This window comes from Leiobunum rupestre, chromosome 2 (assembly GCF_980474605.1).
Source record: "Leiobunum rupestre chromosome 2, qqLeiRupe1.1.hap1, whole genome shotgun sequence".
Lineage (NCBI taxonomy): Eukaryota > Metazoa > Arthropoda > Arachnida > Opiliones > Sclerosomatidae > Leiobunum > Leiobunum rupestre.
This window is the reverse complement of record NC_143385.1, coordinates 48,475,157-48,616,983: the sequence shown is the minus strand read 5'-3', so window position 1 is coordinate 48,616,983 and position 141,827 is coordinate 48,475,157. Positions and strand designations below refer to the sequence as shown.

Here is a 141,827-nt window from a genome sequence, read left to right as displayed (position 1 = left end):
GTCGGGGTCTAGCAGAAAGTCATGAATTGGTAATAAACCTTAAATTTGAGTGAAATATTACTTCTGGCCATACACGACTTCGATAAGAAAGTGCCACACTTATTTATTACTTCTGGCCAAACACGACTTCGATAAGAAAGTTCCACACCAGGCCTTTAAACACGCTATCCCAGTGTTTTATACATTTTACGAAAAGGGGGAAGACAATTTCCGAATTTTCCCCTTCCGACAGCAGCAGGCGCTAAAGCTTTTGAGCCTTTTTGAGGGAAGACAATTTCTAGAAGTTGAAAATGCAATGAATTGTTTAAACGCTGCTCTGAGTGAAAATGTCATTTTAATTGACCAACTATTACTAGTCAGAGAATGTTTCCCAATTTGTTTTGTGTAAGAAATTCTCCCAAAGGAGCCTTAAACGTATTTGTTCCTGGGTACGGGAAAACGAGAAAGGTTTTTTAATAAAAACAATTCTACGCTTTCATTTGTAAAACTAGCTTTTCGTGGCACTGTCAGCCCCGACTGGATACATAGAACTAACGAATAACATTTTGTCGCATTTTAATGAAGCTATACGCTTGTAAAATGAAAAAATGTTAAAATATTCGGAACATTGCTTTTTATTCATTTTTCAATCACCCTGTTAATTAGGAAAACTTTTTCAATCACCCTGTCAAATAGGAACAATTATTAAATCATCCTGTTAATTAGGAACAATCAGGGCCGTGCTTAGAGGTCTCGCGGCCCCGGGCGAAACTGACAAGGAGACGACCCAAGGTGATAATCACCGATTTTGTTCAAAGTCGGGTATGTAACTTGAAAAACCTGCAAGGGAAAAGTTGCGACTGGCTTTCGTTTTGCCATGGCAACCGAAAACGTTTTTGACAACATGATTGGGAATTATTTACATTGAAAATAACATGGGAATCTGAAGAATTTTAAGGGTCCCCCAATTGACCAAATTGCATTTAAACTTGATTAAATTTAATTTTTTAAATCAATTTAAATTTTTTTTAACGTTTTTGAAATTTTCTAAATTTTCATTTTTTAAAAGGTTTCACAGGGGGACCCTTAAAATCCTTCAGATTGCCATGTTATTTTCAATGGAAAAATCCCAAATAATGTTGTCATAAACGTTTTCGGTTGAACAAAATCGGTGATTATCACCTCGGGTCGTCTCCTTGTGAGTGTAGCGGCCCTCCGGTATATACATCCCTATGGTCAGATTTTCAAGTATTTTTAGTAAAGAAATTTGAGGAAAGTTGTATAAATTAGGTAATCGTGAGTTAATGAAAGAAAATTCGAATTTGTTAGGGATATAAATAATCAGTCAGGCTTAAACCAAGGCACCACCACAGGCTGAAATCATCGCGCGACTTTTAAACCCTTATAGCGGATGGTCGGGTGAAATTGCCTAGGAGCATGGATTAAATAACCTGACAGGGATAGTTCTCTCTAATACATTTTACTATACTACGAGTTGAAGAGGTTTGTTTCAAAAGAGGCTGCCCGATAATTTTGCCGTCCCCTCAATTTTACAACCTTTACCGATACAAATCCGGAACAAGATTTCTTGACACGTCGCCATCTCGCGGTGGCTTTTGGCGAATTTAATATTTTTACAACGGTTTGTTTTAAAATATCATTTGAAATTGAAATATTCAATCGGGGTCAGTACCCTCTTCACACTCTATGGTAGGAGGGTACAGTTCTTTTCATAAATCTTTCATAATAATTAACTTAAATCAGTAAAACAAATTATTTCAGGAAGAAAAAATGGTGCTGATTCAGAATCTAAACAAATGAACGTTTCTAAAATTAGCTTGAATGATTGCGTCATATGATTTTACACGCATATATTCAAATAAATTTAGGCTATTCTAAATAGGCCTTTCCATTAAATATTTCTACGTGCTTTTACTGTTTTTTCTACGTCACACACCACCAATTTCGCTAAGACTAGACAATAAGTTGGTTGTATTTTTTGCATTTTCCGGTAAGATTTCCCCAAAACATTTTACACGGAGCTCGGGTTAGGCTTAGTGACATCGGAGTTCAAAACGATTTTTAGTTATTTTCGATACTTTTTAAATTAATTATTATTGCAATACTCATAACAACTCTGTGAAAGTATTGTTAATACCTGATACACTACTGTGACTGTCAGTGAAATGTTAAGCCTTAGTTCACTTTTAAACATTATCTAAAAGGTCTATTCATTATGGTTAATTGGATATATGTTTGTTTTCTTGTAATTTCTTAATCATAAATTCTAAAGTGTTCTTTTCCAATGAAACCAATTTCTTTGAACATTTTCGACAGCACTCTACAACTTTCTTATTGAAACGTTTTTCTAGCACTTACAGGTGAAAAAATAGTTTTTACAAGAACCCGAAATTATTTCCGATTTTTCTAAAATTTAGGATTTAAAGCGATCCCACACTAGAAATAATACCCTGAAAATTTCGCAACTCTATTTCTGGCAGTTTCTGAAAACAATGCCCAGTCAGAGCAATTTAAACCCCCTGTAGATAATAGGTAAATTAGAATTTATTGATTTTTAAAATGATTTTATTTATTGTAATTTCATTAGTTTGTTATTACATTTAATATAAGTGCCAGTTGCATATCTTCCAGGATTAAAAATTCTGTCACATAACCCTTTCGTCGAATTTTTTCCGGACTTTCATTCGCGGCTCTAACGTGACATCGCTGAAGGTACACGGAGGTACACATCGAAGGTATACCTAGCGCTATATTTTAGAAATCGGGTCTAACGTGACATCGCCGAAGGTAATTTCTTTGTGTATAACCCGTGGTCGTTGCACAAAAGAATCTAAATACAAATAATTTATATAAATAAATAATGAAAAAACTGAAGATTAACTTTCCAATAATAAATAACATAACAATGATAATGTAATGATTCAAGCTCCCTTAAATTCTAGACTTATTTTATGAAGTGTTCAAAAATACCTCTATTGGCTACTACGCACGCTTGCGCTCGTGTATTAGTTGCTTATTTATTTCAATGACTTATTTAGATTATTTTGTGTTTAAAACATTTTAACTAAAAAAAGTTAATAAAAATACTTGGTACGTCTTAAATCAATTAATTGACGTTTATTTTGTAGTTTTAGTAGTTATTTACCTCGGGTAAAAGGTTATTTGACTTAAAAAACCTTGGTGGGCATTTTTCTAATTGGAACCATTCTCCTAATCCTAATGGTTCTCGAGATAAATTTTGAATGACCTTGAACTAATTTTTCAAGGTCATTATAAGTTACAAATTACGAACTCCCCCACTCAGTTTAGAGTGTCACGACAATTTTGATCCATTAGATCTGGTAGTTTTCGATTTATAAGCCCTTAAATGTCGGGACTTGATTAGAATACCACACACGACCTTATGGTTTTTGGTCTAACATTTCTCGGCTTTCCATTAGTCAAATTAGATCGGGTCCAAGCTGTTTAGACTTAAAATTAAACGTAGAACACTTTTCTAATTGGGACCATTCTTCTAATCCTAATGGTTCTCGAGATAAAATTTGAATGACCTTGAAGACCTTGATGACCTCTATGTAACTTGCAATTTTCAAATTCTTACATAATACACATTTTGAGTAATTGGCTCTGTATCGTTTTTAGTTAACATCCCGTATAATATAACTGCAAACATATACGTCGGTCTCAGATTCACTTCTGGTGAACTGTTTTCGCTGTAACCCATGACGTTAAAATAGTTGAGTAAGTGGTCAACTTAAAGCTTTTGAGTCGAGAATTACGAAAATTTAAGTTTCAATTAGGTTATCTTACAAATGCAAAGAAATCTGCAAAAATTAAAATGTTTATACCAATAAAAATCTGTGACTCACGTTAAATTAAAAAAATAAAGTAGGGTCTTCACTACAACGGGTATTTTTTTAATAGGGCGATGTATTTGAATAAATTGATTGGGCATGCTCATCCTGCCACCTGGGAGTATGAACTTCCATACTTACGAGAAATCAAGAAATTCTAGAGAAAAAAATCCTATCATCAGTGACGCTCTGCGGCCAGGAGGAAGTGCCCTTTTAGGACCGACGGATTTAGACGCTAAAATTGGAATTGAGTTCAGAGTAATGGCTAGAAAATGTAGGGTCATGTTTCACGAATGATTACGCAATTGACAGATTGACTATCTATCTAACTAATTGTTTTAATCCCCTAATCAGTTATATTTTGTACTTAGGTAGTTGGAGTCGAGCGCATACGCAGGACCCCGCTGCCAAAAATAGCACGTCCCATCCAATGCATTTTGCAAAAGAGAGTTGGATCAAGGCTGCAGCGACGCCAGGTAAGTATGATTTCTGTCGTTTAATTAAAAGATTTGTAATGGAGAAAAATAAACTCGGATGCCCTACGCGACCTTTCTGTTTCGCGATATTTTACATGTTTAAGCCTTATTTCGAAATATCCGAAGCCTTTACTGTATAGCGTAGTACATAATAAAGGACCCCTTGATAAAATATACTTTGGCTCAGACGGCATTTGTGTTTCCACTAAAGCTTTTTAATGTGCGAATCATCGGTCCCAAAGGATTTGGCAAGAGCCAAGTATAAATAAAGGAGAAAATTTTTTATCACCCACGTGGCGTCTGATTTCGAATCCGAAGATTGCAATCAAGTTTCAACCGTCCAGTTTGTAACACAAGATCGGCTTCGCCAAGCTATGGGGAAAATTACTAAGACATTCAGCTGATGTATGGAAAATTAACATGAGGGTAAACAATATCGGGAAAGAAATTTTACAGGAATATTCTGTAGTTAGTTATATAATTTGATATTTATATGTTTTTTACATCACATCGCAATATATTATATTACATTATATAATATAATAATCTGGAAATAACATTAGTGGGATCCTGCCTACGTGCTTAACCCATATAAATAAGCCTAAAAACCAAGTCTTAATGTAAATAACCATCGTAACACTATTTAATTAGGCGAAGCTGCTTGTACGAGATTGCATAATGGTCTTGAGGAAGTCCAATATTTCGTAAACGCATAATGGCACTGGGTTGAAGAATTGTCAAAGGATCCGGTAAATTATTGTGACAAACTTTAAATGACATTTTTAAAGTGTTGGTTGCACGAAAAATCGATAGTAATAAAAAAGAATGAATGCGGGCTTGTTTTGAAGTCCAGGACGTTCTCTTTCCAAAAATGTCATTGTCGAAACAAATTTCCAAGCCTAAGTGTATTAACTTTGAGTCCGAAACTGACCTTTTTCGCTCCTCAAAATCCTGAAATTTTCGGCGAATTTCTCTCCTCCGTAGCACGAGCAATTTGGGGCAAATCAAAGCTGTAGTTTTATTCCTAAATTAGAAGGAACTGAAGTGGAGGGATTCTGTTTACTTGTAGAAGTTTTCAAACCCGAGGTTTTAAATCATAATATTAAGCTTATTATCGAAATAGAAAATATTTTTTTACGCGCGCGCTAAGCGGCACGCGCGACCCCACGTTTAACAAAAAAATTATGAGCAGCCTTCGGTTTCATATCGTTTTTCTACTACGTATACGCTTGTGTATGCCTATTTCAATTACTACTGCGTTGGACTTTTTCCTGGGTGTTAAATCAACCTGCTTTTAATCCCAGATGTAAAGAAATGTATTACAGACAATTCGGGGCCGGATTAACCCCAATATCTGCCCTAAGCAATTTAAGAATTTTGTTGACCCCCCTCATTAGTTAGTAGACGCCGGACTCAGGAAATCAAAATTATAATTTGGAATCTTGGATAATACTAATACAGATGCATTTATATTTTATTCATATTTTACTCCGTAACTTAATTTTTTAGCGTGTATGAGATAAATTTTGTAGGATAAATTTTTATATTTTTTAAATTAAATTTTATGGTAAATCCGCCACTGAAATAAGGCGAAGCGTCTACAGCTGATATCGGCAATTCACCAAAACGACTACCTCAGTACCTCCCCACTTGTTCTGGACGCTTTGCATGCCCAGTACCGTGCGGCTCGTAATGCCTTTACCAACCATATTCGTAATGCCCGACGGAGATATGAGGCTGACCTAACTGCTCAGATCCGTGACAACCCAAAATCGTTTTGGGGTCACATTAACAGGTTCCGTTTGGCCCGTGCTCCTATTTCTGAGCTTATTAAATCTGATGGTTCACTTACTGGCACCTTATCTGAGGCGACATCTGTTTTAAATGACTTATTTGCCTCCACTGTTAGTGAAAGCTGGGCTCCCTTAGTTTCTTCAGTTCCCTTAGTTTCTCCTACTCCCTTGGCGTCTCCAGTTCCCTTAGTAGCTCCCGTTCCCTTAGTAGCTCCCGTTCCCTTTGTTGCTCCCGTTCCCTTAGTTGCTCCCGTTCCCCCTGTGCTTGTGGAGCGCACTGTTACGTCCTTCTCCTGCGAGCCTTTAGATATTTACGGATTATTACGTCAGCTTATAGCTTCTAAATCCCCAGGGCCGGACGGTCTCCACCCTCTTCTGCTTCGGTCCCTTGCTAATGAGCTGTTTTTCCCCGTGTACATAATCATTTCTCGCTTATTTGCTCTTTGTGAACTCCCACTACCTTGGAAAGAGGCCCACATAACCCCCATCCATAAAAAAGGTTCTAGATCTGACCCCACAACTTACCGCCCAATTAGCAATCTCAATCGGGTTCCTAATTTTTCTGAACACCTAGTCCATGACCAAATTACTTCTTTTCTGCACAATACAAATTTTTTTCTCCCTATCCCAGCACGGTTATCTTTCCAAGCGGTCTTGCCTGACGAACCTGCTACTTGCCACTAATACCTGGTCTCATTGGCTTGATGAGGGCTATGGTGTAGACATTATTTTCCTAGATTTTTCCAAAGCCTTCGATTCGATTCCGCACAACATTCTACTCGAGGCGCTTCAGGTGGCTGGTATTGAGGGGGCCGCCTTGTGTTGGTTAAAGAACTACATCGTGGACCGTAAGCAAAGTATCGTCCTGCAAGGTCAGGCTTCAGCTTGGAATACTGTGAACCAGGGTGTCCCTCAAGGGTCGGTCTTGGGTCCCCTGCTATTTAACATTTTAATTAATTCTAGGCCTGCTGTTGTGTTTGTTGCCTTCCCTTACAAAAATTTATGGCTGTATATTTGCTGCAGTTGGGCTGTTATATGGCTACTGATCTGAAATTTTCCTGCAGTTGGTCTGCAATTAACTGCAATGGAGTACAGTCTAATTACAGTCTAAAAGGTAAACTGCAAAGTAGATGTAATTGTCTGGAATTGCAGTTGAGATTTCAAAAATAATTTGAGACTGTAATCGAGCGGCTATTCCAGATTTTTGACTGCAATAACACAAAGTCTGCCATATGACTGTAATTTGGCTTAAAAAATTTAAAAATTGCTATGATGAATTCTGAAACTTGACTGTAAATAGCCTAGAAATGTAGTTTTAGTATGAGCTGTAATATGACTGAAAGTTGGCTGCAAAATCAGTAATTATATTATTAAACGATTTTGATGGCTCACAAACGACTGTCATGAAGCTGCATTTGCAGATTATAAAACTGCCAGCATTAAATAAAATAATATATATTTCATTTGTTTTTATTTCTTAAAAATCACATTTTCAAACAAAATTGACAATAATAAATAAGTTTCATAAAAGCTTATTTTAAAATGAAATAATAATCAAATTGAAAATAAATATTCAATAGTAAAAATTTAATTAACTGTAATGGAACTACAAATTGATTGTATTCAAGAGCTGCAATTCTACTACAGTTTAACTGTAGTGGTGCTGAATTGCGACTGCAATTTGACTACAGAATAGCTGTAACGGGACTGCATTTGCCCTGAAATGTCACTAATACAAGTCTGTTTCTTTACTTCATTTTTCTGTAAAGGGGCTGTAATTTATCTGTAACTGAACTGCAATAAGCCTGTAATTAAACTATTTTTTCGCTGCTTTAGCGCTGCAAGTTTACTACAAGTAAGCTGCAAACTCTACTAACATCTCATCTAGACAAATTACAATGGGTGACTTTGACTTCAATTCAAATACTCCATGCCCTTTAGCGATCAGTGATTTATATTCTAGCTACGGCTTAAAAAAAACTATATTTCAAAGTACAAGACCCAGATTGGGAAAATGCATAGACAATCTGTTTACTAATATCGATGGTGTAGCTGATGTTATACAGAACGCCGATATATCTGATCACTCTCCAATTAGGTTTTTTTATGAAGGAGAAAGCAAGATAATTCAATGTATTAAAATTAGAGATTTGTCACTAAAAAATATGTTATAAGTTATACGAAATAGATGATGTAAATATAGCTTTTAATTTTTTAGTGACAATTTGATGTTGGCTTATACAAAAAGTTTTCCATTTAAAAATGTAAAATTATCAAAACAATCATGGATCACGGAGAGTATCAAAGCTCTGATAAAAAAGAAACGTAAATAATACAAAATTAGTAAACGTAGTCCGACGGCTGTGAACAGAGATAACTATATTAAATGGCGCAACTACTGCAATAACCAAATTAGAAATGCCAGGAGCTCTTTTATTTACAATAAAATTCAGAACGCTAAGTCTAGTAAAGAAAAGTGGAAGATAATTAATCAAGTTACTGGCAAAACTAAAAGTAAAAAACCGATACCTAGTTCTCTCACCCCAGATATAATGAACACCCACTTTACAACTGTTATTGACGCTAATAGAAAGTTTGATTCCCCTATTGATATAAATATGAACCCCGAAACCTTTGCTTTATTTGATATTAACGAAACAGAACTTAAAACTATAGTTGAAGGGCTCGCACCAAATAGTTCCCCAGGATGTGGCGAATTTAATCCCCGACCTATCAAATTTATTCTAAATCAAATAATAACTCCATTACTCTTCCTTATAAACATGACTTTTGCTAAAGGAACATATCCAGATCGTCTAAAATTAGCAACAATTACTCCAATTTTTAAAAAGGGTGACCCTAGTAGAGAGGGACTAAATATGAACGCTTTTTTCCAAGATGGCCGCCAAGATGGCCGCCATAACCCCCCATCCCCCCAAAATATTTTCAAAAACAAAAATTTTTGTCCTTGGAAAAATCAAAAAAAATATTTTAATTTTTAACTTTAAATTTCACCTTGAAGATAATCTTTGACCTCGACGCCTGACACCTGTCCACAACCACTAAGCCTCGGTCTATCAAATCAACAAGTTTGGTCACGATCGGACAAGGTCGGCCCGAGATATCGGCGGTAATATGTAACCCCACCAAATACTTATGTTAATTTACTTTTGGTGTTACTTTTTTATTTTTTTCGTTTTTTCGCCGTTTAAAATGCTAATTAGTTATTTGCGAGATGGGGAAACGAATTCGCGACCTTCGCTTTATACCCTTGGCAACTTTTGGCCACAGCCAATCACGTGATATCCTACTTACCCCTGTTGAAAATTAAACTTTATTTACTTTTTGGAAATAAATAAATATACAATCAATACATAGTTTGCATCCCTACGTCATCAATGACGCAGTTCCAAGTATAGATATAAGAACCAAGAATAAATATTTAATTTGAGCTAGAATGAACGATTCTATGCCTCCATTTTGCCGGTGTAGATTTCTTAGTAAAACGGGAGGGTTAACAGTTTCAATCGTCTGTTTGCGGATTTTAATTATTTTCAAATGATTAAGAAATTAGTTTCTGCCTGGTTAAAAATTGTTCGAGTAGTTCAATTACCAAGGGGAGCGAAAATTGTTTATTTTATTCGATAGCGAAGGTAATTGTAAAAAGGATGACCGCAAAGGCCTAACTTTGATAAGCTTTGTCAACTTCTTTTCGTAGATATTTCTGTCGTAATTTGATATTTTATTTAAATAACCCTGGTTTGAAATATTTTACTAATTCAAGCATTCAAAGTTTTAAATAACACTAAACATCAATATTTGTCCAAAAAAAATAGATTTTAAATAAAATTATAATTTTTCCAAATGTGGATCTTGGTACTGGAAAGGATATCTACAATTTCCACGTTAATTGTAGATTTTCTTTATTATAGAATTAGAACGTCGTAAAGATCTTGTATTCGGAACGAAAAATGGTTGTAATGTTGAGGTTAACGGTAATAGTTAGTGTAGGGAGCTGTTGGTTCGCGTGAAGGGCTGGCCACCACCCTCCTACGCATTGTAACCCGGACACCTGAATTAAAGGCTTTAAAAGTCGCTCGATGACTTAGGCCTAGGGTGGTGCCTTGGGTATTAGCCTAGCTGATTATTATTTATTTATTTATTTATGTTAAAACCTTGAGCCACCAATTGCTAATGTTGTTTAAAGCTTCAATGTTTGTAATAGAAATTAAAATAGTTTGTGGAAAGTTACCGTGCACATATAAAGAAAAATGATATTGGGTTTATAAGCGATTGTTTAATGATTTTTATCCATCAAAAACAACAAAATCATAATCAATTCAAATTGAAATATTCAACAAAGGCTATTTTATTTAGAACATCAACCTAACATTTGTTTCAAAATATCAAACTAATTTTTTTTAAATTTCAATCTCAACTATTTGACAACAGATACAAATATTATTTACGGATAGAGGAATTTATAACATTGTTATTTAAATTGTTATAAACTAATTAATTTTTCTTTAATTATAGCTCAAACTTATTTTTAATGAATCTTTTGATTATTTTTTCTATTAAATTATTATTATTATTTTTGTTTTTGGTTTAATTTAATTTTATTTTTTAATTAACTCAATATTAATTTAGTATATTTGTTTGTGCTGTCTTGTTTACCAACATATATAAACATCCTTTTTTATCTGCAAAGTTCGTTTTGGTTAATATAAATTATAATTATTATTGAATATCTTCAATGAAAGTAAATGGTTGTTTTGAATTTTTTTTAACAAATATTAAAAATAAAATTTAAATTAATTTTTAAAATATTTTTATAAATAGAATTCCTAACATATTTAACATTAGTTGAAAATGTAAAATTCGCTCTGCAAACATAAAAACCGAATATTTAAATTTTTAATAACTAACAGATGAAATCCGAAGCGCATTGTGAATTTAACAGAATTAATAATGAAACGTTAATAACGGTTTAAAATTAAAAAAATAATCGATTTAAATATCCTCTTTTTTTAAGGAACATGCTTCTGCAATTAATATTTCTATTTTGAATTCTATGTACTTAACAGTTGAATTGTCTTTGTGTTTAAACTGAAATCCATAAATAAAACGGTTATATGACACAGGTTGTAGAACATGTCGTCTAAACAGTTAACTGATCAATTTTAATAAATTTAATGTTAATTGGATGTTCTAAATTTTCCGATTGAATTGCAAATCTGAGGAAATCGAAACCATTTAATTTCTAGTTTCCCCATAAATAACTTCATTTTTTTTTAACTTTTAAAGAGGGCGATTTTTGAGACATCTCGCGTTTTCCCATTTCAACTGTGATATAATAAAAAAAATTTACTCGCAATTAGGTTTTACAGTGATATTATACAACTCAACAAATAACTTATATTTTGAAAAATATTAAATTCCTCAAGGTTAGCAGGTTTGTGTATTGATGGGGGAAAGCACATTCCAACGATACGAACACCCTTTTTAATATATAAAAAGTACATGTATTTACGATAAATTTGTATTATAATTATCGTTTAATAAGGTTGAAAATAATTACAAAATATAAATTATTTTTGAAACATAATTATTTGATTAATTATTTCTAAAGGTGATTTTAAATATACTATATTATGAAAAAAGATTTTACCTTGACTTATTTTTATATAACCTGAAATCTTCGGGGTTTTTAATTTATGATAATACTAATATCTACACATACATAATTTGTATAAAAACTTGAATTATACCTTTAATCATTAGAAATATATTCGCCGTGTAAACGAGAGAGTTGAATATTAAGAAATACAGTTTTTCTTCAATTTTGGAGATAAAAGTATGTTATTTAGTAATTTTAATATTCTTTAATTATATTTTTAATTATTTCTTCATTTTATTACGAGAGTTCTTGCAAAAATTTGTTAGAAAGAGGTTCTGTTAAAGCACAAAAAGATGGTTTTATTTGTTGTCCTTATTGTTTTGGATATACTGAGTCGTTAGAAACATATGGTGGACTCCTGTATTATTGTTGGAATAAACAATGTCGATTTTACTACCAACCTGTTGTTTTTAGACAAGGCAATTGTTTATCAATGAGAATTCCATCGGATGCATTATTAATCTTTCCTCAACATTTAATTTGTATAATATGTGGTGTAAGAGGAAATAGAAGACGTTCGAGAGATACAGATTGTATAGAATCTGAATATAGTTCGGTATGTATTTATCCTCGATCTAAAAAAAACACTGTGTATAAAATGAAATAAATCTTTTTTTTATAAATATTTCTTGTATTATATAGAGAAAAGTTATATAAACAACAGAGCAATACAAAATAAAATTGAATTTTTTGAAAAAAACCGTTTTTTAATTCACATTAAATATATACAACGTTTGTTAGAGCAACCAGTTTTTTTTTCTCACTGGCTCTGTGGAATGTCTCCTGGCAAAACGTGATCTGCGTTTATAATTTTATTGATTAATTCAATCTGGCGCGGAAATGCGAAAGTTGGGAAAAAATAGAGTAGGATCAATAATACCAGATGTTAATAAACATTTTTGCGTTTAATTGATATAATTAGTCAATTGTTGAAAAATCCAAACTAGTTTTAGAAGGCTGTAACTGTAGTTGATAACGTTTACACGTGACGATAATTAAGGGTGGGTATCAAATCAGTTTTACAAGGTTACAATGTTGAACCAGTTATATCCTAGAGGTAGTTTTTTATTTATGAATTTAAAGATATAGCTCGCAATCCGGCAGAATTTCATAGACCGTGTTTCTGGTAACGTGTTTCAGCAGAAAGTTAAAATTATCAATCAATGTAAGTAATGTTTAATTTTGAAAATAATTCAAATTAATAAATTTAATTTTGTTTTAATATAGTCACCAATAATCAGCCGTTCGTTTACTGTGTATAGTCAGAGAAAATTCTATCTACAATGTTGCTATTTTTAATTTAAAAAAGTTAATTATTTTTTATTTATTTTCAATAAATGGTTCTTGGAATTTTTATTGATTATGTAACTTAAAAATGTTTTTCCAACTTTAGAATATATTATTTTACTATTAAAAATTAACCAGACATCTATTTGGGTAAAATTATAGCCTTTCGAGTTGCAAAAGTTAGTGCTCGGCAGTAGATTAATCCATGAATAAAATAAGCTCGGCTATATTTCAATATTTATTTAAATAACTAATAGTTTAATAAAAATTGCAAAATGTTTAAATAATTGAAAGTGAATAAGCCTATTATTTAAATAAGCGTAAATTAAACTTAAAATTAGGTAAATGAATATTAAAAGGTACCAGAATTTACGTACGTCTTATTATCTGGAATTTTTAGGTATCTTAACTACTATAAGCGTATTAAAACTTAATTTCATGTATTTGTCCGCGTGAAAAAATTTGCATTCGTGAACGTTTATCTTCGTGTATTGAATAAACGTAACAAATTAAGAATAAATCGTTCTTATCGTATCTTAGTCTGTTTATTGTATTTGTACGTTTTCTGGTTCAATAGGCTACAATAAGTTTTGAAGATGACATATGGAGTTATTTATCTCCCGTCTTTTAATGTAAACAACCTATATTATGTGTAAACTATGAAATACATTTATAATTACATTTATTATTACCACTATTATAATTTCTAGAGGGCTGTATTTTTAATTTGAATGGTTTCTTTATTAAGCGTACAGTCAATGGTTTTTATTGTCGCTTGCTTATGCTTCATTTTAATTATATTTATAATTAATTTAATTGGGTACAAATATTAAATAATGGAAAATTTCGTTACAAAAATGTATGTATATTGCATTTTTAGTACATACAGACATCTATTATTATTTTATATTTTAGCGTATACGTCACAAGATCGGTTTAAAGACTTAGTTATTGGCAACAGCAAATATAATATATATATAACTTAGATTAGTCAATTTATCATTTTCACAAGCTCGTTGGTATTTTATAACGACAAAACGATCGTTAGGTTTCATGGAAAACGAAATAATGGGCGGGAATAATAGAACTGGCACGTGCTTTCCATAATGATGTTAGTGTGATGATTAAAAAAAGAATTTTATTTAAAACCGGCACTCTATGAACAAATACCAAGAATTTTGATTTTTATGGATTTTGCCTATTTCATTACTTTTGACACATAACAGAATAAAATCTGTTGACGACAGTCGAAAAAAATGAGTGCTGAACAAAATAAGGAATTGTGTAAGGAGAATGAAATGTTGTCACTACAGCATACAATTATAGAATTAAAAAAACAGAAACGAAAACTTCAAGCGGAATATATAGCAGAGAGAATACTCCTTGAAAGTTTGTTACCTTTCATACGAAAGGAACCTATCTAACGAATATTTGCAATGGATTTCGGAAGAAAAAAGATTATTGAGTTAAGATGAATTATCCACCTGGGGCTTTTTTCGCCCTTTCTACGGTTTAATTGTTGAAAGACGGAAAGATTGTGATGTACCATTAATAGTTCGCGGTAATCAGATTCATTTGTGTCCATTTATTCTTACCAAATTGGAAATGTAAAATAATATCACAAAAAAAGTTTAAAAAAATTTTTATTTATAATTTTTATTTCAAGGTGTAACGATAAAATATTTTTGTGTAACCTGTTTAAAATCGGGTTGTTAATGTAGTTTATATTACGTGGTCTGTTAGAAAAAACAAACCACATCGCTTTCTATACAAACTAGTTTCGCTTTTTGATTTTTGTTGGCGAATAATGACTTATAAAGAAAATAAGGAACCGTTTAAGGATTATGAACTGATTAAACATTTAAATAAAGAATTGAAAAATCTAAATCGAAATCTTGAAATGGATTTAATTGCACAAAGAATGATATATTTTCAAAAAGAGCATAATTCTCACGAAATGCTTTTGGAAGGAGCCCCAAAAACTGGGTTCTTAAAGGCGATAGACGATTTAGTGGTTTTTATAGATAGCGTGTTAAATGTTATTAACGATAGTTCCTTTGTGTCAACAAAAAATGTTGTAAAATATTAATAAAAGTTTTAAATTTTAAATCAGAGTTTTTATTTTAGAGTGTGACAGCTAGAAGGATGTAAGATAATTTAAAAACAAATTATAACAATTTTTTACAAACATATTTAATTTCAGGTTCAACATTGTAACCTTGTAAAACTGATTTGATACCCACCCTTAATTATCGTCACGTGTAAACGTTATCAACTACAGTTACAGCCTTCTAAAACTAGTTTGGATTTTTCAACAATTGACTAATTATATCAATTAAACGCAAAAATGTTTATTAACATCTGGTATTATTGATCCTACTCTATTTTTTCCCAACTTTCGCATTTCCGCGCCAGATTGAATTAATCAATAAAATTATAAACGCAGATCACGTTTTGCCAGGAGACATTCCACAGAGCCAGTGAGAAAAAAAAACTGGTTGCTCTAACAAACGTTGTATATATTTAATGTGAATTAAAAAACGGTTTTTTTCAAAAAATTCAATTTTATTTTGTATTGCTCTGTTGTTTATATAACTTTTCTCTATATAATACAAGAAATATTTATAAAAAAAAGATTTATTTCATTTTATACACAGTGTTTTTTTTAGATCGAGGATAAATACATACCGAACTATATTCAGATTCTATACAATCTGTATCTCTCGAACGTCTTCTATTTCCTCTTACACCACATATTATACAAATTAAATGTTGAGGAAAGATTAATAATGCATCCGATGGAATTCTCATTGATAAACAATTGCCTTGTCTAAAAACAACAGGTTGGTAGTAAAATCGACATTGTTTATTCCAACAATAATACAGGAGTCCACCATATGTTTCTAACGACTCAGTATATCCAAAACAATAAGGACAACAAATAAAACCATCTTTTTGTGCTTTAACAGAACCTCTTTCTAACAAATTTTTGCAAGAACTCTCGTAATAAAATGAAGAAATAATTAAAAATATAATTAAAGAATATTAAAATTACTAAATAACATACTTTTATCTCCAAAATTGAAGAAAAACTGTATTTCTTAATATTCAACTCTCTCGTTTACACGGCGAATATATTTCTAATGATTAAAGGTATAATTCAAGTTTTTATACAAATTATGTATGTGTAGATATTAGTATTATCATAAATTAAAAACTCCGAAGATTTCAGGTTATATAAAAATAAGTCAAGGTAAAATCTTTTTTCATAATATAGTATATTTAAAATCACCTTTAGAAATAATTAATCAAATAATTATGTTTCAAAAATAATTTATATTTTGTAATTATTTTCAACCTTATTAAACGATAATTATAATACAAATTTATCGTAAATACATGTACTTTTTATATATTAAAAAGGGTGTTCGTATCGTTGGAATGTGCTTTCCCCCATCAATACACAAACCTGCTAACCTTGAGGAATTTAATATTTTTCAAAATATAAGTTATTTGTTGAGTTGTATAATATCACTGTAAAACCTAATTGCGAGTAAATTTTTTTTATTATATCACAGTTGAAATGGGAAAACGCGAGATGTCTCAAAAATCGCCCTCTTTAAAAGTTAAAAAAAAATGAAGTTATTTATGGGGAAACTAGAAATTAAATGGTTTCGATTTCCTCAGATTTGCAATTCAATCGGAAAATTTAGAACATCCAATTAACATTAAATTTATTAAAATTGATCAGTTAACTGTTTAGACGACATGTTCTACAACCTGTGTCATATAACCGTTTTATTTATGGATTTCAGTTTAAACACAAAGACAATTCAACTGTTAAGTACATAGAATTCAAAATAGAAATATTAATTGCAGAAGCATGTTCCTTAAAAAAAGAGGATATTTAAATCGATTATTTTTTTAATTTTAAACCGTTATTAACGTTTCATTATTAATTCTGTTAAATTCACAATGCGCTTCGGATTTCATCTGTTAGTTATTAAAAATTTAAATATTCGGTTTTTATGTTTGCAGAGCGAATTTTACATTTTCAACTAATGTTAAATATGTTAGGAATTCTATTTATAAAAATATTTTAAAAATTAATTTAAATTTTATTTTTAATATTTGTTAAAAAAAATTCAAAACAACCATTTACTTTCATTGAAGATATTCAATAATAATTATAATTTATATTAACCAAAACGAACTTTGCAGATAAAAAAGGATGTTTATATATGTTGGTAAACAAGACAGCACAAACAAATATACTAAATTAATATTGAGTTAATTAAAAAATAAAATTAAATTAAACCAAAAACAAAAATAATAATAATAATTTAATAGAAAAAATAATCAAAAGATTCATTAAAAATAAGTTTGAGCTATAATTAAAGAAAAATTAATTAGTTTATAACAATTTAAATAACAATGTTATAAATTCCTCTATCCGTAAATAATATTTGTATCTGTTGTCAAATAGTTGAGATTGAAATTTAAAAAAAATAAGTTTGATATTTTGAAACAAATGTTAGGTTGATGTTCTAAATAAAATAGCCTTTGTTGAATATTTCAATTTGAATTGATTATGATTTTGTTGTTTTTGATGGATAAAAATCATTAAACAATCGCTTATAAACCCAATATCATTTTTCTTTATATGTGCACGGTAACTTTCCACAAACTATTTTAATTTCTATTACAAACATTGAAGCTTTAAACAACATTAGCAATTGGTGGCTCAAGGTTTTAACATAAATAAATAAATAAATAATAATCAGCTAGGCTAATACCCAAGGCACCACCCTAGGCCTAAGTCATCGAGCGACTTTTAAAGCCTTTAATTCAGGTGTCCGGGTTACAATGCGTAGGAGGGTGGTGGCCAGCCCTTCACGCGAACCAACAGCTCCCTACACTAACTATTACCGTTAACCTCAACATTACAACCATTTTTCGTTCCGAATACAAGATCTTTACGACGTTCTAATTCTATAATAAAGAAAATCTACAATTAACGTGGAAATTGTAGATATCCTTTCCAGTACCAAGATCCACATTTGGAAAAATTATAATTTTATTTAAAATCTATTTTTTTTGGACAAATATTGATGTTTAGTGTTATTTAAAACTTTGAATGCTTGAATTAGTAAAATATTTCAAACCAGGCAAGAATAAGTTCCACTTAACCGAGAGAAGAGTATATGAATCGCAAAACACATTCTAGCCGGGGGCCACACTATTAATGGATAGGTAATTAACTTCTAGTCGTTTTACCTGTGGGTAAAAGTGATGAAAATGGAGTCAATCGAACCTGTAGTAAAACTGGGGTGTTATCATGTTGCCGAGCTTGTTCACCTTGGTATTAGGTATTATTTTTACGGTCTGTTATTGAACGTTCACAATTCACTTCTCTGTGATTCAATAGGATTTATTGACCATCACCTTGATTAATGTGCATTGTATGTTACAATTATTACAATCAGTTTAATTTATTCCGATAGTTGGATTTACCACATACTATACAAATAATCCTTTAAAGTTGATCATAGCAAATTTAACATTATAATAATGGTGTCCTAGGTAAAATATTTACATGCCAAAAGAACATTATTAGATAAATAGACCAAGCTTAAAGACCATTTTCAATATAATAATATATCAAATGGGCTTTGAATTTTAAAATGTAAAATATATTATAACAGATTTGACATACTATGAATTACATTATTTTTTGCGGTATTTATGAAGATTATAGTAGAATATCGCATTAGGAAACATTTCCATAATTTTAGTTTTAATGTAGTATGCAATTGTCAATTTAAAAGTAACAATCCATCAGTTTGATATTTAAGAACATTTTGCAAATTATGTGATTATTAAATTTTAGAGTCATTCCAGGTGAGATAATATTAAATTATTTTAGAATAAAGTATTTATCTTTCAAGATTTACTGGTTCTATTAAATAACACGGAACAATGACAACATTTTTATCATCAGAGTAAATCAATCCTATTTCTTTTGAAAGAAATTGTGCACCATTTTTGCAAAATAGCGCAAATTAATGTATCTTTTGTTGCGATAAATTCTATATTATTAGTGATTTGAAGAAAAAACCCATGGGTAATTTCATATAAAATGGGTAAATTTGAATACATTTCGGCTAAATCAAATTAAATTGGGTAAGTTCTTATATTATTGGATTAACTGAAATTATTATGATTGACTTGATAATAAATTGAAAACTTTCGAATACATTTTGGTAAATGCTTGTATCTTGGGTTAATTGAAATAAATAAATTTAGTAGAAACAACATTGTCTACATTTATATAAATTTTAAGAAATTCAAATGTTATTTTTTATTTGAATAATTTTTGGTAAATTCCAATGATATTGCGTAATTAATATCATTTTGTTTAGTTTTTTAATTTTGACTAAGTTCAATTTACTAAGTGTAAGTTCATTTATCATTGGGTGGTGCCTCAGGTATTAACTTAGGTGATTATTATTATTAATGGGAATAATATCGATACATTTATTATCTAATTAAAATAAATATTGGGTAAATTTATGTAATGTTTTTGTAAATAGATGATTGCTTGCAACGAACAAATAGACCGAATTATTGAAGAATAACTACGGATTTTATCGGAACATGAGGTATTTGGTGGCAGGTGTTTTGAAAACAAATGGCATTAACTAGCTCAAAAACAGGTAGCTGATTTAAACAGTCCTATAATATTACAAATCTTTGTAAAACTTTAGTTTTGGGAAATACCGCTAGAAGACGCCAGTCACATTTAACCATCATGTGACTACAGCAACTTTTTCTTGATTTTTATAATCATCCAGCATTTATCAACGAATCTTTTCCGATGACTGACAGTCAGTAAAATACGTAAAAAATGCATTTTGAAAGTAAAAGGATAAAGAGTTTCAACTCAAATTTTAAGGCAACCCTTTTTAAATGTAAACGAGTTGGCAGTTGGAGAAAGGGTGATCATCCTTTACTAATTCATATACAGCGGTATCCGAATTGCAAATATGTTCAGGATGAATCTACAGAAAATGTTCCCGTGCTACGCATAACGAACAATCCTTGGGAATTTAAGCCCAATGCGATCTGAATTCGTACGAATACAATCGTTTAAAAATTTCCCGCAAAATATTACCCGAGATGTAAATTTGTTTTAAAGCAGAACTGTGGTAATATACCGGGCGAGTATCGTTCAAATCAAAAACCCTATTCTAGCTTAAACGAGAAGGTTTTGGTCTATTGTTTAATTAATAATTTAATTAACAGTCTAGATCGAAGGAAATCTAAACCATTTTGTAGCATTTTATAATGAATTTTTTAGCAAAATATCGGTCGATCGAGTACTATAAAAAATATTATTTAGTTAACATTTAAATTAAAACAAAAGATAAAATAAATATTAAATTGTTTGTAATTTAGACTAAAAATATTACGTTGAATAATAAAAAAAAGGTAGTATGAGTTTGAAAGACTTTTATTTTTGAACATGTTTTCAATACTTATAATTGTTTCTAAAAGAAAAGTTAACTATCGAAAAACTCCGAAAATGAAACAGTAAAAATGTTTCAAAGTTAAAAAACCAATGTTTCAAACTTTAAAAAAATGTGTGTGGAATATATAAACCTTACGAACCACCATACAAGTTACAAGCAAGTGTTTTGATAGGTCACAAAACGTCAAACATCAAAGAAATTGGTAAATTATATAAACGGCAAAACTGACAATCAAATATACAATTATACAAATAATTTCAATCCTTATGTGCGAAGATTTATTGAAAAGTTACTCCATCGGATGATATTACTGAAAGCACCCGAATCCAATTTCTACAGGATTAACATCCAAGGAAAAATTGAAAGAATTTTTTACACAACGCTATCAACATAATGAAAAATTGAAATTATTTAGAAGTTTGTAAACATTTGAAATTACTTTGAATAAATTTTTTTTTAAACCTTATCAAGCTGGCTTATTTCATATTTACTAAACATTTTGGCTGAGGCAAGGAAGTTTGTACTTTTTTACAGACAAAAATACATTTAAAAAATCGAGATTGTTAATTTTGTGCGACATTATCATTCGTCTAACTTGTTTTCCTCGAGAACGGTGTAAATGACTAAAATCTATGCAAAATTGGTAGTTTGAAATGTTTTTCGTGACAGTGTGCTCAATTCGTGTACGACTGTTTTATAAAGCTTGAAACTATTGCGAAAATATAAAATTTTTTAAGTAGTAAATTTATGAAATTTTGTTTTAATAAATATTTATTTAAATGTGATGACAGAGAATACATTATTTATTTACAAGCTGAAAACACTTTTTAAATATTGTACGTCATTTAAACAATGATCCATTAATTCCCTTACGTCAAATGGGCAATAACCTATAAATTGATCCAAAAAATCTTCTTCCACTTGATAATCCTGTGAAATACGAAAGGCAGCGTAGATTTCTACGAAATCACAGAGTTCTTCTCGCTAATATAAATCAAAACAAATTAACGATGTTTCGTGTAATGAAATTGATTTCTTACTATTTTGTATGATCGCTTAAATGTATCGGCTCTTTCCGAAAAAATTGATACTGTTACAACTAGTCGACTGTCCGACCTAAATTTTAAAGATACTACAACAACAAAAAAAAACAATTTTAAAACAATATAAGTTATTTTAAAAATACACAATTTTTGCCGAGTTAATTAGAAATTCAACGTAACGGCTATAAAACACAGTAAATTTAGTTCTAGCTAGATCGAATAAAACGTGCAGGAATGTTTTAATAGAGAGCGTTTCTCACCGTTCTTCCTTATCGTAAGGCTTTTTCTCCCGGTATACCCTGGAGTTGGTGCGCGTAACGTTTTCCCTCACGCTAAGATAGCCCGCCGGCTAAGACAGTTGGGGAAACTCCGCCTTGATGAGGGTTGTTTTATCTGATTGTTTAGTATGTAATAGTATTATGAAAATTTATAACATAAAACTCAAAAATGAATAATACAATGTTATAAAATAATTTTCAACTCTGAACCTGAAATTAAATATGTTTGTAAAAAATTGTTATAATTTGTTTTTAAATTATCTTACATCCTTCTAGCTGTCACACTCTAAAATAAAAACTCTGATTTAAAATTTAAAACTTTTATTAATATTTTACAACATTTTTTGTTGACACAAAGGAACTATCGTTAATAACATTTAACACGCTATCTATAAAAACCACTAAATCGTCTATCGCCTTTAAGAACCCAGTTTTTGGGGCTCCTTCCAAAAGCATTTCGTGAGAATTATGCTCTTTTTGAAAATATATCATTCTTTGTGCAATTAAATCCATTTCAAGATTTCGATTTAGATTTTTCAATTCTTTATTTAAATGTTTAATCAGTTCATAATCCTTAAACGGTTCCTTATTTTCTTTATAAGTCATTATTCGCCAACAAAAATCAAAAAGCGAAACTAGTTTGTATAGAAAGCGATGTGGTTTGTTTTTTCTAACAGACCACGTAATATAAACTACATTAACAACCCGATTTTAAACAGGTTACACAAAAATATTTTATCGTTACACCTTGAAATAAAAATTATAAATAAAAATTTTTTTAAACTTTTTTTGTGATATTATTTTACATTTCCAATTTGGTAAGAATAAATGGACACAAATGAATCTGATTACCGCGAACTATTAATGGTACATCACAATCTTTCCGTCTTTCAACAATTAAACCGTAGAAAGGGCGAAAAAAGCCCCAGGTGGATAATTCATCTTAACTCAATAATCTTTTTTCTTCCGAAATCCATTGCAAATATTCGTTAGATAGGTTCCTTTCGTATGAAAGGTAACAAACTTTCAAGGAGTATTCTCTCTGCTATATATTCCGCTTGAAGTTTTCGTTTCTGTTTTTTTAATTCTATAATTGTATGCTGTAGTGACAACATTTCATTCTCCTTACACAATTCCTTATTTTGTTCAGCACTCATTTTTTTCGACTGTCGTCAACAGATTTTATTCTGTTATGTGTCAAAAGTAATGAAATAGGCAAAATCCATAAAAATCAAAATTCTTGGTATTTGTTCATAGAGTGCCGGTTTTAAATAAAATTCTTTTTTTAATCATCACACTAACATCATTATGGAAAGCACGTGCCAGTTCTATTATTCCCGCCCATTATTTCGTTTTCCATGAAACCTAACGATCGTTTTGTCGTTATAAAATACCAACGAGCTTGTGAAAATGATAAATTGACTAATCTAAGTTATATATATATTATATTTGCTGTTGCCAATAACTAAGTCTTTAAACCGATCTTGTGACGTATACGCTAAAATATAAAATAATAATAGATGTCTGTATGTACTAAAAATGCAATATACATACATTTTTGTAACGAAATTTTCCATTATTTAATATTTGTACCCAATTAAATTAATTATAAATATAATTAAAATGAAGCATAAGCAAGCGACAATAAAAACCATTGACTGTACGCTTAATAAAGAAACCATTCAAATTAAAAATACAGCCCTCTAGAAATTATAATAGTGGTAATAATAAATGTAATTATAAATGTATTTCATAGTTTACACATAATATAGGTTGTTTACATTAAAAGACGGGAGATAAATAACTCCATATGTCATCTTCAAAACTTATTGTAGCCTATTGAACCAGAAAACGTACAAATACAATAAACAGACTAAGATACGATAAGAACGATTTATTCTTAATTTGTTACGTTTATTCAATACACGAAGATAAACGTTCACGAATGCAAATTTTTTCACGCGGACAAATACATGAAATTAAGTTTTAATACGCTTATAGTAGTTAAGATACCTAAAAATTCCAGATAATAAGACGTACGTAAATTCTGGTACCTTTTAATATTCATTTACCTAATTTTAAGTTTAATTTACGCTTATTTAAATAATAGGCTTATTCACTTTCAATTATTTAAACATTTTGCAATTTTTATTAAACTATTAGTTATTTAAATAAATATTGAAATATAGCCGAGCTTATTTTATTCATGGATTAATCTACTGCCGAGCACTAACTTTTGCAACTCGAAAGGCTATAATTTTACCCAAATAGATGTCTGGTTAATTTTTAATAGTAAAATAATATATTCTAAAGTTGGAAAAACATTTTTAAGTTACATAATCAATAAAAATTCCAAGAACCATTTATTGAAAATAAATAAAAAATAATTAACTTTTTTAAATTAAAAATAGCAACATTGTAGATAGAATTTTCTCTGACTATACACAGTAAACGAACGGCTGATTATTGGTGACTATATTAAAACAAAATTAAATTTATTAATTTGAATTATTTTCAAAATTAAACATTACTTACATTGATTGATAATTTTAACTTTCTGCTGAAACACGTTACCAGAAACACGGTCTATGAAATTCTGCCGGATTGCGAGCTATATCTTTAAATTCATAAATAAAAAACTACCTCTAGGATATAACTGGTTCAACATTGTAACCTTATAAAACTGATTTGATACCCACCCTTAATTATCGTCACGTGTAAACGTTATCAACTACAGTTACAGCCTTCTAAAACTAGTTTGGATTTTTCAACAATTGACTAATTATATCAATTAAACGCAAAAATGTTTATTAACATCTGGTATTATTGATCCTACTCTATTTTTTCCCAACTTTCGCATTTCCGCGCCAGATTGAATTAATCAATAAAATTATAAACGCAGATCACGTTTTGCCAGGAGACATTCCACAGAGCCAGTGAGAAAAAAAAACTGGTTGCTCTAACAAACGTTGTATATATTTAATGTGAATTAAAAAACGGTTTTTTTCAAAAAATTCAATTTTATTTTGTATTGCTCTGTTGTTTATATAACTTTTCTCTATATAATACAAGAAATATTTATAAAAAAAAGATTTATTTCATTTTATACACAGTGTTTTTTTTAGATCGAGGATAAATACATACCGAACTATATTCAGATTCTATACAATCTGTATCTCTCGAACGTCTTCTATTTCCTCTTACACCACATATTATACAAATTAAATGTTGAGGAAAGATTAATAATGCATCCGATGGAATTCTCATTGATAAACAATTGCCTTGTCTAAAAACAACAGGTTGGTAGTAAAATCGACATTGTTTATTCCAACAATAATACAGGAGTCCACCATATGTTTCTAACGACTCAGTATATCCAAAACAATAAGGACAACAAATAAAACCATCTTTTTGTGCTTTAACAGAACCTCTTTCTAACAAATTTTTGCAAGAACTCTCGTAATAAAATGAAGAAATAATTAAAAATATAATTAAAGAATATTAAAATTACTAAATAACATACTTTTATCTCCAAAATTGAAGAAAAACTGTATTTCTTCAATAAAAACCATTGACTGTACGCTTAATAAAGAAACCATTCAAATTAAAAATACAGCCCTCTAGAAATTATAATAGTGGTAATAATAAATGTAATTATAAATGTATTTCATAGTTTACACATAATATAGGTTGTTTACATTAAAAGACGGGAGATAAATAACTCCATATGTCATCTTCAAAACTTATTGTAGCCTATTGAACCAGAAAACGTACAAATACAATAAACGGACTAAGATACGATAAGAACGATTTATTCTTAATTTGTTACGTTTATTCAATACACGAAGATAAACGTTCACGAATGCAAATTTTTTCACGCGGACAAATACATGAAATTAAGTTTTAATACGCTTATAGTAGTTAAGATACCTAAAAATTCCAGATAATAAGACGTACGTAAATTCTGGTACCTTTTAATATTCATTTACCTAATTTTAAGTTTAATTTACGCTTATTTAAATAATAGGCTTATTCACTTTCAATTATTTAAACATTTTGCAATTTTTATTAAACTATTAGTTATTTAAATAAATATTGAAATATAGCCGAGCTTATTTTATTCATGGATTAATCTACTGCCGAGCACTAACTTTTGCAACTCGAAAGGCTATAATTTTACCCAAATAGATGTCTGGTTAATTTTTAATAGTAAAATAATATATTCTAAAGTTGGAAAAACATTTTTAAGTTACATAATCAATAAAAATTCCAAGAACCATTTATTGAAAATAAATAAAAAATAATTAACTTTTTTAAATTAAAAATAGCAACATTGTAGATAGAATTTTCTCTGAGATACCTAAAAATTCCAGATAATAAGACGTACGTAAATTCTGGTACCTTTTAATATTCATTTACCTAATTTTAAGTTTAATTTACGCTTAGATTTATCTTTGTTGTCAACTTATTTCAGAAAATTCAAACTGATCCCAGTTTTTTACAAACTCAGTTAAATATTTCATGCTTTACATTTATAATTTTTAAAGCTTTTAAATAATTTTGTGTGGCAATATAAATTTAGTTTGAGGTCGATGCTATCAATTGTTAATAAAAATTATACGTTATTGAGTTTTTATTACTAAACTTGGAGATACTTATTTTATCAATAATTATATTCATCAAACAATCATAGTAGGGATGATCTGATTTAGAAAGAATTGGTCATATATACCCAGTTAATTTTTTAATCGGAATTGTATTTATACATTGTTGTTTTCTTGTAATAAAATTATATTAACTCTATCTTAACAAATTCTATATATAATCATATATACCAATATTTGTTTATATAAAAAATTAAATAAAACATTTTTTAACTGTTGGTTAAATATTTATTTAATTATTTTACATAAATTAAATTATAAACATTAAGTTGTGTTAGTTGGTTGAACCGAACCCATGACATCCTCTTTCCGTTTCTTTAAATTTCTGTTTAATAACAAGAAATAGTATATTATGTCAAAACTTTAGGTAAAGTCTTGGTTAAACATACTTCACACTCTACTACTGATGGATAAAATATTCTCTCACAAATCAATTGCGCTATTTTATCACCTCTTAAAATTTTATAATCAACTTTCCCATGATTGATTAAAACAATACCAATTGGTCCAGTATAGTCTATGTCAATAACTCCGGCTAAAACATCAATTCCGTAATGAAGGGCCAAACCACTGCGAGGAGCTTTTTAAACATGGTAAATTAAGAACTCATTTCTTAAATTTTTACAACATTTTGAAAAATTTTACCAATACGACCATAGGTGTTTTCGGGAAGTAAAATTTTTAAATCTGTTTCTATTAACATTCTGTTTCCAGAAACCAATATATAATCATATGCAGATTTTAAATCTAAGCCTGCTGAAAATTTGGTTGCGCGAACTGGATCGAAAGCATTCTTTGATATTTTTACAAATTTTATTTCCATTTAAATCTAGTTCACTTTTATGTAAGAAAAATGTTCAAACACTTGTCTTATTTGAACTACGTCCCCGGAACGAAACAAATTTGTCAGTCAGTGTGCTTTCCTACCATGGAAAATGTCACCTTTTTATACAGAATGTGACTGTATGTGTAATACTATTAACCGTAATTTTTTTAATCTGACAACGCCCTATTTTTATAGAAAAGAATACGCATATCTAAAAAAGATAATTAACATTTAACTATACTTAATGTATAATATATCCAAGGTTAGTTTTATAATTTAAAAAATAAGTATAGTTCATTTTTGTTTTAAATTTGAAATCACCCTTTTAATATGTTTAAAGGATATGTATTTACGAGAATGATGAATTATAATTTACGTTTGATATTAAGTTAGAAGGTTACACCTATTATTTATAATTATAATTAATTATTTTTGAGACATAGATATTTGATTAATCATTTCTAGAAATGTTTTTTAAATATGTTACAGTATTAAAAAACTGCACCTTGACACAAATTAGATCAATATTTTTATCTCTCAGCATTCTAATTTAAATTCTTTACTAATTTATATATTTTAATTATTTCACAAAATAAATAAAAACTTGAGAATTTATCTTCAATTAGTTAATAGCAAGATATTTTTGGTTAAAACAGTTATAAGTAAATAGATATATTACCTCATTTTTTAGTTAAGAAGAAAAACTTCTACGAAATAATGTAATTATAAATATTTTTAATTATATCGTTATAATATTTCTAGTTTTTTACAACCATTATTTTTTTCATATTCCTAATAATTGGATGGTTTATTTTGTACAGATTTTTGGAATTGAATTATTTTTTTAAATCTTTTTAAATTGTATAATTTATTTTGTAATTCTTCGCAAAAAATGATTTTATTCGAGTAAAATTTTATTTATTTTAATCTAATTAAGTGGTTTGTACTAGGATGGTATTCGTTACATATAGACTTTCTGTGGTCGCCTACAAATTTTGTCTTTGGCAAAATAAATATTATTAAATATTATAAAAAATTGTATCTTCAAAAGTAAATTGTTATTGAATTTTGTTTGAAAGAAATCTTACGTAGGAAAATAATAACAGTGGATTTTATAGAAAACGATTTATTTACATGTTTTAAATCATTTTACAAGTTTTTCAAGATTTTGCAATATTTCAATAGAAGTTTCCGCATTGTTGGGAATTAAAATTTGATTATTTTTACAATATTCTTCAAAATAAATAAGTGCTTCCAACTGATTATCGCTCGGCATTTTCAAATCGTTTGTAAGTACAGGATTAGACTCCATTAAAGAATCCAATGTTTCTTCAGCCATGTTAAGAATATTAGAATCTATACTTTCTTCTTTACTAGTTGGTTCAACATTTGAGTTCAAAGGTTGAATCTTACCGTAGATTACTAATTCATCGTACCATTCTTGATTTTTTACGTTAAACTCGTTCAAATAATCAATAATTTGGTCGTCTAATATTTCTTCTTCGCTTGTGTATTTCGGTTGATTTGAATGAAGACAATCGCAAACATCAATATTAAGAAGTGTTTTATTAGAATAACTAGATGTCAAATGGTTCATCAGATGCATCTTAAAAACTCTTCGTTCCAGAAATAAAGCTTGACAAACCCAGCATTTAGCACTAAATTTAAAACTATCTATAAAATCAAACGCGTGTTTGCGACATGGTTCATTATAATAACAAGGATTCTCGTTAGGCGATTTGCATTTAATTTCTGGTTTCCCCATAAATAACTTCATTTTTTTTTAACTTTTAAAGAGGGCGATTTTTGAGACATCTCGCGTTTTCCCATTTCAACTGTGATATAATAAAAAAAATTTACTCGCAATTAGGTTTTACAGTGATATTATACAACTCAACAAATAACTTATATTTTGAAAAATATTAAATTCCTCAAGGTTAGCAGGTTTGTGTATTGATGGGGGAAAGCACATTCCAACGATACGAACACCCTTTTTAATATATAAAAAGTACATGTATTTACGATAAATTTGTATTATAATTATCGTTTAATAAGGTTGAAAATAATTACAAAATATAAATTATTTTTGAAACATAATTATTTGATTAATTATTTCTAAAGGTGATTTTAAATATACTATATTATGAAAAAAGATTTTACCTTGACTTATTTTTATATAACCTGAAATCTTCGGGGTTTTTAATTTATGATAATACTAATATCTACACATACATAATTTGTATAAAAACTTGAATTATACCTTTAATCATTAGAAATATATTCGCCGTGTAAACGAGAGAGTTGAATATTAAGAAATACAGTTTTTCTTCAATTTTGGAGATAAAAGTATGTTATTTAGTAATTTTAATATTCTTTAATTATATTTTTAATTATTTCTTCATTTTATTACGAGAGTTCTTGCAAAAATTTGTTAGAAAGAGGTTCTGTTAAAGCACAAAAAGATGGTTTTATTTGTTGTCCTTATTGTTTTGGATATACTGAGTCGTTAGAAACATATGGTGGACTCCTGTATTATTGTTGGAATAAACAATGTCGATTTTACTACCAACCTGTTGTTTTTAGACAAGGCAATTGTTTATCAATGAGAATTCCATCGGATGCATTATTAATCTTTCCTCAACATTTAATTTGTATAATATGTGGTGTAAGAGGAAATAGAAGACGTTCGAGAGATACAGATTGTATAGAATCTGAATATAGTTCGGTATGTATTTATCCTCGATCTAAAAAAAACACTGTGTATAAAATGAAATAAATCTTTTTTTATAAATATTTCTTGTATTATATAGAGAAAAGTTATATAAACAACAGAGCAATACAAAATAAAATTGAATTTTTTGAAAAAAACCGTTTTTTAATTCACATTAAATATATACAACGTTTGTTAGAGCAACCAGTTTTTTTTTCTCACTGGCTCTGTGGAATGTCTCCTGGCAAAACGTGATCTGCGTTTATAATTTTATTGATTAATTCAATCTGGCGCGGAAATGCGAAAGTTGGGAAAAAATAGAGTAGGATCAATAATACCAGATGTTAATAAACATTTTTGCGTTTAATTGATATAATTAGTCAATTGTTGAAAAATCCAAACTAGTTTTAGAAGGCTGTAACTGTAGTTGATAACGTTTACACGTGACGATAATTAAGGGTGGGTATCAAATCAGTTTTACAAGGTTACAATGTTGAACCAGTTATATCCTAGAGGTAGTTTTTTATTTATGAATTTAAAGATATAGCTCGCAATCCGGCAGAATTTCATAGACCGTGTTTCTGGTAACGTGTTTCAGCAGAAAGTTAAAATTATCAATCAATGTAAGTAATGTTTAATTTTGAAAATAATTCAAATTAATAAATTTAATTTTGTTTTAATATAGTCACCAATAATCAGCCGTTCGTTTACTGTGTATAGTCAGAGAAAATTCTATCTACAATGTTGCTATTTTTAATTTAAAAAAGTTAATTATTTTTTATTTATTTTCAATAAATGGTTCTTGGAATTTTTATTGATTATGTAACTTAAAAATGTTTTTCCAACTTTAGAATATATTATTTTACTATTAAAAATTAACCAGACATCTATTTGGGTAAAATTATAGCCTTTCGAGTTGCAAAAGTTAGTGCTCGGCAGTAGATTAATCCATGAATAAAATAAGCTCGGCTATATTTCAATATTTATTTAAATAACTAATAGTTTAATAAAAATTGCAAAATGTTTAAATAATTGAAAGTGAATAAGCCTATTATTTAAATAAAAACAAACAATTACTTAAAAAAATACCGCTTTTATTCATTGTAATTTGTTGTGTTTTTAAAATATGTATTGATTGTTTATTATGTCGTTATTGTATTATTTATTTATCTCCAAAAGTAAATAAAGTTTCATTTCAACAGGGGTAAAACATAAGTTATTGGGCGGATATTGACCAATCAGACCTATTTGTTGTGTTTTAAAATATGTATTTTATTTCGACAGGGGTAAGCTAAATTGTATTTTATTTCGACCGGGGTTATACATAAGGGGCTATATCTCGGGCGGATATTGACCAGCTCCATTGTAATTTGTTTTAAAATGTGTATACATAGTTTGCACCGAAGGGAGGGGCCTATGGTCTCCAAGGAAACTGGGAGGGTGATCAAAAATTCAAACCATTTCGCGCGTAGCTACTAAATAGGTAGCCATTTTGTTGGTAATCTCGTCAAAGCGACAAAACTAATTAGATTTATGCTTTCAAATTTTAAATGGGCCCTAAACAAAGTCAGATAAGATTCTAAGGCCGGGTTATTTAAATAAAATATCAAATTACGACAGAAATATCTACGAAAAGAAGTTGACAAAGCTTATCAAAGTTAGGCCTTTGCGGTCATCCTTTTTACAATTACCTTCGCTATCGAATAAAATAAACAATTTTCGCTCCCCTTGGTAATTGAACTACTCGAACAATTTTTAACCAGGCAGAAACTAATTTCTTAATCATTTGAAAATAATTAAAATCCGCAAACAGACGATTGAAACTGTTAACCCTCCCGTTTTACTAAGAAATCTACACCGGCAAAATGGAGGCATAGAATCGTTCATTCTAGCTCAAATTAAATATTTATTCTTGGTTCTTATATCTATACTTGGAACTGCGTCATTGATGACGTAGGGATGCAAACTATGTATTGATTGTATATTTATTTATTTCCAAAAAGTAAATAAAGTTTAATTTTCAACAGGGGTAAGTAGGATATCACGTGATTGGCTGTGGCCAAAAGTGGCCAAGGGTATAAAGCGAAGGTCGCGAATTCGTTTCCCCATCTCGCAAATAACTAATTAGCATTTTAAACGGCGAAAAAACGAAAAAAATAAAAAAGTAACACCAAAAGTAAATTAACATAAGTATTTGGTGGGTTTACATATTACCGCCGATATCTCGGGCCGACCTTGTCCGATCGTGACCAAACTTGTTGATTTGATAGACCGAGGCTTAGTGGTTGTGGACAGGTGTCAGGCGTCGAGGTCAAAGATTATCTTCAAGGTGAAATTTAAAGTTAAAAATTAAAATATTTTTTTCGATTTTTCCAAGGACAAAAATTTTTGTTTTTGAAAATATTTTGGGGGGATGGGGGGTTATGGCGGCCATCTTGGCGGCCATCTTGGAAAAAAGCGTTCATATTTAGTCCCTCTCTACTGACCCTACGTGTCCAAATAATTATAGGCCAATCTCCGTATTGTCTATCTTCGCTAAGATATTTGATAAATGCTACATGCTACGTCTTACAAATTTCTGTGTCAAATTTAAATTATTATCGGACAACCAATTTGGATTTAGGAAAGGAGGGGGAACAGATCAGGCTTTGGCATCAGTATATAAAAAAATATTAGACGCATTAGACGAATCAAAATATCTTTTGGGCATTTTCTTAGATCTCGAGAAGGCCTTTGATAGCGTTCCGTATGATCGCCGTATTAAAAAATTATATCGTCTGGGTGTAAGAGGTTTAGCATTAGATTGGATAAAGAGCTACCTTACGAATAGAGTTTGTGTAACCAAAGTAAATAAATATATATCTAGTCCAAAAAAAATCTAAATAGGCGTTCCACAGGGCTAAATTTTATCACCTTTTTTATTTAACTTGTATATCAACGATATAACAAAACTATTATCTTCGGAATATGCAGACGACACAGTACTAATGATTGTAGGGACGACGTTAAAAGCACTAATAAACAAAGGGAATGAGCTATTAAACATTGTAAATAATTGGATAGAAAATAACGGTCTAAAATTAAATAAACTTAAAACAGAGTATATGATCTTTGCTAATGTTAATAAAAAAGTAAACGAGTCGGACTGCAAAATAATGGTTAAAGGAGTTGAAATAATAAGAGTTCACAAATTTAAATATCTGGGGGTATGGCTAGATGACAAATTAACATGGAGCAGTCATATCGATTATTTATGTACAAAATTGGCTGCCGCAACATATATAATTAGAAAATGTAGGGATTTTTTCCCAAGAAGTGCACTTTTTAATTTATATTACAGTTTCTTTTATTCCCATGTGAATTATGGTATTGTGTTGTGGGGTAATGCCGCGGATAATTATCTTGTCAGAATAAAAACCTTGCAAAAAAGGGCCTTACGAGGAATTTACAATTTAAATTGGCTGGCACCATAAACATTTCATGTTTAAAATTTATCTATAAAAATATTACTACCGTGTCAATCCCTTTATTTACTTTTAATATTAAAAACCGTCTAACTAAGTTAAAAAAATTGTTAAAACCGCCACTATGCCGCACTACAAAAAAACTAAACTCTATTTTTTATCAAGGCGTAATATTATATAATATGTATCACATCAGTATTGAGGGAATAAAAACAGTGGGTGCCGTCTTTAATGCGTTTAAAAATATAATAATGAATAACTTCTAACTTTTGTATGAAACTGGGAGATAGTGTTTGAATATTATATGTTTTTTTAAAGTGTTTTTTTAATGTTGTTTTTTTTTCGGTTTAATATTAGATATGTTAAAAAAAATTTACTTAATTAAATTTGTTGTTTTAATAGCAAGTGGCAGGGCTATAAGTCGCTTGAAGGCTTGGCCCTCCAACAACTTATGTATAACTAAAAAAATTAATAAATTTGAATTTGAATTTGAATTTGAATTTGAATATCTGTAATGGGACTGCAATTGTCCTGTAGTACAGGTCGGTTTTCACTGTAATTCTGCCTGAAAGCAGCTGCTATTTAGCTATATTTAGACTTCAACAAAACTGTAATGAAGTAACTTTTTTGCTGCTGTAGTCTGTAAATCGCAGACTGCAAAGTGGCTGAAATTGATCACTTTTCAGCCAAATAACAGTTCCCTTACAAACTATTTACAGATTATAAAATAATGGTTTTGGCAGTCTGTAATATGACTGTCCTGCAGCTAAGTTGCAGCCATGAAATTTTTGTAAGGGTTGGTTTTACTATTCGCTGATGACACAAAACTGTCTCACAAAATTAAACTACACTCCGACAATTTGGCACTCCAGGCTGACCTCGACCCGGTAGTTGCCTGGGCTAACTCTCATGGCTTATCATTCAACACAGCGAAGTGTTCGGTGCTACATCTCGGTCGTAAAAACCCAAACTATGTTTACACTATCATGGGCTCCGCTATTTCATCGACTCTTTCTGAACGTGACCTCGGTATCACATTGGATCCCAGTCTTAAATTTTCGACTCATTCCCACAAAATTACTAAGCGCATATGCTCCATTGTTGGTCTTATTCGCCGCAACTTAAATTTTCGATCCCCACCCCTTATTAAACAATTATATAACTCCCTGGCTTTACCACTTATCAATTACTGTTCCCCAATTAGGACTCCACACCTAGTTACCGATCTCTCTTCTTTGCAGAAAGCTCAAAATAAATTTTCAAAGTTAGTCACTTGTTTGGAAAAAAACCCGGCCCCTTCCAGGTGGAAAACCCTAGGATTTCAACCCATCTCCGCTAGGCACAAATTCAATAATTTGTGCCTACTCCATAAGTTTTTCTATAACGGTCTCGATCTATACATTTCTCTGACTTTTTCACCCTCAATTCTAAATCGACTACTCGCGGTCATACCCTAAAGCTGTCCAAACATAGGGCCAGTGTAGCAACCCGGCAAAACCATTTTTTTCCCACAGCGTCATTAATGACTGGAACAGCCTGCCGGATGCTATGGTCACGCAAAAATCTTACCCTGTTTTTAAAAATTTGTTACGGACCTACCTAGCTGAGAAAACCTAGTATCTCCCTATTTGTATTAGAGTATTTCGTAGTATTTTTATTTTTTCTTTGTATTCTAGTAATTTTTGTATCTCTCTTTTGAAGTGTCATTATATTATTGTTGGTTTTGTTTCTACTCCCTGTATTCCGATGCTTGGGCATAAGCCCCTGAGGCTTTCCAAGTAATTAATTAAATAAATAACAGAAATATAATAGATACCGCAAAACTGGTGGCGATAACAAAATGGTAACACGAAATGTTTCGAAGTATAATAGAGGATGACAGACTACCATTTTTTCAAAATGTTTTCCGAGTTAAATGTATTTACTGAACTGTGAGTTTTAATAAATAAAAATTTTACCAAAATACGTCACTTTAGTATATTTAGTATAGTCAAAACATTTCATCTAGCCTTTTTGTTCCCGCCTCCAGGCTTGCGGAATTCAATATATTTATGGAGGTAATCGTTTTGGCGAATTACCGATGTCAGTAGACGCTTCAAAGGAGTATATTATTATAAATATTATATATTTATACTGATATAGTTATTTTTTTATTTAATTTTAGTTTCATTGTATCATTATCACATTTTTTAGTTTTTCCTAATGAATAAAATTTCAATGGTGCCCATAATTTCTATATTTCTTGATGCCCTAAGCAATTGCTTTTTTTGCCTAATGGTTAATCCAGGGCTAGCCAATGATACGCTTCGCATTTTCTGACGTCATGGGTGCCGAGAAAGTCTGGAAATTCGCCGAAAAACTCGATTTCCACCATTTCGACTTCTTTGTATAATAATTCAAAGACCACTTAACCGATTTTGATGAAATTTCCTGTACTTGCTATAAAATATTTGCTCTTTCTAATGAATCATTAATTAGCCATAGCTAAAATTTCGTGCAACCAACACTTTAAAAAGAACTAATAATTATTGTAAATTGCCAATTTTACAAATCACATTGATAAAGAAATGAGCAGTTGATAATAAAAATTATTGGTTATTAATCATAATGAATAACATATAGTTGATAGAAAAATATATCTGGAAATTTTAATAGTTATTTTTGGGTAGCGTGGCCGAGTGGTCTAAGGCGCTGGTTTAAGGCACCAGTCTCTGCGGAGGCGTGGATTCGAATCCCACCGCTGCCAACGAAATATTTTGTTATTGAAAACAATTTAAGTAGGATAGTACCCCGCACGAGCCATCTTCCGTTATCTTATCTCCGACACCCTTTCCCCGGTGGGGGGCTAAGCTTCTGTAGTCGTGAACTAAAAATCCTCCGAACATATTAAAAATTTCAAGCCACCATCTATTGTTATTTATTCTTTTTGCTCTTAAGTTTGGAACATATACCACCAGGTGTCAACGGCATATACATCGAAATACTGTATATAGAAAAAGCATGGCTTTTAGGTTGTTTTGTATCGATAGAGCTAAAGTTGTTAAGTGTAGGAATCTTAAAGGTTTGCGTTGAAAAAGGCCGATTAAATGCGTTTGGCACATATTTTAGAGCGAATCTTCAAGATCAGTTTAAAACCTTTCCACATCCCTACCACGATCTGTTTTCTAGAATAATAGGTTGAAAAACTGGATGTATAACATTATTCATAAAGTTTAATTATCATTATTTTTATATATGGCCATAGACATCGGTCCCAGAAATAGGGTCTTTGGCATTTGGAAGACCGAATGTATGGTTGATTACATTACTAAATAATTGAAGATATAAAGTTGGATTAAAAGTAATATTTGCTCCTTTAAGACTTTATCTGGTAAGAGCTCTAAACAGTTTTTTCAGTTTGGAGAACTGTTTTTGTTATAATATCAAGAATGTATTTATTTCTACTCAGAGAGAATGAATATGTCGAGATTATTTTTAGCGTTTCTCCAATTCCACCCGTTGGGGCCCCCGGTATGCTCTTCCGCTTTAATAAAATAAAAAAATTCTGCAATCTCATTGGTTCTTAAAAATTACGTTTTTCGACGCGATTAGCGCCGCTGCGAGGACGCAAAAAATAAGACCGCCTCTTCCTCCTCCCCCCCCCCCCCTCGTAGCGTGACGGGGTTAGGGCCTCAACGTGTCCGTCGATAATCTCGACATATTCATTCTCCCTGAGTATAAATAAATACATTCTTGATAATATATAACCATTTATTAAAACTCGAAAATTAATTTGCTCTTCACTCAAACATAGATGTCAATCTTAACTTGTGACTTTAATACAAAAGATTATTTATGGATCACCCAACAGCAAACTAACACTTACTTACGCGGAGTAACAAAGTGTTTGTATATTTTATCAAGGGGTCCTTTATTATGTACTACCCTATACAGTAAAGGCTTCGGATATTTCGAAATAAGGCTTAAACATATACAATATCGCGAAACAGAAAGGTCGCGTAGGCCATCCGAGTTTACTTTTCTCCATTACCAATGTCTCAATTAAACATCTGTAGTCATACTTACCTGGCGTCGCTGCAGCCTTGGACGAGAATCCATCATTGCACCGCGATGGGTTTGTCTCCAACTTTCTTTTGCTAATCGCATTGGATGGGGCGTGCTAGACCCCACCTATCTTAAAACAAAATGAAACTGATTAGGGTATTAAAATAATTAGTTAGATAAAGTTATCCATGAGGACATAGTGTTTTTTCTTTAAATCCCATATTATAAGAAGTGGTACATCTCATTTGAGGTGTTTTGAAATTATTAGTCGATCTGTTTATTGCGTAATCATTCGTGAAACAAGACCCTACATTTTCTAGCCATTTCTCTGAACTCAATTGAAGACTTGGCCCTCCAACAACTTATGTATAACTAAAAAAATTAATAAATTTGAATTTGAATTTGAATTTGAATTTGAATATCTGTAATGGGACTGCAATTGTCCTGTAGTACAGGTCGGTTTTCACTGTAATTCTGCCTGAAAGCAGCTGCTATTTAGCTATATTTAGACTTCAACAAAACTGTAATGAAGTAACTTTTTTGCTGCTGTAGTCTGTAAATCGCTAGACCCCACCTATCTTAAAACAAAATGAAACTGACTAGGGTATTAAAATAATTAGTTAGATAAAGTTATCCATGAGGACATAGGGTTTTTTCTTTAAATCCCATATTATAAGAAGTGGTACATCTCATTTGAGGTGTTTTGAAATTATTAGTCGATCTGTTTATTGCGTAATCATTCGTGAAACAAGACCCTACATTTTCTAGCCATTTCTCTGAACTCAATTCCAATTTTTAGTTCCACATCGAGATATATATATCGAAGTGGGACTATTGCTATGGACGGATTGTCGTTAAGTGTTGTTGTTTGTGTGTTTGTTGTGGAAAAGCGACGACACGGTAAATGGAGCTGCGAAAAATAATTCATTAATATAATTTATATTGCTGGCCTGGCCTGGGCTCGAACACAGATAGCCGCTCGCCGCGTAACCTCCTACACCCGATGCCTCTAACAACTGCGCCACACCGCTCTGTACAAAATTTACTCGGAAAATCTAGTCTTTCCTTGCAACGCGGTAGGGTTTGTCAAGTTAAGTTGTCGCAATTCTCGTTCCTTTTTCCGGGTTTTTTTACGTATATTTACGGCGTTTTAGGGTCAAGCTAACCTCAAACTTCGCCTCCCCCCGCCCTAATTTCGACCCCTGCGGGTCGGACTGGGGATTTGCGGACAACCATATTCCGTTCTCTTTTCGTATCACATAGGCTTTTTCGCCCGACAATTTTCTCCCTCGCCCCTGAATCGCGAGCCACCGCTGACGGTGCGGTCTGCGGGTCGGACTGGGGATTTGCGGACAACCATATTCCGTTCTCTTTTCGTATCACATAGGCTTTTTCGCCCGACAATTTTCTCCCTCACCCCTGAATCGCGAGCCCCCGCTGACGGTGCGGTCTGCGGGTCGGACTGGGGATAATAAGTGTGGCACTTTCTTATCGAAACCGTGTTTGGTCAAAAGTAAGAAGTGTGGCACTTTCTTATCGAAACCGTGTATGGTCAGAAGTAATAAATAAGTGTGGCACTTTCTATAGCGGTACAAGTAGATTGTTAACTAGTAGTGCCCGTAAAGGCAGGAGAGATAGATCCGTTAGACATTGCAGCAGAGAGCATATAATATTATATAATAATAATAAATGTGGCACTTTCTTATCGAAACCGTGTTTGGTCAGAAGTAATAAGTGTGGCACTTTCTTATCGAAACCGTGTTTGGTCAGAAGTAATAAATGTGGCACTTTCTTATCGAAACCGTGTATGGTCAGAAGTAATAAATAAGTGTGGCACTTTCTTATGGAAACCGTGTATGGTCAGAAGAAATAAATAAGTGTGGCACTTTCTTATCGAAACCGTGTATGGTCAGAAGAAATAAATAAGTGTGGCACTTTCTTAGCGAAACCGTGTATGGTCAGAAGAAATAAATAAGTGTGGCACTTTCTTAGCGAAACCGTGTATGGTCAGAAGTAATAAATAAGTGTGGCACTTTCTTATGGAAACCGTGTATGGTCAGAAGTAATAAATAAGTGTGGCACTTTCTTATCGAAACCGTGTATGGTCAGAAGTAATAAATAAGTGTGGCACTTTCTTATCGAAACCGTGTATGGTCAGAAGTAATAAATAAGTGTGGCACTTTCTTATTAAAGGGATAGTGACCGAAAAAAAAACAGTTGGTCTCATTCGATAGAACTCTTTAACGCGCACGCAGTGCCGTTAATTTCCGCCCCCTCCGACCAACCCCCTTAAAGGGAGAGTTACCGGAAAAAAAGTTGATTTCATGAGGGTGGGCGGTGGCCACTCTTTAACATAGGATGGGGTCGGACTGGGGATTTGCGGACAACCATATTCCGTTCTCTTTTCGTAACACATAGGCTTTTTCGCCCGACAATTTTCTCCCTCGCCCCTGAATCGCGAGCCCCCGCTGACGGTGCGGTCTTCGGGTCGGACTGGGGATTTGCGGACAACCATATTCCGTTCTCTTTTCGTATCACATAGGCTTTTTCGCCCGACAATTTTCTCCCTCGCCCCTGAATCGCGAGCCCCCGCTGACGGTGCGGTCTGCGGGTCGGACTGGGGATTTGCGGACAACCATATTCCGTTCTCTTTTCGTAACACATAGGCTTTTTCGCCCGACAATTTTATCCCTCGCCCCTGAATCGCGAGCCCCCGCTGACGGTGCGGTCTGCGGGTCGGACTGGGGATTTGCGGACAACCATATTCCGTTCTCTTTTCGTATGCCCCCGCTGACGGTGCGGTCTGCGGGTCGGACTGGGGATTTGCGGACAACCATATTCCGTTCTCTTTTCGTATCACATAGGCTTTTTCGCCCGACAATTTTCTCCCTCACCCCTGAATCGCGAGCCCCCGCTGACGGTGCGGTCTGCGGGTCGGACTGGGGATAATAAGTGTGGCACTTTCTTATCGAAACCGTGTTTGGTCAAAAGTAAGAAGTGTGGCACTTTCTTATCGAAACCGTGTATGGTCAGAAGTAATAAATAAGTGTGGCACTTTCTATAGCGGTACAAGTAGATTGTTAACTAGTAGTGCCCGTAAAGGCAGGAGAGATAGATCCGTTAGACATTGCAGCAGAGAGCATATAATATTATATAATAATAATAAGTGTGGCACTTTCTTATCGAAACCGTGTTTGGTCAGAAGTAATAAATGTGGCACTTTTTTATCGAAACCGTGTATGGTCAGAAGTAATAAATAAGTGTGGCACTTTCTTATGGAAACCGTGTATGGTCAGAAGTAATAAATAAGTGTGGCACTTTCTTATCGAAACCGTGTATGGTCAGAAGAAATAAATAAGTGTGGCACTTTCTTAGCGAAACCGTGTATGGTCAGAAGTAATAAATAAGTGTGGCACTTTCTTATCGAAACCGTGTATGGTCAGAAGAAATAAATAAGTGTGGCACTTTCTTAGCGAAATCGTGTATGGTCAGAAGTAATAAATAAGTGTGGCACTTTCTTATGGAAACCGTGTATGGTCAGAAGTAATAAATAAGTGTGGCACTTTCTTATCGAAACCGTGTATGGTCAGAAGAAATAAATAAGTGTGGCACTTTCTTAGCGAAACCGTGTATGGTCAGAAGTAATAAATAAGTGTGGCACTTTCTTATGGAAACCGTGTATGGCCAGAAGTAATAAATAAGTGTGGCACTTTCTTATGGAAACCGTGTATGGCCAGAAGTAATAAATAAGTGTGGCACTTTCTTATCAAAACCGTGTATGGTCAGAAGTAATAAATAAGTGTGGCACTTTCTTATCGAAACCGTGTATGGTCAGAAGTAATAAATAAGTGTGGCACTTTCTTATTAAAGGGATAGTGACCGAAAAAAACAGTTGGTCTCATTCTATAGAACTCTTTAACGCGCACGCAGTGCCGTTAATTTCCGCCCCCTCCGACCAACCCCCTTAAAGGGAGAGTTACCGGAAAAAAAGTTGATTTCATGAGGGTGGGCGGTGGCCACTCTTTAACATAGGATGGTGAATTTTATTTCAAACAATAGGAAATCACATGGGCCCAACAGATTTTTTATTAGTTTGCCCACCCGGGTCAGCTGATGGTGGGCGGCATCCACTCTTTAACTTAGGGTGGCAATTTATTTATAAAAAGATAATAAATCACGTAGCCTCATTAGCTTTTGTATTAGTTTGCCTACCTGTGTCTACTAAGGGTGTATATATTTGTCCACTCTAATACACTGATGTGGAACTAATATTACGGCCTGGGCCGACTTGTTGCGTCTAAATCCGTCGGTTCTAAAAGGGCACATCTTCCAGGCTGCAGAGCGTCGCTGATGATAGGTTTTTTACACACAATCCTAAGGATTTGTGTGTATTAGTCTCACGTATAGTGTAGCCGATGTCGATGTCGATGCCGATGCCGCCGTGTCGCGCATACCTCTTCAACGGTTAGGGCTAGAAGAGTCAATGATATTTCCTTCGAATGTACATGCATCGCCATTGATAGCCTTTCATAAAGTTTTCAAATCGGAGCCCTAGAAGTTGGGCATTTGCCCAATTTACTATTTTCGGTGGTTTCGCTTTATGTGGTTGATATTTTATTTAAAATTAAGTCCGATAACGTTAAAAAAATATTATTAGATAGGCTAGGATTCAGTTGATTTACAACTTCGGTTATGTCAGTAAATATTAAATTTAAGTACAGTTTTCAGGGTAATTTACGGGACCCCAATTTTCGTGGTTTTATATTTCCGCCTGAAAGTCGACATAACGTTGCTTAATTTAAGTCCGATTTTCATGAAAATTATATTTTTGAATAGCTGTGGTTTACATATAACCTAGATATGCAAATACGTTCCTTAAATTTAATTCCAAGTAAGGTTTTTTGGGCAGCGTATACGGACCCCCGCAATTTCCAACATTGTAAATCCGCGTGTTTATAGAGGTCTACGCGCCCGTTTCCCTCTGGCTTGTTTCAAGGCCGTTCAGAGTGGGCCGCGCTTTCAACGTATGACCAGAAGTAACAATTAAGTATGACACTGATCAACCTAGTCTTGGGCGTATGAACAGAAGTAATAAGTGTGACACTCAACGTAACAAATAAGTGTGATCAAAGTAACTAATAAGTGTTATCAGAAGTAACAAATAAGTGTGATCAGAAGTAACAAATAAGTGTGTAGGAAGTAACAAATAAGTGTGAGCACGAGTAACAAATAAGTGTGATCAGAAGTAACAAATAAGTATGAAACTGATCGAACTAGTCTTTTTCGTATAACCAGAAGAAATAAGTGAGACACTCGGCTGACTAGTAGTAACAAATAAGTGTGATCAGAAGTAAAAAATAAGAGTGACACTGATCGAAGGAATCTTCGATGCTTTCAAAGTATGACTAGAAGTAACAATAAGTGTAAATATGTGTGACCGTAGATATATTTTGGTCGTGATACCGGCGTTGCAGGTTGCTGTGAATAGCTCAAACAAACTTAACACATTAGAAGGATTGTGTGTATTCTGACCGTCGTGCGTCTTGTTTTCTCTAAAATTGCTGGATTTCTCGTAAGTATGGAAGTTCATACTCCCAGGTAGCAGGATGAGCATGCCCAATCAATTTATTCAAATACATCGCCCTATTAAAAACAATACCCGTTGTAGTGGGCTTTTAATTTAACGTGAGTCACAGATTTTTTATTGGTATAAACATTTTAATTTTTGCAGATTTCTTTGCATTTGTAAAATAACCTATTTGAAACTTAAATATTCGTAAAAGCTTTAAGTTGACCACTTACTCAACTATTTTAACGTCATAGGTTATAAATTTCCTCCTTTATTTATACTTGGTTCTTGCCAAATCCTTTGGGGCCGTTGATTCACACATTAATAATCTTACACAAAATTCGTCTAAGCGAAAGCGGAGTAAAAACGCTCTTGCATATTTTACCAAGGGGTCCTTTATTATGTACTACGCGATACAGTAAAGGCTTTAGATATTTCGAAACAAGGCTTAAACATATGAATTATCGCGAAACTGAAAGGTCTTGTAGGACAGCCGAGTTTACTTTTCTCATTACAAATCACCCAATTAATTATTATTTATCATACTTACCTGGCGTCGCTGCGGCCTTGATCTGTGAGTAGGCGGGTTCGGACGAGAATTTATCATTGCACCGCGATGGGTTTCGAGTTCGACTCCAGCTTACTTTTGCAAATTGCATTGGAAGGGGCGTATAAGTTAGGGTAGCGGGTTTCTGCGTACCCGCTCAACTCCAAACAATTAAATTGAAAAATAAAACTGTTGGTATGAAATCCAGCGTATTTCTTAAACTACCTAGTGTCGTTTTAGTACGACCAGATATAATTTATAGTAAATTTTCCCAATTTACCCATTTGAGTTTAGATATTTAGAGTAAATTTACCCAATTTACCCATTTGAATTTAGATATTTATAATAAATTTACCCAATTTACCCATTTGAATTTAGATATTTATAGTAAATTTACCCAATTTACCCATTTGAATTTAGATATTTATAGTAAATTTACCCCATTTACCCATTTGAATTTAGATATTTATAGTAAATTTACCCCATTTACCCATTTGAATTTAGATATTTACCCAAATTTATTCGGCTTTATCGACCAGAATAACCCTTAAGACTAATTTTTATCCAAATCTAAAAAGGTAGGGTGGTAAATTCCAAAACCTTTGGTCGATTTGTCGTGGAATGACCCCAAATTCTGAAGTTTACCAAAATTTAGATATTTACCCGAATTCAGATATTTATATTAAATTTAATTACCCAAATTTAAATACTTACTAAAAATTAAATACTTACCCCTATTTAAATTCTTACCCAAATTAAAATACTTACCTAAATTAAATTTCAATATTTAAATTAAAATATTTACCAAAATTTAAATATTTACCAAATTTATATATTTACCTGAATTAAAATACTTACATAAATTTAAGTACTTACCCAAATTATTACTCAAATTTAAATACCCAAATTTAGACATTTACCCTAATTAAGATAGTTACCCAAAAATATATTTAGCCAAAAATGATAGTTACCCAAAATTAGATATTTACCCAAAATTTGATATATTACCCAAAATTAGATATTTACCTGAAATTAGATATTTACCTAAAATTAGATATTTACCTGAAATTAGATATTTACCTGAAATTAGATATTTACCCAAAATTGGATATTTACACAACGTAAACCACCTTTGTTTAAATTTTTTTTGAATAATTTCATAATAGAATCTTCGATTTTGCCATGTTAATTTACATAGATAAATATATTATTTTAGTTGTCTAAAACGTTTTCGGTTGCCATGGTAAAACTAAAGCCCATCGCATTTTTTCCCTTTGGGGTTTTTTAAGTTACATGAAGGTCTACTTAATCCCTGAATTTAAACAAAACCGATGAGTTACACCTCGGGTAGTCTCCTTGTGAGAGGTGCCCGAATAATCATAAAACAATGAGCAGTTACTCTGAACATTTTGGAGCGGTGTATAGTAACAGATGCGAAACACTCATTCAAGTTTATAAGAAGCGTTACGTCGCTTGCCAGCAATATAGGTCCAGCTTACGAACCTTACGTTTGAGATCCAAAGCTCTAGCTAAAAAAAGCTGAAGAAATGAAAGGAAAATCGAAGCCAATGAAACCCAACAGAAAGACGAAAACCAAGCATGTTTTATCTAAGAAGGGCAAGAAAGATGTTCACAATTTAAAACAGCTTTTTAATGAAAAAATTAAGAAAGAAAAACCTGGATCTTTCATGTCAGTATTCATTAAACAACAATTAAGAGCTTTAGAAAGATCTAAGTATGGCATGAGGTGGGACAGTTTTTTCTGAAGTGGTGCTCCTACATTAAAAATAAATCAAAATCAACCTACGAAGCTTTACAAAAATCTGGAATTGTTATACTTCCCTCAACAAGAACATTGTATAGTCATGACCATTCCTTAAAAAACAAATATGGTTTTGATGAAGATTCGATTAATGAAATGGTTGAAATGACGGACATTGATAATCTTCCTGACCATAAGAAATACTTTTGTTCTCCTGTTAGATGAAAAGTCAGTCAAGCCTGATGTAATATGTCACACAGATACAGGTAATATGACTGGATTTATTGACATAGATGACCATCATAATGACCTTGATGACATGGAGCGTGAAGAAATGGGCAGAACTGCACCGCCATTAGCAACTAATATTCTCCAATTTATGCTTCGTGGAATTACCAGCAATGTTAAAATACCATTCGCACATTTTCCAACAAATGGTGCTACTAGTGGCGAGCTCTATTCACTTATTTGGCAGGCCATTAGTTGTTGGAAAACAATGGTTTCAGAATTTTAGCTGTAGTTGGACATGTTGTCAGAATTTATAGCCCGGTGTACCGGTAAGAAAAGAACCACACCACCGGAGGCCTATAGCTGTAGTTGGAGATGGAGCTTCGACTAATCGAAAGTTTTTAGTATGTGTGCCAGTAATGAAGTGTTGTAAGTCGGAATATTTTCCGTGGAAAATTTGCCGCTCGGATTATTTTCCGGAAAATGACCGAGACCTTTTTTCCGGAAAATTTCCGTATTTTTCCGAAAAAACTAAAAAAAGTTTTCATTCTATGATTAGCCTAATATATTGTTTGCAAATTTAAATAAAGCGGCTTTTTCACCTAATTTTTTCGAATCTGAAAGTAAAACTAAATCTCTAGACTAGTTTAACCTGATTAAGAATGTAACATAGGCTAAGTAATGTTTTTTAGTATGTTTTCTGATCTTAGACATTTTATATCGATAAAAAGTTTAAAAAATTAAAAACCCTTAAAAGTAATTTATTTTAGAATTTTTTATTTTCCGATTTACTGAAAATTTTCCGCATTTTATTTTTCTGGAAAATTAAAAACACTAAATGAAACAAACAATACTGTTCCATTCATCGCTACTAATATTCATGCAGCTGATGAAGAAAGGGAGGATATATTTTCTATCAGATGCTCCACATTTGATTAAAACTGTTCGTAACTGCTTTAGTAAAAGTGGTGCTCATTCCAAGTCTCGGAGTATGTGGAAAAATGGCGAGGAGATTTCTTGGAAAGTTATTTTGCGCCTTTATTACTCGCAATTAAAAATGAAAGGTCAATTTAAAAACGCATCGAAGCTAACATATGGACACGTTTTTTAAATGGATACTCTAAGATGAAAGTGAATTTGGCAACCCAAGTTATGAGCACAACTGTGGCTTCTGCTATAGAAACACTACTTGGGGAAGAAATACCCTGAAACAGTGAAGTTCATACGGACGTTTGATAATTTATTTTTGACTTGTGTAATGTTAAGTACTGCAATGAAAGTTTAAGGAAACGAAAGGCCAACAAAAGAGTGTATGACGATGTTAATGACGAGCGTTTGAAGGTAATGACACCAATGTTGGATTGATGGATGACTCAAAAATTAATATTTGTATTAAATTTAGTGGCTCGAAACAGACTTCATAAAATATTTAGATGACTGGGAGAAAGACGTTGCAGTACGCCCAGGTGATTTTTCAAAAAAGGAAAGGAGTGCAATGCTTTTAAGTGCTCCAACTATTGAAGGTCTACGTATGACTGGTACAGCTAATATAATTACAACGATAAGAGCTTTACATTTTCATATATTTAGAGTTGTTTTTCAATTACAGCTCTTTCAACAGTGGGAATAGTAAAATTCCTTCTTAAAAAGGGAGCAAAGTTTGTCTTGACACCTAAATCAAGACCCGCTAGAACAGTATTTTGGAAGACAGAGATGTTCTGGTGGTAGAAATTGTAATCCCTCCGTTTCTCTCCTTGAAGCCAATATGGATAAATTAAAAGCTTTATCAGGACTTGTTTTAGAAGCCGTTAATGGCAATACAATGATATCAGAAAAGATGGTTAAGTAAATATTGTTTTAATCATTTAAAAACAGTATCACAGTTAAATAAAATATTTTGTAATATCTCCATAAATTGAAATTCATTGTGGCTTACATTTCTAAACTAAACTTTCTTTTGAACTATTTCAGTAGTAATCATAAGGTAAAACCCCTAAAATTGGCCATCAAACTGCCCCATGTTTAAAATAGGAACATTTTAAAATATCACGTTGCTTGGTTTTTTCAGGTACATTGAGGTAGGAATTGTTCGAAAGTCATAATCAGAATTGTCTTGGAAGTTATTGAAACTTTGCATTGAGGTTGATGCGGTAGCTTGCGTTGAGGGACATTCAATAGATTATCTTATATGTAAAGTTGGAATTTGATCTGGTTTTTGAGCTCTTTTCCTTTTGCTTTTCTTTTTTGGTAGTTTGACATTTTCCCTACCAGGACTCTTCTGACAAGTCTTAGATTTTATCTTTTTTGGAGAGGTTCGGCTTTCGCCTTCTTTGCTTTTCTCCATAAGGCTCTTTCCCAATGCTTTCTTCGTTCTGAGGGCTTCTCTTGTTTCCAATTGGTATTGCTCAAGAATGTCCCGCACTAAACATTCAAAAGCCATTTCTTGCTATCATCTTGATTGTAGATTAGCCTCCATGCCTGCCAGGCCCGGATTTAGGTTTTGGGGGCCCCTAGGCACAACTTGCGGGCACCCCCCCCCAAATCTTTGTAGTTAAAACAGCTTAAGTTTGCCAAGGTCCTAATGACTTTCTTCCCACATTAGAATTAGAAACGAAATAATAAAAATGAAATCAAAACATAAGCCATCGAATGTTGTAAAGTGTAATTAAGACAAAAGGCACAGCGCAACCAATATTTTTCTTTAAAAAAAGCGAACTTTCTACAGGAACAGGAAAATAATTTGATTACAAACTAATAGAAGGAACAGATTTTAAATGGGCCTACGTCTAATTTTAAGTTGAACAAATGTACTAATAATACTCTCATGGCTTATTTTTCTCAACACATCGCTTTCCGAGCAATTTGGTCGCGAATATTTTATTTATTATTTACTGGTTAAGTTGGGAATAGTGGGAATGGACGCTTCAATAAAAGATACTCGGTTTCTACTCCCCTCTCCAAATTTATCTGGGAAGGAGCGATTTCCGGTCGGTCGGTTAAACGGTTAAAATGGCTAGCCAAAAAGTCAAATTTAAGCCGATTGGAGACGCGTTTTTGCCCTCATGAGAATTTTGCGTCAGATAAACGCGTCGGCTCACGTGTATAAGGAACATACTGATGGTAATTTTCGATAATATATTTTAAGGTAAAATATATAATGTTACTACAACCATCTTTATAATCAGGATGAAAAAATTGGTGAATAAGTAGATAAGTCCATAATGAAAAGGGATAATAAAGCTAAACCCTAAACAAATTTGAAGAAATTTAAAAACTTACTAATAGCTCGTACCGATAGGTCTTCGAGCGGATGAAAACGCGAAACTCGGACCAAATAGATCTTCGAGTGAATAATTCAATTAAATAAAATAAAATAAAATAAAATAGCCAGAAAATCCAACGGTAGACCGGTTTCGTCCTATTTGGGACTCGTCAGTACCGTGCGGGAAATCTGGCTTGCGACTATAACACCGAATAGAGAAACTAAGCCTAAATATTAAAAATTTCAAAACTTATCTTTATAATCATCCTCTTATGTTATAAATAATTAAAATTATATGTAATATTTTTATAATACCAGGCAATTTTAAAACTTCTCATGGAGGCAGAGTTAATTCATTTCGTATAAAATTATCTTTCGGAAAAAGATGAAAACTAATTCCTTTAGAACTAAACATATTACTTTTGCAGTACGGTATGCAAAGAGTGTTTCCTTTTAAGCAGGTAACTTTTTTGGCATGTTAAGGCTTAGCAAAAAACCGATGTTACGTTCGAGAAAGTTTCCAGCTTTCTAATATTTCAACAAGTACTATATAAATAATAGCTTATGAGTCCTGGCTGTCGGAAATATTACTTCTTGGCAATTTCTGGGAAGATGTTTTATTTAAGCGCCTATAGGAAGCTACGCGGTGGTGGGGCGGGAAAAATTATCGTGCAAATTGCAAATTGTATTATACGGTACCGTCGTGACGGTGTATCCTGTTTTATGAACAAATTTCAAGGCAGTCTAACAATGTAAGTTAAAGTGAAGTAGAGTAGAACTCGTAATTCGAAAAAATGTGATAAACGTATTTAAACCGAACAAAATTGTTTGCACGTGTTTGGATTTTCTTGCTATAAAGTTTTTATAATTATAGTTTCCTATCATAGCGTACGTGGAAACGTAGAATTAGTATTTAGTAAGAGTTAAAACGAATTATATATACGGTATATTAGTATTACCTAAACAATGTTGTCGTCTTGTATGGTCGTGCACACTACTACATCATAAAAAATATCGAACGTTTGAGGGAAACGATAAAGTTTTAGTTTCACTTTAGATTATGTATTGTAAGATTTTAGATTTTAAAGAAAGGGTTAATTCAAGATTAATAAATTTGGGTAAAAATTTAAAAAAACTTAAAAGTCGGTGTCAATGTCAAATGCGTAAACTACACTACACAGACAGTACAGAGATAATCCAAACTAAACTAAACTAAAAACTGAACACGATCGGCTAAACACGTGATGGACATTTATCTACGGTTAGTAGCCGCCGGACTTAGGAAAGCAAAATTCGTATTTGAAATCTTGGATAATACTAATACTTTATTTGTAATTATCCCCGATTTATCAAAAAATCTTTTCCTAAAGACTGAAAAGCTCGTGCCGTGATAGAACAAAACAAAAGCAATGTTATAAAACAAACTTAAAAGGGGCCCCCTGGAACTCCTCAGGGCCGTAGCTATGTCTCAACAAATCTTGTGAAATGATTTTTTTTTTGATTTTTTCAATCCTTTGGAATTTTTTTTTAAAATTTTTGTAGGGGCCCCCTTTTTTGTGGGGGCCCCTAGGCACGTGCCTAGGATGCCTACCCTTAAATCCGGGCCTGATGCCTGCCCAATTACATTTTGTATTATGTGTTTTTAAATTTTGATGCCTGATATTTTTAACATTAGTGACGTAGATTACATCCAATATAGTTTTAATCGTTTTCACCAGCTGGAAGAATTGATCTGAGACAGAAGTTAATCCACCCCTGGTTAATTTATTGGTCCAAGGCTTGGATATTTTTCTTTCATAATCTTTTGAGTCAGTTCTGAAGGGCATTTTTTATTAACGAGTAGGCTGAAAATCCGGAAACATATCTAGTAGCTGGGAGATTTTCCCCAGAGGCTTTGGTTTGTCAGAAACTGATCCAATAAGCTCTTTTTTCTTATTTTCCCTCAATATCTTGGAGCATTCTTTTACGATTGCACTGTCGACCCCCATTTGCACCATTAATTCGTGTAAAAGTAAATGTAGCTAGATCTATTTTTACCTCTCCTAGAAGGGGTTATACAAACAGCGTGTCCGTCTGTGTGTGTACTCCTTCTTATTGACTTTTGGGACGGACCGAGCACTCGGTGTTATGGCAACCTCCCAACTTCCAATGGCAGGGTTTCCACCAATTGTTTACGGTAATCGTCTTGGTTTCAATTTGCGATAGCATCGAGCGGGATTCGAACCCGAGCCCTCCTGCATGACAGGCGAGTGTTCTACCACAGAACCACCGATACATGTTACAGTTCACAGAAAATTATAAGCTCAGCTGAAGCGGAAGCGTTTATTACAAATTAACAGAGTATTAAATTTCGGTTTTTATTAAAATAGAACGAAATTTCGTGTTCCATTTAAATTATTGCATCGAAGATATTATAATGTAGCGTCTTCTCTGTTGATTAAAAAGAATGCGCCGCCCAGGTTTTGAACCCGAACCCTTCTTCATGGCAGGCGAATGTTCTACCACAGAACCACCGATACACGTAACAATTATTTGAAAATTATAAACTCAGCTTAGTGGAAGAGTATATTAATGGTTTTTAAAGTCTAAATTTTTTACGTTTGAAATTTTGATGGTCAAATCTTGTTTTAGCGCAGTCAGCAGAGATAAGAGGGTTAAAGGGTAGAACCTGTGGGTTTTTTGTTATTTATTTACGAGTTTTATTATCGTCTTTAAAAAAGTTGTAATAATGCAAAAGCGTTTATTTAACGTGTATTGATGTAAGAGCGGTCGTTTCGTCAAGTGGCTCTCTGTGCATTGTTGATGGTAAGGTTTTTGCTTCTTGTTAATACATTTGGTGTGGAAATTTGGATATCTACGATTCCTAATGCTGTCGTTGATTTCCTGGGTGAGAAAAATACAAATACCCTCTGTAGATATTTCTTTCATTAAAATATGCTTCGTATTATATTTAACTGATAAACTTGTTCTGTAAATAGGGTTAAATTCAATTGTGAATTGTTTTAGTACGTCTAACTCGCTGTTGTAACTACTTAATTTATATTATTCTGAATAAATTAAACTCGGTTGTTTGGTCTCAATTATTTAAATAAAAATTAAAATTTAATACCGGGCGGGATTGAAAGTGGGTTAACGTTTTTAGTAAATAACTCTGAATTGCGGATATATCTTTAAGGGTCATCTCGAGAGATTAATACCACTAGGGACAATTTTTCCGAGGAGAGGTATATTTTGGCTTGCCAACTTGTTTCAAAATAGTGTGCGTTGCTTTTAGGTACTCTTCTCCTGTCGTGTCTTTAAATTTCAATTGCTGAACTTCAGTCGAAATGTATGAAGCCAACAAGATCCTTCTTCAAACGAAAAACCAATTTCTGGGTATTCATCTTTTTGATGGTCCATTTCAAACAATGGTTTACAGCAACTAAATAAATAAGAATTTAATAATGATTATAATTTAAAGTAAGATGAAAAATAATAAATAAGTATCCTTTTTTCCCGAAGGACATCGCTCACACACCGCGGCTTGGTCATTCGTCTGTTCCTTGCCTACTTCTTCGGCTTTAAATTTTTTTTCTTCAACAGCTCACTCTAGACCCGCCCCCAGGAAAACGTCATACCGGAAACCCACCTGGCCAGATATTGCGATCGCGGGGGTTTAGGAGCTACAATTCATCCCCTACCTTCCACTCCCTTTTATAAATTATCTCTGGTCGTACTAAAACGACACCGGGTAGTTTAACAATTACGCTGATTTATTTTTTAATTGAATTGTTTGGGGTCGAGCGCGTACGCAGGACCCCGCTACCATAAATTATACGCCCCATCCAATGCAATTTGCAAAAGAAAGTTGGAGTCAAACCATCGTGGTGCAATGATGGGCTCTCGTCCAAGCCCGCCTCCTCATTGATCAAGGCTGCAGCGACGCCAGGTAAGTATGACTATAGTTGTTTAATTGAGACATTTGTAATGGAGAAAAGTAAACTCGGCTGCCCTACGCGACCTTTCTGTTTCGCGATATTTTATATGTTTAAGCCTTATTTCGAAATATCCGAAGCCTTTACTGTACAGCGTAGTACATAATAAAGGACCCGTTGATAAAATATACAAAAACGTTGTTACTCCGCGTTGGCGCAGATGGAATTAGTGTTTCCATTTAAGCTTTTTAACGTGCGAATAATCAGTCCCAAAGGATTTGGGAAGAGCCAAATATAAATACGCGGAATACAGTTGCCGGAGTTGTGGTATCAAAGGACACCTACCGAGAGCCTGTCAAGAAAGGGCACCCGTCACGGCGGCAACCAGAGGAAGCACATCGACGAGACGAAAGTAAATCAAGAGTACACCACATTAGTAGCGAGGGCGAAATACAACGTGACCACGACTGTAACCCAGCAGCAAAAATGCACCACGCTTTCCACGAATACGACATATTTCTAATAGAAGAAGAAACATTCATCAACAGCATATCGAACAAGCCCACCAGAGCACCGACACCACGAAGACACGGACGTCCTCCGCCACCAGCAATCATGATCGAGTACCACGTCAACGATCAACCGATGATGTTTCAAGCGGACACCGGATCAGGCTATACCATAGGATCAGAGTCAGAGTTGGCTAAATTGAATTACACTGGCGAAATGGAGTACGGGCCGGAAAGTTTAACAGCGTACGGAGGACAAGCGCTAGACATCAAAGGCGAAATAATGGAGAAGTCACATACAACCAGAAAACACTGACATTACCGGCAGTCGTAGTCGGTGGCCAGGAGAAGAACTTAATGGGTCGTGACTGGATTTATTCAGATTTCTAAGTGCCGTCACGACCGCGTGAGTGCGTAAACAACATCGAATCTTCAACTAACGAGATTAACGCATTATTGAAGAAGTACGAGTCGCTTTTCACACCCGGATTGGGATGCCTCAAAGACGTCAAAGTTAAATTACATGTTAAACCGGACAAGCCCACGCCACGCTTCCACAAAGCCAGGTCCGTGCCGTACCACTTGAAGCAGAAGATCGAGGACGAAATCCATAGGTTGGAATCTGAAGGCGTCATCAGCCCAGTGCCATATGCGGAATTTGCCACGCCAGTGGTACCTATAATGAAAAAAGACGGAAGCATACGACTATGTGGCGATTATAAAAACACAACTAACAAAATCCTGGATACCGAGCGCTACCCGCTTCCCAAAGTGGATGACATATTCGCCCAATTGGCTGGTTGTAACATCTTCACTCGGATCGACATGAGGAACGCGTACAATCAGCTTGCATTGGATGAACAGTCCAAGAACCTCGTCATCATCAGCACAACCAAAGGCTTGTATCGCTACAACAGGCTACCGTTTGGCATATATTCGTCGTCCACCATTTTCCAACGTCATATGGAAATCTTGCTACTAGACCATCAATGCAGCGTGCCGTTTCAAGACGACATCATCATTGGAGGTACAGCAACTAGCGACCTATTACGCAAGGTGGAAAGGTTATTTTCCCCATTTTCCAAGGCGGGACTTAAATCAAATCGTAATAAATGCCAGTTTTTTTATCGTCTTGACGCCGCCGGGTTACACCCTCAACAACAAAAACTCAGTGCCATCAGAGAAGCGCCCGAACCCAACAACGTTGATGAACTCCGCAACTTTACTTAAGCCACTGTATGCGTTATTGAACAAAACCACACCGTGGTCCTGGCCGCGAGTTCATCAATCCACCTTCAAGCTTGCGAAGGACGCAATTCAATCCTCCAATCTACTGGTACTTTTCGATCCATCGAAAGAGTTCCTACTCGCATGCGACGCATCGCCGGTTGGACTGGGCGCAGTTATATCTCACATTATTGACGGCGAGGAAAGGCCCATTGCGTTCGCATCAAGGACGTTGACGTCAGCCGAACGAAATTACGCACATATTGACCGAGAGGCGTTATCAATTATCTTCGGCATCACTCGCTTCAGGGATTACCTGCTGGGAAAACAATTCACCCTAGTCACCGATCATAAACCACTTATCACTATTTTCGCCGAGGAGAGGCCAGTACCGGCCACGGCCGCAGCCCGCTTACAACGCTGGGCACTGATGTTGTCGGCATACGACTACAAGATGAAGCACAAGACGGCAACGCTGACGCCCTAAGTCGTTTACCAATAAGAACTACAGAAGCCGACCCACCGGCGCCAGCAGAAATGGTACTACTGTTACGAGCTAAAAAAAACGGACCAATTAACGCCAAGGCGACCGCACAAGCAACCAAGGACGACCCCATTTTAGCCACCGTCATGAGGTACACGAAGCACGGCTGGCCATCAAACAACAAACCGATGTCACCATGCTTGAAGGCGTACGAAAGGAGGATCACCGATATATCCATTCTCGACGACGTTCTCTTCATGGGAAACAAAGTCATAGTTCCCGAGGCATTGCGCGCAGACATGATAAGCGAGCTACACAGCACACACCAAGGACTCCGCTCTATGAAGGAATTAGGAAAGTCTGGTGGCCCGGCATCGACGGAGAGTTACAAGCAGCGTCGCAGTCATGTGAAACCTGCAGGCTTAGCGCGCCCATGCCCACGCGACCAGTAGCGGCGCTAAGGGTGGGCTGAAGTGGGCTTTAGCCCCCCTGCATTTCTGAAAGGGGCCACATATTTTTATTAAAAGGGCCACATATTTGAATTTATGAATTTTCTTTATCTCTAGAAATTGGTTTTATTGCTAAGAAAGGTTTTTCTGGAAAAAAAAACTTTCAAAATCAACCAGATAAACAGATAGATTCGGGAGGAAGGGAGCAGAAATTGAAAGAAAGTTGAATGGACAATAGAAAGAAAAGAAAGGGAATTTAGGGAAATACCCCGGGCATGCAAGTGTCCCCTCCAAGTCGGATACAAGGTCATAGGGGGTCCAGTAAACGCGACGAGAGCCGCAACAATAAAACGACCATGCTCTTCTCGCTTCCTGGAAAATTTATTAGGGGCCACTAATGTTGTAAGGGCCACCAAATTCTTAGGGGCCACAAAATAATTAGCCCACCTGTGAAAAAACCTTAGCGCCGCTACTGCACGCGACGATACTCTTCATGGCCACAGGAAACTGCGTACAACGGGTATACGCCAGAAATTTTTCAAGAGGAGACAAGCGGATGCCTGGTCACATAACCAAACGTCTGGGGAAAGTGATGTACGAAATACAGACAGACATAGGAACCACCATACGACGGCACAGAAACCAGATGCGATTTGCGTTCCACAAACGAACCCCACAATCAGACGCAACCGAAACCGAAATCGCATCCAAGCGGATCCAGTCAAACACGCAGGCCCCGAGCACCGCACTACCGATGAACCCAGCGCAAAGTCTCGTCCTCGCTGTACCAAGACTCCAGACGCGCATAAACAACGGAAACTCCATCATAGGTTCTGATCCAACATCGCCGACCGATCAAGATGGCGTTACCAAGACCGCAGCCGCTGCGTCTAAAATCAGCGCTCACGACCAGACAGTCCTGGAGCCACGCAGGTCAACACGTCACAAGAAGCCCATATATTTTTTGGGATTATGACCAGGGAACGCGACGGCACAAATAAAAAGAGAAAGCTAGTGATAAGTTTTTTAGTAAATGTTCCGTTGTTATCTAATCAGACCACCGTAGTTTTTTACCTGATACATATATATATATATATATATATACGGGACATAATTCCAACGCGCATTCTCACGTATCGACCGACCAGAATGCTATTAATCTTTCATTGTAAATAAATATTTTATTATCTTCGCACCGACTCTCATTGCCTGAGTTCATATGTAAAGAACCCTCCTCAACAAACATTAAGGTTTGGGTTCATGTGATAGGTATACAAGTTCGTCAAGAAGGTGATATGATTATTTCTGGCAATTATTCCCGTTAAGTAGGTAGCAGAAAGTCATGAATTGGTAATAAACTTTAAATTTGAGTGAAATATTACTTCTGGCCATACACAACTTCGATAAGAAAGTGCCACACTTATTTATTACTTCTGACCATACACGGCTTTGATAAGAATGTGCCACACTCTTTTTTTACTTCTGATCAAACACGGCTTCGATAAGAAAGTGCCACACTTATTTATTACTTCTGACCATACACGGATTCGATAAGTAAGTGCCACACTCATTTATTACTTCTGGCCAAACACGGCTTCGATAAGTAAGTGCCACACTTTTTTATTACTTCTGGCCATACACGACTTCGATAAGAAAGTTCCACATCAGGCCTTTCAACACGCTATCCCAGTGTTTGTACATATTTCATTGGACGAGCCGTCTAATTCAAGTTAGCCGATACCGCTCTGTGTGATTTGAACCTGTAAGTGCGACACTACTAGGTAACTGTTTTTCATTTTCTTTTTCTTCACATCTTTTCATTCAGAGAGGTTACTTCGTCGGACTCTCTACGATTTCCAACAGAAAATTCACCTTCCTCGAGCCTTTACGAGCACTACCAGCTAACCTTATTATTAGCATTTTATGTTTCTCCGTTTTCTCCGCACAACTTTTTTATAGTTTAACCGATACTACTCTTCGGGATTTGGAGTGGTAAGCGCGCCTTTGCGACCACTACGAGGTGACTGATTTCCAGTTTTCTCCGCCAATTCTCTTTCAGAGAGGTTACCCGTAGACCTCTCTACAATGTCGAACGGTTCTTTCCCGCCTTTACAGGCACTACAAGCTAACCATCAACGTGTACCACTAAAGAGTAAACGCATATTTCTTGTCCCCCACCCATATGGGGGGCACGAAATAAAAAGGACTGTAAAAAAATCGAGGTAACCAGAAAAAAAAATAAACTTAAACAGTATGTTAAGTCCCTCTGCTTGGCCGTATAATTGCTTAATATTGTCATTAAACAGATATTGGGTACGGTGCCCTGAGTTGAGACAGTTATTGCAGTGTTCTATTTTCCTTTTTAAAAACTAAATCTTTGTTTGTTAGAGCTAGTCTTAGCTTCATGATCGTTAAAACGAGTTGCTGAAAATTGGTCAACTTTGAATTTTGAAATACGTATGGTGAAACTTCTTCTTTAACCAGTAAAACTTCCAATTTCTCAAGACCAGTTAACTACTTTACTTTTAAATTACCTCTATCCCCTCTAAAATAAAATTCAGTGTATTTATGTTGGTCTAACTCGTCTTCTAGTGGGCCAAGCTGGGATACCAATTGCTTTATGTTTTCACTACAAGAGTTAAGAAAACTATTGGCTTCTTCTAATTTGACCATAAGTTTCGAAACTTCTTCGGAAGATTCTTTTTTTTAATTTCTGCATATTCTAGCTCAAACCTTTCGCAAACCCTGATTATAGTCTGAGAGGAACCTTCCGCTAATCATGGCCCCGCTTGCGTAGTAGCTGTGTACCATTTCTGTATTTGTTTTATTAATAATTTCGGTCTAATTAAGTTTGTGTACTAATTTCAACATATTCTGGTCCTATTTGGGTGCTTTTATCTATAGAACTAGAAAATGTTTACGTGCCAATGCTGATTTAAAATTTTTACCTTTGGGAACTGAACTACGGTAGTTTTTTGTGGAGGCTAATGAACCTATGCCTTCATCGGAAATTAACAGCTTCCCAAAATTAACGAATCTCCAACTTCATCAGAGAAAGGAGAAATACCAACTTCTTGGGAAATTTAACAATGTGTAGCTTCTTCTGAGAATGTAGATGTAGATTTTGAAATGGTGTTATGATCTAACAAAAATCGGATAATTGAACCTACTAGGGAGTTTATAAGCAAAGGTGCCTTACTACGTAACTTGTAAGAGAGTCCTCCATTTGAAGCACACGCACAATGGGTGTTGATACGGCATTTGGATTACATAATGATAGCTTTTGTTTGGAAGAAACCGGTGTTACGCATTGAAAATGATTCATTCATTTATTGTGCCTCTGAAGTTTTGCATGCCTATCCGCAACATCGTTGGATGATTGATTGAGTTTATAACCCAAATTCAAGTTTGGTACACAATCTTGATGGGTTTCATCATATAGCTTTGAGGGTGTACCTACAATATATATATATATATATGTATTACTAGGACCAAAAATTATAATTTTTGAAGAATATGATTAAAAATGTCTTGAACATATTTTCACTTGGTTCAAATCTTTAACTTTCCCAACCAGACGCTTTGTCTTTTAGCAGACAATTCTTCCGTTTGTACACTATGGTTTTTATAACGGCTGGTATTTTAAAAAACCTTACATATTCTTCTTTTCCTGATACTTTTTCCCCCTTGACAATTAGCCATAACAACGATGATGAGTTTTACCCATTTCCTATGATCTAACATACAAAAATCCCTCACAAGATGGCGAACTAACAACTGAGAAAAATAAACTGGAATTCGAAGACTTACTTAGATGGCCGTAGCTTAGATTTTGGACCCCCCCCCCCCCCCCCAAGTGTAACGTTTCATAATTTCGCTAATGACCCAACTACCACTGATTCTGTAAGGGTGGATAAACTCTTCGTTTTGATGTCAAAATTGGTAAATTTGTTAGCTTTTGAATAGTTTTTCTCTGTAATTTCCGGTTTAAGAAACCGATTTAAACTTCGTGAAGGCTTAGTATTATTTGCCGTTTTTGGTTACTATTTGCCAATTTTTTATCGAAATTACATGTTACAGACTTATTTTTCCTTTTAGATTTTCTAATCAAATAATAACTTTATTGAGTTGATGCATCCTCAGAGGTTGGAAATTCATATTCCTAGATGGATCTGTCTCACTTTCTAAGCTGTTAATATCCATAATAGATCGCACAGACGTTTCAGCGGTTACATCCCGTGTTTCGATAAATTTCCACCAGGTACCGAACTCGGTCTTACTCCCGTGATAGGGAGGCCAAAAGTGTCATCCCGCCTAGTCTTCCGCTATCTCTCTGGTAAGTCAAATGCGCCCACCGTGGGCTCTATGGCTCTATGATAACTTCCTCGAATCTAATTCTGGGCTGCGTTCAACAACTATCAACGGAGAAAAACCGTTGAGTTATCGTTGAGTTCCTTTACTCAACACTACGTCACAAAAATCTAAAAGTTGTTGTACGATTTATAAGTGTTCGCTGACTTAACGAACAAAATATCGTCTGCTACCCCTCCTTTAACTTTGTCGAATGACGTCACGACACCGATGAGCAACGGAAAAACCATCTCGCTCAGCCGATGTTTCCGCTGAGTCTCCGATGATCAACGTGACGTCAAAATCATTTGGTATCATGGACTCTAAACAGAAACAGCGCCGCTCTTGTAAGCAGTATCGTCGCGGCGGAGTTGATCAAACCAATAGAGATATACCAGTGGTACCACCCAACGATGACTTAGGCCTAAGGTGGTGCCTTGGGTATTAGCCAAGCTGATTATTATTTTATTATTATGTAAATATCACTTTTTATCCTTTCTTTCATCGGAAAGTTTAAATAAAACTAACAGTTATATGATATAAAAAAATGTATTTTCCGATAATATTCAATAAAATCGTTTTAATAGATTTTAATTTATTCTTATAATCATCATAAATAGAAATAGCTAAATAATTTCAATTAAGGTAAAAGTTTTATAGCTGTGGTTTAATCACTGCAATAATTATTTAAAAATGCATCGCTTAATTTTCCTATCATGATTTAATAATTAAATCACAACTTAACTTCTCACGTAAATAAAAGAAACCGGCAAAATTTATCAGCGCCTCCAGTATATAGTATAGGTGATTGACGACATGAACTTCGAAGTCTTCGAAAGACCTATATTTTCAGAATATTTAACGGTAGCGACATCTTTGATCTTTCGATATAAACCACGAAAAAGCGGTGGGGTTACGGAAAAACATTACTTTTTAATAGTATAATTTATATGACAACTTTGATAAAGATTCAGTAAATACCCTGTTGATTTCTCTTCTTTTCGAAGGTTTAACCATAGTAATCCGACCAGCAGTATTTGAGTTATTGTGACAAAAATAAAGTTACGTTTAGTCATTTGTAATTAATTCATTTTTAATATTAGCTTTATGAAATTGATTCCTGAAATACTTCAAACCTTTTACTTCAAAACGCCGCAAACCGTTTATTTTTATCAGTTTTAATTGTTCTGTAACTAGTTCAAGAAAAAACCATGTTTTTCTGAACTTACCTCAGACTTCCCCCTTAACGTTAAAGTTAAAAGAAGCACGCTTGACGATCTCATGGAATTATTCGTAAAACATGCCCTTTCAGAAATCGAAAAAAGTACGCTTTGATACGACCGACGTCACGTTATACATACAGCCAGAAGATCGAAGAAATTATGATATTATAAACAAGGCGCATTTTCAACGGATTATTTATAATGTAGGAAAATTACTCGAGCCTTTATTGTTAAAACGAAATAAATATTTGGATTGATATTAAACGGTTCTTTAATATCATACTATTAATTTGAATGATTTAAACAAAATTTGCGATCTCGAGAAGAAATATACTACATTGTTTGCAAGGCCTATCAAATTTTATTTAAAAAGACCATTTGGTAAATAAATAATCTTAGCTTTTATTCACCGTCTCTTTATTTCAAAAGTATCCCGCCGCGATGATTGACACACCCTACCGTAAAAAAAGTGTTAGAGGGCCTTCGTTCTATTGGGGGTTAAAAGAGGGAACGCATTACAGACCTATAAATTTTGGTAAAGGAGAGGCGCAGACCTCTAAATTTTAGACCTATAAGTGTTTTGGACCTATAAGTCTTGGACCAAATGTCGTCAAATGTTCAACGCCAAGAGGATTGACTCATTCCATTTTGAGAGATCACGAGTAGAAGAAAGTGTTACTTTTCAAATCTCTTATTAGTCCGCAGGGCCGTAGCTAGAGAAAATGGCAACCTAGCAGGGCCGGATTAAGACTTTATGGGGCCCTAGGCCCAAGTTAATTTTGGTGCCCCCTTTGAATAGCGAGCGAAGCGAGTTACGCGCTTCCTCTATTTATAATTGAGAAATGGAAGGAAAATTCATTTTGCTGCCAGATTTAGTATGTCATCAGGGGCTAAACGGCAGTCCGTCAGAGCATGTGACAATCAAACGTTTTTGGTTCATAAGGGTGGACGCATTAACTAAAATTACTCCTGAAAATATTTAGTGAAAAGCAAATGATTCAAGTTTTGTCCGTTATTTTTTTCGAACCCTCTTGGTGCCCCTTGTAGGCTTGGTGCCCTAGGCCCAGGCCTATTCGGCCTATTGGTTAATCCAGCCCTGAGCCCTAGCTTCGGCGCTGTTAGTCCGTCACCCGCCAAGTGGTTCTTTTCAATCATGCACTGTTAAAAATAAAGGTTTATAAAACGACCAAAATTGGACTTTTAATTTATTTCAAACCATTCGGTTACTGAAAAAGGTCTAATCAATTATTTTAGACCCATTTTACTCTTTCATGTTGAAAACAATACCTTTTTGGGTATTGAAAGGGAACGAGCCCTAAGAATAAACTTTTTCCAGTCCTGGTGGTAAAGGTATCAAAAAGTTATGTTCTAACATTTAATCCTTTTGACTACCCATTTAATTCCCTGAAACGAAGAAAAAAATTATATGGACCAATTTCGAGACTAGTATTTGAATTCTACGTTATTTATTTTTTAATATTTTCTTTAAAATAACATAATGCGAAGAAATTCCAATCACCAGGAATATTTAACTAAGGTTAAGTCTTTAAAAATTTGATAACAGATTTAAATATAGGGGATATTGATTACGGCGTCAAACTATGATAACCCGCAAATATCGGCACCAACAAATTCTTGCTGTGTGTTCATCAACTCCCTTCGTTCAACGACTATTACCCCTAGCGAAAACCAGCCTAATCTGGCCATGCTAATGGTTAATCTAGGGAGTCGTAGTAAATAATAATAAAAAAGTATTAAATAAGGGCCTATGAAGGACTGAAAATAAAGTTAAAAGGGATTAACTTCTTACTGTTTATGAAGTATAATGGATAAAAGAGTGTAAAATAAGTACTTAAACACTCCACAAAAGGACCGAATTTGGGGAGCAGAAGATTTAAATATGTTCTATGTTAAAAACCTGAATGGTCTTAAATATTGGAAAATGTTTTAAGCACTTTAGACGTCTAAAATAAGACCTTTATTTTTAACAGTGTGGCTAATGATCTCTGGCTAATTATTAACGTACATCACGGCTGCGTCCAGTAACGCACAACGGAATTTTATCGTTTCAGGTTTCTACGTCACGAACGAAAAGCCGGTTTTTTCTTTTCTTAAAGAAGTAATGATGTTACCTCAAGCTAAGAATGTAGCGAACATTAATTGCAGTCGCTTAACTTAATCGTTTGATTTATAATTATATTGATTCATGTAGGAAAATGCTAATATATTACGAAAACACAAAATGCAAATAATTGGGCACGTTGAAATTTTGGTGATTTGAACTCAGGCGTTTTACAATATTAGCAATGGCCGAAGAAATGAATTCAGCAAGATTCGACGTTGACCAAGGGTCTCACTGAAACATTGTTCCAGATAATGCTTTAAAGCCGATAGACGATTTTGTTATGTTTTTTTTTCTGATTCGAAGTGGGTTACCCAGCCGTTTTACGTCTTTCTACATCGCACTACTTTCCCCTCTCGTCCACCATTACGTGTTCTTCTCAAAAGTAGTATTCGCCCTGTCCTGGGCATTCCTGAATCCGATGACGCGAAAACTGGTGCTTGAAATGGGAATTACCAAAGGTGAGAAACCCTTATTGTTATTTTCACATTCATCATCATTCTTTGAGGGCAGCCTTTAGTATGCACTACTGTACATAGCAATAGCATTTGCTAGTAAGAAAATTTAATATAACATACATAAATTCGAGAAAATAAGACGATGCGTAAGGAATCTGCATTAACTTTTCTTCATATAAATAGCCCAATAAAATCTTAGTGATCATACTTACCTGGCGTCGCTGCGGCCTCCATCTATGAGGAGGCGGGCTTGGACGAGAACCCATCATTGCACCGCGTTGGGTTTGACTCTAACTATCTTTAGCAAATTGCATTGGATGGGGCGTATAATTTATGGTAGTGGGGTCCTGCGTGCGCGCTCGACCCCAAAGAAATATTTCAAAAATCAAGTGTTTAACATAAATCATGGAATATAGACCTCCAGGAATGGAAGCTGTAGCTTTATCTAGTCCCTAGTATTCAAGGTGGAAATGGGTTAACTGAACTATTTCCGGTTTCTGTGATTGGTCAATTGGTTTACCGTTTTCTCTTCTGCTGTTCCGGTGTCATCAAAACTAGGTGTAGTTACACATTTTTTTGAGTTTGATGTATGATTAGAACTAGTTGTAGGTTAAAAATTTTTGGTAATTGAACTTTTTTGTACTTTCTTCCCTGGCGAATTTTCCTTAATAGATTGTTTGATTTTGCTCTTTCAAGGTTTTTCTTAATTCAAATTTTATCTTTATCGATTCTTTATTTTCAAATTGGTAATGTTCTTTACAATCTTTGACTAGGACCTTTCCCCGTGTGTTTAGGAACACGTCGATAACTTTTTAAACCATTGCTTCTCTCCTTCATTTGTAAAGAGTTGCCAATCTGTAATTAGTTCCACTAAAATTGCCTTCATTGCAATTTCTTTAATATTGTTGTCTTTCATTATATTGAATAGTTCAAATCACTTGTCATTGGCAATTAATAACTTCCCTCTATCAAGAGCGCGAGTCCACAGTTTTTGTCTTTTAATAGGGTTTTAATGACATTAGGGGGCATTGTTTTCGCATAGCCTTTGTAAGACAAAGCCCGCAACATAATGTAAAGCTCTGAGATTATTTTTTGGTTCTACATTATCATTAATCATTTGTATTTCATTTAAAGGTAAATCTAAATCTTTGCGAATTTTTCTTCTTTCGCTTTCTTTTTCAAAGACTTCAACACCGATTCTGCCACGCCTATTTTTAAAACAACCATTAATTTTTGGAAAAAGTCTTGGAAAAATAATTTAAGGCAAAACTTTTGTCGCAAATAAATGGTTCTATTAACTCAAAAATTGTTTTTAACTTTTCACTGAGGACCATTTTGTGGCTAGCAATCATATAGTCCTCATGAGTTTTACTTCTCATTAAAGTTTCACTAACAAGCGAATACACAAAATCACAATAACAAGCTAACAGGTAGTAATAGGCTCTCTTCATAAATAGAAGACAAAAATTAAAAAAAGTGTAAAGATTATGAGAGGCGTCTCTCTTTCAAAAAAGCGTACTAACTTTTTTTTTCAATAATGTCCACTACTACCGTAAGTGCGATGGCGCCACCAGTGGCTCCGGTCTCACACCGCGCGCGGTTAGATGTTAGATTTAAAAGAGACGCAAAAACTTTCCAGATTTTTAATACTAGTTTTACAAGGTTTTTAAATAGTTTAGTATGCCTGGGGTATATTGTTCCGTTTTAAATTGTAAAACATCGAAAACAAGAAATCGTTGTTTATCTTTTTTTAAGTTTCCAAAGGAAAAAGACCGGTAAATTCACACTTGACAAAGGATCTCGTAGGACCCGAAACGGAGTGTCGGACGTTGATTCACACATCACGTTTTTAATTTTCATTTTGTTAAATAAATTTTAATTAAATCCAAATCGCCTCATGAGTTTTCCGTAATTAATACATATACCTCAATTATGCTACACTTCCTAACTGTCAGTTTAATTTTTACATTTAATTGTTTGGGGTTGAGCGCGTACGCAGGACCCCGCTACCATAAATTATACGCCCCATCCAATGCAATTTGCAAGAGATAGTTAGATTCAAACCCATCGTGGTGCAATGATGGGCTCTCGTCCAAGCCCGCCTCCTCATAGATCGAGACCGCAGCGACGCCAGGTAAGTATGATCACTGTGATTTTATGGGGCCATTTATATTAAGAAAAGTTAATGCAGATGCCCTACACATCGTCTCATTTTCTCGAATTTATGTATGTTAGATTGATTTTTCTTACTAGCAAATGCTATTGCTATGTACAATAGTGCATACTAAAGGCTGCTCTCAAAGAATGATGATGAATGTGGAAAAAAAAACAATTAAAGTTTCTCACCTTTGGTAATTCCCATTTCAAGCACCAATTTCGACGGGCTTCTAACGGCAAACATTTACGTCGGTCTCAGATTCACCAGTTATTAGGTGGCTCTGGTGACCTGTTTTCGCTGTAACCCATGGCGTTAAAATAGTCGAGTTCGAGGTCATTTTAAAGATTTGAAGTCGGGAAATACGAAAATTTAAGTTTTAAATATGTTATCCTTACATATGAAATCTGAAAAAATAACAATTTGAATTCCATTAAAAAATACGTGCCTCACGTTAAATAAAAACAGAAGAAAATAGGGGAAGTACGTATCTGTAGCTTTGAGCCGTAGAAGTCGTCGTGTGACCCACGAAAACGCCTTTTTACGCATAATAAACCAAACTGAAAAAGTAGTCCTACTTTTGTTTTGATTCAACACGGCTATAATCGACGAAAGCAAATACGCCTTAGCTCAAATAGCAGAGAATGAGAAGGGCAATATGTCACAATTGTTCAATTTAAGAAAAATGACTTTTTAAACGATGTATTCATCCGCGATTTCCCGCCAAACCGTTTTGGCGCGAAAATTCGTGAAAAGTGACGCCTTTCCAAAGCTGACTAGAAGCGTACTTCCCCCTATTTTCTTCTGATAAAAAATAAAATAATTATAATACTGAAGTATGGCTTTCAATAACTCTAAACCCACTACAACTGTTTATTTTTAATACAGCGGGGTATTTGAATAAATTAATTGGGAATGCTCATCCTGGTTGAAATGATTGGTTTTAGGGATTTCAGGTATAGTAATACCTGAGATAATGGCAGTCACTCGGCTTATAGAAAAAAATCCTCTCATCAGCGACGCTCTGCGCCCTGGACGATGTGCCCCTTTAGAACCGGCGGTTTTAGACGCAAAAATTGGAATTGAGTTCAGAGAAATAGCTAGAAAATGTATAGGGATAAATAGCATAGCATTCTAAGGAGTCATGTTTCACGAATGATAACGCAATAAACAGACTAACTAATAATTTGAACAAATCACTTATTCTTACAATTGTGGGGTTTTGGGACCTATCTGCTGTATTTGTATACCGTCAGTTTAATTTTGTATATGAATATTTCGGGGTCGAGCGCGTACGCAGGACCCCGTTACCATAAATTATACGCCCCATCCAATGCAATTTGCAATAGAAAGTTAGAGTCAAACCCATCGCGGTGCAGTGACAGGTTCTCGTCCAAGCTCGCCCCCTCACGGATCAGGGCCGCAGCGACGCAAAGTAAGTATACAAGTTTTTATTTTATTGAAACATATATATTGAGAAAAGTAAACGCCGATGCTCTGTGTGACGTCTTCTTTTCTGGATTTACTGTATATTGGATTAATATTTCTAACTAGCAAACGTCTTCGACGAAGACCATAGTGCATAATAAAGGCTACATTTAAAAAATTGACGAACAATATCAAGAACAAATTAAAGTTTATAACCGTAGGTTAATTTGGTTATTCTCATTTCAACCCCTTATCATCATCTCAAGAAATGGCAAGGACCGGGCGAATACTACGCGTAATGGGAAGAATAAGTTATGGCGGACGAGAGGTGGAAAGCAGTGCTATGTAGGAAAGCGTAAAGGCAAGGACGTATATAAGGGGGGGGGGGTTAGGAGATTCAAACCCCCCCTTAGGACTCGATTCCTTTCTTGCGAAATTAAATTTTGCAAAACAATATCAATTTTGTTCTTGGTCTTATTATCATTTTCTCGCAAATGTATTAAAAAACTTCGTTTGATACACGTGCGGAAATGTCATTGTCACTCGTCCCGAGTCTAGCCAGTACTTTAAATATGCGTTATTGCTAACAAAAAATTTCGCGCTCGCGATTTCATCTGGTTGTGTTATAACCCGTCCCCCCCCTTAGACTTTCTATATCTACGTGCTTGCGTAAAGGGCATCAAACTTAATTCAGAAGAAAGATCGTGCAAATTCCAAATAAATGTTCAACCGGCAGTTACATAATGCTATCTCATTGATTGTATGAAAATTCCATTTAGAAAATCATTCATATTTAAAACAAAATAATCGACCTTCTGGTTATTTGGAAAATACCAAATTAAAACAGGGATTGGTATTTTATTTCTATAACTTTCTTGCCATATTAATAACATGGTTTGTTCGGAATCGTCGTGCACACATTTCGGCGTGAAACAAAGCTTCAACGCCTCTAAGCGTAAAAATTTTGAACTAATTTGTGTAATCTCTAAATAAGCGCCGTTAAGGCCAAAACTCCAGGAATTTCGTTGCGAAGGAATTATTCCATTCGAGATTGCTACTCGTTTCGAAGGACATTATTTTTGTAAATTAGCGGGTTGGGATGTTGAAACGAGAGATATTGAGAGGAGGGATGGGGGTGCGTGAACGTTCAGTCCGACCAAATGCATTTAAATCCTCATATCTTAGGCTGACGTTATATGATTTGAACGTACGATAGTTTGATCTTCAGTAAGTTTTAACCGGTTGAAAAGTCTTCGATTAGTGGGTCCTTGATCGCAAATAATGGCTCGGACATTCAAATCAATTCCTTGTAGCCTTGTAAGGCTTTCTTTAATAAAATTTTCCATTTTCTCAGAATTCATAGTGCCTCGAGCAAATGAAAAACATAAAACTTGCTTCCATGGCTGAAATATACCATGTAGCATTATGACAAATGCCTCGTTGGCCAAGACTTTTTTTCTGTCTCCACCACCATTATCCAGGAAACCTTCAACCTGGTCTTTTGATTGGTCATAGGAGAGTCCAGCCATAAGAGATATTTCGTCAAGAAGAAGGACGCAGTTTTTATTCCTAGTTGAAATATTTTCCATTTTCTTTTTCACCGCTTCAAAGATATTTTAATTGAACACTGGTTTAATAGTGATATCTTCTAGCCACTTTCTTAGTGTTCTTGGGTTTGGAAGAGCAAAGATTTTACCTAAATGTTTATATGTTTTAGGGCTTTGGTAGAAGACTGATAAAGACATTTGTTTGTCCATAACGGTTGTTGTTTAATAGTTGTGATAGGAAAAACTCTCTTTGGTTATCAGTTAAAAAATCTTTTGTGGCTGAAGTTAACATATGAATTTTCTCAGCTCTACTTTTTGGTAATTTCGATTTTAAATGTACAATCCTTTTCCTGTTTCTACTTAATAATGTAGATTTTCTTAATTTAATTTTCCTCGGTGTGTCGTTTGATCTAGTACTCAGAGTAGAGGGTTTACCTAAAATTAAGTATTATTAAATTATGCATTTAAAAACTTATCAATTTTTAAAATACCTACCAGCTGTGACAATAGTTGCAGATGGAGATTTAAAATTAGTGTCCTCTGCTTCGGTTAAAACAACTCCATTTTCATTTTCGACAGCACCTTAAATATATTTTTAAATAAGGTATTAGCAAGTTATTTATTTTAAAACTAGTCTAGCGGTGGGTAAATGAAAGCATGGCATACTCAAATATAAAATTAATAATATATTAATTAATATTATTAAAAAAATAATATATATTTTTTAAATATTTGGCCTGTACCTGTTTTGGTGTTTGAGCTCTCATTTAATTGGATAACCTTTTGTCTTCTTCGAATTGGAATTCTTGGCTTTCTCAAAACTAGATAACATTAAATTAATTATTATATTATTTTTTAATAAAATTTTATATAACATTAGAGTTTCCGCCGTCTTGTACAGTTTTTTCAGTGTCGAAAACTGGTTATATTCTAAATAATGTTCAATTATATCCACAAGCGTAGCTGGACGAAAATCCATTAGATCAAGTTTTATCCATAAATCATATTCCTGGCATAACATAAATTTTAATTAGTTCAGTAAGGGGTAAAGATGAAATTAAGAACTCTGTTTTACATGATCCTCATCCATCAAGCATTTTGCTGTAGTAGTAAGGCCATTTAAGAATAAATACTCGTGAACTAGACATTGGTACAAGTGCATTTTATATTTGGTGTCACACTCTTTACCTAAGGGTAGTGATTTATCATGTTAATAATAAGAATTGATATAGTGCTGTGTTGACGAACCATTTAATTTATAGAAGCCAGTTTCTTTATTTGACTCATCCAACTTCAGTCGATTTGGTGGTGAATATACCGTCAATAAATCTTTATCTAAACTTCTTTTACCTTTCTTATTGATATTATTTGTTGAAACATTGTTGTTAAATTGGCTCACTTGGCCTGCAATAGATTTAGGAAATTAGTTGATTGTTTAATTTTATCTCTTTAAATTTAACAAAGTCACCTGTTAAATCCTGTAATGGTGTTGAAGAAATCACGCTTTTTGGAATGTAAGAAATATCCTGTAGCTTTGTTGATGTTAAAAATTTCATCCACTAAAGCTACAAAAATTAAATTAGTCCAAAATTCATGTCGAGTTAATGTCTTTAATTATTACCGGTTAAATTAATGGATTTTGTTGTTTCAGTAGGAACTGCGGTTTCTACAATTGGGGTAACTTCCATTTCCAATGTTTTATTTTAAGTAGTGAAAGAATCGATAAAGTGAAATTTAATTAGGTCATCGTAATTATTTCTGTATAAATCTTTAAAATTACCTGTCAAATTCTCAGATTGAGAATTTAATTGACCCATTTTTAATGTTGGTGTCGCATTCCAAACCAATGTATTTTTGGCCTGGTTCATAAAACACCAATTTTCAAAGTGTTTTCCACAAACAATAAAAGACTTATATAAAACGTCGGGAGGTATGTCTTTTAAGTCATTACGACCTGTATTAGAAACCCAAAGATCACATCTAAAAATGAATACAGAAATATAAATTTTAATTTACTTTTAAAACAATAGAATTCAGGAAATATAAGCTCACCTTTGTTTATCTTTAGGAAAGCTAAAAAACGAAAATCCTTTGTTTTTCTTTCGCGTGTTTCCGCATTTTAAAAACGCACAAAAAGAGCTTCTTTTAACACGATTCATTATTTTCATTTATTTAAATAAATAAATAAATAAATTCAAAAAAACTTTCAAAAACACCGAAACTGCACAAAGAAAAATTAAACGCGCACATGGCTTTTAGGCCAATGATCTAAGCGGCAAGGAGGCGAGAACTGGACGATAATTTCGTCACGAGATGGAGCCAGAATGTTTTATTGTAAAAGTTCAATTCGCCACTACTTGGTGGCTTTGATAACATAAAAAAAACGATCAACCTATGCTCCGTAGCACAGGCCAGTCTATGTAAGCGAAGCTTTATATAGTCTTTGATTGTAAAGGAATCCCCCCTGCCTGTAAAAAAGGAACAGGGACGACTTGTTGTCTGGCATCCAGTGATGTTTCTTTCGGGGAATAAGTCGATGTCCTTCCCCTTTTCTCTCCTTCGCGAGTTTTTATATTTTCTCGTTTGAAAAGGGGCTTTATGAACCAACCTAATTGTAAGCGTAGCTTTTTTCTAGGAATCTTGGATCCTTGGCTCTATCAGCTGGACTTTTTAACCGTCAGTTTTATTTTGTATTTAGATAATTTGGGGTCGAGCGCGTACGCAGGACCCCGCTACCATAAATTATACGCCCCATCCAATGCAATTTGCAAAAGAAAGTTGGAGTCAAACCCATCGCGGTGCAATGATGGATTCTCGTCCAAGCCCGTCTCCTCATAGATCAAGGCCGCAGCGACGCCAGGTAAGTATGATAAATAATAATTAATTGGGTTATTTTTAATGAGAAAAGTAAACTCGGCTGCCCTACGTGACCTTTCTGTTTCGCGATATTTTATATGTGTAAGCCTTGTTTTGAAATATCAGATGACTTTACTGTATAGCGCAGTACATGATAAAGGTCCCCTTGGTAAAATATGCAAGAGCGTTTTTACTCCGCTTTGGCTTAGTCGAATTTTGTGTAAGATTTTTAATGTGTGAATCATCGGCCCCAAAGGATTTGGCAAGAACCAAGTATAAATAAAGGAGGAAGTTTCTTATCGCCCACGTGACCTAATAGATAAGTCGTCTGACTTGAAATCCGAAGGGGACTTTCAGCTTTTGAATGGAAAATTAACATGGGGGTAAGCGCTATCGGTAAATGAATGATTATCTGCGCTCCTATATCTTAAAAGCTGTGTTAAATTTGAAATTTTACAGCAAGGGACTGTAGTTTGTTGTATAATTTATTAAATTTTTTATACATCGCATCGCATTATATTATATTATATAATAGGCTGGAATTAGCATTAGTGGGATCCTGCCTACGTGTTTAACCATATATAAATAAACCTAAAAACCAAGTCTTAATGTAAATAACAATCGTAACAGTATCTAATTAGTACAAATCACATTGATATAGAAATGAGCAGTTGATAATAAAAATGTTTAGTTATTAATCAAGTTTTAAAGTTGGTCCTTTTATTTATTTACTTTTATTTTTTAATGTTACACATACTTAGGAACTCGATATATATTTCGAGTATATTAAAGGTTTAATATCAATCATAACTAGTTTCATATTTAACTTTTTATTTTTTTCCTTGTACCTGCCTCACGTGGTTTTGTTCCTGTTCAAACTGTTTATAATTATTATATTCTGCGCTGTCTTAATGTGAAGGGTCTTCCTCCTCTGTTATGCAATAAAAGAACTAATAATAATATATAGTTAATAAGAAAAAAAATCTGAAATTATTGCTGATTACGAAATTTGATCGGGGTAGTGTGGCCGAACGGTCTAAAACGCTGGCTTAAGGCATCAGTCTCTGCGGAGGCGTCGGGTCGAATCCCACGGCTGCCAACGAATGGTTTTGTTGTTAAAATATGCCACCAGATGGAAAGGACGTATACAACGAAGTATATAGGAAAACTGTGGCTTTTTAAGTGTAGGAATCTTAAAGATTTGCGTTGAAAAAGGCCGATGAAAATACGTTTTGCACATATTTTAAAGCGAATATTCAAGATCATCAATTTAAAACCTTTCCACATCCCTACCATGATCTGTTTTCTAGAATAATAGGTTGAAAGTCTGGATGTATCAACATTATTCATAAAGTTTAATTATGATAATTGATCAATTCATTTTCTATTTCGCAGAGATGGTTCTCCAAATTGGCCATAACTGCGACATTGATTTTGGCTTTTAAAATATCTAAATAGGCTACCCAAATACTGACCCTTTTTTGTACTTTCTGAAGGTCATTATGAGATGAAATTCCATTTCATTCGCACAATTTATAGTTTTAAATGTGCTGAAAACGATGTTACCCCGAATATTATATTATTATATTATAAAATTACAATGTATTTCGTTTTGCTAGCACGATAACATTTTGAAATTGTCACGCTGAAATCCACCAAATAATATAAATTTATATTATTATTACATTTATGTAATAATAATTTCATACCGAAAACCACTAAACCCAGCATTCGTTGAAATAATTTAAAATATAATTCTTTCCCCATTCAAATCCCCTATTTTACCCCTGGTCCCATTAGATGGTGGAAAAGGAAACGCATTTTTTCTCTTAAATAGAGACTTTCCTGAAGAAAACTACATAAAACTATCGATTATTCATAAGTTATCGCTATTGTATCGTCTAAAAACGTTTATTTATTGGTCGTATTACCCACTGCATCAAACATTTCAAAAAGTCCCTAAAATAGGCACTTACGTCATTAGTATGATTTAAACCATTAAAATTTATTATTCGTGGTTGCTACTGCATCAAACTTTTGTAAGCACGATAACATTTTGAAATTTTCACGCTGAAAGCCTCCAGATAAGATATATGTAAAAATAATTTCGTACCGAAAAGCACTAAAACCAGCATTAATTGAAGTAATTAACATTTTAATTATGAAGCACTTCATCATTAATCATTTTAAATTGCCTAAATCCACGGCAACGTGCCTCGACTTACCTAAATCCATTGGGAATAGTACCGCTAGAATTAGTTTCAATTGGCTTTCCGCGAAACAAATATTTAAAAATTGAGAACACTATCAATTGTCGGTTTCGCCATCGGCTGTTAGCGGCGTAAACTATATCCTATACAAATTTTAGTATTGTACTAATGTACTTTGAAATTGTTAGATGGCGCCACCATATTATGATCGAATTGACTGCGCTGACTCTACATTTTCAGGATTAGTTTTGCGAAACCATGACTCCCGAACGCGTCTATGTAATTCTAGCGGTACTATTCTCAATTTAATGCTTAAATCCACGGCAACGTAGCCAAAATCCACTAACTGTGCGACGCTGCTCTCATAAAGAAACGCTTCCTTGAGTAGCCAAACAAAATAAGGAGCATTACTCCGGCCAGATACTTTCGAATTAAAGAGGTGAAAGCGTACTATATTTACAAAAAATTTCAGAATTGTCTGTGACTCCTATCCTTAATGGCAGTAGGAAATAAATTGAAAATTCGTCTGCTAATACGACCAGTACCGACTGGATTTTGACTAATATTATAGTTAAAGGAGTTTTCCAAAAAGGTATTGTAGTAGCTAGTTAGTGGGGTAGGTTTTGAAAATTTGCAGTTTCTAAAAAACCAATTGTATATTTAAATAGCTTGTTGGTTTCTCATCTTCCTTGGTAACCTTACCTTCCGTTTCACTAAAATCCATATTGTTCCTAGTACGAAGTGGCTATTTGGGCCGACATTTTCGGCCCCTTTAGCACCCAGACTAAAGGGGCCAAAAATGTAGGCCCAAATAGCTTCGGCCTTCATAGTAACGTCTTCTTTGCCAATTTCAGACTTTTTGAAACGTTGGAAAAAAATGCTCAACTCTGGTATACATCCAATCGTATTCTGAAGGAAACTGTTACCAATTTATTAAATGTACCGCGCTTCCGCAAACGGGATTTGAAAATTTACTAAATGGTTCTACCTCTTGGTAACATCTTTGTAGAGATAATGTGTTTATTGTTTGTCGGAGATTACAAATACTTGATTGGCGTTTAGACAGCCCCGCGACAAATAAAAATAGATAATACTATATTAATTACAAATTTTGTGTACACACGTGAAATCACAACTGTACGTTCAAATTGGCAGCGTGTCCAACCAGCTCCAATACATCGGATATCTTTCGTGCCAATGAAGTAGACAGTTCGACAACGTATTCGAAATCTCGTTTCTCTCGATACAGTTTCGCATCCTGAGCTTGATTGGCGTCCATCGCCGACTGTATCGTGCTTCTCAGAAATTCGACTACAGTCTTGTCCCATTCCGCCACCAGTCCCGCGTCACCTTGAAAGTGGTTTCGCCAACTTTGGTTAACGATGTCAAAATCTCGCCGCGAGATTCGCAAGTTTTGCCCCACGATTTGGCTGAATTGACTGGCGTCCGCGAAATCGTGACGCAGCTCTTGAAAATACGGACTTAGCGATTGGAAAAAAAATCCTACTCGAGCGAAAACGTCGAACGGATTTTGGGCACCTTCCAGCGAATTGATGTAGACTTCCATTCTGTTAAGAATCATCTTCTTAATCACGTCGAAATTACGAATTATTTTACCCTGAATTCGTTCCACCGTTGCTAAATTTCGCCGTACGTCTTCGAGATTTTTATCAATTTGTTGGAAATTTTGATTCGCTATTCGCGTGATTTGCTCGGCTGTTAGTATTTTTAAAATAAAGAAATAAATAGAAAATTTAGATTTTATAAAATATCTCCGTGGTTCTTACTTTTCATTTTCTTGGACTCGTTCATCTTACGCAGTCGCCTGCTGCTTCGTGAAGAATGACTGTTAGTTTAAAGTGTATCTCAGTGTATATATATTCAGACTATAGTGACACATTTGCCCTAGAAATGGTATCGCAAAAAAAATCTTTTATTCATTTGATAAATATTTTAGACTAAATTAAGGCCTTTCCAGTTCACACATGTCGCGACTTTAATCTACTGGATTTTCGTTGGCTTTGTGTTTTATAATAGCAAATTGTTGGTTTAGCAAACAAAATCCTGCATTTGATGAACTTCTCGCGTTGGACGCTACGTGACTCTACGTAACCAAGTGGCAGGCCTAGTGTAGTAGTAATAGACATAGAAATCTCATAGGTAACTAGAATGCTGCCGCCTACGGCCGAGCTTGACGCCAGTTCGCCTTGAACCTTCAGCCAATGAGAGGCCGTAGAGTGGTTCCGCCAAGGAGGATAATAATCCTCCTTGGATCCGCTACTATATCGGGAGATAGGTGACGTCATTCTCTCTGGTGACATTAAATTCTTGGCAGAACCACTCTTTGAGCTCTGATTGGCTGAGATCTGGCTATCGTCTGCCACGGCGTTTGGCCCATTTGCCAGTTACACGGCAGTATTCTAGTTACCTACGAGATTTCTATGGTAATAGAGGTGGTTGTCAGCAGTATTTCCGACCTAATGCATTGGCTGAGATTTCCAATCTATGACGAGGACTACTTAAAAAGGGTAATTCAGTGCCGTCGATTTAAGCTTTTTATTCAGCTCTCCTTATCCCGCATTTAACACGTTAGGCGTCTTATGACTTTAGTTTATTTTTTTTTGTAGCAGATTTCTTGAGCAAATACATAATTAGCATAAGGGCTAAATAAACAGGTGACTTGTAAGCCCTGGTTATTATATTAAAAACAGTGATACAAGATAATTAATTTAAAAAAATGCAAAGAACAAATAAAGTGAACAATGTTAAAAAATAGTCAAGATTAGGCAAATGAATAAAAACAGCATTTAAAGAGATTCAAACTTATTTGGGCTTTAAGAATCTTTTTAAACTTAGCAAGAGTAGTTGCAGATTGAATTGATCGATCCAAGGTATAGATTAAGTGTTTTCTAAAGAATTAAGAGCAGTGGCGTAGACATGGGGAGGGTTTTCGTGTCCAAATCCCCCAACTGGTCGTAACTTTGGCTAGACAAAAATTCCCCCCCTTTCTCGACTCCTCTCAGGTATTTTACATATTTTGACCCCCCCCCCCCCTTTGAAGAATTTCTGGCTACGCCACTGATTAAGAGTAAATGAGTAATTGATTTCGCCAGATAAACCTAGAAATTGGTGCTGTACGTATAAACACCGAAATCGCCGTCTTTAGAGTCAACACTAGCTTCAAGTCAGTTAGGTTTCATGGGACACAAATCACTTCCGTAAAATGACGTCACCAACGTCTTATACGGTCTCCGCTCAGCCGCAATCTTTCTCCGGTATCCTCGCCATTATCTTCTAAGCCGGAGTGATTAGAGTAAATGTAGGCTAAGTAGTGGTACAACCTACTCAAGAAATTAGGTTTAGGCCCAAGTCTGCGTAGCAATTTATGAACAAGTCTTTTAAACTATATTATTCTAAAGCATAGAGTAATTCGCTCACATAGAGTGGAAGGCTATCAGCGAGAAACTTGTGAACGCTTTTCGTACGCAACGTCTTGTTTTCGAGGCGTGAAATAAACAAGGTGGCCTAAAGGTTGTTTAGAATAACTGGATAAAAAAGTAAGTTTATACAGAAAAAAATATAAAAACCACACCATCGCTCCTCGGACTATATTTACTCAACACTTCCAGGGTGTTTTCCCCGGTTTTCTCATAGCTACGCGAAATATACAATACAGTTAAACAGAAATGGGACATTTACATCAAAACAAGAAATATTTTTACGTTTAAGAAGGTTATAAATATTTATTTTAATATATAGAAAACACTACTAAACAGAAATCGTTGTTTATATCCGAATTCCAATGCTGGCCAACTTCGCCTATGCTTTAGGTTCATTGTTGGTACTACTATCCGCGGCCATAAAATTAAGCAATCTTAATTTCTAAAGATTTATTATTACTCATATGTCAATAAGAATAATAAGAATGACCATGTAGACAACGAAATTTTATCGTCCACATGTATTACATGTTTTCAAAGCGGTTATTATGTAACGGTTTAATACCCAGCAAACACATATAGCTCCATCGGATATCCATGGCACGTTACCTTTGGACATTATGATGTCTGTGAGATATCCAAATATCCAGGTTTTACGTCACATGGATATTCCATAGATATCCAGATGTCATGGTTTTGGAGATGCAGGGAATTTCCCCTGGATATTGAATATCCAGGGGATGTTGTAGGGATATCTCAGGGATTAAAAAAATAACATATTTAGGATATGACCAGGATATAATATATCCTAGGGATATCCAATATATATTCTAAAGATATCTTATAGATATTTATAATGTCCATATTATGTACGTTAGAGGTCTTGGGGATTTTTAAATTTTCCTTAAATATCCATATAAATATATTTTTATTTTATAAAGGATAAAAATTTATTAATGACTATAATTTATAAATAAATAAATAAATTTAAATAAAATGACGATTCTTGCATTAAAACCAATTATTAGCTATAAATAAATAATTGGTGTAAATGCAAGAATCATCACATTAACATAACTAATAAAATTAATAAGATTTAGAATTAAGTGAAATTAACCATTTTTAATATTATGATTGGAGCTAGGCATGATGACGAAAGATATCAAAAGATTTATTAAATACACCACTTATAAGATTTAAAATTTCCTTTGATCAAGGTTTTATTTAAAAAGTTCTTTGCTTCCAAAATCATTGTGAAAGTTATTTAAATATTATAATTATTTAGGTTTTTCTTTTTTACTTCCTGCTAGGCAATGGTGTGACCAGTCTTTAATTATTAGTTCAATTTCAGCAATTGTAGAATTGGCAGCGCATTTTGATCGTTTAACGGCCGCTAGAAATAAATTATTGCTCGTGAATAATAGATGTAGAATGAGAAGAAATCTAGACCAATATACTAAGGATGATTTTCATTGTGATTAGATCTTGAAGTTTTTTTGCCTTTTCTTCCTTCCAAACTGTAATGTGAACCAACGGATTTACTCAATCAGAGTGAATTGAAATATTTTGCTCGTGTAAATCCATTTTATCACTAGCAGCGAGCCCTAAAATGAAAAAGCCAGCTACACTAAATAAAATTTTAAGTCTAGTTGGGGTTATTTTTTCACAATTAAGAGTAATAGAAAAATTGGCATACATTTTACTTGTTTAAACCATTTTTCCTCCAGCAGCAACGTCAAACTCAAATTTAATGCAAAGTGCAAGTCAAGCTGGTTAAAATTTAAGACAAATTAGCTAGGCTTAGGTGAACGGTTGGAAAACTGTAAGATTTCAAAGTCATATTGACTTTTGTATTACTGACTTGAACATGAAAAAATTGCTTACCTCTTATTAATAGTTCATTTAAGTTTTTATCGTATTACTGCCGACAGAATTATTAGTGTTCTACGTGTTGAAAATGGGCCTTGGCGGCTAGTAAAAGCGTTACCATGCTGGCGTTACCAAATACCAAACAAAACAATTTAGTACGCATGGATGGTAAATAGAGGCACGGCCAACTTCGATCACGCGCTGCCGCTATAGCACGTGCTATTGAAGTTGGCCGTGATAAAATAAAAATATTAATTTTCAAAATTATTAAAATTACTAAAATTATTTAAAGAATAATATTTATTTTAGTATAAATATAAAATAAATTTCTAATATTATTATAAATTGGATAAAATGTAAAAGGGAGAATATTCTTAAGAATTGAGCGCCAAGTTTGAAACTTTTTATACTTTTTTACTTTAATTTTGAAAATAATAATATTTGATTAATTGGAATTTTGATAATAATTCTTCTAAATATTTACAAATTTTTTTTACTTCGTTTTTTATAGATTTAAGACTAATATAAATAAATTGCTGTATATTTAATTAATCTATGCAGATAATATCGGTAGTCCTGCGTATGTAAAATATGTATTTCTCGTTATTACATATTTTGAGAAGTTTTATAGTAGTTTCAATTAATTAGGAAGCTCCGACGCGAATGTTAATAATAAGGAAACGGAAATTGAAATTAATATCCCTGGGATATTAAAGAGACTTACCCATTTTTTTTATTTTGGACATAAGCAGTCTCCGATATTCGGACGTCCCAGGGATATGCATTAGATTTTGAAACTTGGATGTATGAACTGTAAGATATTTGGATCAAACATGGATATCCATACAATATCATCTTTTGGGATTTTTGGATATGACCTACCAGGGAGATTCGGATCATATATGGATATCCCCGGGACTTTTGTGTTTGCTGGGTAACTGTGCACCAAATATAATAATAATAATCAGCTAATTTATAAGTAACCGTTTTAAATATGCGAGTTTCAATAATATTTGACGCATGCGCAATTAGACGAAAAAGCAGACGAGGATGGTACGTTGACGTCATACCTTAGCGTGACCTCGGTGACCCTCGGCTCAGCTTCCCTTTGTTGCGACAAGTACCGTCCTAAAGCCGATAGATGGCGGCGCGGTTATTAGACAATTAGCTATTAAGCATTAAGATTAATGCAGAGTGGTTTATTTCAAAATGGGTAGGTCGAAAGCGTAAGACCAAAGCTACACAAGAACTTTCAACTAATCTTGTATCGTTGAGTAATTTCGATCTTGTGTTTAAAGTTTCGTGTCTAACAAACTCTTTGTGTAAAATAAGTAAATGAATGATAACAACGAAGGCAATTAAATTGATTTCGAATTATTTATTAACGAAGTAAAGCGTACATTTTAGGTCAAGATTCGAGTTACAAATAGTCGTAGACGCCAATCGCATCTCGAATAAATATTTTAGTGACATTTTATCAATAAATAATATTATCCCTTACACGCAACGACAAAGACAGAATCATCTCAAAAATGGTGGAAGAAGCATTGAAAAGTTTGATTAGAGTTGGAAATCTACGCATTAATTTTTTTTCATTATAAGAGCTTTTGCAATCAAAATAGCTTAAATTTTTCGATATTTTTAAAATAAAACTGCCATATTTTGTCTAAGCTTTTTTAAGGTTCATGAATAAAAAAGGTTGTTGTACTACTAACTTTTAAATTAAAATTATTATATTAAGTCTTTATAAATATTATTTTATTGCCTTATTCAGTATAAAACGAATTATTATCTACTGTATTATCTCACTGAATCCTTTAAAACTAATGACCTAGTTAGTAAAAACCCTTGCGTTATGGTTAGAAAGGGTAGAGTCATAGAATGTGCACACAATTTTCTATATGAAATTGTACCGGGATTTAATAGAAAACATAACACGAGGAACTTCTACCCCAGAGTCCTACCGTAGTATTCCCTCTTTAGACAAGTGAGCGCAATAGTGACCACCCCCAACAGACTGTCCTTGCTATTTAACTGGAATGAAAGAGCCCCCACATCCAGAATTTCATTTCTTGTGTTGCTTAAGCCACGCACGCCATTCAGTGGCGCCAATCGCTTTTTTTCACAATGGGGGCCGAAGCTCACTAATAAATTTGGAATGAGGCTGCTGGCAACACTTTCTTGCTACGGATGCTTAAAAGTAAATGGCCTTTAACATCGGCCACCATGGGATCGGCGCCACTGACGCCATTTTGACCCAAAAGCCATTTACATTTTCCACCGTCCCTTGGACCCGTTTCGGCGGGAGAGTTTGAACCCCCAAACCCCCTTAAATAGGCCCTATCTTCAAGTTCAAGGATCGTGTTTTCAGTGCTAATTGTAGAATTTGTCAATAGGAAAGGTTAACCATCTATTACCGATCATTTGCCATATCGGACCCAAATATTTAAATTTTCATTCATTTCTTACGAGTATTCATAAAGGCAAGACAATCTGAAATCTGTAATCCCGCGAATAACGAGTTAAATATTAGCTAACCATTGCCATGAAATCTCTCTAGTCTATTCGACCAAATATTTATATTTTCCCAAACACGTAATATAATATTTAGGAAAATAGAGTTGAGTTTCTCCATTGTTGAAACTACATGTAGTGTGAAGTCTTACGAGTTAGTTTCGTCTCCAATTGCCCTTATGAATACTCGTAAGAAATGAATGAAAATTGAAATATTTGGGTCCGATATGGCAAATGATCGGTAATAGATGGTTAGCCTTTCCTATTGACAAATTCTACAATTAGCACTGAAACCACGATCCTTGAAATATAAGATAGGGCCTATTTAAGGGGGTTTGGGGGTTTAAACTCTCCCCCCGAAATGGGACCAAGGGACGGTGAAAAATGTAAATGGCTTTGGGCTTAAAACGGCGTTAACTACACACGAAGACACGAAATGAAATTCTGGATGTGGGGGCTCTTTCATTCCAGTAATTTGCCAATCTTTTACGCAATTACCTCAAGTTAAATAGCAAGGACAGTCTGTTGGGGGTGGACACTATTGCGCTCACTTGTCTAAAGAGGGAATACTACGGTAGGAGTCTGGGGTAGAAGTTCCTCGTGTTATGTTTTCTATTAAATTCCGGTTCAATTTCAAATAGAAAATTGTGTGCACATTCTATGACTCTACCCTTTCTAACCATAACGCAAACGAGGCTTTTTACTAACTAGGTCATTAGTTTTAATGGATTCAGTGAGATAATACAGTAGATAATAATTAGTTTTATACTGAATAAGGCAATAAAATAATATTTATAAAGACTTAATATAATAATTTTAATTTAAAAGTTAGTAGTACAACAACCTTTTTTATTCATGAACCTTGAAAAAGCTTAGACAAAATATGGCAGTTTTATTTTAAAAATATCGAAGAATTTAAGCTATTTTGATTGCAAAAGCTGTTATAATGAAAAAAAATTAGTGCGTAGATTTCCAACTCTAATCAAACTTTGCAATGCTTCTTCCACCATTTTTGAGATGATTCTGTCTTGGTCGTTGCTGGTAAGTAATAACATTATTTATTGATAAAATGTCACTAAAATATTTATTCGAGATGCGATTGGCGTCTACGACTATTTGTGTCTCGAAGCTTGACCTAAAATGTACGCTTTACTTCGTTAATAAATAATTCGAAATCAATTTAATTGCCTTCGTTGTTATCATTCATTTACTTATTTTACACAAAGAGTTCGTTTGACATGAAACTTTAAACACAAAATCGAAATTACTCAAAGATACAAGATTAATTGAATGTTTTTGTGTAGCTTTGGTCTTACGCATTCGCCTACCCATTTTGAAATAAAGCACTCTGCATTAATCTTAATGCTTAATAGCTAATTGTCTAATAACCGCACCGCCATTTATCGGCTTTAGGACGGTACTTGTCGCAACAAAGGGAAGCTGAGCCGAGGGTCACCGAGGTCACGCTAAGGTATGACGTCAACGTACCATCCTCGTCTGCTTTTTCGTCTAATTGCGCATGCGTCAAATATTATTGAAACTCGCATATTTAAAACAGTTACTTATAATTTAGCTGATTATTATTATTATATTTGGTGCGCATTTATTAAACCGTTACATAATAACCCCTTTGAAAACATGTCTTACTTGTGGATGATAAAATTTCGTTGTCTACATGGTCATTCTTATTATTCTTCTTGACATATGAGTAATAATAAATCTTTAGAAATTAAGATTGCCTAATTTTATGGCCGCGGATAGTAGTACCAACAATGAACCTAAAGCATAGGCGAAGTTGGCCAGCATTGGAATTCGGATATAAACAACGATTTCGGTTTAGTAGTGTTTTCTATATTTTAAAATAATAATTCATAACCTTCTTATACTTAAAAATATTTCTTGTTTTGATATAAGTGTCCAATTTATGTTTTAGGATTGTTGTAATTTTTATAAAACAGCTAGCCTTCCCGTGTGCTGTGACGTCACGATTCCTTTTAACAACGAAGAAACCTGCTCTTTCCATCGTTGAGTTTGTTGAGCTAACGTTGCCAACGTGACGTCAAAACCGGAAATTACAAAAACCGTTCAGTGAAAGAAAGTTGTCAACGTAGAGACCATTGAGCTTCACTGAACGTAGCCCGTATAAGACGTTGGTGACGTCATTTTCCGGAAGTGGTTTGTGTCCCATGAAACCTAACTGACTTGAAGCTAGTGTTGACTCCAAAGACGGCGATTTCGGTGTTTATCCGTACAGCACCAATTTCTAGGTTTATCTGGCGAAATCAATTACTCATGTACTCTTAATCAGTGGCGTAGCCAGAAATACTTCAAGGGGGGGTAAACTATCTATAATAGCTAAGAGGGGTCGAGAAAGGGGAAATTTTAGAACAGCCAATGTTACGCCCAAGGGGAAGTTTTGGACACGGAAATCTCAGTTAATCGGACATAATGCAATAGGCCGGAAACACACTGACTACAATACGCCTTTCACTTGGTTACGTAGAGCCACGTAGCGTCCAACGCGAGAAGTTCGTCAAATGCAGGATTTTATTTGCTAAACAAACGATTTGCTATTATAAAACACAAAGCAAACGAAAATCCAGTAGATTAAAGTCGCGACATGTCTCTGTGTGAACTGAAAAGGCCTTAATTATTAGAATTTCGATGACATGAAATAAACGACTCTTTCTTGAACGATAAAAGAATAAAGGTCTTTGTTTTATTATCGTCACTGTACATATTATCGGTATGTGACAAAACTGGAACAATAGCGCCATCCATCGAGCTTACGATGGGGCGCCAAAATACAAATATCAATTCTTACAATATTTATGCATACGGCACATTTCAAACAATTATCTTATACACTAACACTCTTCCTTGCCGAATGCTAAATAGGCAGTCCCACTGAATAGCTGAGATGTTTTATTTTGTTAGCGCTTAAGGATTTGGTCATCATGTCTGCAATATTTTCAGTCGACTTTACATAGCTGAATTGCACTCTCCCTGCTTCAACTATCTCCCGAAAAAAATGTTTCTTCAGACCCATGTGTTTATTGCGTTCTGACTTAATCGGGTGTTTCGCTAGTTGTATCGCTCCTTGATTATCCGCGTGTATATTAACCGGATCCTGTACTCGTTGTTGTTGACCAATTTCGACTAAGACATTTTTCAACCATATGGCTTCCTTTGACGCGTGACACATGGCGATGTATTCGGCTTCCACTGTTGATAATGCCACCATACTTACTTCTTTGTACTCCAACTGATGATATTATCGTTTAGCGTGAAAGTGTATCCACTGTAAGATTTTCTGTCTGTAGGATCTGATCCCCAATCTGCATCTACATATCCTTCGACTTTACCACCGTTCCCTTGCTTGTAGTATAGTTTGTAAAAACATTTTCGGTTGCCATGGCGAATTGAATGGGTAGTGCAACGTCTCCTTTTGGGAAATTTCATATCTCATATAGGTCTACATTACGGCCGACTTTGAACTAAATCGGCAATAAACACCTCGGGTACTCTCCTTGTTAGTTGCCCGTTTTGATCAAATTTTCTTCTGAATATCCACTTTGTGCTTAATACATTAACGTCGTTCGGTTTTACTACTAAATCCCAAGTATTGTTTCTTTTCAAGTTACCGATTTCTTCCAACATAGGTTTCTTCCATTCGTCCCCGTCTCGTCTTGATAGTGCGTCCGTCACATTTTGAGGGTCTTCATATGGGTGAGCTCCCTCAAAGAAAACTGCTCGTAGTTTAAAGTCTCTTTTCTCAGCCAGTCGTTCGGATGTTCTTACTTCTTTATTTTGCCCCAACTGAGGTAGAGGAAGTAACGTTCTGTCCGCGTCATATCGTGTGAAATCATCTTCAAACAACTTTAGGTTTTCGGCGTCTTCTTCGTTCTGGATTTCGGCCCTTTCTTGATCGGCGTCGTTCATTGCGTCTACATTTGCGGCGTTATTTCTCTCTTCTACGAGGGTTATCTCCTTTTCTTCAAATGACAAAGGTAAGTTTTCTTTAACTAAGTCTTGTGTTTCGGACTTCTTTAATTTTTCCACGATAAACGGAAAAATGTCTTCTTCAAAGAGTACGTCTCGACTAAGAAATATCCCATAACTTATACCCTTTCGTTTCTTCGGGGTAACCAACAAGTACACATTCGACAGCTTTAGCGTCTAATTTGCCTCTGAGGGTCTCGTGAACTCTGGTCCATGCTCGACAGATTTTCGAGGTTTACGTTTCTTCCGGTCCACAGTTCTTCGGGTACATTTCCCAAAATGCCTTGAGACGGGCTCTTGTTTCTGATGTAGGCAGCCGTAGTTACTATATCAGCCCAGAGATAGGTTGGAAGTTCAGATTCAATTAGTATACATCGGGTCATGTCCATTAAGGTTTGATTCATTCGTTCTGCAACACCGTTTTGTTGCGGGGTTCTTGGAACAGTCAACTGTCTTGTGATTCCAAGCGCCTTCAAATGTTCATCGAATTCCTTTCCACAATATTCTCCTCCATTATCAGTACGAAGGACTAGGATTTTCTTTCCATGTAGTCTTTCAACTTCTTTGTACTCTTTAAATTTGTCCAACGCTTCGCTTTTACGCTTCATGGCGTATACTTTAGTAAATCTTGACAAGTCGTCGATAAAGGTAATGAGATAACGGGATCCTCCTTTAAAAGTTGGGCTTATTGGCCCAATTACGTCTGAGTGTACCGAGGCAAGAATTCTGCCGCTGCTTGTTTTACTTAATTTGAAAGGTTTTCGTTTCATCTTTCCACGTATACAAATGGTGCAAGGTTCTTCTTGAGTACTGTTTACTTCCACTTCTCCTTGTTCCGGATCAACTACAATTTCCTTCGCGTCTTGTAAGTCTTTAACCGCCTTTAAGTGTAGATGACCCATACGGCGATGCCATAAGCTCGATTCGTCTCGCTGCACTTTGTTGACTATTGAAATTGAATTATCCTTTGGTACATCTTCCTTCTTTTCTTGAAGCGTGAATAGCGATCCATGTAATTTAGCAATTTAGCATTTCGTCATTCTTCCTGTTCTTCTTTTGTTTAGTTTAAGCCTTGCCTCTTCTGACCTTGATTCGCGTATCGTTGATTTTATAGTTTCTTAAGAGAATTGATATTCGTTTCTTCGCTATACGTCTTCTTCATTACTTCTTATATCACTCAAGAATAAAATCAGGGAAGTTAACGCGTGTCTGAGCCCATAACCTATTAGAATTTCGACGACATGAAATAAACGACTCTTTGTTGAACGATAAAAGAATAAAGGTCTTTGTTTTATTATCGTCACTGTACAGGTATATATCGGTATGTGACAAAACAGGAACAATAGCGCCATCCATCGAGCTTACGATGTGGCGCCAAAATACAAATATCAATTCTTACAATATTTATGCATACGGCACATTTCAAACAATTATCTTATACACTAACATTATTTTAGTCTGAAATATTTCTCAAATGAATAAATGATGTGGTTGCGATAGCGTTTGAAGGGCAAATGTGTCGCTAGTCTGAATATATATACACTGAGATAAACCATGGATAAACCATAGAAATAGAAATTAGACTAGAAGCACTGCCCTTTCCGCCAATCCCAAGAGAAACAGGCGAGCTAGAAGGCTGACATTAGGGTGGAATCGCGATGTACGCGGCATCTGACAAACGCGTTAAACATTGTCGCCATGGCTACGACGCGAATTTCGAAAGGGGAAAAAAAGGCGATCCACTGCGCATCACGTCGTGCGCAGCGGTGGTCTTTTCGTGTTTAAATTTTTGCGTCTAAAAGCATATCCGCCAAAATGGTTAAAAACTGCGCTTTTTCACATTGTAAAGAGAGATCTAGGAAAGAAATAAAATTATCATTTCATAAGTATGTAATATTATAGTAAATATTTTATAATAATTTCAGAATAAGAGATTTTTTACACTAAGATTTCCTCTGAGAAATGCTGAATTACTAGGAAAATGGGTTTTAGCGGTATATCGCGAAAATTGGACTCCATCTTCAATTACTTCATATGACTGTGTGTAGTAAACATTTTCTGTCGGATGAAATTTACTTTCAAAATTGAAAGCACCATTTGAAAGCAAATGCTGTACCTACACAAGTAAAAATTATCCTATACATTCTGAAATAAAAAACTAACTGAAATATGAATAATTTCTTTATTAAAACCCGAATTTGAAAGAGCTCCAAAAAATATCTATTCCAGAACAAAGCATATTTACATCTTCTAGAGTATGCCAATTTATTGATTTTAGTAATTGTTATTTAGTTTCCCTATTTATCAGAGGTTATTTCAGAAAACTTACGGAAAAAGTGAACTACCGGAAACCACTCAATTTGACTTGATTAATACCATAAGTGTATAATATTATTTCATAAGTGTGACACTTGCTATTCTTCACATAGCTGAGTAAAATGACACCATTAGCAACTCTGTAGCTTAATAATAACAGCTGCTATGGGGATTATAAAATATACCAGTCATGTCATTTTTGCCATTTTATGACAATTTTGAACAGCCGTAATTTGAAAACCGTTTGATATAATTCAATAACACTTGGCATTTTCCTTGAAATCCCTAGACACTATCTATATCTAAAATTTCATTAAAATCTGAGATGGTCAGGGTTTTGAGTGTATTGATTTCACATGGAATGCCCCAAATATTAAAAATCGGTATGTCTTTTGGAAAATTATGTCAAAATCCAATAAGTGTATGTTATTTGGCATCACTGGAAAGCTCCCCTCGTAATCTATCTAGGTATTTCTTAAAATGTTAACTTATATCATTTCCACATCATCTTATAGTGTTTTGTACGTTACCCCCGAAAACAACAATATTTTCTACTTTTTCGCCTTTAACTCATAAACTTTTCTATCTACAAAAATATGAACACGACTACTGCGTTCTGTAACCCAATTTACCCTAGAAACTTAATTCGAATTGATTTCTTATGGTTAGACAGAAAGATATTCAACATTTTTTAAAGGGGGGTGAATTACGTAAACGCGCCACATGAAAAACCGGGGCTAATGGTTGTAAGGGCGTATTCCAATAACTACTAAGAATTGTTTAGCTAAAAACTCAGACTTAGTCGTTCCTAATACTGACAAAACAGTGTTCAAAATTTAAAAAAAATCGCTTGACCCATAGTAACATCATTGGGTGAATTGACGTGGAATGGACATTTTAGTAGGTCGTAGTTGCTTTCTGAAGAAGAAAACAAATAGAAGCAAGATTACAACATTTAAAGCGCCAAAATGTGTGTTATTTTGAAATTTTCACTTATTTGAATAACGTATTTGTTCAAATATGGATAGCCCACAAAGTCAAATTGTTGGCAATGTTCGCTACGACCGCTCTTTCAGCTCAACAATAACAAACGACGCCTCATTCAGTAGTAATCTTTTACCTTCTTTAAGTTATTCGCCAACCAACAGTAATTCAATTGATAAGACCAACCCGAGAGTTCCCATTACTAAAAGGGAATTGGTTGGAATTTTCAAGGAACACAGAAACATAGGTGACTTTTTTCAAATATCCCAATCTTACTTGAAAATCAAATAAAGGAAAACCTTTCGAAATTTCAAATGGAAATTCAACGGAGAGCGATTGAGATAGAAATAAAAACGTTTAACCGTTGGTGGAAACAAGCTGGAAACAACTTTGAGAGGAAGCACCACGTCTGGTTGCAGACAGCTTTTAAAATTCCTGAATTTCTTCTTACTAATTCTAATTCAAATACGCCCTTAGGAGTTCCTGATGTAGGAAGGCCAATTATCGAATTTTCAGTTGCATCTGCTCGCGCAAAACGAGTTCACGTTAGTGAGTTAGCATCCTTATTGGAAGACGAACCCGCTTAGAAAACCATAAAAGCAGCAGCAGTAGCGGTTGAACGGAAGGAGAAACTGGATTGACCTTGGGCTTACCAGAACTGATGAACCGTTCGAATTCAGCATCAGCTGCACCCGACAGAATGTCCAAAGACGTGCCAACCTCTTGTTCTGACACCATCTCTCGCATTGATTTTAGATGGCGATTTAACATTAAACATCTATAATATGATCACGCAAACTGCTTTATCTCATGGCTATTCCCTCTTCCCGCGAAACAAATTGTATAAATTTCGAGTGGCTATTGCATTTTGGGTATAAACGATGTTTGACTATTCCAATTTTATCGTCTAATTAATAAGTAATAACGACTTAACTATTAATAGCTTACAATGATTCTACACGAAAACAGCTCTGAAATTTCAAACTGCCGTTATTTCACTTAATTTTGAAATCTCGCGCACGCGTCGCGAAGCTTGTCCCACTAAATTGTCTCCCCCCCCCCTCGCTACCCCAACGTCTTCTCCAAAGTTTGAGAGACGCCCGCGAATGCGTTGACGAAGGTACGTGTGAAATATCCAGTACGCGTTAGCTTTTATTATTAATCCAGGTTCACACGAACGGGCTAACAGAAACAACGTAGCGCGCATATACCGGAAGTTCCGAGGAAAGAAATCAAACGAGACCACTTAAAGGGGCTCTAAAGTTCGGTGGCAAAATGTGTGTAAAGTTAGTAAAGTGCGAAATTTATGGCTGACTCTGCCCGCCTCTGCCAAGGCCGAGTGAAGGGTTGGGGGGGAAGGAAAAGCATGCTCAGTTTTCTTTTTTTTTGCCAACGAACTTTGGAGTCCCTTTAAAGCTGGCCTTCTACTACTCCCTTTACTAGTCTCTGTGATTTGACATAGTAATCAGTTGGATTTGCTAACTATCAGTTTTATTTTGTAATTAGTTTGTTCGGGGTCGAGCGCGTACGCAGGACCCCACTACCAAAAATAACACGCCCCATCCAATGCAATTTGCAAAAGAAAGTTGGAGTCAAACCCATCGTAGTGCAATGATTGGTTCTCGTCCAAGCCCGCCTCTTTACAGATCGAGACTGCAGCGACGCCAGGTAAGTATGATTCTTTACGATTAATTTGGAAATTTGTAATGAGAAAAGTAAACTCGGATGCCCTACGCGACCTTTCCGTTTCACGATATTTTATACGTTAAAGAATTGTTTCGAAATATCAAATGCCTTTACTGTATAGCGCAGTACATGATAAAGGACTCCCTGAAAACCTATATGAGAACGTTTTACTCCTCTTTCGCTCAGACGGATTTTGTTTTAGCTTTTTAATGTGTGAATCATCGGCCCCACAGGATTTGGCAATAATAAATAAAGGAGACAATATCTTATCGCCCACGTGCTCTAATGGATAAGGCGTCTGACTTCGAATCCGAAAATTACCATCAACCGTCATTTGTCTGTATAGCTAGTCCAGTTTGTAACACAAGAACGGCTTCGTCAAGCTATGGGGAAAATTTAAGACTTTCAGCTGTTGTATAGAAAATTAACAGGGGGTAAACGCGATCGGGTATGGAACGCCAAAAATGTCAAAATCAATTTTAGACATGTCAAAACTTTATTTCGACTTGTGCTTTTCGTTTCGACTAGACAATTTCTACACGCATCGTGATTGGACTAGAGGTTTTTAACGGTAATTGGACAGAAATATTATTAACATAATTATTGAAAAACGCCATTCTATTGGTTTATCAAAATTTATGCAAACCCTTTGTTGGCCTTTACGTGTCTCGTGAAATAATTTAGTTGCCTCCTTAAAAAATCTCATGCCTTTATCCCCTCCTCCTACAAATTGAACATGGGTACGCCAAAGATGTCTCAATTCCCGTATAGAAATCTAACGCGAGCCGAAAGTGTCTTAATACAACAGTTTTCAAATCTTTTATACACGTCCAAAATTCAAGGCACGTCAAGAATTCGGCACTAGTCTCGAAATGTCACGACTAAATCTGCGATGCCTTTCAACCAATCATAATGGTGGAAGTTCAAACTACCCAATCGCGAGTGATGTAAATTTCTGTCGCTTAGCTCGCCAAAAGTGTCTCAATACAACAGTTTTCGACTAGTTGAAATTTTTATACACGTCCAAAATTCGAGGCACCTCAAGAATTCGGCACTAGTTCGGAAATTTTAAAATTTATTATTATTAGTTTAATAGTTATTTATTGCAGTAATCTGCAACAAAAATAAACTAATAATAATACATTTTAAAAATTTAATGTTAAATGAGTAGTGAAGAAATTAAATATAAATATGGATACCTTTGTGGGCAAAATTTGACCAAAGATTTTGTGTTAAAAATTTGAGGAGCAGTGGACTGTGATTTGAAAGCAGAGTGACGTCATTCTGTTTTCACAGGAGTATTTTTTAATACTATTTCAATTAATTTGACAAATTAATCAACAATAAAAAATAATATATGTCCCTTTAAGGCCGCACCTCTAACGAGCTCTAAACTGTTTTTTCAGTTCGAAGAACTGTTTTTGTTATAATATATGCCCATTTATCGAGCCATTTATGAGAAGTGGTGGTTTATAAAATTTGGTTGAGTCACTCTTGTAATTTTGTTAAAAATATTAAAAATGAAATGTTTGTATCAATAAAAGTTTGTCGATAATTGAGCCAGTTTTTCAAAAAACAAGGAAACAAAAATAAATTTTTGTAATATGAATCGTGTACCCGTGTGTAGGTGGGGTGGCGGAGTGGTTTGCACTTTCGCCTCGCAGCAAGAGAAACCGGGTTCGATCCCAGCTTGTGGCACTGGGTGAAAACTCGGAACAACTCCTTCTGCGTTGAGTTTGCAAGTTCCCTCCCCACTGGTTTAAGGGGTTTTCCCTCGAGCTCTTCGGTTTCCCCTTCCATAAAAACCTGTTTAGGTTGACGGTAATAGTTAGTGTAGTGTTGGCTCGATCACGTGGCATGCAGGGCTTGCCACCACCCTCCTACGCAGTGTAACCCGGCCACCCGAATTAAAGGCTTCAAAAGTCGCTTGATGACTTAGGCCTAAGGTGGTGCCTTGGGTATTAGCCTAGCTGATTGTTATTATCATTATTATTTTTGTGCTGGTTTGCTCAGATTTAATTTAATATTTAATATTTTTAACAATATTTTTGGAAATACTACTGAAATTAAATACTATTATAAATAATTATAAGTGAAAAATATAGCAATTACAAAATTCTTAGTTAATTTTTTGTTACTAGATGGCGGTTTAAAAATTGGATTGAATGTTCAAACTAAAATTTTAAATACTAATAAATTTAAACACCATTGCGAATAATCAATTTATATTAAGTGAAAAATACAACAATTCCAAAATTCTTAGTTATATTAAGTGAAAAATACAACAATTCCAAAATTCTTAGTTATATTAAGTGAAAAATACAACAATTCCAAAATTGTTAGTTATTTTTTTATACGAGATGGCGTTGGGAGCCTAAAATGAATGAAAATGACAAAGAATGAATTCTAGGAATATAAGTAATATTATTCGAGCAATTTAAGTAATGTAATTTATTTGATATAAAAAGAAGATAAAATGTTCAAACTGAAAGTAAAATTAAAAAAATATTTACGGACGCGATCTTACACCCATTCGCTGCATAGTCCGCGTCCCTAACCATTACACCGACTTATTCAGTGGGTTAGTGGTTTAAAAAGTAAATTAAGCAGAACGCGGCTCCCGCTTTCTTCGTAATTTTCTATGTTTTAAATACTTTATTTTTGACGGTGTTAACTAATTAAATAGTAAAATGTGGATATCGAATCTAGAGCTCCGAAATGCAAGGAATCCACTCAGAATTAAAATCGTGCGAGTGGTTGATTTTATAATCACCAGCAAAAAATAACGGGCGACTTTAAATTTTTAACAGTGTTTCGATGTTTTAAATTGTTTGACGGTGTTAACTATTTAAATAGGAAAATGTGCATATCGTAAGCAGTGCTACGAAATCCAAGAAACCCAAATCTGGTCTCCAAATTAAAATCGGGCGAGTGGTTGATTTTATAATCATGCGCAAAAAATAATGGGTGAGTTTAATAATAATAATAATAAATGCTTTTTATTGGATATCCTTTTAAATCACAAGATTTGTTTACAAAATTGTCCACAAATTTTAAATTAAAATACACTTATAAGAATTTAATAATTAGTCACAAAAATTAATTTAAGTCAATATATCAGAGATGGCTGCCTTGAACTTATTTATACTATCAAGAGTTTTATATTTATAATTGATACTATTCCATAGCTTAATGCCGTTAAATTTAGTGCTTTTATCTCTAAGAGATGTTTGAAAGGTTTCAACGTAAAAATTATTATCAGCACCCCTGGTATTAGTCAAAATAGAGGGACATGAAAACCACTCCAGTATATAGTCAGTGGTTCGTAGAGTTTTCACTCTAAACATAAAAATAAGTAGGGCTTGTTTATAAGAATAAGACTGAGTATTAAAGTTAAGAGTTGCGCGAGCTTGTGTACAAGAAGATCTTTTAGACATTCCGAGAATCAACTTTGCGCCAGTATTATGAAGGATTTCTAATTTATCCAGGCTGGACTAGAGACATTAAAATAAATGATATTTCCATAGTCGAAGATTGGTTTAACAATTGCATCGTACAGTCTTTTAAGATTGATAGGGTCAATAAAACATTGTAACGGTCTGATGGTCCAAAAACGTTGTCTAACTTTGGCAGCGATTTTTTCGATATGGTACGTCCAAGAGAGGCCCCCGTCAAACCAAATACCGAGGTACTTGAAAGTCTTTACTCGTTCTATTTGAGTATTAAAAAAGTGCAATCGATTCAGCTTCAGTCTTCTAAGCACGAGACGGACTAAAAATCATAAATTTGGTTTTTGTCCTATTAAGAACTAAACCATTTTGCGAGAGCCTGGTATTTATGTAGATTAGATCTGACTGAGAATTTTGAATCCAGTCCTTCAAATTCTGTCCAGCAAGTAAGAGCGCATCATCATCAATTCAATTTCAATTTCAATTTTATTTTCTAGAAAGTTTACATTTTTTTAAGGGCCAAGTCGTCTAGTGACTTATAGCCCTCAGCATACTCATTAGCAGCAGCGTGATTAAGCGACTTATGAACATCCGCAGTGTAGACATTAAAGAGCATTGGTCCGAGGACACTCCCCTGGGGAATACTATATTTTACTGTAAGAGGTTCAGATTTTGCCCCTTGAAAATGAACTTCTTGCTGCCTATTTTCTAAGTAGGATTTAAACCATTTTAGCGGGGTATCTTGCGTACCCATTTCTTGTAAAGTAATGAGAAGACAGTCATGCCGAACCGTATCAAAAGCTTTTGAGAGGTCAAGAAAGATAACAACGACGAACAGTCCTTGATTGAGATTTTTAAGTATTGATTCATTTAATGAAAAACTCCCGTGATTGTAGAATATCCCGGGCGAAACCCAGATTAAAGCCAAGTTCCCACTTGACGAATTTTCGAGTCTTTCGCGACGAATATAATTTTCGTCGTAGCTTTGAGCTTCACTAAATTTCACTCGCATCGCGAAAACTGCATTTTTCGCTAAGTGGGAACTAGCCTTGATACTTATAAAAGCAGTTATTCGAGTTAAGAAAGTCATAAGATTGCCTATACACAGTTTTCTCACGGGTTGTTGATAGAGTTGGCAGTACCGATAGCGGACGATAACTGTTGGGATTTTCAATATCTCCAGATTTATATGGTGGGATTATTTTGGCACTTTTCCATTCTGTAGGGAAAATCCCTGACTCAAGTGATAAATTTATAATTCTCGCAACAAATTCTGAAATAATAGCAGCAAGGTTGCGTAGAATTAGCGGTGACAGATCCTCAACCCCAGAAGATTTATTTGGACTTAGGGATTTTAATATTAAGAAAATTTCCTGTTCCGTTACCAACTTGAATGAGTTGAAGGTGGCAGTCGAGGTTGTAGAAGGAACAAAGATGCCTCGGTTAGGACTACCAGTAACAGCATTAATCATTAGTATTTCAGCAGTGTGATTCAAAGTATTATTAAATAGACTCGCGATTTGTTGCGGATTGTTTGTCTTTGTCCAATAGCGCCGGAGTATTAGTTTTAGTTTTAGAGTTTATATACGGTTTAACAGTTTTCCAGAAATTTTTCTGTAAATCACCTCCATTGTTGAAAAGTTTGTGTTGAAAGAACATTTTCTTTTCACGCCGAATCATCTTATTAACAAGGTTTAAAGTTTCGATTCGCGGATCCGTCCCGATCGTGTACACGTTAAGTTGACGTGACGCGGATTCCCCCGTTTTGGGCTGCCTTAAAAACCATCCTATACAATTAAGAGGGTTTTTAAGGCGGAGGGAAAAGTGAGCTCTAAATATACTCCGTTGCCGCTTCGGTTTTGAAAATCTGATATTTATCGCCACTCTACGACATGCTCTCTAAGGAGTAAAACGTTATCATATAGGTTTTCAGGGAGTTCTTTATCATGTACTGCGCTATACAGTAAAAGCATTTGATGTTTCGAAACAATTCTTTAACGTATAAAATATCGCAAAACGGAAAGGTCGCGTAGGGCATCCGAGTTTACTTTTCTCATTACAAATTTCCAAATTAATCGTAAAGAATCATACTTACCTGGCGTCGCTGCAACCTCGATCTGTAAAGAGGCGGGCTTGGACAAGAACCGGTTATTGCACTACGATGGGTTTGACTCCAACTTTCTTATGAAAATTGCATTGGATGGGGCGTGTTATTTTTGGTAGTGGGGTCCTGCGTATGCGCTCGACCCCGAACAAACTAATTACGAAATAAATCTGATGGTTAGCAAATCCAGCTGATTTCTTAGTCTAATCAATGTGGTTTTTGAAGGATATGACGATTTGTTTTTAATTCCACAATTTTGAGAAAAAGGAGTTCATTTCATTTGTGGTGTATACAAATTATTAGTTAGTCTGTTTATTGCGTTATCATTCGTGAAACATGACTCCTTAGAATGCTATGCTATTTATCCCTATACATTTTCTAGCTATTTCTCTGAACTCAATTCCAATTTTTGCGTCTAAAACCGCCGGTTCTAAAGGGGCACATCGTCCAGGCCGCAGAGCGTCGCTGATGAGAGGAGTTTTTTCTATAAATCGTGTGACTCCCATACCTGAAATTTCTAAAACCATTCATTTCAACGGTACTTCGGCCGATAGGCCTTCAAGTCGAAAAACTTTATTACGACTAACCGACAATTTGATTTTCAAATTGTCGGTTAGTCTTAATTAAGTTTTTCGCCTTGAAGGCCTATCGGCCGAAGTACCGCATATTTTCCCCCAAAAAAGCTTAGTTTTCTCCCCCACTTCTTGGTCTCTTTACTTGTTCGCGTTTTTACTCCTCACTCTCTAGACCATTGGTGGTTCTCGTGTTTTTGCTCTATTCATTTCAACCCCGATGTATTAAAAATAAACCGTTGTTATGGGTTTAGAGTTATTGAAAGCCATATTTTTTTAACGTGAGGTAGGACTACAGATTTTTTATTGGTAAAAAAATGGTTTTGTTTTGCAGATTTCTTAGTATTTGTAAAGATAACATATTTGAAAATTAAATATTCGTATTTCCCGACTCAAAATCTTTAAAATGACCTCGAACTCGACTATTTTAACGTCATGGGTTACAGCGAAAACAGGTCACCAGAGCCACCTAGCGACTGGTGAATCTGAGACTGTTTGCAGTTAAAAGCCCGTCGAATTCTGAGAACAATTAAATTTCATAATTATGCCCAACTACCAAATTTTTAATCCTGGAAGAGATGCGACTGACACACTTATATTAGGCGTCCTTGGTGGCCATTTTCCAAGATGGCGTTGGAAGTTCACGTTCTAGAGGTAAGGGTTTTTAGTGTATTTGTTCTTTGGGTCAAAAACTACCTATGTACTAATTTTCATCTTTATGGGAAAATATTCCGGGTTAAGCCCTTTTTTAGTCTATCTGTCCTGGGCGTTCTTAAAATAAGTCTCGCGCATAAGTACAATCTTGGCCAATTTCGTTAAAATAAAAACGCGTGTGAAAACTATTAAAGTTGACTGTACTTGTGGTATTTTCCCACTGTCCCTATCTAGTGGTTTGATGGGGTCACTGGAGCCTTTGGGGGGCCCCTTACCCGGCGTTCTGGGTCGCTGGGCTCTTGGGGGCGATCCACACCCGGTTTACTGGGTCACTGGAGTCCTTGAGGCGTTCCGTGCTCGGAGCGCTGGGTCACTGGAACCTCATGGGTGTTCCACACTCGTCATTCTGTAACCTACTAAGGAGGGTAGTTGGCAGTGGAAGAGGAAGTCACTCTAGTCCTCAGCTGTGCGAGGGTGGGTTACGGGCAGCCCATGGTGTCGCCTTTTGTTGGGCCATGACGAGGGCGTTTGTTTGCTATATGTGGGGCAGTCACGATGGCTGTCTCACTGGCCGAACGTTGTTTTGCAAAGCGCGCTTTTGTCCCGGCCTGATTAGTTTCGTAAGCCGCTGTAGTGCTTAAGGCGAAGCAGCGGGGTACAAATACATAGACTTATGTACTTGTGGTATTTGAAAATACCTTTAAATTTTAAATGTACTGAAGAAAATTCGATGTTGTACACATTCAGGTTTGGGGTCTAGTGTCTCAAATGGCTTCAAAGGTCGCTTGATGACTTAGGCCTAAGGTGGTGCCTTGGATATTAGCTTAGCTGATTATTATTATTATTATTATAATTAAATTAAAATATAAAGTTGTCGAAATTACAGGATTAAAGTCTAATAAAAGTAGAAATATTATGAAGCTCGCGTTAATTTTCGATCTTTATTGAGATCATAGAAACAGGCGAGAGCTTTTAATTAATTTAAAAAGGTTGGATCTAGGAATCCGCGTAACAAAGCAAATTTCTCACCCGGTTTAAGGATATCGTAACTTCAGCTACATTGAAGCGTGAGTTACGACGTTTTTAAGCTAAGGTAACGAATTGATTGATATGAGCTCAGACCACTGTATGGCTGCTCGTATGCATATTTTTAATTGGAATCACTATAGAAAACTTAAGTTCAGTGAATTTAGCATTTTTCTGGGAACTAATTTGGGAGAAGCGTTCCTCAAGCACTAAAGAATTATTTACCACCGTACCGTAAATAAGCGTTCCTCAAAGGAAAAGTGTTCAGGGGGTGTGTCCGTAGTTACCACAAAAAGGCTTTCGAAAATTTGCGAAGCGGAACAGGTGAAAAAATGACCGCCATTTGGTAAAATTTTAGTTTTTTGAGATTGTAGGCGAAATGAAACGAGATAGCACATTGGGTAACTCGTTCAAAGTTATAGAGGGCGCGAATTCGAACAATATGCGTATATCAAAGACTATGTTTGCACCATCTACCGGGCGTAGATGCAACACTCAAGACGTAAATATCTAAATATTGGAAAATTATAGAATATTTTAGTAGATAGAAGACGTTTCAGCGGTTACAACCCGTAACCCCTTTGACAACAGATTTTCCCCCATTTAGCCCCCTGTAACTCTATCTAATATGAAATAACATTTTACGGTAATATTTATTTAATTTGTTTAATAATGGTGGTACAAATAAATTCTAATGACAAGTGAGGTACGTTACAATGTTCGTAGTTATTGGTTTAATCGCCGTCATCTATGATCTATTTCCAACGAATCTATCTCATTTAACTCATCTTTTTTAAAATGCATTTTGAAAATAAATTCCATTGCAATTACCAAAAGTAAATAGGGGGAGTAAGTCTGACACTTGGGTCCAACCACACGACGTCTTATTTGAGGGGTAAAATTTTTGGGCTTCGGAAATGACTTCCCCCTCGCCTCTTTACAGGGACACAAAGGTATCGGTTGTACTCCGCCACGATGAAAAATAGTTCTCTATAAAATACGTGAATATTAAACTTTTGCTTGAGATAATTTGGTTAATTTAGTTCCTAAATAAAGTAGATATATGATAGAAACTAAAATGCGACATTTTAAAAATAATAACACGACTTTTGAAAAGAAATAAACCGTAACTAGAATAACGCTCACTTCAATCGTGGAGAGCGTGGAACCCTCGGAGGGCGACAGAAATACTAGAGGTTATATTCCCTTTCAGGCCTAACAATTTGCAAGTTTAACTGAAATAATTATCTCTGGCCGATAGGCCAGAGTTATTTATGGGTCGAACATGCTTTCGTATGGGAATCGACAGTACACTGGAAGACAGGAAAAAATATAACTTTTTGTTCACTTTTTGAAAAAAAAAGGCAATTATGTTCAAGGTTTTTCATGCCTAAGATTCAGCATTAGGGAGCCTAGTCAACAATAATTGATTAAAACATTAAAATTACAATACTTTACAAGGTTTACTAGGCAGTAAATAAGAGTATACCAATGGCTTTCCTTTATAGACTCATTTCTGACATAAGTCTGCTTTCATTGGCTGGGAAGTTCCTGAGCTAGCAACCCTGTTACAAATTTCCAAAATAAAATGGCGGACCGCAATGTCGCCTTAAACTAGTGTTAAAACTTTTCAGTTTTTAAAAACGTATTATTTATGAATAAATTTGGTTGAGATGTATTTATTTAATAGAAAATTATTATTACTAAACAATTATATTAACGTTAATTATTTAAAATTTTAACTAAAATTTAGAACTTTAGGGTAAGTTTTAATAATAATTTGAATTCGCTCAACAAAGATTGTAGAATTATACGCCATTAGATGGCCTCCTACGATGTAGTAGGATATACATTATATCACTAATAATATCAGCTCAGGGACCTTGTAATTTGTTGAAAAGTAGAAACTCTGACTATCTTGCTATTGAATTAAAAAGAGTTTGAAATTTAAAACTGTTAAGGTATTTTGTGAAAATAATTCTGTTAAATTTGCAGTTGAAAAGCCACTCCTTTTCTTCAGCTTTAATATATTTTAGACTGGAAATGAAGGAGTGACAGCAATGGTTAAAATTAGAGTGGGCACTAATCAATTTGAGCCTATTTTTGTTAACAGTGTGAGGTCTCAGTAGTTTGTTTCTAATTTCAGGATTTCTGGTACATTTACAGTAGAAAAATCAACGAGCCGAGTCCTATTCTTCAGTTAAAATTGATTTTATAGTAGAAATGAAGTTATTTAGTGAACGAGTTATACTAATGGGTAGTACCATTGCTAAGGAAGCAAAGTACATGTACACTGTGGCCCACAAAATGCTTTATTTTTTCCAAAAAAATTCCACTCGTTCTTTAATTAACTAATTTAGAGACTGAAAAAATTACTTGATTAAATTGAGTTTTTTCCAACTGGAAATGTAACTGGATTCTTTAAATTGTTTTTTAAAGACAAGACCGAATCTGGTAAATTTTAGTTGGAAAATGCATGAATCTAGTATTGAAGTTCATGATTTGGTTGTGCAAAGTGAAATTTACTAAATTTAAAGGATTTTGATAACTACACATTTGGAAAGGCACGAATCAAGATTTATTATTGTGAAATTTATGGTATATCTGTAGCTCCTACCCTTAACTGATAAAATTATAAGAATTCTTCGAGGGGCTGATCACTCCGCGTAATCGGTGTACAGAGCCGTACCTTTGACTGTACTAATGGGATTACGCGTAATCTTTGAAGTCCCTGACTTTGGCAGTGCTAATCTAAGCGTAATCCGGTGTACAGACTTTCTAAGAGTGGTTAGCCCCTCGGAATTCTTATGAAATTGAAACTCTAGTCTTCAACATTTTTAATAATGGTTCTTTATATTTTGGCTTGAATCAAAGTGTAGGATCTGTCATTAACAAAACTAACATTTTTTACTATAAAGTGAAAAGTTATAAAACTTCTAAAAAAAACTGGTATGACCACAGAGTGACCGGAAATGACAATCACATCAATTGTTTATTCAAAGTGACCTACAAATAACGATATTAAGTTGTTGATTATTGGATCTTGTAACTGAATGATTAAGTATGGCTTATACCTTATGGCTTATATTTACAACTAGCCAGAAGCCCGCCTTACAGGCGGGCCCTCAGCTAGTTGTGTGTTCCAGTACGTCCCCCGGGTCTCCCCCCCCAACCCCTTTTTCCCATGGGATAATTTCCGTGGCACTCTTTTCCCCATAGTCGATCCACTGCAGTAAGGCCTTTCCTCCCCATTTTTCCCATTTGATAAAATTAGCAGGGTATCCCTCCCCATAATTCCCGTGTGATAATTACCGTGGTACCCCTCCCCATTTTTCCCATGCGAGAATTTCCGTAGTACTCCCCTCCCCCTTTCCAACGCGAGAATTTCCGTGGCACCCTTTACCCCATAGTCGAGCCACCGAAGTAAGGCCCTTCCTCCCCTTTTTTCCCCATGTTATAATTACAGTGGTACCCACCTCCCCCTTTTCCCCATGTGATAATTACCGTGGTACCCTTTTCCCCATAGTTGAACCACCCCAGTAAGGCCCTTCCTCCCCCTTTTCCCCATGTGATAATTACCGTGGTACCCTCTCCCCCTTTTCTCCATGCGAGAATTTCCGTAGTATTCCTCTCCCCCTTTCCAGTGCGAGAATTTCCGTGGTACCCTTTTCCCCGCAAAAATAACTCAAACTTGCCGTCGTACCACACCCCCTCTGTACCCCTATAAACCCCCTGTATCCAATGGCTGTTGCATAAAGGCCACGAGACTAACGTACGCCGAGAAGGCCACGGGACTTAACAAGTCGGCCAAGGCCGTAATATTAGTTCCACATCAGTGTATTCGAGTGGCCAAACCCATACACCCTTAGTAGACACAGGTAGGCAAACTAATACAAAAACTGTTGAGGCTACGTGATTTAATATCGTTGGACAGAGCAGATATTTAATATGGATTATTAACAACTGCATAAATCATATTATTGCAAGAATGTATTTATGTACTAAGAATATGGAAAGACGGAGATTCTGTCCCCATGGTCGCATACTTTTCAGCTTAAGGGCCTGTTGCCAAAGCCCTAGCCAAAGTGCTAGCCCATTGAACTTAACATGTTTGATTCTAGAAAAGCAGACTTTTGCAACACGCCCTTAGTTCGACTGCTTTGGATTTTTTGGTCTCACTCTTTCAAGTAGACGCTAGCGTAGACGATCCAATCTTTTACTTTTATTGTTCTATGAGACCAAATTGTTTTTTTCGATCACTCTCCCTTTAAGGGGGTTTGTCGGAGGGGCCGGAAATTAACGGCACTGCGTGCGCGTCAAAGAGCTCTATCGAATGAGACCAACTTGTTTTTTTCGGTCACTTTCCCGTTAAGGGGGTTGTTCGGAGGGGGCGGAAATTAATGGCACTGCGTGCGCGTCAAAGAGCTCTATCGAATGAGACCAACTTGTTTTTTTCGGTCACTTTCCCTTTAAGGGGGTTGTTCGGAGGGGGCGGAAATTAACGGCACTGCGTGCGCGTCAAAGAGCTCTATCGAATGAGACCAACTTGTTTTTTTCGGTCACTTTCCCTTTAAGGGGGTTGTTCGGAGGGGGCGGAAATTAACGGCACTGCGTGCGCGTCAAAGAGCTCTATCGAATAAGACCAACTTGTTATTTTCGGTCACTTTCCCTTTAAGGAGGTTGTTCGGAGGGGGCGGATATTAACGGCACTGCGTGCGCGTCAAAGAGCTCTATCGAATGAGACCAACTTGTTTTTTTCGGTCACTTTCCCTTTAAGGGGGTTGTTCGGAGGGGGCGGAAATTAACGGCACTGCGTGCGCGTCAAAGAGCTCTATCGAATGAGACCAACTGGTTTTTTTCGGTCACTTTCCCTTTAAGGGGGTTGTTCGGAGGGGGCGGAAAATAACGGCACTGCGTGCGCATCAAAGAGCTCTATCGAATGAGACCAAATTGTTTTTTTCGGTCACTTTCCCTTTAAGGGGGTTGTTCGGAGGGGGCGGAAATTAACGGCACTGCGTGCGCGTCAAAGAGCTCTATCGAATGAGACCAACTTGTTTTTTTCGGTCACTTTCCTTTTAAGGGGGTTGTTCGGAGGGGGCGGAAATTAACGGCACTGCGTGACCGTCAAAGAGCTCTATCGAATGAGACCAACTTGTTTTTTTCGGTCACTTTCCCTTTAAGGGGGTTGTTCGGAGGGGGCGGAAAATAACGGCACTGCGTGCGCGTCAAAGAGCTCTATCGAATGAGACCAACTTGTTTTTTTCGGTCACTTTCCCTTTAAGGGGGTTGTTCGGAGGGGGCGGAAATTAACGGCACTGCGTGCGCGTCAAAGAGCTCTATCGAATGAGACCAACTTGTTTTTTTCGGTCACTTTCCCTTTAAGGGGGTTGTTCGGAGGGGGCGGAAATTAACGGCACTGCGTGCGCGTCAAAGAGCTCTATCGAATGAGACCAACTTGTTTTTTTCGGTCACTTTCCCTTTAAGGGGGTTGTTCGGAGGGGGCGGAAAATAACGGCACTGCGTGCGCGTCAAAGAGCTCTATCGAATGAGACCAACTTGTTTTTTTCGGTCACTTTCCCTTTAAGGGGGTTGTTCGGAGGGGGCGGAAATTAACGGCACTGCGTGCGCGTCAAAGAGCTCTATCGAATGAGACCAACTTGTTTTTTTCGGTCACTTTCCCTTTAAGGGGGTTGTTCAGAGGGGGCGGAAATTAACGGCACTGCGTGCGCGTCAAAGAGCTCTATCGAATGAGACCAACTTGTTTTTTTCGGTCACTTTCCCTTTAAGGGGGTTGTTCGGAGGGGGCGGAAATTAACGGCACTGCGTGCGCGTCAAAGAGCTCTATCGAATGAGACCAACTTGTTTTTTTCGGTCACTTTCCCTTTAAGGGGGTTGTTCGGAGGGGGCGGAAATTAACGGCACTGCGTGCGCGTCAAAGAGCTCTATCGAATAAGACCAACTTGTTATTTTCGGTCACTTTCCCTTTAAGGGGGTTGTTCGGAGGGGGCGGAAATTAACGGCACTGCGTGCGCGTCAAAGAGCTCTATCGAATGAGACCAACTTGTTTTTTTCGGTCACTTTCCCTTTAAGGGGGTTGTTCGGAGGGGGCGGAAATTAATGGCACTGCGTGCGCGTCAAAGAGCTCTATCGAATGAGACCAACTTGTTTTTTTCGGTCACTTTCCCTTTAAGGGGGTTGTTCGGAGGTGGCGGAAATTAACGGCACTGCGTGCGCGTCAAAGAGCTCTATCGAATGAGACCAACTTGTTTTTTTCGGTCACTTTCCCTTTAAGGGGGTTGTTCGGAGGGGGCGGAAATTAATGGCACTGCGTGCGCGTCAAAGAGCTCTATCGAATGAGACCAACTTGTTTTTTTCGGTCACTTTCCCTTTAATGGGGTTGTTGGGAGGGGGCGGAAATTAACGGCACTGCGTGCGCGTCAAAGAGCTCTATCGAATGAGACCAACTTGTTTTTTTCGGTCACTTTCCCTTTAAGGGGGTTGTTCAGAGGGGGCGGAAATTAACGGCACTGCGTGCGCGTCAAAGAGCTCTATCGAATGAGACCAACTTGTTTTTTTCGGTCACTTTCCCTTTAAGGGGGTTGTTCGGATGGGGCGGAAATTAACGGCACTGCGTGCGCGTCAAAGAGTTCTATCGAATGAGACCAAATCTCTGCACCAACTATACAAACTATACAAGTTCTCCAAGAAGGCGATAATATTATTTTGTGCCACATATAAACGACTTCGATAAGAAAGTGCCACACTTATTTATTACTTCTGACCATACACGGTTTCGATAAGAAAGTGCCACACTTATTTATTACTTCTGACCATACACGGTTTCGATAAGAAAGTGCCACACTTATTTATTACTTCTGACCATACACGGTTTCGATAAGAAAGTTCCACACTAACTTATTACTTCTGACCATACACGGTTTCGATAAGAAAGTGCCACACTTATTTGTTACTTCTGACCACACACGGTTTCGATAAGGTGGTCAAAATTAGGGCGGGGGGAGGTGAAGTTTGAGGTTAACTTGACCCTAAAACGCCGTAAATATACGTAAAATAACCCGGAAAAAGGAACGGTAATTGCAACAACTTAACTTGACAAATCTCCCCCGTGTTGCAAGGAAAGACCAGAAGTTCCGAGTATAATTTGCTCGGAGCGGTGTGGCGTGGTTGGTAGAGGCCTCAGGTTTTGGAGATTATGCGGCCCGCAGCTGTCTGTATTCGAGTCTTGGTGAGGCCACTATTATAAATTATATTAATAAATTATTTTTCGCAGCTCCATCTGCCGTGTTGTTGCTTTCCACGCCAAACAAACAACAAACAAAACGTAACGACAATCCATCCATATCAATAGTCCCACTTCGATATTTATATATCTCGATGTGGAACTAACAAGTGGGTCACGTGACCCAAATAATAGTCTTACACGAGCTAACTGTATAGACGTAGTGACGATTCCCGCGTCCTCTCCCCAGCCATTTCGCGGTACAGCTCTACCCCAGCGCCAGTCTAGACGTAGTGACGATTCCCGTGTCCTCTCGTTCTCTCTACCGTGCCGTGTCATGCCTAGGGCGGCGGCTAACGCCGGACAACGGAGCGAGACCAGCAGTCTTACTAAGAGGCTATACGGCTCGTGTAAGACTAAAAATCGGAACAAACCCGAAACGCCCCCCCCCCCTACCTTCTCCTTACGATCTACCCCTCCCGCCACCCTCCGAAATCCGCGGCAGACAGAGAGAAAATTTCGGGTGTATTGCGTGTTGGGACAAACACGGCCCAGCTCTCAGGGGGCGGCAAATTTTGAGCATTTTTAGAAACTGACATTTGCGTCACTTTTGAAAATTTGTAATAAAGAATTTAAAAACCAATTCGGAAATCAAAGCCGACTCGATGCTAAAACGCGAATCGTAGCGTACGTAAAAAAATGCCACGCGACCCTCGCGCCCGTAACGCGCGCGCGAAAAGCGTCGGAAAAGCGAGAAATAAATCGGTTGACGAACCTACCTACCTACCTACGACCCAACCAACAGCTTTTTATTATATAGATAATAATTTCTACTATAAATATGCTCCGTAGGGCAGGGGATATTAATTAAAAATGCTTAACTTATCAAAGCAGTTTTAAGGTATTTTATGGGGAGGGGGGATTTGGGACCTAGAAAGGTACAGATATTTCTTTAGATTTTAAGAGATATTTTTTGCAATAACTTTCAAAAGCCAAATATATTTTATTACATTTCATCAATTTTCCTCTCCTTTTCACAAATTGATATTCATATTTATCAGATGGAAATGTATATATTTTAAAGCCCTTTCCTTAAATTTGAGCCTTGAAACTGTAACAGGAAATTGATAAAATATTAAAATGCAAAGGATTACCTGTAAGTTGACCATTTAATTTGTTGCAACTCACCAAAGATAATACACTATTAAATCAGTATAAATGTTTTAAAATCTACCTAGTCAAGAATATTATCAACTACATAGCCCCTAATTTGATGATTAATTTAGTATTGATCTCCACCCATTGAGATGTGAGAGAGACTGCAACTATAATGTATAAGGGGAGTGTTATGTTTTCCAGTAATATCCAGAAAAAGATAATAATAATAAAAATAATAACCAGCTAAGCTAATACCCAAGTCACAAACCACAGGCTAGCATCTTGTTAGTCATGATTCAAACACTAATTTAATTTGAAAATATTTTAAAATTAATATTCATAGTTTTCAGTATAAAAGTAAACTGGAGTTAATTTATTGCGCAGCATAGTACAACAAGTTTTAAGCAATATCAATCCCTAAAAATAACAATAAAAACCAAGTGCCACTTCATTTTTAAAATATTATAAAATGCAAACTAACAGACAGAATTTATAAATTAAATAAAAGTAAAACTCGCTTACATATCAATTAAATACAAATGAAAAAGCATGATAATTACTTTACAATAACTATGTACTTATTTATTTATTCAAACTATTGACGACACCGTAGCAGACGACTGTTTTAAAACAAAGGGCCAGATATAAGGTTATTAAAGTAAAAATCTGCTTCCTATGAGTATGAAGGTTTCGTTATTTGGAATACGTGTATTTTGATGTGTCTCTTTTCGCTATTTTCATATGAAAAAAGCTCAAACTTTTTAAAAGCGAGTGATTTCGAATATAGCTACATATATGATATTTAAAAAAAATACAAATGGTATAACGGCAAGGATTCTGGACCAAAAATCGATTAACCAACATTTTATTCATAATGTATTCTTTATATTACTGTACAATTAAAAAATATAAATTTGTTTAAAATTAAACTAACCAGGCTAATATGAAATAATTTCAAATTGAATACAAAATGTCGCATAATTTACTCAAAAATTCAAGTCGTTATTCAATGTATATATTTAATTAGTCTTAGATTACAATTGTTATTACATTCGCTTAGAGGAAATTAAAAAAGGATGAGCGATTATTTTCCAATAAAACATTCTCTGAATCACATATATTTCAATAAATTCGTTCTGGAGTTTAAATTTCAATTTCAAACGAACTCAAGACTTTGTAAAATCAATAAATGAAAATTCGAAGTCTCTGCCTTCTCCCGAAAAACAATCAAATCAGCCCATAATCTCATCGGCTCCACTTTAGGCCCAAGTCATCGAGCGACTTTTAATTCCTTTAAGCAGGTGGTCGGCTCGCAATGCGTAGGAGGGTGGTGGCCAGTCCTTTATGCCACGTGAGCCAACAGCTTCCTACACTCACTACTACCGTCAGCCTCAACAAGTTTTTATAGAAAGGGGAAACCAAGAAACTATGTAGAAAACCATTCTAACCAGTGGGGAGATAACTTCCAAACTCAACTCGGAAGAAGTGGTTCCGAGTTTTCACCTAGTGCCACAAGCTAGGATCGAACCCGGCTCGTCTGGCACTAAATATAAATAAATACATTGTTGATTAAACCTAGGAGCAACAAACACAGTTCCTTACACAAGGAGAACGCAACCCATCAAAAGTCGTGCATTTTCTTGTGTACAGTTTTCATTGGTTAAACGCTTTAGCCCCTGCTGTCGTCGGAAGGGGAAAATTCGGAAATTGTCTTCCCCTTTCCGTAAAACGTTCAGCGTAAAGACTCGCCCAATGAAATTTGTACATAACACCGCGTTAGCGTGTTTAAAAGCTAGCTAAGTTCTCCGTGTAAGGGGTGCTATGTTTGTTTGAATTGTTTCTCCTAGTAACCTCAAATCATCGTAAACGTCCATCGCCATTATATTTTTTAATAATCAGAAAACAGTGACGGCGATCCCGTGGGGGCTCTGGGGCTCGAGGCCCACAGGGAAAAACAAATGAGGGCAGAGCCCCCACAGAAATAAAATTGAGGAAAAATAGCAATCAGGGAAAAAATTATAATCTCACTGCCTTTATTTGTGCCCAAATTCAGTCTTTTAACAGAAGCTATTTTGAAATTGCAGATGCGAGTAGCTTTAAGGTGATATAACTGTAAAATTGATTTCGATAGATTCGTCCAAACAGAAAATCGCCCCGTCGTGTACCCTATTTTACCTATAATACCTTCGTAAAGTATGTGGCCAAGAAAGGCTTAAATATCTAGCCATGCAGACAGATATTTTTCTAAAGATATCGACTTAACTTTTATTATCAATATTGTCCATGACGGATGAGATATTAGAAAGAACACTTTTAAAAGAAAATATAAATTTAGAGCTTTACATTTTCTGGCTTAAGTTTTAAGTATATGCATTTTCTGATAAAAAAATAATGGCCCAAGCCCCACAGAAATGTTTTCCGATCGCCGCTGTCTGAAAAGCCTAAGAGATCAATTTTAATTCAAACATATTGAAATGAACTTGGAGTCTGGGTGCAGTTCCAACTGGTCGTGGAGCCCTCACGGGAAGACCGCCGTTCACTATGACGCATAAGTTTTCGTCGGAAGTCGGGATCAAATTGAAGTATGAATCTGGTAGGATATGTTTGATGAAGATCTGAGTAGGGGCGTTGGTAAAAGGTTGAAAAGTTGCCTGCGTGAATATTTTCTTTCTTCTTATCTTGACAGTTAGGACGTGGTCTGATTCCACTGATCGTATGACTATACCATTCGCATGATTCTCAATACGAAATGTTTGCGATTTCAAATACGTTACAACGTTTACGACCGCATCCCCGTGGTCATTTTCTAAATACATTCCAGTATCAAAGTTGTATATCAGATATAAATCTTCGTTGGGGTCGTTACCCCTCGACAGAGAAACGTCTTTTGCACTTTGAAATGGATTGAGAGGACCCTTAAATGAAATAATTTGCCGGTAGTCCCCTTGAGTGCAAACGGATCCTTGTACTTCTCGAGTTGGTTCGTCGTATTCCAAACAGTGGCCGTCATAAGTCACCACGGTGTATGGTCCAAGAGGCGATGGTGGGTTTGACAAATTTGACGTGGAGTCTAAGGTATCCGCATCCAATTTCAAAGTGACGTGGCTTCTGACCACATTGTCAGCAACCAGCAACGACAAAGACAGAATCAACTGAAAAAAGAAAGGCACAACTTGAGCTCTATGCAACTGAAAATATTTCCGAAGGTTGAGTTACTGTTGCTTATTCATTTTCATTTTTCCTTTTTGGACCAAACTTATTTCGTTACCGCATTATTTTTATAGCAACGATAGAAAAGCACTAATAATTATACCTCAATGATATGCTAAAAGCTTAAGGATCTTTTACGCTTTCTAATTGCAAAAACAGCAAAGGACAATTGTTTTCAGTGGTTCTTGACTATTTTGTTTTCGCAGGCTTCAACTAAGTAAGTGAAACCAGAAAAGTATATATACTACTTGGAATGACTAAGGAAGTATTCTACTAAGAATCATATATATCATGGCTTGGAGTAATTAAAGCAACAGACGGCTCTACCATTGCGACCTGTATTAAGATAAGGCCCTTGTTATTAGAGATGGCAATGAATCTATCCGTTTTTTCAAAGAAACGACTTAACTGGAGAGCGTGGTGCCATCTATTAATGGCAAATGAAGCTAAAATTCAAAATATCGTTCGATAACGTCGTCAGAGAGCCATTGCACAGTATTATATTTAGACAACTTATACTCTACTTAGTGGACATTAACCTAAATTTTATATCCCATATAACATATATTGTAAACAATTCCTATAATTTAAATTATTTACAAACGCGAGGGATACTTTTAAGTCCCGCCTTTTGGGTCAAAATGTAGCTTAATCATCTTATTTCGATTTCGACGCTAGCGACATCTGTTGAAAAAAGAGCTACTTCACGTCGAGTCGACACTTGCTTTAATATAGGAACGTTTCTGGCTACTGAATTTCTTTAGAAATCGCGAAAACTCTTTTCAGCGGCGTAGGAAGGTTCTAGATGTTGGAGGGGGCAAAGAGAAACCATAAGGGGTCTGGAGAATGGTTTTGCATTTTTAATGGAGTGTAGCTTCTCCGAATGCACGTTTACATTTTACTACTATGTAAATTGGCGGGAAAAAACTGAAATTTAAACACAGTTGAGGGTCTATAAGTTTTTTATGCTTTTAAAATTAGAATTTGAGCCCTTTGAAGATTTCAACTGACCAAAAAGTTGGAGGGGCAATAACATTTGTTGCCCCTCCCAGAAAAATTCTATGGGAGGGGCATTGCCCCCCTTGCCCCCCTGGTTCCTACGCCCCTGACTCTTTTACTAACCCTCTATCGACAAAAATTGACGTAACAGCGACTGCGCAACTGTAAAAGAATCACAAGTAGTACATGCTAACCCTGTTTTTTAAACACGGTTTCTCCTTGTGATACTTTTGTATATATTTAGTTACGCATTTTTACCTCTCCGAGGGGACTTTGTACCCTAGGAGGGGTTATACAACCACCGTGTCTGTCTGTGGGTCTGTCTGTCAGACCTGCGAACGCGTTCCCATTTTCGGGGCAAAGCGTAATCCCTGCGTATCCAGTTTCTAAGAATCAGGGAAAAGGTTTTTCCAAAAGCGCCCTCTTTTTGTCATTGGGTGTAGTATAATGTTTTAACCAGCCGGGATTCGAAGCCAAGCCCTCTTGCACGACAGGTGAGCGTTCTACCGCAGAACCACGGATACAGTTACGCTTCACCGAACTCTTCCGAGCAGAGGTATATTTTGGCTTGTCAACTTGTTTAGTCAAGTAATGAATGGGAAGAAGTGTGTTATACGTTTAAAAGACCGAGAAAAGAGCTAATTTTATCCCCTCTCATCTTGTACTTATTTTTTTTTTTTTTGACGAGTGACAACTTATTTGACAGCTCTGACAGATTGATATTCTATTCAAAAACAGTCTGTCCACGCTTTCACTCCTCAAGAAATTGACAATTTCAGTTTTTCGGGGGTCAAAATTCACGGACGAGAAAATAGAATCTCTCTTCTCGACCTTTAAGGGAGCTGAAACGATTTGTAATCGGTATCTTCCTATTGGGCCGAATCCCATTCGACCGAATTCCCATTCGACCGAATTCCGCCAATGTTTTTGATGAAATTATCCCAAAGGCGGTTTTTTTATTTTAAAAATTTAGTGGAAATAGTTAGGGTTAGGAAAGGAAATTATGGTGGTAGTGGGCAAATGAGATGACCATTTAAAAAATTGCCTGGTTAGGTTAGGTAACACTGCATGTTGTTCTGACAGAGGCTGAAACGGATAAAACCGAAACCTAAACCCGGAGAAGTGCGGGTTTTTCGGTCGAATGAGACAATCCCATTAGACCGAATCCTAAATCCCAAAAGTTCGACTTTTCGGTCGAACGGGATTGGGTCTACATGAGAGATTGTCGTAATGTAAACTCCACGCTGAATGGTCAATTAACCCCTATATACAGACAATATTCGGTGAGTTTTCGCAAAGACACGACAAAATTTTTGGAAATTCGTAAAAACAAACAGTTTTAGAAAACGAATTATATTTACGAGAAAAGAGTGGAGCTTCTCCATGGTTGACTCTAGCTTTAGCTGCGACGAGTTATTTTAGAAGATATTTGAGAGTGGCTTTCGTCTGCAAAGGTCTTGTGAATACTATGAAACTCATTGACCGACATTTATACTTTTTGAAAAATGCGTGTGATACAGTATCTACTTTGGGAAGAGGTAATCTAATATAGTTTGGATTTTCTTTAATTTACCGTTATCAAACCCTTCTACTTACAAAAAGTCATCTACTTCGATTATATTTCAATTTGTCTTTGCCATTTCTGAGAATTGTTTTGGAAATTATCAATATCATAGGATATGTTTATCTCTCCTTTTTTAATTTTTATCGTTTTTTTTAATATATAACTTTTCTGTGAATATGAAAAAGCATACAGCCATGGAATCGAATTTTAACTGTTAGTTCGTAGAAACTCCGGTTTTAATTTACGCCAAACAATCTGACGACTTTTAAGATGAATTCGGTTCTGATAATACTTAAATTCATTTTAGTATATTATCAATTTATTTCTTAGTACTAATAGATTTTGACATTCTCATTTATATAAAAATTTTATTTACAACAATATAAAAAACAGATTTTTTGGTATATTTATGCTTAACCATTTGAGTATTAATATATTTTGAGTTGAAGGGCATAATGGACAACTTAAAAATTAATTGCTTCAATCGAAAATGGACTGTTTGAGGTTCTGAAAAAACTAACTGGTACTCTTTAATTTGTAAATTTCAATACTGGACATGTTTTCGCAGTTTTGAAAAAAGTTTTTGATCACGTGCTGTAGAGCATACTGAAAAATGTAGAAATTGAATTGCTTCGATCGAAAATGGCCTATTTTTCAAAACTTAAAACATTTGTTATATTTTGTTGAAATTTATATATTCCTTTACCAATAATAATTTTATATTTAATTTGTTTTAAAAAACATGGTCTGCTCGTGCAATTTAAGACACCATGTATGCCACTTCTTATCTTTCAGCATTCATCAACATTTTTTTTGAAAATAATTCAAAGGTTCGGAAACTAGAGGTGTATAAATACCATTTTTTGAGGCTCGAATCGAATATAAAATATTTTTTTTTGAGGCGCGTCAAATACCAAATTGAATATTTAAAACGTCAAATAATTTGGTCGAATATTTTGGGGCCAAAATCTAAGCGAGTTGATCGGGGCCATCTACTTTCGCGCTATTTCAAGCTGAACTCTTTTAATTTTGTATTTTAACTTATAAAATTACTATTTAAGTATAGAAGAGCCTCTTGTTTAGTGCTTAAAATAATTTTTACAATTTGCAATTTAAAAGTAGTTAAGTTATTACGTTTTAATTCGGAGCCCCGGAGCTAAACAAGTTGCGCAAGCGTCCAAACTACCCTTTAGTTAGGACCTTATGTCTCGTTAACTATTAATATTAGAATTATCAAAATTATTTTAAGCACTAGAGGAAGGTTCAGCCTAATAAGAAAAATATAATTCAATCGTGTAATTGTCAAAACAGAAACGTTCAGCTTGATTATAATTATAAAAAATATTTTAAGCACTATGAGAAACAGAAACGTTCAGCTTGAACGAAAAAGAGGCTTTTACTGTATTCTTCCCCCTTAAATACCAAATAGTATTTCGAATATCAAATAATTGAACGTATTTGGTTTTCAAATAAACAAATAGTTTGCATAATTGTCAAAAAAAATAGTTGGAATCACGGCAGTATTTGCAAATATGTCCAAAAAAAGTTGAAATCACGGGACGTTTTTCTTGCAAATAGCAAAATAAGAAAATAATTTAATTTGGCCCTTTGGCTAAAAAATATGGGCTTCTTAACCGTAATGTACAATAATATAGTATTGTATTTAGTTTTATTTTTTTTTGCAAAAAAATTCCAAAACCGAAAACAGTGCCGGCCAATAATCTAGTAAATTATTTGCAATTCCCACTTACTATACAGGGTGTCCACTGAAGAATGAACCAGGGTGACTATCTCAAAATCTGTTTTAGGTACGATTTTGAAATTTTCAAGTCGTATAGAAGATGTAGAGGGAAACCTACTGCGTTAGTTTTTGGATGACCTTGAAGACATGGTTCAAAGTCATTGAAATTTTTAAACTAAAAAACCGTCCATCCTGATGAGAAAGTATAGCAAATTTCAGTACTCTAACACGAGTATCTTTAGAGTTATCAGCTCCCGAACCTCGCTTTCGACACGTTAACAACTTAACGACCTTCTTGTTTTTCATCTACCATTTCTCGGCTTCCTATTGGTCAAATCCGATCAGGTCAAAGCTATTTGTACTTAAAAAGTCACGTGGAACACTTTTCTAATTGGAACCAACTTTGTAACACTTACGGTTCTCGAGTTAGTTTTTAGATGACCTTGAAGACATGGTTCAAGGTCATCGAAATTTTCGCAGTAGGTTTCCCCCTACATCTTGTATACGACTGGAAAATTTCAAAATCATACCTAAAACAGATTTTAAGATATTCGCCCTGGTTCATTTTTTAGTGGACTTCCTGTATAGCCGTTGTTTCAAGCAATCAGAAATTTTATCGTTTATCTCAGAACTTACGAAGCCAATGAAGCCAAAGAAATTTCGTACATCAAAACGCAAAAGCAGCTTGCTTTCGATTTAATTAAATCTATCCGAATTGGATTCCCAAACAATGGAACTAATTCTAATTTTAAGAACTGCGAAAGTTATTAATAATAATCAACTATAGGCGAATAACTAAGACACCACCTTAAGCCTAAGCCATCGAGCGACTTTTAAAGCTATTAATTCAGGTGGCCGGGTTACAATGCGTAGGAGGTTTAACACTGGTAGAAGAACTTGCAGGGGTTAACGGTAACAGCTAGTGCTTTAACCTGAATTAAACGCATTAAAAGTCACTAAAGGACTTTTTTGGAAAAAATCAAAACCTCACATTAAAAAAAATTAAGAGTAAAATCAAAGTAAAATTGGATAAATTGAGCAAAATAAGTAAAATTGGGTAAATATGAGTAAAATTGGATGGATTGAGCAATTTAAGTAAAATTGGGTAAATATGAGTAAAATTGGATGGATTGAGCAATTTAAGTAAAATTGGGTAAATATGAGTAAAATTGGATGCATTGAGCAATTTAAGTAAAATTGGGTAAATATGAATGTAATTGGGTAAATATGAGTAAAATTGGGCGAATTGAGCAATTTAAGTAAAATTGGGTAAATATGAATATAATTGGATGGATTGAGCAATTTAAGTAAAATTGGGTAAATATGAATATAATTGGGTAAATATGAGTAAAATTGGGCGAATTGAGCAATTTAAGTAAAATTGGGTAAATATGAATATAATTGGGTAAATATGAGTAAAATTGGGCGAATTGAGCAATTTAAGTAAAATTCGGTAAATATGAATATAATTGGGTAAATATGAGTAAAATTGGGCGAATTGAGCAATTTAAGTAAAATTGGGTAAATATGAGTAAAATTGGATGGATTGAGCAATTTAAGTAAAATTGGGTAAATATGAGTAAAATTGGGCGAATTGAGCAATTTAAGTAAAATTGGGTAAATATGAATATAATTGGGTAAATATGAATAAAATTGGGCGAATTGAGCAATTTAAGTAAAATTCGGTAAATATGAATATAATTGGGTAAATATGAGTAAAATTGGGCGAATTGAGCAATTTAAGTAAAATTGGGTAAATATGAATATAATTGGGTAAATATGAATATAATTGGGTAAATATGAGTAAAATTGGGCGAATTGAGCAATTTAAGTAAATTTGGGTAAATATGAATATAATTGGGTAAATATGAGTAAAATTGGGTGATTTGAGCAATTTAAGTAAAATTGGGTTAATTGAGCAATTTAAGTAAAATTGGGTAAGTGATGCTACCGATTCGGACGAATGAAACAAACAAGTTGTCCAATTCGAACAATTGAAACATTTGTTATTTCGGCGGTTCGGACGAATGAAATTCGAACATTTGTTCAACCGTTCGGACGATTGAAATTCGAACAAATGTACCTACCCCGAATAAACAATTAAACAGCTTCTGCCTTTCGATAAGAAGTTTTAATATACAGAGTAGCTTTTTATATGGAACCACTGTGGCCTAAAGAGGTGTCAGAAATAAGGCCTAGTTCTCAATTTTCGTTACGTTCTCATTGATGGCCTTGAAACTCGACCCTCGGCTTTTCGACCAGTTTCAAACTATTTGAAAATACCAAGATATTTTGCTTTCTCTTTTCGAATATTCGACTATTTGAAAATACCAAGATATTTTGCTTTCTCTTTTCGAATATTCGACTATTTGAAAATACCAAGATATTTTGCTTTCTCTTTTCGAATATTCGACTATTTGAAAATACCAAGATATTTTGCTTTCTCTTTTCGAATATTCGACTATTTGAAAATACCAAGATATTTTGCTTTCTCTATTCGAATATTCGACTATTTGAAAATACCAAGATATTTTGCTTTCTCTTTTCGAATATTCGACTATTTGAAAATACCAAGATATTTTGCTTTCTCTTTTCGAATATTCGACTATTTGAAAATACCAAGATATTTTGCTTTCTCTTTTCGAATATTCGACTATTTGAAAATACCAAGATATTTTGCTTTCTCTTTTCGAATATTCGACTATTTGAAAATACCAAGATATTTTGCTTTCTCTTTTCGAATATTCGACTATTTGAAAATACCAAGATATTTTGCTTTCTCTATTCGAATATTCGACTATTTGAAAATACCAAGATATTTTGCTTTCTCTTTTCGAATATTCGACTATTTGAATATTTGATCAGAAAAAACCATATTCACGAACATTTCCAAGCGCTATTTGGTTTGGTATTCGATCAAATTATTTGGTCTCACCAAATATTTTTCACACCCCTATCAGAAACTGTATTGGACTAAAAGTTTGAAATGTATGGTTCGATAGTTCTTCTCTTTGAAGAAGTACTGGTCTCAGCTTACAAGGAGACATCCCGAAGTGTAACCCACCGATTTTGTTCAAACTCGGGGGATTGGTAGACGTTCATGTATGATGAAAAATCCTAAAGGGAATTTGTTCAATGGGCAACCGTTTTGCCATGGCAACTAAAAACGTTTTTGACAATACAAAATATTAAATTTTCCCATTGAAAATAACATGGGATTTTGACCTCAAATTGATCAAAGGTGATCAATTTTTGATGTTTTTATTGTCAATTTTTATTTATTTTTTATTTTTTTTTTCATTTTCCAAATTCTGAAATTTGTTAAAATTTTTACAGGGGGGGGGGGGGGCTAGGAATCGGTGAGAATCCCATGTTATTTTCAATGGGAGAATTTCCAATTGTTGTTGTCAAAAACATTTTTCGTTGCCATGGCAAAACCGTTGCCCATTGAATAAATTCCCTTTAGGATTTTTCATGATCCCCCGAGTTTGAACAAAATTGGTGGGTTACACTTCGGGATGTCTCCTTGTTAGTGAAGCATATTAGAAAATGACCTCTGTCTCATATGCTTAGTTTCAAGAAGGCAAGCTTCAATAGTTCTCTGTCTTAAGTATTCCAGGCTCGTAATAGACGCCTATTTAATTAATTTCTTGATAAACCCCGACACGAAACCGTCAAGCGGTGTAAGGGCTGGGTCTCCGTGGCGCGGCCTTTATACGAAATTTCGTTTTTATTGTAGGAAGTTTAAGTAATCCCTTTTCTAGGAGTTTAAAGCTTGTTTTCTACCGGCGCGCGCAACGACGCGTTTCTCAGCTTTGAAACGTTCAAACGTTTTTATGCGCGTAAAGAAAATAACATTAAGACGCGCGCTAGTGGAAAACAAGCTTTAAAGCTGCAAAGGGACCGATATGAACAGAAAATCTGGTTAAAAAATATGATAAAACGTGGGCGGCGTGCCGAGAAAACGTCGGCGGCAAAAAACGATCGGCGTCGGGATCTATTTCGTAACCCAATTGAAATTTTGCGTAATACGTATTTCACTATTAATGCGGTTTAATAACATAAATATCTTGGGTTTATTATGTATTAATATAAAATTGAGAATAATCAAAGCGTTAAGGAGTTTGAAACGTTTAATGCATATGAATTTTAGTGAAAAAACTATTACGTCGCGCCTAGGCGATCAACGAATTTCTAAGGTTATATTTTTTGTAAGTGTAAATTAAATTAAATTATTTCCCAACTTAGGATTTTGTATGAAAAGTCATGTTTTCGTTTCAAGAATTTCTACAATCTACTTTTATATTTTCATCCGCGACCAGGCAATAATTGTACAACTGTTAAGTGTTTATGGTTTCTCTGATTACGTAGGTAAAGGAATGAAGACATTTTAAACTTTATTGTCTCCGGGTAAAAACGCTGAATTCCTTTTAAATTTAGGTCATTGTATCGACCTCATTACATACAGTTTGCTATTGGGATCGCGGAGTGGTTAGCACTTTCGCTCGTAGCAACAGGAGCCCGGTTCGATGTGTTATATCTTAGTTGGTTAAAAGGGGATTTTACCCGAGTTCTTCGGTATCCCTTTTCCAAAAAAGGTTTTCAGGTATGAAATTCTTTCCACCCTCCTACGCGATATAGCCCGGCCACCTGAATTAATGGCATTAAAAGTTGCTGGCAGACTTAGGCCTGTGGTGGTGCCACGGGTTTTAGGCAGTGACGGCGATCCCGTGGGGGCTCTGGAGCTCGAGCCCCCACAGAAATAAAATTGAGGAAAAATAGCAATCAGGGAGAAATTTATAATCTTCGAATTCAGTCTTTTTACAGAAGTTATTTTGAGATTGCAGATGCGAGAAGCATTAAGATGATATAACCGTAAAATTGATGTGGATAGATTCGTCCAAACAAAAAATCGGCCCGTCGTGTACACTATTTTACCTAAAATACCTTCCTAAAGTATGTGGCCAAGAAAGGCTTAATTATCTATAGCCATGTACACGGATATTTTTCGAAAGATATCGATTTAACTTTTGTTATCAATGTATTCATAGACGGATGAAATATCAGAAAGAATATATATATATATAGTAATAAAAATTTAGAGCTGTACATTTTGTTGCTTAAGTTTTAAGTATATAAATTTTTGGATAAAACAATAATGGCCCGTGCCCCCCCAGAAATGTTTGACGATCGCCGCCGCTGGTTTTGGCCTAGCTGATTATTAATAAAACGTCCGCATCCCAGCCAACTACATCTGAAAATGTCAACGGGAGGAAGTTAACATTTTCAAAACAATTGAGTAAAACATAACTGTAGGTTTTTACTTTTCAAATTAAACCTACCTGGGTATTTAATATTTTTAACTTCCTCTAACTTAAGTTAAACAGGGACAATAATGAATAATTGGTATACAAAAATAGACTTGGTACTTCTGATTATAAATATTTAATATCCTAACTGAAATATTCTGAATGGCAAAGTAGAAATAGAGCAAAATGTTTATTCCAGCAAAGCACAAAATACTTTTTTTAACTAAAAGTTATGATAATTATATTTAAAATTATAAGGGGAATTATCTTCAAATTTATTGATATTGGAGTAAAACACTTTTTCGAAATCAAATATAAATTTAAATATTATCACAGCAGAGTTCCTCCTATAAAGTCGGAAGGTTGTTTGGTGTAATATAAATCGACAGTTAATATCAACTTACAGGATCCAAAACGATCGAATGAATTTCTCAGACACTGATACCTTTTTATTATTTGAACATTTTAGAAACCCTTTACTTTATTTCCAATCCTAAATTAGAAAAAATACCCTTACGATAATTTTGTATGAAAAGGGAAATTATAAAAAGTTACATCGATATACAGAAACAATTTCTTTGAAGTTGATAATTTCCAAAAGATAAATTTAAATATTATCAAAGAAGATTTCTTTCGAAAAACGTACGGTTTCATTACTGTCAAATGAATCTGTAGTTTTCTTAGAAACGACACATTATACTAGATTATAGTATCAGAGTAGATATTGCGTCGATGGCATTTCTCGCGAGCATAAAAGCTGGTCTATGAATGGCACATGAGACAAACTCTCAAATATTTTATGACATAACGCGTCTGAGCTCAAACTAGAGGCGACAATGAGGAAGCTCAACTCTGTCTTCGTAAGTATCCAATGGGCTTTTAATCATATTTTTTATTTTGGAATTTGAAACCTTTGTATAGTACTTCAGATAATTTTATGGAAACGCTTAGTTAACCGCGGTATTACATCGGGAATGGGCGGTTTTAATCTTGCTTTCTTTATTTAGGGAATGGATGTTTTAGTTAACATTTAGCTCGGGAAAGGCCTGAAAATTAAATAATTGACTATCTAAGTGTTTAGTTTTAAAGAATTCGGTGGCCACGAATGATAAGTAGTATTTATACCGGCCACCTGAATTAATGGCTTTAAAAGTCGCTTGCCTTGGGTATTAGCCTAGTTTATTTTTATTATTATATGGAATTAAAATTTATTGGAAGACGTGGTTTAATAGTTTTCATTAATTGGTAATAGCGATTTAGTTTACAAAAGTTAAATTTTTCAATGATTCTTCGACAATTTTTAGGTATTTATATCTTTGTCGTTGCTGGTGGCTGAGAATGTGGTGAGGAGCCATGTCGTGTTGAAATTGGTGGCGGATGACTCGGAGTCCACATTAACACATGCAAAATCGGTATCGCTTGATGGTTCATATAATGCGGTTACATTTGACGGACACTGTTTGCAATACGACGAATCGACTCGCAAAGTGCAAGGAGGCAATTGCACCGAAGGGGACCAAAGGCAGCGGTTTTCATTTAAGCCTTTCAATCAACTTCAAAGAGCCAAAGACGTTTCGCTGTCTACTAGCCAAACCAGCGACAACCAATTATATTGGTTTTCCAAAGCTCAGAACGCAGTGTTTTTAGATAGCGCTGGCGATAAAGCTACCTTGAGCTACATGTATCAATTTAATGTCAGATCACACATGTTTTATGTTGACAACTACCCGGAAGGAGTCGTCATACGATCAGCCGTTTCAAACAACGTTCTAACGATTCATGGAACCGACTCGGAAGAACTTGTACAGGCCACGTTTGTGCCTTTTACTAAAGCTTCAACTCAGTTCTTCACTAAAGATCTTCTACTGAGGGAAGATTTTCAATTGATCCCGACCCTCTATCAAAAATTATGCGTAGTAACGGATGAAGATGCTACCCCTTTTTCTATAGTTGGAACTGCTCCCTTAGACAATCATCGTTGCATTCCGTTTCGACAAAAACCTGTGCCATTAAATTAAAGTCTTAGCTTTTATTAACCAATTTCCATATTTAGTAGCGATTGGGATTGTAATCTACGATGATTAAAGATTAAAATTTAAATGTTATTAAATTATCCAAAATGTACGATTTTCATTATAAATAAAAAGTAAATACTATTTATTTAATTGCCTTTTTCATTTTAATTAATTTATTAATTTTATATAATAGGTCGTTTGAAAGAAAAATTTAAACTCTAGAACGACATTAATTAAAGATAATTTGAATAGCTTCGGTGAAATAATTATCGTCTATATTTCGCGACGTCGGATTTGACAAATGTTTATTATTATTATTAACATTATATGTGACATAATTACTCATAAGTACGTTTTAAAAGCCTTAACTTTAATGAAACCTTGTTCACGGGATATACCGTTAATTACGTCACTTACAACTCCGTGACGAAAAATGCGTGATCAACTTTACTGATTGGAAACGGATGTTAGTGAAGAATTCTTCGGGCGTTACTAACTTGAACAATCTATTGATTAGCTCCATGGTAACCTACTCATAGCGCAAAGATTATAATGTCGTTTGAATTTTTGGATCCCCTTATTGTATGATCTTTGTAAAACAAGATCTCATTGCAATATTTTATGTGGCAACGTTATACATAGGCATTCTTATGAGTTATTATGTTAAAGCGGATAATAATACTTAGTAGTTTTCTTTTCTGTCTTTGTAAACCTGGTATCGAGAAAGACGTTTTTCTGGTTGACTGTAATTGTCAGTTAGGACATCGTAAGAGCCGATTTCCGTTGATCTTCTTCGTGAATTGTGGCCTAAAAGTGTTTTCAGACTTGGCCCTTTAAGCAATTGTAAAACCAAAAGATGCGATATCGAAATAATTACCAGCAGGAATCCATTATCCATAGTTCTACTTGGAATGCTTATCCTGGCGTATCGCGTATGGTAAGATCAGTCAGACGGCTTTGTCCCCATCTACGAGAGAAAAAATACCCTATTAATAAATCAAAAAAATTCAAATACTTATAGCATTAAAATAAATGACAACTGATAGAGGAAGTAACAAAAACGGAATGATACCCCAACCCCACTCTTGCTACCCCGATGGGCCGTCTACAAAGCGACCTAGAGGACAGTATTTAGCGATATCGTACCGAAAATTGATCAACCCATAAATTTACCCAACCTAACCTAACCTAAATATTGTCTCTATACAGAAAAACTATTTAAAAATGTATTTGCAATATAAAATCCCAATGAACCGAAACCAGCCAAACGGGCTATATCTCGAAATTCTTTTGGTCGAATGGGAATATTAAGAGTCGACTTATTAAATAAAAATTTTTTGTACAAAAAGTGGACTGTTAATTTAAATTAATCGAATTATATTCATAACGAATTCTATTGCACACCTATAAAATTAGGCCAATCGTATGATCGTCGCGTTGACGTGCCATGGTAAAAAAACTTCGAAATTCATTCAAGGACAAAAACGTGCTTGGAACCAAAATATTATAATTTTCCTAACTTGTGAAATAAAAATTATATACAAAAATTCTAATTTTTAGAAAAAATTAGATTTTTTTTAAACTAAGAAGAAATATTGAGTGCAATTACCTTTCTACCAGCATAAGCACAATATTTTTTACTTAAGCAATAGTAGTTTAGTTTTAATTAATCCATTGCTAGAATCATCCTTCTAGTAACTTCTTTGTTACTTCAGGTGATAAGTGTCACACTTATTTGTTACTTTTGGTCATATTAGAACGGCTTCCGGTAAGTGTCACACTTATTTGTTACTTCAGGTCATACGTTGTAAGCATCGCGTATTACTCCGATAATTGTCTCACTTATTTGTTACTTTGGGCCATATTAGAACGGCCTTGAAAAGTCTCTATAAACACAGGTATTTCCAATGTTGGAAGTTGAGAGGGTACGTATACGCTGCCCAAAAAACCTTACTTAGAATTAAAATTAAGCAACAAAATTGAAATTCTTTGTGCTGTGGAAACCACAGCTATTAAAAAATATAACTTTCATGAAAATCGGACTTAAATTAAGGAACATTATGTCGACTTCCAGGCGGCAATATAAAACCACGAACATTGGGGTCCCGTAAATAACCCGAAAACTATACTTAAATTTAATATTTACTGATATAACCGAAGTTGTAGTTCCACTGAATCCTAACCTATCCAATAATATTTTTTTTAACGTTACTGGACTTAATTTATAACAAAATATCAACCACACAAAGCCAAACTACCGAAAACGGTAAATCGGGCAAATGCCCAACTTCTAGGGCTCTGATTTGAAAACTTTATGAAAGGCTATCAATGGTAATGTATGTACATTCGAACGGGATATCACTGACTCTTCTAGCTATAACCGTTGAAGAGGTATGCGCGACACGGCAGCATCGGCGGCATCGGCGGCAACGGCTACCCTGTACGTGAGACTAATACACACCAATCCTTAGGATTGTGTGTAAAAACTAGTGAAGGAATTCCAATATGAAAGGTTTTTTCTAGTTAATCGTAAGCTATTGCCCGAAGACTTTATCTTGATATTACTGTAGCCAGTCAGGATAAGATTAAAAAGGTGTTATAATAAATTAATAAAAGAAATAGTAAATTTGGGCGCAGAATTTTAGATCCCAAAAATGTAATAGTCTTAAAGCCACAACAGTCGTCCAATTACGTTTACAAGTATGCTCTACAAATTTCTCCTTGAATGTTCGTATATCGCCTACCGGTAAAAACATACATTTTTAAAAACAAGCAAATGCTTTTCATTTTTTCTGCTATTTAGAAAATTGATAGTTCCTGACTTTATACGTGTAGCCTAAAAATTTCAAAACTCTACCTTTAATACTTTTTTCTAAAAACATCCTTTCCAGACAAAAAAGGTCCTTATTTGTAAGAATTTCTTTGAATTAAATTTTAACTCAAAAACAAAACTCAAGTATAAAAGTTTCAGATAATTTTTGATTTAAATATAAAATTTTCTTTTAGAGAGTGCAATTACAATTGAGATGAACCCTTTTTAAGAGTAATTGAAGATTTATGATTTGAAAGGAAATTTTAACTCAAAAACTAAATTATACAAATAATTAAGATAAATTTCTAAACCCCGAAAAGTATACTTAAATTTAATATTTACTGATATAACCGAAGTTGTAGTTTAAATGAATACTAACCTATCCAATAATATTTTTGTTAACGATATCGGACTTAATTTTAAAGAAAATATCTACCACATAAAGCGAAATCACCGAAAATAGTAAATTGGGCAAATGCCCAACTTCTTCGGCTCCGTTTTGAAAACTTTATGAAAGGCAATCAATGGTAATGTATGTACATTCGAACGAGATATTATTGACTCCTCTAGCCCTAAACGTTGAAGGGATACGCGCGACACGGCGCCACCGGCGGCATCGGCGGCAACGGCTACACTGTACGTGAGACTAATACACACAAATCCTTAGGATTGTGGGTAAAAAAGTGAAATCTTTTAGACCAAAACGTTTTCTCCATATAAATTTAAATATTATCGGTGCACCAGCTCCGCAGAATATATTTTCACTACAAGTGACAATAATCATATTTAATATGAACTGTCCATTCGAATAACCTCCACGTTCACTTGATACTACTTCAATAAAACCCTTCTTCGAAATAAAACCGATAAATTTAAATGTTATCACTTGGGGTTTCCTCTTAAAAGTCGGAAGATTGTTTGGTATAAATTAAAACTAGCGTTTCTACGAAAAAGACGGTTAAAATTAGATTACATGACCAATTGACCTACCGTATCGAATGCATTTCTCAGAAGTATTAGTGATACAATTGAATCTTTTTTCATAAATATGATATTTTAGAATTATATTCTTTCTAACCCTAGAGTATGAAACTGATAATTGCCAAAACCTTTCTTAGAATTCACAAAGATTGATATACAAATTTTCGAAGCATATTTCGTTTCTCAAAATCGTAAGGGTTACTGTAAAATAAATCTGTATTTTCCAAGAAACAACAAATTATACTAGATTACAGTATCAGATATTCAGAGTAGATACAGAATCGTATAAAAGCTGGTTAACAAACTGCATAATGGTTAAAAGAAGTTTGCAGCGAAATCTGCCCTGATAATATCTCGTCAGAGCTCAAACTAGAACCAACTATGAAGAAACTAAACCCGTTTTTGGTAAATATTATGCTTTTTTATGAAATTTGTTTAGAAATTGTAACATTTTGTAGGGTAATTTAGACTTTAAGATTTTTTTCCATAGTGTTTATTTCTACATGTAGGTAGGCTTTCAAAAATATGGTTTTGGCTGTCTTAGTTGAGATATTTATTAATATGCATTTAGTTACTTCATTAAGTTTTCAGAGAATTTGGAAATTTCGCGAACAAGAATGTTTTCAAATTATCGTAACTCGTGATAAAGTTATTTAGATTTTTATATAGATTTGTAACATCTCAATTAACAACCATATTAAGGTTTTTAGGTATCAATAAAAAAGTAAATAACTATATTAAAATCTAACCATAAAAACTACCTATCAATTAAAAACCTCTTTTAACTTATGCTAAGCTTCATTTATTTATTTGAAACATCTATTTTAAGTTATATATCAGTGATAGAGTATTTGAAACCTGCATTTTAACTTAAATATCAATACTAGAGTATTTGAAACCTGCATTTTAACTTAAATATCAATACTAGAGTATTTGAAACCTCTATTTTAAGTGAAATCTCAATTTTAGGGTATTTAAAACCTCTATTTTAAGTTAAATATCAATACTAGAGTATTTGAAACCTCTATTTTAAGTTATATATCAGTGATATAGTATTTGAAACCTCTTTTTAAAGTTATATATCAGTGATATAAAATTTGAAACCTGCATTTTAAAGGGAATATAACCTCAGGTTTTTTGGTGTGGAACACCAACACTTTGGCCATTTCCCGCTCCCTCCTATGGCTTCAGATATTTTTGGCGCTGGTTAGTGATTTCCCGCCTAAATTGTTAACATAAAAAACATAAAAAACTTTAAAAAGGACTTGAGGTTATATTCCCTTTAAGTTGAATATCAATACTTGAGTATTTGAAACCTCGATTTTAAGTTAAATATCAATGCTAGAGTAATTCATACCTATTTTAAGTTAAATATCAATGCTAGAGTAATTCATACCTATTTTAAGTTAAATATCAATGCTAGAGTAATTGAAACCACTTCTTTAAGTTAAATATCAATACTAAAGTATTTCAAACCACTATTTTAAGTCAAATATCAATACTAGAGTATTTGAAAACTCTATTTTAAGGTAAGCCTCAATACAGGAGTACTAATTTATAATAAAAAAAGACCCGCACATGGTTAGTCATTTCCCTTTTCAATTTACTCGAAGTCACAAAATCCACTCCAATGTTTCAAGTAAAACACGCATTGTGGCGCCACTTAACAGAGACAAATTTTTAGGCGTGTCAGATTTATATTTCTTAGCGTACTTCAGAGACCATATAAATATTAATGAAGGACCTCACTGGTGGTTTCTTCACTATCTTCCAAAAATGACCATATTTAATTAGTTTCGCCTACTAGGTAAATATACTCCCTGTGTGTTCAAATTCGGTTGTACAATACGGTGAATATTTAATAATTTGATACTGAATTTATGACGTGATGGCATAAATTAAAAAATTGTAGTGCCAAAACCCTCCTTCATTTACGAACTTCGAAATATTTGAAGAAACAAAACTTTACTTTTACCATAAGTGTATAATATTGCAATTAAGTGTGACACTTTCTATTTTTAACATGCAAAAGTTTTACTGAGAGCTATTCAGAAGAATACCAGTATTACAGTTTTGAGTCCGCCTGCTCCCGCGTCACACGTAGTCTTTGACAGCGCCTCGCTAGGGGATATTTTGTTATTGTGATGACGTCATTCCGTTACTAGCTCTCAGTAAAATATTCCCCAAAGTGACAAACTTATGAACAATTTTATAGACTTATGCTTTACTCAAAGAAGTTGATTTAAAAATGTCAAAGTTTTATAGTGTTTGAGATTCATGTTAATATAACAAATTAAAATGATAAAAGTAATTTAGGGGTCACAAGTCAAAATATACAATGGTCGTGCCTTGATTTATTTCAGATGATTCTGTCTCTGTCGTTGCTGATGGCTGAGAATGTGGTGAGGAGCCATGTCGTGTTGAAATTGGCGGCGGAAGAGTCCGCAGTATGTTTGACAAGATCACCATCACTTGATGGACCATATAACGCGGTTAATTTCGATGGTTCCTGTTTGGAGTACAACGAAACAAGTCGAGAAGTACACGGAGCCGTTTGCACTCCGGGGGACCTAAGGCAACAGTTTTCATTGAAGCGTCTTGCTAAACCTCCAACTCGAACTCCAATTCCAACACCAACACTTCCTCTCATTCCAAACCTCGAGCCTTTCAATTACTTATTCAACGTTGGTACCCGAATGGTTTTAGACAATATCGACGGGAGGCCCGTGATAAATGTTCCCACTGGCGCAGATTCTCAGAAGTTTGTAGTGGATTATTACAAGAAGGGAATAGTCATACGGTCATACGTTTCGGGCTTTGTTTTATCCGCCAATGGAAGCGCGGAGGAAGAATTTACATCAGCTACTTTTGAGCCTTTCAACTCTGATTCTTCCCAGTTCTTCGAGAAACACATTAACCTAAATGGAAATTTGAACTTAATCCCGACTTTCAACGAACAACTATACTTAACAGTGAAGGGAAATGTAGTCGTCGCCTTTGCTCCAGTTGGAACTGCTTCCAAACTAGTTCCTCACTTCAATCAATTTAAAATAATTCCTGTCCAAGTAGTATAGGCCTTGTAATATTTAGTTCATTTATTATTTGTAAGAGTTTCTTTGAAATGAACAACGAAACTCAAATATACCTCATTAATATAATTTTGAATTTAAGTTTCTTAAGTCTAATTGAAGATTTGTAAAAATATACTTTTAATTTTGAGTAACATGCGACATATTTTAGATTCAATTTCTACAAATTGTTTAATTTAAAAGAAATTTAATTTTTGGTAAAGATTACAAAACAAAGACAATAGTAGGTTTGTAAATTTAATTGGTCGTGCCTAAAAATAAATGTTTATGGAAATTAATAAAATTGAAAATTTTGTTAAAAATAAAGATTTTTATTCTAAATGATAATATTAAAAAAAAACGTTGTTGTTCTAAATAAGGCCATTCCATATGGTTTCAGCCAATCATACCACCATGGGTACTGCGATTTTTATGAAATTTGGTAGGCTTATTCCTTTCGTCAATTGAGGAAAATTAACCGATTTTTAGGGCAAAAATTAAAAAAATGATTTGGTTACAGAATATTAATCTAGACCCCCGAATTTTAGTTATGTTTTTTTGGGAAATCTCTACCCCAAGATTAAAGTGTTAATAACTTTTTATATTTTTAACATATCAATTTGAAACATTCCTAAATTATGGAGTGTATAGTACGGATTCTGAATAAAATCTCCAAAACAACACATTTTAGTTAATTTTTAAAAATTAAAAAAAAATTAAATAAACATTTCGGGGGTCTGATTCTATTGGGTATTTCGTCATGTGGTGCAACTTTTAAATATTTATAAAACACATTTTTCGTTACCTCTAGACCTAATCTTTCTAACGGTATAAGTATCGTTTCGTATATTTGTTTTGTTTTCCACTGGCAAACGGAAAAACAAAACTGTGATATTGCTCGAAAAACGTTATTTTTATATTCTATAGAATTTATTTGATTTTTATTAAAAACTTCAAATTTGCCCAGTGAATTTTGTAAATATTTGAAAAAACCGCGCATTAGATTTTAAAAATAATTTAATCTTGAACCATATGGGTATAGATAGTTTACAACTAGGAGGGGTTGCCAGCTAACGCCTCTTTTCCCGATTCTGGTTTTGCCAGGCATCGCTAGTGTCAAACATTGAAGACGAAGTTTATCTCCGGGTCGTAAAGATAGCGTTTTTGCCGCGTTTTTCCATAGGGTCCAAGGCCTAGATAGAAGCGTACGCTTTCCTTTCGGTCTCGGTTTGTTATATTTTAATGAATTATGGTTGTTTGTTCAATTTTAAATTGTAAAAGCCGAAGTGAGAAAGCATAAGGGTTATCGTTTTACGTTATTCCTACTGTATTTAATAATCATCGGAACTGACAAGAGGCATCTACACGGAGAAGAAATGCTTGGATCTGTGCCTTGAACATAGAAAGCTTTTCAAGACCTAATTTCATTATACAAAATTGGCATAGAGTTTGTAGTAGACATTTCGTTACAGGTAAATTTTTTAATAGGACGTTCCAAAGCTCTGGTATATCCATATAATCTTGATTGTGGAGTACTCGTATTAAAGGGATTTTGGTATCCTAAATTTAATGATGGGACACAATCAGGGTGAAGCTCCTCATGTAGAAGAGATGGTTTTATTAAGTGTTTGAAAATGTTAGGGCAATAAAAGTATTTGAGCTATTAATAAAAAAATTACCTGTAACGAAATTTCTACTACAAACTCTATGCCAATTTTGTATTTTGAAATTAGGTCTTGAAAAGCTTTCTACGTTTAAGGCACAGATCCAAGCATTTCTTCTCCCTGTAGATGCAACAGTTCCATGATTATTAAATACAGTAGGAATAACGTAATAACCATAATTCATTAAAATATAACAAACCGAGACCGAAAGGCAAGCGTACGCCAGAGATGGGCGACTCTGAGGGAATATTGAAAAGGGGAATGAAGTATCCCTTTTTCCCTCTCCCTCTCTCTATAAGCCATTTCGACCGTAGTATGTGGGTAAAAGGGGAAATAAACTGATTCTGCGCAGACCGACTTATGTATCAAATTCCGCCATTTTAAAAGGTTTGTAATGTTATTTAACGTAGAAGCTATACCGTACTATTTTCAATAATTAATTTAAAATGGTTGTATGATGTGTAGGGGTGTGCGAGTACTCGATCATCATCGAGTACCCGACGTTTTTTGAGGTCGAGTACTCGAAACTCGAACTCGAATAAGAAAATTTAAATACTCGTCGATTATCGAGTAGTAAAAATTTGCCTTATTCGAGTACTCGATCATCATCGAGTACCCGACGTTTTTTGAGGTCGAGTACTCGAAACTCGAACTCGAATAAGAAAATTTAAATACTCGTCGATTATCGAGTAGTAAAAATTTGCCTTATTCGAGTACTCGACTACTCGAATAAGCCGCCTGCTAAACTCGTCGAGTTATTTCCCCGTCGATAATATTCAGCCCGTCGTGTAATCGTCTAAAAAACGCCACTGCTTAACAGTTCTGTAAATTCCTTAACCCAAGATAATGCCAATTTAAATCAAACTGACACTGAATTGGAGGTTGAATCAAACAAGGAAACTAAACCGATATCAATATTATTCCGAGCTTATTTCTCAAAAGCAAAGCAAAGAAAATATTGTGAATCTTTAACTGAAACGGATTCTGAAACTATAGATGCTTATTTTAGGGAGCCACTTTTAGAAAATGATGAAACACTAAAATGGTGGTCTGAAAATCGTCAAAAGTTTAAAGGAATTGATTTAGTAGCCCAAAAATATTTATCAATACCAGCTACATCTGTCGCGTCTGAGAGATTGTGGTAATGTTTTGACAAATAGAAGACAAAATCTTCTACCTGAACATTTAGAACAATTAACAGTTCTGCATTGTAATTTGAGGGAAAACTTTATAAAGAAATAGAGAATACTTAAAAAGTATGAACAATACATACTTTACGTAATATTTTCAAGTTTAATCCTATTTGCTTGGTATTTCATTTTCAGTCCATATTTTCAGTATTTTAATGAAAGTAATATGTTTATTTAATAGTTATATTACTTAATTATATTACTACTTAATATTGTAAAGTGTTTTAAAACTTCACTTTTCAAAATCAAATGTGATAACTTGTCAGGTAACTTAGGCAAAATTACCAGTTGTTTGGTTTGCTTTTCCTGTTTTTTGGATTTTTAAATTAATTGTTATAGTTTTAAATTTAACATGAACTACCTCCGTGATAATTTTTCACAAGACTAGAATTATAAATACCTGTGATAAATAAACTAGGTCATTTTATTGTAACTCTTCAGATTTTAAAGTTATTAAAATTAATTAAAATTTTTAATTAGCTACTGGTTTTTCTTTAATCGACAACCCCGGGCGATTTTTCAAACTACTCGAGTACCCGAACGATTTTTCTTAAATACTCGATACTCGAATAAGGAAACATTTTAGCTTAATCGAGTACTCGAGTACCCGACTCGGCCAAAATATTACCCGACTCGACTACTCGACGAAAGCTTGTCGAGTACTCGATACCCGACTCGATCACCAAAAACCACTACTCGCACACCCCTAATGATGTGTTGTTATTGGTAAGTAAAATTACGACGTAAAAAAGAAACAACGTTCAGTTGAAAGAAATCAAAGGCAGGTAGGTTTACAAATTAGCCCTAAAAATTGCGGAATGCTTATTTTTAACGTTAAGCCTTGCTCTTGATTACCATTAGGAAGTAGAGTATGCGGGTTTCATCAAGGTTTCATCAACGACCTAGTTCAAGGGAAAATATAGAAAACACCTTAAGGATTTCATGATTATTCATCAGGTAGTATTAGTATGGAAGAAACTGCCTCCCATTCCAGATAATTTATAATGGAAACACATGATTTGCTGAGCAATGTTGAACCAATTGGTAATGAAGATAGTATGTTTCAATAACCAACAATTTATAGAAATCGTATCAATTTTTTTTATACATAAAGGATAACATATTAATTACAAAGATCTGGTTTCGGTTGGGACGCAAACTGATTACACCGACTCGGAAATTGAAAATAGAAGTTTAAAGAGTTATATTAAATCTCTGAAGGAAACTTTAAAAAGATGACACCGAGAGTGGATAAAATTGCACGAAATGATGAAATTACAAGATTCTGCATGGGTTTGTTTACATATGTGGTTTTCATTTGGCTTTTTAGGTAATTATTTAAAAAATTCTCGGATAATTATTTCAAAATAGTAATTTTATTTTCATTAATTTAAAGTTATCTGAAAGCCAAAGCTAAAAGGAGAACATATTGGCCAGTTTTTTGCATTACTGGTTCGGCTAAAAGTATATCAGCTTTGGCAATAAAGCGTTCACCCAAAAATTTGTTATCAAAAGTTATTCTTTTTCGAAAAATGTTATCATTAGGTGCTTCTGTTTATATCACTAAGTCTGCCCATTCAAAAAATTTTACCCCCCTTTCTCCTAGCACTTGAAAGAAATAATTTGATTTTTGGTTCAATTGAACAGTTCCACTAACATAAATGAATGATCTTCCATTAAAGTCGAGCCATTTTCTTTTACCATTAGGTAGTTTCTACATAAAATTTAAGAGCTATTGGCTCTAACTCTCTTCGCTTCACTATTGCGTAAGGTAACCTCGCATATCTGGAATAGAAAATATATTTCAATCTTTTTAAAAAAATATAAATTAATGTTAACTTAACTATTCATTTTCATGGGATTTAAAATAGTATCAACTAGCGAGATTGGAAATTTCTTTTCTTTGTCCAAATAAGGAAATAGTGATTCTTCCTACCCTTCAGTTCTTCTATCGATCATTCAATGTCTGACTAGTTGTTAGTTCGTGAATAAAATTGACTAGCTCTTTAACCACCACCTGACTTTTAACAAAAGTTTCCGCTACAGTCGGGTCAAAGTAGTTATCTTATGTCCGAGCTAAAAAATGGGAAGGTAAATGTAATATTTTTGACATTTATTCTTACATGGGGTGAAAATAGTTTTGTAATTTCCATTTTGTAATCTTGAGTAAATTCGTATCATCGTGTGCTATAGCTCTATTGAAATCTTTCATATTCCTGTTGTTTGAATAGTCAATTTCATTCTTATTTTGTACAAGATAGTCAAAAAAGTCAACAGCTTTAAATCCAGGAATAACAGAGGGACGAGGGTTTTTTTTAACCAGTTTAAAATATCATCAAGTAGCGTTGCATCGCAACCTCATTTCTCTGAAAATTACATTATTAATATTCCGCTACAGTATAATTTCATGTTAAATTTACCTCGAAAATATTTGTTGATTTCATTATTGAATTTAAGCTCTGTCTTTATTTTTGCCTTAGGGATTCGCTTTCGAGTCGATGTAGTGAAATTTTGCACGGACGGACCAAAGTCGCTACTCGCATCAGCCGTTACGCTCGTTTCTAACCCATGGTCGTGGCTAAGGCTTACAATACTTTCTTCGTTTTCGGTTGTTTTATCACCCTCAACCTTTTAGTTTTCGCAAATTCTATTAATATAGTCATTTTTCTTCCATTTAGACCTAGATTTTATATAATAATAATCAGCTAGGCTAATACCCAAGGCACCACCTTAGGCCTAAGTCATCGAGCGACTTTTAAAGCCTTTAATTCAGGTGGCCGGGTTACAATGCGTAGGAGGGTGGTGGCAAGCCCTGCATGCCACGCGTTCGAGCCAACAGCTCCCTACACTAACTATTACAGTTAACCTCAACAAGTTTTTGTGGAAGGGGAAACCGAAGATCTCGGGGGAAAACCCCTTAAACCAGTGGGGAGAGAACTTGCAAACTCTACGCAGAAGGAGTTGTTCCGAGTGTTCATCCAGTGCCACAAGCTGGGATCGAACCCGGCTCCTCTTGCTGCGAGGCGAAAGTGCTAACCACTCCGCCACCCCACATAACCTTTTTAACTTCTTCACGTTAAATTTCTATAAACGTGCTCTATGGTTATCCCCATTAATTTTTTCGTCGAGTAGTCTGCTTTTGATACGAAGTTCCAACGGCGCATGTTTACTTCTTACATCGAAAAGGTCTATTGAGGGCCGTAACCGGAGAGTTAATTTTCCCCTCTTTCCACGCTCTTCGCGATTTCCCTCTTTCAAAAGAGGGACCCTCTGGATGAGGGAATGAAGTGTCCCTCTTTCCCTCTCCCTCTCGTTTCTAACGCCAGCTCACGAGAGTGAATTTTCCCCTCTTTCGACGCTCTTTCCCTCTCCCTCCTTCAAAAGTGGGAATTAAGTGTCACTCTTTCCCTCTCCCTCTTTAAAAAGAGGGAATTAAGTGTCACTCTTGCCCTCTCCCTTTTCAAAAGAGGGAATTAAGTGACACTCTTTCCCTCTCCCTCTTTCAAAGAGGGAATTAAGTGTCACTCTTTCCCTCTCCCTCTTTCAAAAGTGGGAATTAAGTGTCACTCTTTCCCTCTCCCTCTTTTAAAAGAGGGAATGAACTGTCCCTCTTTCCCTCTCCCTCCTTCAAAAGAGGGAATGAACTGTCCCTCTTTCCCTCTCCCTCCTTCAAAAGAGGGAATGAACTGTCCCTCTTTCCCTCTCCCTCCTTCAAAAGAGAGAATTAAGTGTCACTCTTTCCCTCTCCCTCCTTCAAAAGAGAGAATTAAGTGTCACTCTTTCCCTCTCCCTTATTGGGTTAGAGGTTCAAAGATTCAATTGTTCGTCTATTTGGTAAAACCAGTCGAAATATTATTTGTATCTCTCTCCAGGTTTCATGCCAATAATAAAAAAAAACAATGTTTAAACTTTGTATTTTGAACCTTTTTCAAATAAATCAGTATAAAATATCTGGTTATTTGGGAAACTTATTTACTTTGTAACCACAATTGCGATATTGATGCATGGATAGTCGATTTTAGAGGATCGGTAAAAAGCCTGGTTTTTAGCCACCGTAAACCAATCACACTAAGGGAGTCGTCCAAGGTTATTTGAAAAAAAAAACAAGTATCGCTAAGAGTGCACGATACTGTTCGAAAAAAGAAAAAAGATTAACACGAAGTACATTTTTACGCCAAAAGGTATTTTTTCACGTTTTTATAGATTAAATATGATATACTAAATATCAGTTGATAGTTTTTATTGAATTAAAAAATCAAAATTAAAAATTACTAAAATAAAAAGCGCAAAAAATTACGTTACAAAATCAACCGCATTAGATTGCCATTTTGAAATTTTAAGATCACGTGGTACAAACGACCTTGCAAGACTCCCTCGGAGTGTCTCGAGCTGATTGATACGCGGGGAGAAATAAAATGCACTGTGGAAGGCTATCGAAAAGCTGTCCTCTTAATTTACTGTCGATTATTGATGGCACATTTTTCTAACGCTGAATAAGCGGATATGCACTTGATGTACGGACGAGCCCAAGGAAGAGGAGATGTGGCCTGGAGGTTGTATCAAGAACACAACCCACTAATAAGGGTACCGAATAGGCGAACTTTTGAAGCTGTAGACCGGCGCGTACGAGAGAGCGGGCAACTTCCATCGTCTCGGGAGAGAGTGCAGAACATTCCACTTAACGTGGAAGAACAGGTAACTACCTCGGTTTTTAACTACTTTTTAGTTATGATTTTTTAACATAATTCTGTAAAAATGTTAGGTACTTACAATTTTCGATGATGATCCGGGAACAAGTACCCGCCAAGTTGGAAGACAATTAGGTGTCAATCATGTTATGTTCTGGAGAATTCTACGTGGTGATCGTTTTCACCCTTTCCATCTTCAAAAAGTCCAAGACTTGAACGCCGCCTACTATCCGAAACGTACCAACTTCTTTCAGTGGTTTGGGGACCGAGTACTGAATTACCCACAGTTCGCAACTATTATCCTTACAAACGATGAGGCCAATTTTTCCCGGAAAGGCATAGTCAATTTACACAATAATAATCAATGGAGCCAAAAAAACCCACATGGAACTATAGTCGGAGACTATCTAGTTGGACCATATTTTCTTCCGCCTAGGTTAAATGGAGAGTCATACCTACGATATCTTCAGGAATCGTTACAAGAGCTATTGGAAGACGTCCCGTTAGCAACTGGAGTGCAAATGTGGTTCTTCCACGATGGAGCGCCACCACATTACAGCCGCGCAGTGCGAGATCACCTTGATGCAACAATTCCTCTAAGGTCGATAGGACGAAGAGGAACTATTTCATGGCTGCCTCGATCTCCCGATTTAAACACTTGCGATTTTTTTCTTTGGGAATATCTGAAGGACCTAATTGTTTATAAAACACATGTCCGTGACATTAATGACCTTCGTCAACGCAATATTGATGGATGTGAGACTATTCGGAACAAGTCTGCAATCTTCGAAAAGATTCGTCAATCATTTGTACGGCGTTGTCATTTTTGTATAGCAGCATTGTGGGCATTTTGAGCAGTTATTGTGATGTTTTACAATTTATTAAAAGACAATAATTATTTGTAACTTGTTTTTGCGTATAACTTCCGAATAAGGTTTAGCTGGCGTTATCATTATTCTAAACGAATTGCGGATTATTTACACTTTTAGGTTTTAAGTTTATTCTACATAAACACCACCTACAAGGTTCAACAAGGCTGACTATCCTCGTAGAATTGACGTTTGTCAGTGCCCCAGCAAACCCAACATAATCCCTCCGATGTCCTATGGACAGTACGCCGGTATATTGCATTTGTCCGTATGATGTCCCGAAAACCGGATGGAGATGGAGATATTGACGTAACTCTGAGGTTAAAAGACGAGCAAATGTCTGATTTTCTCAGAGTCAAAGTACTTCCCGAGGACAAGTACTTAGATGTCCATCGGGTTTATAGTGAACATCCCGAGGATGAGTGTACGTTTAACCTAGAGTATTTAGTATGGTTAAATATCAGCTTAACCGGAACGTATCCAGGACGTTCATTTGATGTCTTGTATTTCTCTTAGCCGTCTATGTACAGACTCAAAAGCCAGTCCATCTGACACCAGTCTTTTAGGAATCTACTGCTGGTTGAATCTTTGAGCTTCTAACCCATTTTTCTTGAGCCCGCCCGTGCAATAAACGTTCCTAGACCAATATGCCATATTAGCAACAAACAGAATTATAAAATTTTAAAACCATTCCTTTAGAATTTTTATGACATTTGTTTCTTTAAATTTAATAATTAAAATTGTATCACAAAATTTAAATGGCTTTGTCTTCAAACTCATTTCACTTCTAAAAGGACATTAATGAACTTTTGCCACTTGTTATTAAAGTTTCTCGCCTCACGAATAAAAACAATTATTAGTTTAATGAAAACAATTTGGTTCAAGGAAGAATATTGTGTGCCAGATTTAAGGCTGTATCCGGTTCTTTTGGGTAGTTTTATGGGAGCCCATATCTCTGAAACGAAGCACTTTATGAATTAGGACCCATGTTTATTATACATTTTTTACTCATAGAGACCCATAGAATTCATGTAGAAAGTTTCGGTACTCTTATTCGTAACACCCTGTATATTGGTAATGTAATATGAAATCTGCTATATGATACAATTAGTTTTGAAATACAAAATCAAGGCAATGAAAATAAAAAGTCTTCAACGGGGAACGCGCTTAAAACGGAGGCAGCGTTGCCCCTCTGAACCGCGATGGCGATGCGTTGCTTCAGGTATTCCATAGATCGGGGCGCTCTTGTCACTTCACGAATCTTACGGCCAATGGAGTGTATCAGGGCCAGACCCTCGCCGCCGACCGAGCCTACCGTTTCAATGGCTACGGCCTTAAACGGGTAACGTGACTCAAGATCTTTGTTCTTCTTGTTCTTCCAAACCTCAGCCAAGTAGGAGGGTGCCAGCGGGTCGGTACACGTACAATCCCAGACGAAGAATTTGCCACTGGACCACGGAACCAGCGACAGGCCGTCACGACGTTTTCCGTCATCTCTTGAAAGACCCGGGGGCTCCAGAATAGAAGGTACACCGGCGGATACGAGCGCACGACGTAAGATATCGTTAACTGCGGCGTGGCGCGAACATCTTCCTGAGCTTTTTCGCAGCTTAAGTCGTGCGTACCGTAAGAATCAACATGACCACCACAGACACAAGTATGTGGGATACAGATGCGGGAACCCAAATTATATATAAATTATATAATAATTAGTCTTCCTTGCCGCACATTAAAGTCTCCGACTCTGGCGTCCGCTCCACCATTTTATCATTCCCAGCCGGGTCTGCTGGCGGTCTTGATGCCCTTTCACCGCAGAATTTAAAGGACCTTACGGGCCCGGGTTCCAGTGCATCTGGCGCTTGTCTTTTGAAATCTCTGGCCAATCTTAACAACCTCCCCTGTAGCACATGAAGTCGTTTTAGGGTCGGGGTACGGTTGAAAAGTCGCTTTATAGTCGACGACCAAATGCCGACCTAAAAACGTCCGAACATTTTTCGACACGAAAACCGTAACCCCTTCTTTGGGACTATTTATTGTCGGTATGCCGACCATTATCCGACTTAAAATAGACCTTACATTTAATTATTACCCCTGTAGCACAAAGAGTCGATTTAAGGTCGCGCTTTGCCAATTAATCGCTCAAAACCGCGAAACTTTGGCGATTTAATAAAACAAATTGAAGTATTTTTTAAATAACTTCCTTTCTGTATTATATTTTTTCGAAAAAGATTATATATTCAATCTGAGAATGTTTCCTTATTAAAAATGTCCTAGCTCAAGTAGGTTACATTCGTATAGCTAAATATGTTAGGCTAAGATATTATAAATGAAGATTTATTTATTTCTTTTTTGGGGCTTAAGGGCTTAGTAGCCCTAAGAAATTCTATAACTCTGTACTCTAGATAAACTCATTGTTTCACTCCCGTTCATGGGACTTGACCAACTACATACATGTATTTAGCTATTTATATAGCTACATTTACGGTTTTATTGTTCATTTTCGGTCACTTGAAATATCAACAAGTCGGCCCAGGCCGTAATATTAGTTCCACATCAGTGTATTCGAGTGGGCAAACCCATACACCCTTAGTAGACACAGGTAGGCAAACTAATACAAAAACTGTTGAGGCTACATGATTTCTTATCGTTTGATATATAAATTGCCATCCTAAGTTAAAGAGTGGATGCCGCCCACCATCAGGATACCCGGGTGGGTAAACCAATTTAAAAGCTGTTGAGGCCATCTGATTTCGTATCTTTTGATATATAATTTACCATCCTATGTTAAAGAGTGGCTACCGCCCACCCTCAGGATACTCGGATGGGCAAACCAATACAAAAGCTGTTGAGGCCATATGATTTCCTAGCGTTTGATATATAATTTACCATCCTATGTTAAAGAGTGGCCACCACCCACCCTCAGGATACCCGGGTGGGCAAACCAATACAAAAGCTGTTCAGGCCATATGATTTTATATTATCTCGGTGATTAAATTAGTATTTTCTTAGAGCAGATATTTAATATGGATGATTAACAACTGCATAAATCATATTATTGCAAGAATGTATTTATGTACTAAGAATATGGCAAGACGGAGATTCTGTCCCCATGGTCGCATACTTTTCAGCTTAAGGGCCTGTTGCCAAAGCCCTAGCCAAAGTGCTAGCCCATTGAATTTAACATGTTTGATTCTAGCAAAGCAGACTTTTGCAACACAACACGCCCTAAGTTCGACTGCTTTGGATTTTTTGGTTTCACTATTTCAAGTAGACGCTAGCGTAGACGATTCAAATCTTTTACTTTTATTGTTCTACGAGACCAAATTGTTTTTTTCGATAACTCTCCCGTTAAGGGGGTTAGTCGGAGGGGGCGGAAATTAACGGCACTGCGTGCGCCTCAAAGAGCTCTATCGAATGAAACCAACTTGTTTTTTTCTGTCACTTTCCCTTTAAGGGGTTTGATCGGAGGGGGCGGAAATTAAAGGCACTGCGTGCGCGTCAAAGAGCTCTATCGAATGAGACCAACTGGTTTCTTAGGTCACTTTCCCTTTAAGGGGGTTGGTCGGAGGGGGCGGAAATTATCGGCACTGCGTGCGCGTCAAAGAGCTTTATCGAATGAGACCAGCTTGTTTTTTTCTGTCACTTTCCCTTTAAGGGGGTTGGTCGAAGGGGGTGGAAATTAACGGCACTGCGTGCGCCTCAAAGAGCTCTATCGAATGAGACCAACTGGTTTCTTAGGTCACTTTCCCTTTAAGGGGGTTGGTCGGAGGGGGCGGAAATTATCGGCACTGCGTGCGCGTCAAAGAGCTTTATCGAATGAGACCAGCTTGTTTTTTTCTGTCACTTTCCCTTTAAGGGGGTTGGTCGAAGGGGGTGGAAATTAACGGCACTGCGTGCGCCTCAAAGAGCTCTATCGAATGAGACCAACTGGTTTCTTAGATCACTTTCCCTTTAAGGGGGTTGGTCGGAGGGGGCGGAAATTAAAGGCACTGCGTGCGCGTCAAAGAGCTCTATCGAATGAGACCAACTTGTTTATTTCGGTCACTTTCCCTTTAAGGGGGTTGGTCAAAGGGGGTGGAAATTAACGGCACTGCGTGCGCCTCAAAGAGCTCTATCGAATGAGACCAACTTGTTTTTTTCGGTCACTTTCCCTTTAAGGGGGTTGTTCGGAGGGGGCGGAAATTAACGGCACTGCGTGCGCGTCAAAGAGCTCTATCGAATGAGACCAACTTGTTTTCTTCGGTCACTTTCCCTTTAAGGGGGTTGGTCGAAGGGGGTGGAAATTAACGGCACTGCGTGCGCGTCAAAGAGTCTAGCCCAGTTGGTTAACTAGTCCGCTTTTGGAGAATACGCGGGCAGCAGCTATCTGTGTTCGAGTCTCGCCGACGCCGATAAGATAAATTATAAAAAAAAAAAATTCGCAGCTTCTGCTACCGTGTCGTCGCTTTTCCACAACAAACAAACAATCTACAACGACACTTAACGACAATCCATCCATAGCAATAGTCCCACTTCGATTTAAGAGATAAGTGAGTGTGTCTACCGATAAGGGGGCACCTGCGGGCGGGGGAAACGGGGGTGAAACGGGCCCCTGTAGGGGCCCCCATTTTGCGTACATTTTCGGCGGGTCAAAAGGTTAGATCAATAGGTTAGATGATTTACGATGTTATACCACCTCATAAAACCTAGGTGGTAACCCCCCATTGTGGGTCAATAGGTTATCTGCCCCTATGCCGGTATGGACAACGATGT

The 141,827-nt window shown here is 35.1% G+C and overlaps 2 protein-coding genes and 8 non-coding genes across 10 annotated transcripts; 3 read left to right on the top strand and 7 right to left on the bottom strand.

Moving 5' to 3' along the window:
• Positions 1–36,271: 36,271 nt before the first annotated feature.
• Positions 36,272–36,353, top strand: TRNAL-AAG (transfer RNA leucine (anticodon AAG)). Its single transcript has one exon. It is a non-coding gene; the product is annotated as a tRNA-Leu (tRNA).
• Positions 36,354–52,792: 16,439 nt separating this feature from the next.
• Positions 52,793–52,955, bottom strand: LOC149957716 (U1 spliceosomal RNA). Its single transcript, XR_016479369.1, has one exon. It is a non-coding gene; the product is annotated as a U1 spliceosomal RNA (small nuclear RNA).
• Positions 52,956–63,959: 11,004 nt separating this feature from the next.
• On the top strand, positions 63,960–64,123 carry LOC149957715 (U1 spliceosomal RNA). Its single transcript, XR_016479492.1, has one exon. It is a non-coding gene; the product is annotated as a U1 spliceosomal RNA (small nuclear RNA).
• A 1,610-nt stretch (positions 64,124–65,733) lies between these two features.
• On the bottom strand, positions 65,734–65,897 carry LOC149957714 (U1 spliceosomal RNA). Its single transcript, XR_016479481.1, has one exon. It is a non-coding gene; the product is annotated as a U1 spliceosomal RNA (small nuclear RNA).
• Positions 65,898–67,189: 1,292 nt separating this feature from the next.
• Positions 67,190–67,353, bottom strand: LOC149957713 (U1 spliceosomal RNA). Its single transcript, XR_016479638.1, has one exon. It is a non-coding gene; the product is annotated as a U1 spliceosomal RNA (small nuclear RNA).
• A 4,236-nt stretch (positions 67,354–71,589) lies between these two features.
• LOC149957712 (U1 spliceosomal RNA) lies at positions 71,590–71,753 on the bottom strand. The gene has a single exon (XR_016479447.1). It is a non-coding gene; the product is annotated as a U1 spliceosomal RNA (small nuclear RNA).
• Positions 71,754–74,941: 3,188 nt separating this feature from the next.
• LOC149957711 (uncharacterized) lies at positions 74,942–75,873 on the bottom strand. Its single transcript, XM_090164884.1, has 2 exons — positions 75,739–75,873; positions 74,942–75,667 (listed from the first exon to the last, which is right to left on the bottom strand). The coding sequence occupies exons 1-2, from the start codon at positions 75,761–75,763 to the stop codon at positions 75,081–75,083; spliced, it is 612 nt and encodes a 203-aa protein (XP_090021010.1). The 5' UTR covers positions 75,764–75,873; the 3' UTR covers positions 74,942–75,080.
• Positions 75,874–90,588: 14,715 nt separating this feature from the next.
• On the bottom strand, positions 90,589–90,752 carry LOC149957710 (U1 spliceosomal RNA). Its single transcript, XR_016479436.1, has one exon. It is a non-coding gene; the product is annotated as a U1 spliceosomal RNA (small nuclear RNA).
• Positions 90,753–96,298: 5,546 nt separating this feature from the next.
• On the top strand, positions 96,299–96,462 carry LOC149957709 (U1 spliceosomal RNA). Its single transcript, XR_016479593.1, has one exon. It is a non-coding gene; the product is annotated as a U1 spliceosomal RNA (small nuclear RNA).
• A 12,742-nt stretch (positions 96,463–109,204) lies between these two features.
• On the bottom strand, positions 109,205–112,559 carry LOC149957708 (uncharacterized). The gene is made up of 2 exons (XM_090167127.1): positions 112,536–112,559; positions 109,205–110,117 (listed from the first exon to the last, which is right to left on the bottom strand). The coding sequence occupies exons 1-2, from the start codon at positions 112,557–112,559 to the stop codon at positions 109,407–109,409; spliced, it is 735 nt and encodes a 244-aa protein (XP_090023253.1). The 3' UTR covers positions 109,205–109,406.
• Between the last annotated feature and the right edge of the window lie 29,268 nt (positions 112,560–141,827).

What these genes read in the sequence shown, in the direction of transcription:
- LOC149957708 (XM_090167127.1), bottom strand. Translation starts at nt 112,559, where the DNA reads ATGGAGAAGCTCCACTCTTTTCTC. An exon ending in AGAAGCTCCACTCTTTTCTC is followed by an intron (nt 110,118 to 112,535) that starts GTAAATATAATT and finishes TTCTTTTTTCAG; the next exon opens with TTGATTCTGTCTTTGTCGTT.
- LOC149957711 (XM_090164884.1), bottom strand. Translation starts at nt 75,763, where the DNA reads ATGAACGAGTCCAAGAAAATGAAAA. An exon ending in CGAGTCCAAGAAAATGAAAA is followed by an intron (nt 75,668 to 75,738) that starts GTAAGAACCACG and finishes AAATACTAACAG; the next exon opens with CCGAGCAAATCACGCGAATA.